Source organism: Lontra canadensis, unplaced genomic scaffold (assembly GCF_010015895.1).
Source record: "Lontra canadensis isolate GAN:19392208 unplaced genomic scaffold, GSC_riverotter_1.0 scaffold24, whole genome shotgun sequence".
NCBI lineage: Eukaryota > Metazoa > Chordata > Mammalia > Carnivora > Mustelidae > Lontra > Lontra canadensis.
Window position 1 is genome coordinate 1,093,359 of NW_022631018.1, and position 117,083 is coordinate 1,210,441.

The following is a 117,083-nucleotide window of genomic DNA, read 5'->3' on the forward strand; positions in this document are numbered from 1 at the left end:
CAAGGACAGACCCTGGGGTATGTGGGCATTTAATACCAGAAATAGGAAATGAAGCAGGAAACTGGGAGCAAAGCCTGGTGCAGCAGCATAGAAACCCACTGAGGAGAGATTTTCACAAAAGGAGGGAACACCAAGAATAAACATCAGAGATCATCTGAAATGGAAAGACTGAAAAGTCCTTAAAATTTGTGAATTACAAGATTTGTCATTGATGATTTTGGTAAAAGTAACTTAAGAAAGCTGTGTAGAGTAGCAGGCTCCTTGCTTAGTGATGGTGGATGAAGAAGTGGGAAAAAATGAGTGTGGATAGTTTATTCAAGGTTTTAGCCGCGCAGAAATGGTTACAGAGGTGTACAGGTCAAAAGAGTGTGTTTCTGTCTCCCATTCCCTGTGTCTGTGTTGTTTAAGATAAAAAGGTTTAGAGCATAATTTTGGATCTCTAAGGAGATATTGAATATACAAGACTGGGTAATCATAGCCAAAGGTCATGGTCCTAGAGGAGTTGGGGGGGATAGACTCAGGAGTGGGATGGATGGGCCTTCACCTGCTGAGACCAGGAGCAAAGGTGTGAGCGGGGCTGGTGTAGATGCCTGGGTTGAAAGTTGAGGAGGTTCATACATGAGAGCCTCCATTTTCTCTGGGAGTCCAAGCAAAGTCTTTTCTAGTGGTGAGGCAGGAGCAGGTAAAAAGTGTAGGAGGGGTGGCAAAGGTTGGAGTAATTGCTGTGGGAACTAGAATCGAACTGTGACATCAAATGGTCCCAAATCAGAAGTAATGTTAAAAACAAACAAAAAACCAACTTTGGGAGGCAGGAATGCTATATTGGTTCTATAATGAGCTTCAACTCACCCACTCCCTCTCTGTTTATCTACAGATCCTCTCATTCCTGTCATGAGGCACATATTAAAGCTGTAGAAGCTTAACAAAACACAAACTCTTTACTGGCTGTTTTCTAAGGCAGCAGTGCTGTAGGAGCAGGTGCAATTGAAACACACTCCCAGATGCAGGCAGGGCTGGGAGGAGGCCAGCTGGAGGCAGCTAATTAGCCGAATTAACTCTGATCATCACCATAGACAGCCGGATGGAAAACACGTTGGTCTAGAGAGTCCCAGAACTCTCTGGTTGTGCTCCATTAATGGCAGGATCCCAAGGAATGAACTCAACGATAACCCACTAAGTCTTTTTGGTTTGTGTAACAACAAAAGCAAACAAACCAACAAAACACAACTCCAGGTCTGGGGAACAAAGGTATCTCATGAGTGAGAGATGGGGCTTATCACTCTATTCCCAGAGCTAAATTAGATCCCAGACCCAGAGCCTGTTGAATGTAGCCCAAATACTCTTTTTTTTTTTTTTTTTTAAAGATTTTATTTATTTGTCAGAGACAGAGGGAGAGAGAGCGAGCGAGCACAGGCAAACAGAGAGGCTGGCAGAGGCAGAGGGAGAAGCAGGTTCCCTGCTGAGCAAGGAGCCCGATGTGGGACTCGATCCCAGGACACTGGGATCATGACCTGAGCCGAAGGCAGCCGCTTAACCAACTGAGACACCCAGGCGTCCCTCTTTCTTTTTTTTTAAAGATTTTATTTACTTATTTGACAGACAGAGATCACAAGTAGGCAGAGAGGCAGGCAGAGAGAGAGGAGGAAGCAGGCTCCCCGCTGAGCAGAGAGCCCGATACGGGGCTCGATCTCAGAACCCTGAGATCATGACCTGAGCTGAAGGCAGAGGCTTAACCCACTGAACCACCCAGGTGCCCCAGCCCAAATATTCTTAAGGATGGTGCTGAAATGCTGTTCCCAAGCCCCGCAAACCTTCGTCTCCCAGCTTTCCCCCAAAGGCCTTGTGATCCTTTTAGGATAACTACTCTGAAGAAAAGGAAGTACCTATATTTTTCAGTGACTATAATTTATTAATTCTAAACTAACATTAATTTCTGGGACCCCAAATGTCACGGTTTGCCATCAACATTCTGAGCTTACAGGGGTTAGGTGATAAATGAATTGATTTCTGGCCCAAGTTTACCTTTGGATAGGGCTGGTGGGACTGTGAGTCCATCCGGTGGTTATATACGCTACTTGCCCAGTGAAGAGCTGGAATGGGAATCCCAGTAACTGACAGGATTCCTGCACTGGCACATTCTCTCATTGAGCAAGGGCTATTCTGGTAGGAAATGCCACGCTGAGGGCCAAATAATACATTAAAAGCATTACCACATACCAGGAGAATTGCAGAGGTGAGTGGCACCATCAAACGTATTCCCACCTCATTCCCTTTCACTTCTCAGGTTAGCTACCACAGAAGACAGTGCATTATTAGAAACCCAAGCAAGTGATGACTCCAACTGCAACTACTCTTCCAAAGGGGTCTCCTTGCCCAAGTAACTCCAACAGCCCTTAACCCTTGGTGTGCAGGTATTGATCTGGGATTTAGCTCCAGAATATCTTTAAAGCTCTCCTTTTTCACATTATGCACTGATACCTTTCCAGATTCAGTTATGTTTTATGTTTTTATTGCCAATCCCTCTTCGTTCCATTTTCGTTCATGTCTGTGTATCCGTTTCTCCACTTTGAAGTGGGAATCATAATTCTGTCTCAGAGTAACTGGGAGGAAAATTGGATAATCTTTGAGAAGAGCATTGAGTCAGTGCTCAGGATGTGGTAGTTAGCTGTTGGGGATAAGAATCTGGGATACTCTTTTTTCAATTCATTATTCATTTTGCAGGAGTCATTCCCAAGTTACTTAGTGAGTTGATAAACTTTCTGAATCTTATATGTCTGACAGTGCCTTTTCTTTTCCTGCACATAATGCTGATTTGGCTGGGTAAAGGATTCCAGTTTCAGCTTTGAAGGTACCTCTCCATTGAGAAATCCAATGGCAATCTGATTTTCATTGCTTTATAGGTAACCTCTTTCTGTATAAAATCTCTTGATTTCCTTTCTCCTAGGCTTTGTCTAGGATGGGATCTTTTTCACAAGTTATTCTAAGGACTCAGTGGGCCCTTTTCAATCTGAAAATGCATTTTCCTTCACACCTGGAATATTTTCCTTCTTTTTAAACTCCCAAACCTCACCCCCATTCTTTCTTTTGCTTTTATAACATTGGTCATTCAGATGTCGGAATGTCTGGATTCATTTTTCACGTCTCAGCATTTTCCTTTTTGTTGCCTTATCCATTCTGCTATAAACCCATAAATCTTCTCTATGATCTTTTCAGGGATTCCTCAATATAACTGGCTCACTGATGAAACATTTTGTTCCCAGAGCTTTTTTGGATTTTACACATCATGGAATTTTAGGTGGAAAATAAAGTACAGGTGTGCGCACATGTTTTCTTAATTCAAATTTATGTTTTGGTTTGTCGTGTTCCTTTAATTAGACTGTACATTTTGAGGTCTTTATACTGTGCCTATTTGGTACCTCTTAAACTGTTTTCTGGTTTTCAAGGACTTTAGAAAATTGGCTCATTCTACCTATCCAGTAAACACATCCCCAGGTTATTTCTTCAAAATACATTCTCTTCTTTAGTTTCCTAGCTCGTTTGTCTCCAGTGGCACTTGGAAGATTCTTCATACTCATTCAAGAAGCTCTCCGCGCCCCACCCGCTCTCTTCTGGAGCCCAAGTTGCGTCCGGCTCTGCCCTGATTCTCCACCAAGCTTCAGGATCGCTTGTAATTTTACTTCAACCGCGTTAAACCTGCTGAATCAGAATCTCTGCCGACCAGACCTGAGTATCATTCCCTTCCCCTTCCCGCCCCCGATCCTTCTGTAAGCTCCACAGGTGATTCTGAGGCACACCCAAGTTCGGAACCTCGAGGCCCCCTCCCCCTCCCGTCTGCGCAGGGCTGGGGCGGGACGGCCCACCTGTTCTCGCCCCTGCCGGGCTGGGGAGGTGATCCGAGACGTTCTGGAACCGCAGTCGTCCCAGCCACGTCGGAGAAGGTAGCGCCGGCGATCTCCCGAGGGAGCCAACGCTGCTAGAGGGCCCGGCCTGGCGGCCCCCGGCCCCGACTCCCGAGCGGGCGGCCCGGCCCAACCGTCCCACCGGCCGCGCGCCCTCCGGGCTGCAACGCGGCGCCGGGTCGCACGCCCCTTGCCCTCGGGCACTGGTGCGCAGGCGCGCGGGCGCCTTGGCGCGGCTATTTTGTCGGCCGCTGGGCGGGAGAAGCCCTTTGACTCTCCCGGCCCCGCAACGGCAGCGCCAGCGCTGTGGGCGCCACGGGTGAGAGGTGGTGCTCCACCTGCCTGCGTCCCGCCGGCCTCTCACCGCGGCCTGGGCTGTCTTCGGGGTCGCGGGAAGGAGAGCTACTCACACCGCCTGGGGCGGGGAGAGACGTTGGAGGCGGGGAGGGGACCCCCTCACCCTGGCAGAGCAGAGGTCGTTGATTTGGTAAGAGGAAGCGGGCGGCCTCCCCGTGGGTCTGGGCCGGAGCAGGTGTGCTGGTGCGGGGACCTCACCGGGAGCCGTCTCCCTCGAGCGCTGGGGAAGGCGGCCTTGCGTTTGCCTCCCTCCCGGGCCTTTCCCCAGCGTTGGCGAGGGATGTCGGATGCCAGGTTTTCGGTGTAGACTTACGGTCCCAAACAAACCCTTGTTAAAGCTTCAAGCAAAACAACAACAACAACAAAACAAAAAACCAAAAACCAAAACGAGCCAGGAACTGGGGACTTAACGCCCATTAGCCAGGGGCAGTGATTTTTCTCGGGCGTGCAGGTTAATCACAGGGTGAGATTTCGAGTTTGAGTTGTGTGAGTGATTTGCGAAATGCAGCGTTTCAGAGAACCCTCATGGCTTTGCTCCTGCTTCATCACCTTTAGAACTCGCTTCCTGGTTGTTTATATTCCACGATTGATCCTTTTAAAGCCGTGCCCCCCCCCCCCCGCCCCCAACTTGGGTTTGTCTCATGAGCCATGTTACTATCTTAAATCCCGTAGGGTGCAATGTCTGAACAGGAGCGTGTACAGGAATGCCTGAGGAAAGAAATAAGGTCACTTCTCATTTCTGCCAAAGATGGTTTGACCCCACAGCAATTGGAAAAGGAGTATCTTTTGATGGTTGGCAGTCATTTGCCACTCCGAGTCCTTGGCTATCGGTCAACTATGGAGCTGGTGTTGGACATGCCTGATGTTGTCACTGTCTGCCCCTGTGGGGATGGTACTGTAATACTGAAAGGTAAGCTTAGGTTTTAAGATCTATAAGCTAAGCAGTAATTATTACCTGGTAAGGAATTTTTCTAGCAAATAAATAGGTGATGGGGATTATGGAGTGCACTTGTGATCAGCAATGGGTGATCCATGGAAGTGTTGAATCATTGTATTGTACCCCTGAAACTGACACTGTAGCTTTAACTGGAATTAAAAACTTAAAAGGAATTGTTACAGCAGTTATCCCACATACAGCAATTACCCTGTATTCCAGGGAGGGGATTTTAACATTTTGAGGGGGAGAGGGTTCATGGTTACCTTTGAGGTTGTGGGAAGAGTGAAAGCTTTAACAAAATGAAGAAATCTTTCCCTGGAAAAAGGTGCATTCACAAAAACTACATTTTGCATATGATTTCAGATTATTGCACCTTAAATTGGGGGAAGCATAACAATGGGACTTTTAAATTATGAACTCATGTTTTAAATTTCATGAAACATAAACATTACAAGGAAGTTTATTCATCTTGAGAGTTTCAGATGTTTCACCAGTCAGTGGTAATGCTAAATAGTAGGATTTATCTTTCTGTCTTCATCCTCTGGTAGAGGAGTTAACAAGTGGTCATCCGTAATGTACAAGAAATGGAGGAACCAAAGGTTCACTTTTATAATGCTACCTGGATACACAGCTCCTCGGAGAGTTAAAAATTATCTATATAATGACAGATGCACAGGATACAAAAAGGAGTTAAATTTTCATCTAAATATGATTTCTTTTTCCAAACCTCCTTAGCCATTCCAGATGAATCCACCAAAGGAATAGCAAGTTTGGTTGCAAAACAGAGAAGCAGCCATAAGGTTCGAAACTCCGTGCAGAAGGGAAGGGCCAGTGTTTGCTCTGGGCCAAGCTCATGTAGGCGAGTACCTTACCGAGGAAGGGTGCCCCCCATTCTTCCAGCTTTTGTGAAGAGTGAGTTGAAAGACCTCTTGGCGTTATCTCCCGTTCTCCTTTCTGATTTTGAGAAGGCATTTGTCAGACGATTTGGACGTTCATTCCAGTACGTGCAGTATGGATTTCTCTCTATGTTTGAAGTGCTTAATGCTGCTTCGGATGTCATTTCTGTAGAGCAGACCAGAGCAGGTTCTTTGTTGATGCTAAAGAAGAGCGTATCAGAGAAGCAGCAGAGAGGATGGCCAGCAGGTAAGCATGTGTGCATTAGTCACTGTGTTGTGGGTTAGCAGAATTTGGAGCAGTAGTGGCAGCTATGGAGATGTGCAATGTCTCAGCTCCCAGAGTGTGTTGAAAGTTGCATTGTGGCGCTCCCACTTGCTGGCTGAATGATGTTGAGCAAGGTACTTAAAATGTCCAAGCCATAGTTTCCCCTCTCTAGAATAGGAATAATAATAATTGCCTCTTGGAGTTGTGCTGAGGATTAAATGAGATGAGCTCTGAAAAGTGCCTGGCATTTAGTAAGCTTATAGTAAGTGGTAGCTATTACTATAAAAACACAAGATCTGCTTTCTCTGGGACACTGTAAGTGAACATGAGTCATTTGTGTTCATGTAAAGATATAATGTGGAAAATGAGTTTTTTTTTTCCTAATTTTTTATTTTTTAAAAAGATTTATCTATTTATTTGACAGAGAGAGACAGCAAGAGAGGAAACAGAAGCAGGGGAAGTGGGAGAGGGAAAGGCAGGCTTCCCGCTGACCAGGGAGCCCGATGTGGGGCTCCATCCCAGGACCCAGGGATCATGACCCAAGCCAAAGGCAAATGCTTAAAGACTTAGCCACCCAGGTGCCCTGAAAATGAAGAGTTTAAAAAACAATACTAGTCAGTAGCATTTACCATCTGATTTTTTTTTTTTTTTTTAAGATTTTATTTGTCAGAGAGAACACAAGCAGGAGGAGTGGCAGGCAGAGGGAGAAGCAGGCTCCCCAGGGTTCTGCGATGGAGTCCTGCATCAGGCTCCCTGCTTCAGCTCAGGCTGAACCACCCAGGCATCCCATGCCATCTGATTTCTGCTGGCACAGTTCTTTGATATCCTAGCAGGCACTGCAGTAATTTATGTAGTGTAATGATAACCACCATATCTAGCATTTTACCTTGGATTCTCATTGCCACACCATAGAATGGTGAATAACCCAGTTTTAGAGATAAGGAAAAGAAAGCTTAGGAAAGTTAATTGACTTTTCCGAAGTTGCATGACTAGAAAATTGTTACAGCCAAGGTTTGATGCACAGCTCTTAATACTGTTCAGTGCTTTTCTTTCCCAATACTCGTCCCTCTTGTTTGTTTAAAAAAAAAAATATATATATATATATATATACACACACATATATATATTTAAGTAAGTTGATATAAAATCCATTAATTTCATGTGTACAACACAGTGATTTGACAACTTTGAATATATTTTATGTTCACCACAGTGTAGCTACATTATTAAATACAATTGACTGTATTCCCTATGCTGTACCTTTCATCCCTGTATCACTGTCTCAAAGTCTCAGAAGACCAATGTGATCATTTGTATGGTGCCTCTCTAGACCCTTGACAATACAGAACCTATACACTGAGCCTTTTTGGAGAATTTCTATGCCTAGTTCAGTGATTTTTCTTTTTCTTTAAAATCTGAAATTAGATTAATGTAGGTGAAACCATGAGAAGGTCCCAAGTGTAGAAACCAATACTTAAACTATGATAGGAAGTATAATTTGATGAAGATTATAGGGTGTTTACATGCTCTGGTCAGGGAAGACTGCAGGGGCCATTGAGTGTTTTTTGAGTTTAACCCTGAACCATCAACAGTATCAGTATTCTTGAGTTGCTCAGACTTAAGGAGACAAACTGATCATGCTGTTAAACTTACAAGAGGTTGACTTGTATAAAGCAGTTTGCCAATTTATTGAATGAGGGAGCGATATTCCTTCCCGGTGATTGGATTGTTTATGTTACCCATCTGTGGACCCTTCTTCCACAGGATATATTGGAACCTGTGTGTGTATGTGTGCGTGCGCGTGTGTGCTTGATCTTATGGTAAAGAGTTAGGCTATAATGAAGTCTAGTGATAAATTTTCATGCTGTACCTTAACATTTATCTTTCCATTGGTATTTCCCTCCCTTCAAATGCTGAAGAAAAAAAATATGTACTCTAGAATATCCTTAATTATATAGCTTTTTATTGCCTTTCCTTGTTCCCATACTACTAAGTGATTGTCGGGTTTGAGAAACATAGTTTTAAGCAGACTCCTTACTTGGAGACTTTTTGACTTCCTATTGAAATATGCTTCTATTTATATTCAGGTGGCCTTAAGTGGAGTTTTTAGGTAGCCCCAACCTTCTCAGTATCACACTTAATGATCTCTTGGTTTTCTTCTATAGATGACAGATCTTTTCCATTGTATGTAAATTATATTTGGCAATTTGAAAACATGAGCTCACGTTTTTAAATTGTTATTTCAAAGTTGAGGGCAGTTAGGTTATATCCTCTATAGATAACCACCAGAAAATAAAGTAGAAATTGTTATTGACAACTTTTCTTTGTTCTTTTATTCACAAAAGGAGGTAAAATGTTTACCCAGCCTTTTAGAATGAAACCACACGGATCATACTCCGCAGGCTTCCCAGTTGTAAAGTCTCACTTTTCACAACCTGCTTCAAACATGGATCCACCGAAACAAATATTGAACGTGGAAAAGACTTTTAAGTCAAATGTAGTAGAGACTTCAAAGCTGAATCACACTGAAAAATTAAATCAGGTAAGAGATGTAAGATATCTGATTTTACAGATATAAATAACCAAAAATGCATTTAAATTGACTGGGTTTTTTTATTGCTTAGATCTGATGGAAGAGCTTACTTTTTAAAATTCAAGTCATTTCAGATTTAACTTGAGCGTTTTCTATGGTTGTGTGGATTATTAGCTAGTAAGAGGTGGCAGTGGGAAACCAGTACAATTTTATCAGTTCCTCTGGTTTCTCCAACAGGTTTCCCCTGCTGTTTGTAAGTAGAGTGTTCCTAGGAAACCTTTCTTGGCTTGAACTGGTATAAAGCAAGGAGGCAATTACCATTAATTTATATGGAAAATATTTTGAACATTCCCAGACCCTCAAACTAATCTCTAGTGGGCATTTCTGATATTTTACAATATATCTTGCTAATGGTTTTTCTGATACCTTAGGACATATCTTGGTAATTGATACACAAAATAAATAAACGGAGATAAAGTACAGCTTCAAGCCACCATAGCTTGATGCTGAATGAAGTTCTTGGGGAAGGAGGCGGGCAGTGCCCCTCGGGCTGTTCAGAGCAGCCCCTGGGACCACTCACTGCAGAACGAATGCTGGATGCTGTTTTCACTTCTGGCCTTTTTTGGTAAAAGTGAAAATCCTCTTTCAATTTCTTTGAGTTAGCCCAGTTTTTTTTTTTTTTTTTAGACTTTATTTATTTATTTGACAGATCACAAGTAGGCAGAGAGGGGGGTGGGGGAAGCAGGCTCCCTGCTGAGCAGAGAGCCCGATGCGGGGCTCGATCCCAGGACCCTGAGATCATGACCTGAGCTGAAGGCAGAGGCTTAACCCACTGAGTCACCCAGGTACCCTGCTTTAAGTTAGCCAAAGCAAGAACTAACCCTTCCCAGATCCTTCATAAAAGCAAAGTGGCATAATGTGAACTTTTGAAAAGTGAGGCATCCATGTACTTTCTGCAGATGACTCTCAGATCTCTCTCTAGTTTCAGCTTCTCACCAAAGTCGAAATACATTTGCAACTTACCTTATGGATATCTTCACTCGAATGACTGGCCTGAACACTGTGGTGCTGGTAGTTTTTTGGCTATATATACACTGAAGGATTATTTTTTTAAGATTTTATTTATTCATTTGACAGAGATCACAAGCAGGCAGAGAGAGAGAAAGGGAAGCTTTCTCTGCTGAGCAGAGAGCCCGACACGGGGCTCGATTCCAGGACCCTGAGATCATGACTTGAGCCAAAGGCAGAGGCTTTAACCCACTGAGCCACCCATGCACCCCTACACTGAAGGTTTTTTGAACAAAGTCATGACAACCAAGAAAAGCCTGCTTAAATTAGCAAGATAACAGCCTTTTTTTTTCTTTTTTTTTTTTTTTTTTTGCATTTTAAAAAATTAAATTTTATTTAAATTCAATTAACTTAGTGTATTATTAGTTTGAGGTAGAGATCAGTGATTCATTAGTTGTGAACAGCCAGTGTTCATTATATTCTGTGCCCTCCTTAATGCCCATCACCCAGTTAACCCATCCCCCCAAACTACTCCCCTCCAGCAACGCTCAGTTTGTTTCCTATGGTTAAGAGTCTCTTATGGTTTGTCTCCCTCTCTGATTTCAATTTGTTTTATTTTTCCTTCCCTTCCCCTATGTTAATCAGTTTTGCTTCTCAGATTCCACATATCAGCGAGATTATATGATAATTATCTTTCTCTGAGTGATTTCGTTTAGCATAATACCCTCCAGTTCCATCCATCTCCTGGCAAATGCAAGATTTCTTTTTTGATGGCTGCATAGTATTCCATTGTTTGTGTGTGTGTGTGTGTGTGTGTGTGTGTGTGTGTGTGTGTGTGTGTGTATACACACACATACACACCACATCTTCTTTATCCATTCATCTGTCGATGGACATCTGGGCTCTTTCCATAGTTTGGCTATTGTAGACATTGCTGCTATAAACATTCGGGTGCATGTGTTCCTTCAGATCATTACATTTGTATCTTTAGGGTAAATACCCAGTAGTGCAATTGTTGGGTCATACAGTAGCTCTATTTTCAACTTTTTGAGGAACCTCCATACTGTTTTCTAGAGTGGCTGCACCAGCTTGCATTCCCACGAGAAGTGTAAGACGGTTCCCCCTTTTCCACATCCTTGCCAACTTCTGTCGTTTCCTGACTTACAAATTTTAGCCATTTTGACTGGTGTGAGGTGGTTATCTCATTGTCGTTTTGATTAGTATTTCCCTGATGCCAAGTGATGTTGAGCAGTTTTTCATGTCTCTGTTGGCCATTTGTGTGTCTTCTTTGGTGAAATGTCCATTTTTTAACTGGATTATTTTTGGGGTGTTGAGTTTTGTTAAGTTCTTTATAGATTTTGGATACTAGTCTTTCATTTGATAAAACATTTGCAAATATCTTCTCCCATTCTGTCAGTTGTCTTTTGTTTTTGTTGACTGTTTCCTTTCCTTTCAGTTGACTGACTGAAAGTTTATCTTGATGAAGTTCCAGTAGTTCATTTTTGTCCTTTTTTCCCTTGCCTTTGGAGACCTGTCTAGCCAGAAGTTGCTGTTGCTGAGGTCACAAAGATTGTTGCCTGTGTTCTTCTCTAGGATTTTGATACATTCCTGTCTCACATCTAGGCCGTTCAGACTATTTTTGTGTTTGGTGTAAGAAGATGATTCAGTTTCATTCTTCTGCATGTGGTTGTCCAGTTTTCCCAACACCATTTGTTGAAGAGACAGTATTTTTTCCATTGGACATTCTTTCCTACTTTGTTGAATATTAGTTGACCATAGAGTTGAGGGTCCATTTCTGGGTTCTCTATTCTGTTGCACTGATCTATGTTTCTGTTGTTGTGCCAGTACCACGCTGTCTTGATGATTCCAGCTTTGTAATAGAGCTTGAAGTCTGGAATTATGATGCTACCAGCTTTGCTTTTCTTTTTCAACATTTCTTTGGCTATCTGGGGTCTTTTCTGGTTTCATACCAATTTGAGGATTATTTGTTCCAGCTCTGTAAAAAAAAAAGTTGATGGTAACTTTGATAGGGATTGTATTGAATGTATAGATTGCTCTAGGTAGCATAGACATTTTCACAATATTTGTTCTTCCATTTCATAAGCATAGAATGCTTTCCCATTTCTTTGTGTCTTCCTCAATTTCTTTCATGAGTGTTCTATAGTTTTCCAAGTACAGATCCTTTGCCTCTTTGATTAGGTTTATTCCTAGGTTATCTTATGGTTTGGGTACAATTGTAAATGGGATTGACTCCTTAATTTCTCTTCTGTTTCATTGTTAGTGCATAGAAATGCAACTGATTTCTGTGCATTGATTTTATATCCTTCCACTTTGCTAAATTCATATATGAGTTCTAGCAGTTTTGGGGTGGAGTTTTTTTGATTTTCCATATAGAGTATCAGGTCATCTGCAAAGAGCAAGAGTTTGACTTCTCTGCCTATTCGCATACCTTTTATTTCTTCTTGTTGTCTTTGTGAGGCTAGGACTTCCGGTACTATGTCGAACAACAGTGGTGATAGTGGACATCCTTACCATGTTCCTGACCTTAGGGGATAAGCTCTCAGTTTTCTCCCATTGAGAATGATATTTGCTGTGGGCTTTTTGTAGATGGCTTTTATGATACTGAGGTATGTTCCCTCTATCCTTATACTGTGGAGAGTTTTAACCAAGAAAGGATGCTGTACTTTGTTAAATGCTTTTTCTGGATCTATTGAGAGGATCATATGGTTCTTGTCCTCTCTTTTATTAAAGTAGTATGTCACATTGATTGATTTGCAAATGTTGAACCACCCTTGCAGCCCAGGAATAAATTTCATTTAGTCCTGGCGAATAATCCTTTTAATATGCTATTGGATCCTATTGGCTAGTATCTTGGTGAGAATTTTTGCATCCATGTTCATCAGGGATATGGGTCCTTAATTCTCCATTTTGGTGGGATCTTTGGCTGGTTTTGGGATCAAGGTCATGCTGACCTCAGAGAAAGAATTTGGAAGTTTTCCTTCCATTTCTAGATTTTGAAACAGCTTCAGAAGACTAGGTATTAATTCTTTAAATGTTTGGTAGAATTGCCTTGGGAAGCTTTCTGGCCCTGGGCTCTTATTTGTTGGTATATTTTTGGTTACTGCTTTAATTTCCTTGCTAGGTAGGGTCTGTTCAGGTTTTCTGTTTCTTCCTGGTTCAGTTTTGGTAGTTTATATGTTTCCAGGAATGCACCCGTTTCTTCCAGATTGTCTGATTTCTTGGCATATAGTTGCTCATAATATGTTCTTATAATTTTTTTGTATTTCTTTGGTGTTGCTTGTGATCTCTCTTCTTTCATTTGTGATTTCATTAATTTGGGTCCTTTCTCTTTTCTTTTTCATAAGTCTGGCCAGGGGTTTATCAATCTTATTAATTCTTTCACAGAACCAGCTCCTAGTTTCCTTGATGGGTTCTACTGTTCTTTTGGTTTCCATTTCATGGGTTTCTGGCCTAATCTTTATTAATTCTCTTTGCCGGGTTTAGGTTTTATTTGGTGTTCTTTTTCCAGCTCCTTTAGGTGTGAGTTTACCTTATGCATTTGAGACCTTTCTTTGTTTCTTTGAGAAACAAAGTGGTCTTAGGACCACTTTGGCTTATCCCAAAGATTTTGAAAAGTTGTATTTTCATTTGTTTCCATGAATTTTTAAAATTCTTAATTTCCTGGTTGACCAGTTCATTCTTTGGTAGGATGTTCTTTAACCTTTATGTGTTTGTTTTCCTTCCAAATTGGCTCTTGTGATTGAGTTCCAGTTTCAAAGCATTGTGGTCTGAAAATATGCAGGGAATGATCCTAATCTTTTGGTACCACTCGAGACCTGATTTGTGACCCAGTATGTGATCTGTTCTGGAGAATGTACCATGTGCACTAGAGAAGAATGTGTATTCTCTTGCTTTAGGATAGAATGCTGTGAATGTATCTGTGAAGTCCATCTGGTCCAGTGTGTCATTCAAAGCCCTTCCTTCCTTGTTGATCTTCTGTTTTAATGATCCATCCATTGCAGTGAGTGTGGTGTGAAAATCCTCTACTATTTTTGTATTATTGTCAATGTGTTTCTTTAATTTTGTTATTAATTGGCTTATATAATTGGCTCCTCCCTTGTTAAGGGTATAAATATTTACAATTGTTAGATCTTCTTGTTGGATAGACCCTTTAATTATGATATAGTGTCCGTCTTCATCTCATATTACAGTTTTTTGTTTAAAATCTAATTTGTCTGGTATAAGGATTGCTAGCTTTCTTTTGATGTCCATTAGTGTGATTAATTGTTCTCTACCTCTTCACTTTCAATCTGGAGGTGTCTTTGGGTCTAAAATGAGTCTCTTGCCCACAGCAAGAGACTTTTTTATCCAATCTGATACCCCGTGTCTTTTGATTGGAGCATTTAGCCCATTTACCTTCAGAGTGACTATTGAAAGATACTAATTTAGTGCCATTGTATTACCTGTTAAGTCATTATTTCTGTATATTGTCTCTGTTATTTTCTCATCTAAGTTATTTTCGGGTTTTCTCTTTGCTTAAAGGATCCCCTTTGATATTTCTTGCAGGGCTGGTTTAGCAACCACAAATTCTTTTAGTTTCTCTTTATCCTGGGGGATTTTTCTCTCTCCTTCTATGCTGAATGATAGCCTTGCTGGATAAAGTATTCTTGGCTACGTGTTTTTCTTATTTAGCACCCTGAATGTATCATGCCAATCCTTTCTGGCCTGCCTGGTCTCTGTGGCTAGGTCTGCTTTCAGCCTTATGTTTTTTCCTTTGTAGGTTACAGATCTTTTGTCCTGAGCTGCTGTCAGGACTTTCTCTTTGTCTTTGAGACTTGTTAGCTTCACTATTATATGTTGAGGTGTTGACCTATTTTTATTGATTTTGAAAGAGATTCTCTCTGCCTCCGGGACTGAAAGCCTATTTCCTTCCCGGGATTAGGGAAATTCTCAGTTATGATTTGCTCCAGTATACCTTTTGTTCCCCCTCCCCTTTCTCCTCTTCCTCTGGTACCCCAATTATTCTAATATTGTTTTGCTTTATGGTATCCCTTATCTCTCGAATTGTCCCCTCATGATCCAGTAGCTGTCTATCTCTCTTTTTCTCAATTTCTTTACTCTCCTTCGTTTTATCTTCTGTATCACCAGTTCTCTCTTCTGCCTCATTTATCCTAGCATTTAGAGCCTCCATTTTTTACTGCATCTCACGAATAGCCTTTTTTATTTCAACTTGATTAGATTTTAGTTCTTTTATTTCTTCAGAAAGGGATTCCCTCTGTCTTCAATGCTTTTTTCAAGCCCAGCTAGTATCTTTATAATTGTTATTCTGAATTCTAGGCCCAGCAGTTTATATCCATATTGATTCATTCCTTGGCAATTAATACTGCCATTTATTTTCTTTTCTGGGGTGTGTTTTTCCATCTTGTCATTCTGTCTAGAGAAGAATAAATGAACAAGAGAATAAAATACAAATATAGCAACCATCCCCATCAAAATATATACTAAAAAATCAGAAAGATCAGAAACCAAAAAAAAAGAGAATATAATCCAACAGGTCAATTGAACAGAGCAGTCTACTCAGTCCTGGGTGTATTTTGGTCTGTTAGAAGAATCTAGATCCCAAAATTATAAGGAAAGAAATATATATATGTGTGTGTGTGTGTGTATAAATACAATGAAAGAAAGCCAAAAATAAAGAATATATATATATATAAATGTAAATGTAAAAATGAAAATTAAAAAAGATTTAAAGAGCTCATAAAATAAGAAACTAGTTGAAAAGGAAAAAAAAAATTGAAACCTAAAGAAGACTAAAGAATCATGAGAAGAGACCCCAAATCTACATACTATTTTATCCTAGTGCTGGAGTTTTGCAGTTAGGTGTGATCACAGATGTTCCTGCTGGTCTCCTGGGGCGGGGGCTGTTGCACTGATTCTCAGGTGTCTTTGACCTCAGGCACTGCCCTTGCTAGGGGGCCAGGTTCAGTGTAGCTGCTTCGCATTGCTCTACGTGACTTTTGTTTCTGAAGGCTTTCTGCCCCACTTTGGGGATGGAAATGAAAATGGAAATGGTGGTGTCCTGATCTCCAGCCCCTGGAGCTGAAAGTTTGTGCCCCCAGTCTTTAGTGCACCCCCGGGGAAAAGGAGTCAGTCACTCTTGTCTCCCTGGTTTCTGTCCATACTCTGCGTTCACCCAGACTGTGACCAGGTGTTTTTATCTCAGGCACGTGACCCTGTGTCGAGTCTCCAAACTTAACAGGCTCCTGCCATGTACACCACGACTGCTCCTCCCATGGAAGGGATGAGGTTTTGCTGTGGTTCTGCCTCTTGCTGGGCCCCTGCTTGGAGAGCCATTCGCCCTGTCATGCCCTCATTTACGGTTTATGGCAACATCGAACTGCAGGCCCACTCCTGGGCTCAGTGATAGCAGCTGGCTTCCCTGCTCTGATGCTTGGGAACTCTGTTGCACTCAGGCATGCCTGATATTTCTGTGACTCCAGGGATCTTGAGACCATACTGCCCCACCTAGGATTCTGCCCGTTTGGCCACCTGAGCACCTTTCAGGCAGGGACGTCACTCATTGGAGCAGATTGCTTGAAGTTCCAATTTTGTGCTCTGCGGCTTTATCACTTTCTGGTAGCTGGCTCCCTCCCTCCGGGGTTTGTCTTCTGATATATCTCCTTGGATTCACTTCTCCACACCTCCTACCTTGCAAAAAGTGGTCACTTTTCTATTAATTGTAGCAATTAATTCTTTCCTTAGATCTCTAGTTGAGTTTGCAGGTGTTCAGAATGATTTGATAGCTAGCTGAATTCCAGGAACCAAATGAAATTAGGGTCCCCTCCTCCCCCACCATCTTCCTTCTCAGTCCACACAAGATGGCAGCTTAAATCGAGTTCAGAATAAGCACATGGAAATTAAATTCAAGATGTAAAAGTGCCTTACCTGTATAAGTTAAAAAAAATTAGCTTTAGTAAAAATTTACGTACAGTAAAATTTACCCATTTAAAATGATACAGTTTGAGTTTTGACAATATAGCAGTCATGTAATCACCATCAAAATTAAGAAACCATTTCCATCATTTTTGAAAAGTTTCATTATGTTGCTTTGTAATTGACCTCTTTTCCCAGCTATAGCCACAGATATAAAAACCATTGCTTTCTGTGAGTTTGACTTTTCAGGAGTTTCACCTAAATGGAATTAAATAGTGTCTGGCCTTTGTGTCTAGCTTCTTAGCATGATGCTTTTGTTACTTTTTTTGATTGCATATCATTCCACTCTATTGATACACTTCAACTTGCTATCTATCCCTATTAGATGATATTTGGGTTGTTTCCTTTTTGGGATATTTATATATAAAGCTACTATGAACATTTGCATATACTTGTATGACTGTGGACTTCAGTTCTCTTGGGTAAATACCTAGCAGTAGAATTGTTGGGTCATTCAGTAAGTATATGTTTCACTTCATAAGAAGTTGCCAAACTGTTTTCTAAAGTGGCTCTACGATTTTACACTCCTGTGAGCTACATAAGAGAGTTCTAGTTGCATCTTTGTTAACATTTGGTATTGTTAATTTAAAATACACTAGTCATTTGAATGGATATGTGGTGATATTTCATTATGGTTTTAATTGGAATTTCTCTAACGATGAATAATGTTGGGCATCTTTTCATATGCACATTTCCTTTTGTACATCTTTAAAGTGTGTCTTCACATCCTTTGCTCATTCTTAAAAATTGAGATTTGTGTTGAGTTGGAAGAATTATATATGAATGTGTACAAGTCCTTTACCAGAGACATGTTTTGCAAATGCTTTCTTCTGGTCTGTGCTTACCTCATTTCCTTAGTTCTTCTTAAGTTTATTTTCCATCTCAAGTTAATTTTTTTTTTAAGATTTTATTCATTTATTTGACAGAGAGAGAGAGATCACAAGTAGGCAGAGAGGCAGGCAGAGAGAGAGGGGGAAGCAGGCTCTCTGCTAGGCAGGGGCTCCATCCCAGGACCTTGAGATGATGACCTGAGCTGAAGGCAGAGGCTTAATCACTGAGCCACCCAGGCATCCCTCAAATTAATTTTTATATAAGGTACCAATATGGATGAAAGTTTTTTTGCAATGGATAGCTAATTCCTCTAGCACTATTTTTTGTGAAATACTGTTTTCCTCACTGAACTACCTTATTACTTTGGCACCTCTATCAAATTTATTGACCTCTTGTATGTGTAGGTTTTAGGATTCTTTATTCTGTCCATTGATATACAAGTTCTTTTGCCAATACCACACTATCTTGATTATTCTAGTTTTGTAACGTCTTGAAATTACATAGTTAAGTCCTACAGCTTTCTTTTTCAAATTGTTTTTGCTACTCTAGGTTCTTTGCATTTTCAGATAAACTTAGTTTGATATAAACCAGCTTGTTAATTTCCACCAAAAATAAATATTGCCTCTTGTGATTTTCATTAGAATAGGTAAGTTTGGGGAGAAATCACATCTTAACAGTATTGATCCATGAGCATAGTATGTTTTTCCATTTGGGTTTTTAAGTACTCTTTTATAGTTTAAGTACCCAAGGCTTGCATATATTTTGTTAAATTTTACCCCTGCATTTTTCATATTTTTGATACCATAAAGGATATTTTCAATTTATTTTCTAGTTAATTGTTGCTAGTATATAGAAAATTAATTGGACTTTTTTGTATATTGACCTTGAATCTTGTGACCTTGAATCAAGGTACCTGATAAACTCATTTCTGTAGTTCAGATCATTCTAGTAGCTCTTTTATAGAGTTGGGATTTAAAAAAAAAGATTTATGTATTAGCGAGAGAGAGAGAGAGAGAGGGAGGGAGACAGGAAGAGAGACAGGAAGAGAGATGGGGAGAAGGAGCGGGGCACAGGAAGGGGGAGAGGGAAAGAAATCCTCAAGCAGACTCCTGACCCTGAGTGTGGAACCTGATGTGATTGGGGAGGAGGTGGTTGATCCCAGGACCTTGAGCTCATGACCTGAGCCAAATCAAGAGTCAGATGCTTCACTGACTGAGCCATTGTGGTGCCCCGGAATTGGGATTCTCTGCATAGATCATTATATTATCTGGGAGTAGACATTTTTACTTCCTTTTCAATCTATATGGCTTTTTCTTTCTTCTTAGGCTCTCTGGTATAATAATGCGTAGAAGTGGTAAGAGTGGAGATTCTTGGTTTTTTCCTGACTGTGGGGGGAAAACATTCATTTTTTCATCATTAACTATGGTTTTAACTGTACCATTTTTATAAATGCCATAAACCAGGTTGAGGAAATTCCTTTCTGTTACTAGATTCTGAGATTTTCCCCATGGATGTATGTAGAAATGTTCTCCATCCATTAAGATGATTATAGGGTGTGATATTGTGATTTATTATATAAAAAATACATTTTTTTTCTCTTTTCTGGCACAGAGCTCCTAAAACCTTGCAATTTTGAAAGCGATGAAAGCTATAAAGGTGTCTTTTATTGTTAATGACGTGACTTTTGGAAAGCACCTAAGAATGGGAGCTGGTTGCCAGTTTGAGCCAACAATGTGACTAGAGGGTTAGAACTTTTTAGTTCTACCTCCAACCTCCTGAGAGAGGAAAGGGGCTGGAGATTGAATTCATTCACCAGAGGCCAGTGAGTCAATCAGTTATAGTGTTGGAACAAAGCCTCCATAAAAATCCTAATGTGTTGGATTTGGAGAGTTTCCAGGCTAATGAACAGTAGAGATCTGGGGGGAGAGTGACGTGCCTGGTGACAGTGTGGAGCTCTGTGCCTCTTCCTACATACCTGACTATATGTATCTCCATCTGTTTCTGAGTTATATCTTTTAAAAGAATTTTTATTGATTAAAAAAAAATTGAGATATCACTGACATTAGTTTCAGCTATCCAACATCATGCTTTGGTATGTTTATAATATGAAATGATCATAGTAGGTCTACTTAACATCCATCATCACACATATTTACAAATTATTTTTTCTTATGATGAGAACTTTTAAGATCTAGTCTCTTAGAAATTTTCACTTATACAATATAGTGTTATTAACACTGTTAACTATTATATGTTACATAATTATATAATGTATATTATTATGTAATGTCTATTATTCTATATTATTATTACATACATTATTAAATATAGTTGCCATGCCATACATTACATCCCCAGGACTTTTTTTTAAGATTAAAAAAAAATTGATTTGACAGAGAGTGTACACAAATAGGGGTAGTGGCAGAGGCAGAGGCAGAGGGAGAAACAGGCTTCCCGCTGAGCAGAGAGCCCGACTTGATTCCAGGACCCTGGGATCATGACCTGAGCTGAAGGCAGATGCTTAGTCAGCTGAGCCACCCAGAGCATCCCATCCCAGGACTTTTTATTACTGGAAATTTGTACCTCTTGACTTTCTCCACTTATTTCACCCATTCCTATACTCCTGCCCCTGAATGCCATCAACAGGTTCTTATATCTATGAGCTCAAGTTTTTTGTTTTGTTTTTTAGATTCTGCATGTAAGTGAGATCATACAGTGGTTGTCTTTCTCTGACTTATTTCCCTGAGCTTAATGTCCTCAGGGTCCATCCATGTTGTCACAAATGGCAGGATTTCTTTGCTGAATAATATTCCTGTGTGTGTGTATATGTATGTGTGTGTATACTGTACTCACCCTCTGACCTCATCACAAAAAACATCACACTGTTAGGGCTTCAACATAGGAATTTTAGGAAACACAGTTCAGTCAGTATAGTACTAACAAAGCAAAACTCAAAATGATTGAGTCCAAATAAATTAACTGTGTAAAGCTCAACAATGAAGGATTAGTTTGCTTTGTTTTTTCCAGTGTTTGAAGTTCTTCTATCTTCCAAATTTATTGTACTGACTAAAAATTCCAGAAAAAATATTAATGATAGTACATATTTCTTTTTCAAAGACTGTAAACTCCATAAAATGGGGTGGGGAGATTCTGCCTGTAACCATCAGAACCAGGCACTATTTAGTGCACTGTTTAGGACCTTTGCTCCTGGCATGGCCCCAAGGAGAGGGTGAGAGGGAAGCACAGACACTTTTTCTCTGTTTTCCTTTAAGTTTCATGCAGCTCCAAGAATTCCTCATATATGCAATCTAGTAACCACACTTCACTGCCAGTTGAAGTTTTTGCCATGGGAGCTGTTTGAATCTTGTTCCAAAGTGTGGGTTCTAATTCCTAAACTACATACTTTAATTTGCTAGCAGGACAAACTCCATGTAATTATTAGATCCTACATAATCCTATTTGTAAATGTACAACTTGCCATTTCTTCAGAATTATAGATCTAACAGTTTGCTATGTGGTCCTACTCAGAATTCTTTTTTTGTTTTTTTTTAAAGATTTTATTTATTTATTTGACAGACAGATCACAAGTAGGCAGAGAGGCAAGCAGAGAGAGGAGGAAGCAGGGTCCCCACTGAGCAGAGAGCCCGATGCGGGGCTCGATCCCAGAACCCTGGAATCATGACCTGAGCCGAAGGCAGAGGCTTTAACCCACTGAGCCACCCAGGTGCCCCCCTACTCAGAATTCTAAAGTATATATTAGTGTAGAAAAAGAACATGTATAACACACTTAAATTATACATTTACAGACTTTTTTATAATCTGTATTTTATGTTTTCCACAGTGAACATATACTGTTTTGTAGTAAGAAAAACATGTTATTAACAAGAAGAAAAATAAATTTCTCCTTTGTAAAATGAGTATTAGTATTTGTTCATCTTTTACCTCTAAGAGGAACAGCCAGGCGTGGTCTTTGGTATAACACCCTTTGCCCATTGCCATGCTTTGTTTTACAAATCAAATGGTTAGAACAATTTAAACTCTGTTTTGCAAGATAGGAATAATCTTTTTGCCACATTCTATTACATTTCCTTTATACTGGCTGAGAGGAAGTTTACATGGAGAATGACAATGTGAGTGGATGAGCATGGATTAGCTGTATTTTCTAGAAATGAAGCCTCAGATGCTCTGTCTGCATGTAGTCCCAGATCACAGCTAACCATAGTGTTCCTTTGCTTCCATTGATAGGTCATTGCCTGTGAGAATGTTTGGTCAAGGAGCAGGGATCTGGCATTTCAAGGTTCTCTAGCCTTCATACCATCTGGAGTGCCCCCATGCTACTCTGCTCCCATCTTACACATTAGAAAACTTCATTGTAACATACAGTGTGAGGTTTAAAGTAGGTGAACATGGAGATACAAAAGAAGCTCTGGTCTTAAAGGAGTTGAAAATCAGGGCTGGGTGTTCGTTTGCACTGAACTTTTAATTTGCGACCAAGGAGTTGATCCTTTTTATGTGAATTAGGTGGTGTGCTTGGTGTTGCATGTAAGAAAAGATGCTTTTTATTTTCCTTGATGACCTGGTCCAGCTGTCTTTTTTCAGAGTATCGTGGACAAGCAAGCAACTGGGAATATTAAACAGTTACTGTCAACAGGAGCTGTTTGTTGGGTTCATTAATGCAGTTTTTGGAAGTTGTGTTCCCTGGCCAACTAAAAGGAGCTGTTCCCTGTCTGTTTTCTTGTGAGTTTGGATGAATTTTTTAGTATGGCAAGTCACATTCCATACTGTCTGGTTTCTTGTCAGATGAGGTACCTAACAAGTATTTCAGCAGTTGAAGACTTTGCTTCTATGTGTGTCTGTGCCAGTTTTGTGATCTTGATCAGAAGTGTATTTATGTTTTACCATCTGGCCGAAGGGCTGCAGAATATTCCTCTAAGATGTCATTTCTGTTCCTTTCTGCTTTTAGCATCGTGCCTCTTCTTTCCAAAATGCTCCCACCCTCATGTTTCCAAATATCACCCAGGTGTCTGTTTTTAAAAATTTTTCTTATTACAAAGTAATAAAGATTGATTGGAGAAGATTTGAAATACAGGAAAGCACAGAAGAAAATAAAAATCACCTATACTTTTATCACTCAGAAAAGTTAACTTTTTCTTTGAAAATTTTTATTTAAATTCCAGTGAACATGCAGTGGTATATTAGTTTCAGGGGGTACAGTGTAGTGGTTCGGCACTCTGTATGTCACCCGGAGCTTGTCACAAGTGTACACCTTCATCTCTATCACCTGTTTTTCCCATCCCCCCCATTCTTTCCTCTCTGGTGACCATCAGTTTGTTCTCTACAGTTAAGTCTGTTTCTTGTTTTTTCTCCCCCGCCCCCCTTTGCTCATTGGTTTTGTTTCTTAAATTCCACATAGGACTAAAATCATATATTTGTCTTTCTGACGGACTGATTTTGAAAGGCATACATACACCCTAGTGTTTATAGCAGTATTAGCTACAATAGCCAAACTATGGAAATCGCATCCATCAACTGATAATGGATAAAGAAGATATGGTGTATATATACACAATGTAATATTGCTCAACCATACAAAAGAAGGAAATCTTGCCATTTACAATGACATAGATGGAGCTAAAGAGTATTATGCTAAGCAGCTCTTTCTTTCTTTCTTTTTCCTTTTATTTATTTTTATTTTTATTTTTTTTTAAGATTTTTATTTATTTATTTATTTGACAGAGAGTGAGAGAACACAAGCAGGGAGCAGAGGGAGAGGGAGAAGCAGGCTCCCTACTGAGCAGGGAGCCCGATGTGGGACTCGATCCCAGGATCCTGGGATCATGACCTGAGCCAAAGGCAGATGCTTAACCATCTGAGCTACCCAGCCGCCCTCTTTTTCCTTTTAAATAAAATTAGAATCATTCTGGTCCAGGTTTGTGACCTGTTTTTTTTTTTTTTTTTTTTTTTAGTCCTAACTGTAAGTTGTGAACATCCCATGTTATTAAGTATTGTAATGCAACATGATTTTTATTGGTAGTAGGATGCATGGTAATTTAACTTGTAACCTTGATTAGGCATTAAGCCTGTTTCTAGTGTGTGTGATTAAAAATAACCTTGTGATGAAAATCATTACTTCACAGGATAAGTTTCTGGAGCAACAATCACTGCATCAAAAAAATTGTATTTTTAGGGACGCTTGGGTGGCTCAGTGGGTTAAGCCTCTGCCTTCGGCTCAGGTCATGATCTCAGGGTGCTGGGATCGAGTCCCGCATTGGGCTCGCTGCTCGGCGTGGAGCCTGCTTCCTCCTCTCTCTCTCTGCTTGCCTCTCTGCCTACTTGTGATCTCTGTCTGTCAAATAAATAAATAAAATCTTTAAAAAAATTGTATTTTTATGTGGTTAGGTTGTCCTCCATAGAAGTTGTTGTAGTTAACACTTAGATGAGGTGTGTATGGAATGTGCTTCTTCTTTTGTACCTTTGCTAGTACCCAGCATAGATGATCTCTCCCTCCCCACCAACCCAGTCTATTAGATCTCCCATTGCTTTCCTAATGCTTTTAAGGATATTACCCTTTCATGACACTCTGTGAGTCTTTTCATGATATTTATCATGATTGCAATTATATATTTATGATAATTTCATGTTTGTCTCCCCATACTAGACCACCAGGTTCCAGAATGGCAGACCATTTCTAATTTATTTACCCTGTATATCCACTGTGGAGCACATAGTATGTGTTCAGAACATTTTTGTTGAATGAATAAGTGGGCATTATTGTAAAAAATAATTTTCCACTTTGATAGGCAAATAACTATATCTGACTAATGTCTGTTTATTAGAGGTTAAGCTTCATGCTTTCATTGCTTAATGTTACTATTTATCAATTGCCTATTTATGTTTTTGTCCCATTTTTTTGAGGAGTACCATTTTCTGATTCAAAGTTCTTCTGTCTCTTCTCTAATCCTAGAGACTCCTATTTGAATATGGTATTTTTTCTCCTGTCACTTTCCATCTTTATTTATGCCCCTGTAATATAATTTTTGTTTGATTGATTGATTATCCATTCTTTGTGTTTGCTAGGTAGGCATCTGAGACTGAAATATTATTGAAATCAGTGTTGCCTCAGATTATTTCCTTGTGTCAGTCACTGATTACCTTCCTCTCTCACTGCCCTTCCCCCTCATTATACTTCTACCCTCCAATTATAGATATCCCCAAGATTAGCTGCACTTTAAGAAATCTTCCCTATCCCATTCATCTTAAAGTCATCTTAATTTAGTGATCTAGCTTGAGGCAAAAAACCATTTTTTTTTCTTCTTGAGAAGCATTCTGTTCCTAGCTAAGAACCTATCATTTTGACATCTTAAGCCCAGGCCTGGTGACCGTTTTCTTTAAAGGGCCACATGGTAAATATTTGAGGCTTGAGGTCCAAATGGTCTCTTTTGTAAACACTCAACTCTGCCCTTGTAGTGTGAAACACAATTATGTAGGTAATGTGTAAATGAGTGAGTGTGGCATGTTCCAGTAAGATTTTATTTATGAACACTGAAATTTGAGTGTCATATAATTTTCATGTGTCACAATATATTCATTTTATGTTTTTCCCCCCTACTACTTAAAAATATTGAGACTATTCCAAGCTTATGGGCAGTACAAATACAGATGGCAAAGGCCAGGTTTGGCCCCTGGGCTGTCCTTTCCTGACCCTGTCCCAAGCCATGCTCCAGAGAGAAAAATCACATTTGTAATTCTCATCCTGTCATTACCTCTCAGTTTCCTGAACTTTTGGAATTTGTTAAAAACCAGCAAAAACCTACATCTGTGTTCCAGGGTCCTTTAGATTTCCTCCTAAAATTTGCAGTCTTAGAGGTTCTTTCCCTGGGCCTCTTATTTTTTTTTTTTTTTTGAAAAAAATTTTTTTTAATTTTATTTTTTTATAAACATATATTTTTATCCCCAGGGGTACAGGTCTGTGAATCACCAGGTTTACACATTTCACAGCACTCACCATAGCACATACCCTCCCCAATGTCCATAACCCCACCCCCCCAACCCCCCTCCCCCCATCAACCCTCAGTTTGTTTTGTGAGATTAAGAGTCACTTAAGGTTTGTCTCCCTCCCAATCCCATCTTGCTTCATTTACTCTTCTCCTACCCCCTTAACCCCCTATGTTGCATCTCCTCTCCCTCATATCAGGGAGATCATATGATAGTTGTCTTTCTCTGATTGACTTATTTCGCTAAGCATGATACCCTCTAGTTCCATCCACGTCATCGCAAATGGCAAGATTTCATTTCTTTTGATGGCTGCATAGTATTCCATTGTGTATATATACCACATCTTCTTTATCCATTCGTCTGTTGATGGACATCTAGGTTCTTTCCATAGTTTGGCTATTGTAGACATTGCTGCTATAAACATTCGGGTGCACGTGTCCCTGGGCCTCTTATTATTCATCCCTATCGAGTCAGCAGTTCCCTTGCCTGCACTGGAATCTTTCCTAATTTCTACAGATTCCATGTTCCACCTTTATAATGTCCCCTCGTCTTAGCGACCCGGTGAAGACTCCCTTCCAGAGAGTATCAGTGGGTTCCCTGTTGGTTGTCCACCCCTCTTATATCATTTTCTGCTGACAGATTAAAATTCTGATTATGTCTATCCCTTGCTGAAAATCTCAAGGTGGTTTTTTTTTATTTTTATTTTTTTATATAACCAAGTAAAGCTCCTTTGTTTGGAGGTATTCTGTGGTCCTTCCTTCTCTGTTCTTCATTATTATCTCCCACTACTTCCTTAGTGCCTTCAGGCTAGTTATTTTTTTCCCCTTTTCTCCTGTGCTCATGAAGTTCCTTATGGCTTCCTTGCCATCTCTACCACCCTTCAAGGCCCTTCAGAAAGGAGGCTTTCCTTGTATTTATAACCTAATGTGATAATAGATCCCTCTGCATTTCTGTCCCTCTTCAGTGATGCTCTGAGGCGGCCTTAGGTTATAGCAGTTTATGCTTTTATCTCCTTTCCCTACTTAATTTTAAGTGGCTTGAGAGGAATGACACTGATGTGTCCTTTTTTTTTTTTGGTCCCTTGCAACACCTAGCACAGTAATAATACAAGAAGTTGTTATACTGACTCTTCTCATGGGGGGAGCATGTCGGGATGTGAAGAATCCGTTCCCTTTAGATTTTCTGAGCTGTTCACTGGGAGAGCTTTGGCGAGTTCTCTGATGGCAGATACAGAAGAAGCATGAAGAACACAAGCCCAGGGCTGATGCTTTTTGTGAAAGCTAGTGATATAATCCCAAGAATCTAGTCTCCCTCCCATCCCCTTTTCCTGTTAATCTTACAAGATACTGAAACTGTCTTCATTTTCCAGATGAAGAAACTGAGACCTGAGAGGTTATACAGTTTGTAAGTAATGACAGGCCAAGTGACAACAAGAAGAAAGATGAAAAAAATAGAAAGTTTAGAAGGAAAAAATATTAATAATGATTCTATATGGTAGGATTTTAGGGTAGTGTGTGTTTTTTGTTATACCTTTGTGTTTTTTCTAGCATCTATTTTTCCCGCTTACTTTAAACATGTATATTTAAACATACATGCTTTAAATATACATGTTTAAACATTACTATCTTTAAACATACATTATGACTCTTACTGCTTTAAATCATCCCATCTCAGATGTTGTGGTTTTACTGGGAGAAATGCGAATCCATGGTCTTTGATTCACTTAGGTCTCCCCTGCCATGGCTGTTTACCGGGTGGGGCTGTCTTCATAGGCGCCATGCTTCCCTGACTGTGACTGCCTGTGCTTCTGGCTTATTTTTCCAGATAGTCCTGTATATCATCTTCTACCTTATTAGGACCTCTATACCTTTGGTTTGTCTCAACAAACATCCTTAGACCCCTGTTGTCTTAGCTCATGCCTCTCCTGTCTTTACTCCCTGCCTATCGCATTTGGATAGTCCCCCATCACTTCCTCACCTTATTTTTCTGCTTTCTCAACTGCCTGAACTGTCTCCCCTTTCCCTCCAGCTCTGAGGACTGGGCCTTGCTGCAGAACTCAGAATACCGAAGCCATCAGATAGTCACTCCACCTTCTGACCCACGTTCTGTATCCTGCCTGGTTCTTTCTCTTCTTTCCTGTTAGAACAGAGAGCTTTTCCTCCCTGCCCTGGCTCACATTCTTTCCTGCCTCCCAGGACCCTCTGCCATTCAGTCCCTTCCTTGCGTTTGGCTTTCAGTAGGCATGTTTTTAACAAACACCGAACTTTTATAAACAGAAAAAATTCAAAAATCCTTTCTGGGTAAGAGTAGGAGATTGAGTAGGAGTTTGGAAAATGGAATACTCTAGAATCTGATTGTTTCAGAGAATGTTAATTACCCTGAAAACTTGCAGAGTGTTTAGTTTAATAGATTTCATCTACTCTAAATATATTTTATATGGTATGAAATGTAACAATGCCTCTTAAGCATTTACCCATTTGATTGAAAGACATTTCCTGTGGTAGGTGTTTCCTTTTACATATCGTTCAGATTTATCTTTGATCTTTTTCTTTTTGGCTTATAACTTGAACTTTTTTTTTTTCATAGCTGGAGAACACATTCAAATCAGTTATTGCACAGATTGGACCTGGAGGGACTATCAATCCAGAACTAAAACATAAGATACGATTTGTAAGTATTTTCTGTTTCTGGGAAATGAATAGGAATAATCAGTTACACATTTAGATCTCATTTGTGGTTAAATTTTCTTTGCCTGTGAGTATTTATTTTATACTTAATATCTTATCTTTTTAAATGTATTGCAAATAGAGTGGCTATTCCTTTAAGATCAGAAAAAAATTACTCCTAATTTTAATGTTCTCGAAATTATTTAGCAAATGGAATTCTTCCATGCTGTCTTCCTTTTTTTCTTCCTCTTACCCCCATAAATCATTGTTAGCAAACAGTTCAAGGTATTTCCAGTATCAGTTTCATATATATGGATGTCAAATATTATTCTAAACATTATATGGCATTCCACTCTGCCAGTGCACTTTCATTTATGAGATCTGGGATTGATTATGTTGCAGTTGTTTCTAGCTTTGGCTATTAAAAAAATGTTACAGTTAATGTCCTTGAACATGTGTCTGGAAGCAGACTTGTCAAAGGCATTGAATAATTTAGTTTTGGTCATTAATACTTAATCGCCCTCTAAAAGATCTGAACAGATTTGTATTCCCATTGATGGTGAAGTGTTACTATCCAATAATGTTTAATTTATACCTCTTGATTTTTATATTGAGCATCTTTTCATATGCTTAGTAGCCATTTGTATTTATTTATTTTTTAAGATTTTATTTATTTACTTAGAGAGAGAGTGAGAGAGAGTGCACAAGAAGGGAGAGGGTGAGAGGGAGAAGCAGACTTCCCGCTGAGCAGGGAGTCCCATGCAGGACTCAGTCCTGGGACTCCAGGATCATGACAGAAGGCAGTCGCTTAACCAACTGAGCCACCCAGGCACCCCTCCATCCATATTTCTTATGTGAATTATCTGTTCATGGCTTGGGCCTAATTTGTTGTTTTTCCTTTTTAATTTGTGAAAGCTCTTTGGCTGTTAATGTATCAGGCTAAAGGGTATGTACACTTAAAATTTGGTGGGAGCTATTCTTATCTGAATGATCAGAGTGCCATTACGACTCTTACTCCTTTATATTATTCCATTTCAGATGTCGTGGTTTTATTGGGTGAAATGCAAAACCCTATTTTTTCATTCGAACCCTATTGTTTTGTTTGGACATTTGGCCATGTACCCAATGATTATGGGGCATCTGGGTGGCTCAGTGGGTTAAAGCCTCTGCCTTCGGCTCAGGTCATGATCCCAGGGTCCTGGGATTGAGCCCCGCATCGGGCTCTCTGCTCAGCGGGGAGCCTGCTTCTCCCTCTCTCTCTCTGCCTGCCTCTCTGCCTACTTGTGATCTCTGTCAAATAAATGAATAAAATCTTTAAAACAAAAAAAAAGAAAAAAAAAGTTTATATATATCTCAGTTAATTTACATGGCAGTATCTTCTTGACATATTAAAACAGATTTTATAGAATAGGATGTTTAGTATTGTCCTTTCATGTAAAATCATGTATAATGTGTGTGTCTACATGAAGAGGTTCTTAAAGGATGATTTATTAAAAGCAGCAACAATTATCTCTGGTCGTAGGATTTTGGAACCATTTTTATATTTTTCTGAAGCTTGATTTAGACTTTTTAATGAAACATGTAATATTTGGAAAAATCTGGACGACACAAACCTTTCAAACTTTGAGGTAGAGTAATTTAGGAATTTTTCCTAAAAGATAGTATGCAAATATGAAAATAATTATATTTGTGACAATAAAATACAGGACACAGCCATAAATAGAGGATCAAGTAAGTAAATGTAGGTATATCTGAAAACTCTATAGCTAGTAAACATGTTGATCCATATTTACTGACATGTAGAGTTGCTTATGATATGGTAATAAAAAAACTTGTTATAGAAATGGTGACTTTATTTTTATATTAAATACAGGTATTTTTATGTGCATATGGGCAACAATAACTATGATAACTTTTTCTTTGCTTAACTGAATTTTTCAAAGTTTTCTATAGTATTCATTTTCTTTTCTACCATTTAAAATGTTTGAGAGGTGCCTGGCTGACTCATTCGGTAGAGTTTGTGACTCTCGATCTCGGGGTTGTGAGTTCGAGCCCCACACTAGGTGTTATGATTACTTAAAGATAAAACATTTAAAATAAAATGCTTGAAATTATGCTGTAGAATATTTATGTGAGCTAAAGCTAACTATGTTTTCTAAAGAATTGTAGGAATTTCTGGAGAGCTGTGGCATTGCAGTACTGTGCAAGAATGATTTCTCAACTCTGGAAATATTGGAAGCCTTTTTTTTGTTATCCTTTTTTAAAAACTGATTTTAAAAATATTGTGACTTTTCATTCATTCACTCACTAATCTTATTTTTTATCTTTGTTACTATTTAAGTTTATAGTGTTTTTATTTTGATATTTTGCTAGCCAGAATCCTAATAATGTCTATTTATATTGTATTGTATTTTCTATTAGGTAGTATCCAAGTTTCCAGAGGGTTTGCTTATTTCTAAACTGCTCAGAGAGTTTGAGGTGAGTATTTTATTTTTCATCAACCATGTTTATTTTTTTATTTCTTAGGTTTCTTTGATGTGTAGAAATTTTGTGTCTACTCCTTGGTTCCTCCAGGTCTATGCGGTACTTCAACATTTTGTTTTGCATTTTCTTTACTAAAAGAGTTAAGAATATGGTCCTTTATAAGTACCTCATTATACATAGGATATCTTTACCATTTAATGTTATGATATTATTAGAATAAAAGTTAATTTATTTTTAAGGTCTGGCAATGCAAGTTGTCAGTGGGAATTTGGAAAAACAGAATATGTCCTCCAATATTGTGAGAAAAAACCCCTTTGGAGTTTTGACAGTATCAAAGTTGAAGATAAGCACCCCCAGTGGTCCAGCATTTCCACTTCTACATACATACTATAGAGAAACTCTTACGTGTGTGCGTGTGGAGACCTGCATAAGGCATGTGCATCTGGCAGCAGAGACAAAAACTGGAAACAGATTAAATGACTGTCAATAGGAGAATGGATAAATAGAGACTGACATTTATGTGATGGAATAATACATTGTAGATAAAATAAACTAGGTGTATTCTGCAACATGGGTCATCATCTGTTTAGTGAAAAAATCAAGTTGCAGAATGGTAATTTAGACCCTGTCACATAGCCAGTTTAAAAAATGGTAAGATATGGGTATATACTAGCTCTGTGCTGGGCTCTGTTCTGAATGCTTTTCATATTGTAGTTTATTTGATTTTTCACAACAGACTGAAGCACAAGAAGTAACTTGCCTAAGGGGCAGGTGGTAACAGGTCGAGTCAGGATTTGAACCCCAGGTTTTGAATCCTGAATCTTAACTTCCTTGCCATGGAAACTGTCATATATATAAACAGATATAAACAGATTTTGTGAGATACTACAGCATAATGGTTAAATACATTAGCTTCTCTGTGCTGGTTTATAAATGATATCTAAAGTGAGGATAACTAACTTAGAGAGTTTTGTCAAGTTTTAATGACTTAAAAATGAAATACTTAGAACAGTGCCTGCCCCTGTTCTAAGTATTTCATTTTTAAGTAATTGTTTTAAGTAATTGTTCAATAAATATTAACTCTTAGAAGAAAGAAAAGATTGAAAAGATAGGCATCATCCCGTGGAAATGATGGAGAAGACTTAAGTTCCCATTGTTTTAAAAATATGAATCTTTTTGTGCCGCAAAATTTTAGACTTAAAGGGTCTTGGTGACGAACCAGCAAATTAACTTAACCTTATAATGAAATTCCAGAATAAAGTCTGTAAGAGAATATGACTTATCACAAAATGTATGGGTAAAATCAGTCTCCTATGCCAGAGTCACAACTGAAAGTGAAGATTTTTATACCACAGTCAAATGTAGCTTGTAATAACAGCTCAAGGTGTTAAGCTTGCAAGTCAGCAATCTTGGGGAAGTTAAAACCTTTTAATGTTATAGCGAAGCTCTTTGCTTTTCTTAGTAAACAGGCAGAAATTCAGCTTCATGATTAGAAGTATACACTAAGTATAGATTTATTTTAACTTTTGTTCTAACTTATAAAAACATTTGCTTAACCCTTTATTTATCCAGTGTGATAAAAAAGCTACCTGTTTGATTTGCCCTCCTGAACTACCTGTTCGGTAGTCTGTGTTCAAAATGGCTTGTTCGGTTGTTAAATGAAGGGAAAATATTGTAGTGGCAGCATAGTTTTTGGCTTTCCCTGAGGCTCCACATAAAGACAGAGAAATTAGATAGCAAAACTAAAAATCCACTGATAATATCTACAACAAAATTGGGTAATATATTTTCTAAGAACTTTTGTGTGGAGAGTAATTACCAGCAGCTACAAGGTCTTCATGTTACCAGTGTCTGTGTCAGGAGAAAATAGAAGGAAATAAGGGAGCCAATTTCTGATGGATCTGGGAATAAAAAATTACAAAGTAACTGTAAGATAATTCACTAGATAGTATAGCAAGCCATTTTAAAAACAGCAGCTGAAACTGGATAATACTTTGCTATATCTAATAGCAGAGAGTGTTTCATGGTAAGGCTTGAATCAGGCTGGAGCATGGTAGCCTCTGTGAATTCTTGAAATGGACAGGCCAGAGTTCCCTTCCAGATAGGACCAGACATGAGAGAAAAATGGAGCAGGATAGGGACCATAGAAAAAGAAGGTCCAGATGTAAGGCTTAAAAGAAGAGAGCCAGGATATTTCAAAAACAGATATATATGTAAATAAATATCTATCTATCTATCTATCTAAATATATAAAAAAATATATAAATATATATATATATTTTTAAAAAATTTGAGTGTCATTGACCATGTTACACTTGTTTGAAGTGTACTTCATGGCAACTGAACAAGTTTAAGTATGATGCTATTCTCACCACTATTGTAGCTGCCATCTGTCACCATACAACACTATTACAGTATCATTGACTATATTCCTTATGCTATGCCTTTATTCCTGTGACTAACTCCATTCCATAACTGGAACCTGCATCTCCCACTCCCTTTGACCATTTGCCCATCCTCCCCATCCACTGCCTTCTGGCAACCATCAGTTCTCTGTGTTTACAGGTCTGATTCTGCATTTTTGTTGTTCTTTTTTTTTTTTTTTTAATATTCCACATATGAGTGAAGTCGTGTGGTATGTCTTTCTCAGTCTGACTTATTTCACTTAGCATTGTACCCTCTAGGCCCATCCATGTTGTTGCAGATGGCAAGATCCTCTCCTTTTCTATGGCTGTGTAATAGTCCTGTGTGTGTACCACATCTTCCTTATCCATTCATCTACTGATGGACTCTTGGGTTGCTTCCATTATTTTGGGTGCTGTAAATAATATTGCAAGAAACATAGTGGTACATAGATTAAATTAATGTTTTCATTTTTGGGGGGTAAATCCCTAATAATAAAATTATTGGATCATATGGTATTTTTATTTTTAATTTTTTGAGGAACTTTTGTGGCTGTACTAAGGTACTATATTTCTTAACAGTATATGAGAATAGTAGAAGGACATCTGAAGCAGAAGAGCAGTCCAGAATGTTATACAAATTAGGAAAATGAATTTCACCTAAAATATGCAACAGAAGAGGATCAGAACCAAACATCTTCACTGTGTTAAGAAAAAGAGAGAATAAGGAGAAGAGTAATTTATCTATAGATAGTGAAAGCATGTCAGAAATGCATGCCCTTAATACAGATCAAAACTGAAGCCTACTTTTTCAAAAAGATACATTAAGAAAGTTGTTCTTTCATGAACAACATAAATCTGAAGTATATGGATTTGGAAGTAAGGTGATAATAGACTGGGCAGAATTAGAAAGAAAAGAAAAAATCATTTCCAAAATGAAGACTAAACTGCAAAGATGATAAGAGCAAAAAATACAACAGATAATGCCCTTAGGAAAAAAGAAAACAGGTAAATATGAGGAACATTTTGAAAATTCAGAGGAAATGAAGGAGGCACTGGGGATCTAGGCATAAAAAATCTCTGTAAGGTTTTTGAAATCTAGTGAGAAACTCAGGCATGCAAATAAATTAAGATGATATGTATGAGTAGCTTATATTGGAACAATCTTGAAGATAAGTATTATAAATTCTGGACAAAGTTTTAAAAAACCACTGTCTGAAGGTACTAAATCAATATCTAAAAGTAGGCAGAGTTGCGCCTGGGCGGCTCAGTGGGTTAAAGCCTCTGCCTTCGGCTCAGGTCGTGATCTCAGGGTCCTGGGATTGAGCCCTACATCAGGCTCTCTGCTTGGCAGGGAGCCTGCTTCCCCCTCTCTCTCTGCCTGTCTCTTGCCTACTTGTCATCTCTGTCAAATAAATAAATAAAATCTTTTAAAAAAATATAAAGTAAAAGTAGGCAGAAACTGGACAGGATTCACCATCTGGAAGAGGGAATGACACCTTTTTTATTTGCCTAGATTTTGGCCTCATCCAATGTTTGGAATTTTGGATTTGGACAAAAACCAGAAGTATATACTGGCTTAAAGAACTAGAGGACAGTGTTTAGAGCTGTGTAAGCAGCTGAAAAATGAAGGGAGAAATTTTAGGATAGAGAGAGCTACGGAGGAGGAACAACAAATTCTGCACATAAATTCTGCCCAAATCTCTGGTTGATATTTGAACTATGCATGGTTGCAGCAGGGTCAAAGTAGCCTAGTAAGGCTAAAAGAACTAACTATATTTCAGCTGTTGATCATCACAGAGAGGCAGAATTTAAGTTTGGCCAAATTTATGGCCTGCTAAAACAAAGCAAAAAGCAGTTGGCTTAAAAGGAATATGAACAATTCCAGAATCTTTTTGGTATATCATTCATCATGTCCAGGATACAAACCAATTTACTAAATCAGAAACAAAATATAATTAAGAAACAAAATATCCTTAGTGAAGAGAAAAAGTAATCAATGGAAATATTGGTGATGCAGATGTTGAAGTTAGAAAAAGGGTTTTAAAGAGCTTTTATAGTCCTGTTAAGGGATATAAAGATATATGTGTTCATACTGGATGAAAAGATAACATGTCTTACTGGAGAAAAACTATTAAAAAAATGATTTTCTAAAAGTTAAAAAAAAAATTCACTGCAGTATTTTAATAAACTGGAAGTGGCAGAAGGAAGCACTGGTGAACTTCAGGACAGATCAATAGAAATGGTTCAATCTGAAGAATAGAGAAAATAAATGAAAGATTAAAAAAAGCAGAGCACTTGGGTGGCTCAGGGGGTTAAGGCCGCTGCCTTCAGCTCAGGTCATGATCCCAGGGTCCTGGGATTGAGCCCCACATCGGGCTCCCTGCTCAGCGGGGACCCTGCTTCCTCCTCTCTCTCTGCCCACTTGTGACCTCTGTCAAATAAATAAATAAATAAATAAATAAAATCTTAAAAAAAAAAAAAAGCAGAGTCTGAGAGACTGGTGGGACAATATCAGGTGGTCTAACATAGATATAATTGGTGATGAGCAAAAGAAAGGAGAGAAAATAGGAAAATATTTGAAAAAATAATGGCTGAAAATATTCCAAATTTTTGTGAAAGAAGTTTACAGATTTAAGAAGCCCAGATAACTTTACACAGTGAATATAAAGAAAACTTCACACAGGCACATCATAGTCAAACTGCAGAAAACCAGAGATAATTAGAAAATTCTGAAAGCACCCAGAGAAACATGATTTTTAGAGAAAATCCTGAAAGCAGTGAAATGTATACAGAGGAATAATGACACAAATGATGGCTGACTTCTCATTAGAAACAATAAAGACTAAAAGCAAGTGGAGGGACATCTTTAAAGTGCTCATAGGAAAAATAATGTTAGGCCAAAATTTTATACCTATTGATCGTAGTGTTCAAGAATGAAAGTAAAGGGGCGCCTGGGTGGCTCAGTGGGTTGGAGCCTCTGCCTTCGGCTCGGGTCATGGTCTCAGGGTCCTAAGATCGAGCCCCGCGTCAGGCTCTCTGCTCAGCGGGGAGCCTGCTTCCTCCTCTCTCTCTGCCTGCCTCTCTGCCTACTTGTGATCTCTGTCTGTCAAATAAATAAATAAAATCTTAAAAAAAAAAAAAGAATGAAAGTAAAAAAAGACATTTTCAAATAATCAAAAATTGCAAATTAATAGTAAGCAGCCCTGCACTGTAAGAAATTCTAAAGAACATTCTTCAGGCTGAACAAAATGATGCTAGATTGCACTTAAATCCACAGGGAGAATTGAAGATCACGGGAAATGTTAAGTGGTCTTTTATATATAAGACTTTTCTTTCATCACTTAAATATATGACTGCTTTAAGCAAAAATTATAACATTGTGTAACTGGGTTTATAGCATGTAGATGATGTGGATGTAATGCACGTGAAAACCAGAGCATAATTGGAGTACATTGAGCTATGAGGTTCTTTATATTTTATGTGAGGTAGTACAGTGATATCAAAAAATTAAGGGTGTAAAAAATAGCCATAAAAATGCAGAGTTGCAGCTATAAAAACAGTAGATAAATTAAAATGGAATTATACAAAGATACTCAGTGAACCCAAAGGAAGATGGTGTTTATTGTTCAGCTGTCTTGCTTGAAAGACAACAACGGAACAAAGTTTGAGAGGAACGGAATACAGATGGGATCAGAAGAAATTAAATAGAAAAATGTTGGGGCATCTGGGTGGCTTAATCAGTTATGCATCTAACTCTTGATTTTAGCTCAGGTCTTGATCTCAGGGTTGTGAGTTTGAGCCCCATATTGGGCTCCACAGTGGGCCTACTTAAAAAAATAGCAAAATGGTAGCTGTAAATCCAATTATATTAATTTCATAAATGTAAGTGGGTGAAATATTAGAATTAATGAAATTGTGAGAGGATGTAAAGATGCTACTATCTAACATTAACAAGAAACACACTGTAAATATAAAGACAGATTGAAAGTAAAAGATGGATAAGACATACATGAAATAAGCAAAAAAGAACTGAATTGATTTTAAAAATTGAGATAAAGCAGAGTTCAAGGCAATATGTATTATCAGAGGGCCATTATATAAGGATAGAGGATCAGTTCTTTTTTTTTGTTTTGTTTTGTTTTGTTTTAATTTATTTTAATTTTTTTTATAAACATATAATGTATTTTTATCCCCAGGGGCACAGGTCTGTGAATCGCCAGGTTTACACACTTCACAACACTCACCATAGCACATACACATACCCTCCCCAATATCCATAACCCCACCTCCCTCTCCCTCCCCCCATGCCCCCAGCAACCCTCAGTTTGTTTTGTGAGATTAAGAGTCACTTATGGTTTGTCTTCCTCCCGATCCCATCTTGTTTCATTTTTTTCCCTCCTTACCCCCCCCCCAAGCCCCCATGTTGCATCTCCACTTCCTCATATCAGGGAGATCATATGATAGTTGTCTTTCTCCAGTTGACTTATTTCACTAAGCGTGATACCCTCTAGTTCCATCCACGTTGTCGCAAATGGCAAGATTTCATTTCTTTTGATGGCTGCATAATATTCCATTGTGTATATATACCACATCTTTATCCATTCATCTGTTGATGGACATCTAGGTTCTTTCCATAATTTGGCTATTGTAGACATTGCTGCTATAAATATTCGGGTGCACGTGCCCCTTCGGATCACTACGTTTGTATCTTTAGGGTAAATACCCAGTAGTGCAATTGCTGGGTCATAGGGTAGTTCTATTTTCAACATTTTGAAGAACCTCCATGCTGTTTTCCAGAGTGGTTGCACCAGCTTGCATTCCCACCAACAGTGTCGGAAGGGTCCCCTTTCTCCACATCCTCGCCAGCATCTGTCATTTCCTGACTTGTTAATTTTAGCCATTCTGACTGGTGTGAGCTGATATCTCATTGTGGTTTTGGTTTGTATTTCCCTGATGCCGAGTGATGTGGAGCAGTTTTTCATGTGTCTGTTGACCATCTGGATGTCTTCTTTGCAGAAATGTCTGTTCATGTCCTCTGCCCATTTCTTGACTGGATTATTTGTTCTTTGGGTGTTGAGTTTGCTAAGTTCTTTATAGATTTTGGACACTAGCCCTTTATCTGATATGTCATTTGCAAATATCTTCTCCCATTTTGTCAGTTGTCTTTTGGTTTTGTTGACGTTTCCTTTGCTGTGCAAAAGCTTTTGATCTTGATAAAATCCCCATAGTTCATTTTTGCCCTTGCTTCCCTTGCCTTTGGCGATGTTCCTAGGAAGAAGTTGCTGTGGCTGAGGTCAAAGAGGTTGCTGCCTGTGTTCTCCTCAAGGATTTTGATGGATTCCTTTCTCACATTGAGGTCCTTCATTCATTTTGAGTCTATTTTCATGTGTTGTATAAGGAAATGGTCCAATTTCATTTTTCTGCATGTGGCTGTCCAATTTTCCCAACACCATTTATTGAAGAGGCTGTCGTTTTTCCATTGGACATGCTTTCCTGCTTTGTTGAAGATTAGTTGACGATAGAGTTGAGGGTCTATTTCTGGGCTCTCTATTCCGTTCCATTGATCTATATGTGTGTTTTTGTGCCAGTACCATACTGTCTTGATGATGACAGCTTTGTAATAGAGCTTGAAGTATCATGAAAGAGATTTTGTTATTATAGATCCTACAGATATAAAATGACAAGGGAATATTATAAACAACTGTGTGAGTCATTTGACAGCTTAGAAGAAATGAACGAATCCCTTAAAAGATACAAATTGAACCTGAAGAGGAGAAGTAAAATTGTCTGTATTTGCAGGAAATACGTTTATGTGGAATATATAGAATATATTCAGGAATCCATGAAAAAACTGCTAGAACTAACAAGATACAGGTTAATATTTGAAAAACCTGTTACATTTCTATATAAAGGCAGAAAACAATTAGAAATTTAGAAACTTCTGTCAAACTTAAGTAACTTGAAAACAAGATTAACAAAGAAATGTAAGACATCTACACTGAAAACTACTCAACATTTCTGAGAGAAATGCAAGAGGTAACACATTCATGGCTGAGAAGTCTCAGTATTGTTGTTATGCTTCAGATTCATTATATTCTTCATCACAGTTCCTGCAGGCTATTTGTGAACATTGAAAAACCCATGAATTTGTCATATAGGAGCATACATGAAGATAGCCATTCATATGTGCTCAAGTGATTTTTTTTTTTTTAAGATTTTATTTATTTATTTGACAGAGAGAAAGATCACAAGTAGGAAGAGAGGCAGGTAGAGAGAGAAGGGGAAGCAGGCTCTCTGGAGCCTGATGCGGGGCTCGATCCCAGGACCCTGGGATCATGACCTGAGCCGAAGGCAGAGGCTTAACCCACTGAGCCACCCAGGCGCCCCTCAAGTGATTTTTGACAGAGATGCCAAAGGAATTAAATGGGCAAAGGAGTATCTGTTCAGAAAATGGTGCTGGAACAACTGAATATCCCTAAAGGAGAAAAATGAACCTCAACCTCAACCTTGTACTGTGTACCAAAGTTAATTTGAGAGATATTATAGACTCAAATGAAAAGGTTGACAATTAAAGCATCTTGAAGAAAACACATATTCATAACCTGGGGATAGATAAAGAGTTTCTTAGGACATAAAAAGCAACAATCGTTTAAAGGAAAATTGATAGAGATTTTATTAAAATTGTATTTAGGAGACTACTTAAAAATTAATAGGCAGATTACAGACTGGGGAGAAATATTTACAATCATACATCTAAAAAAAGACTTAAATCCAGAATACATAAAGAACCTTTTGTAGCTCTGTTACAGAAAGCCAGACAATCCATTAAAAAAATTGCAAAAAATGAACAGTTTGCAAATGCAGATATGTGCATGCATTATAGTAAACACTCATACATTTTTAATGCAAGTATAAAATGGTACAACTACTTTTGAAATTGTTCTCTTTCTTATAAAATAACCATATATTTACCCCCTTGACCCAGATGTTTCCCAAGAAAAATCAAAGGCTGTGTCCCTTCCCCAAGACTTGTACGTATTACTCTTAACAGCTTTATACTAAGTAGCCCAAACCGAAAACAACCCTATTATTCACCAGTGGGAAAATGAATAAAGAAATTGTGGTATATTTTTACAGTCAAATACGTACTCACCTTTAAGAAGACATAAACCAATAACATGAACCAACATGGATGAATCTGAGAAGCACTTTCTGGTGAACAAAGCCTTACGCAGAATAGTACTGTAGGAGGTTTTCCATATGAAATGCTAGAATAGCTAAATAAACACATAAACTCTGTGATGGAAAAGACTTATTTGTCTCTAGGCAAGGGAGGACTTGCTGGGCTGATAGAAGTGTTCTATGTATTGAACAGGGGTTTGGGTTATACAGTTTTGCTTTTATCAAAGCCATTGAATGGTCACCTGAAGTTTTGAAGTGTTTCAGTGTATGTCAGTTTTACCTTAAAAAACTAACGTAGTGAAACCAGTTAATTATGTGCATGCTAACTTACTTTGAGGTTACGGGTATTGATGTTTGGAGGTTACTCTAAAATGTATAAAAGGATGGGTGCCTGGGTGGCTCTGTTGGTTGAGTGACTGCCTTCAGCTCAGGTCATGATCCCAGACTTCCGGGATCGAGTCCCGCATCGGGCTCCCAGCTCCTTGGGGAGTCTGCTTCTCTCTCTGATCTTCTCCTCTCTCATGCTCTCTCTCACTCATTCTTTTGCAAATAAATAAATAAATAATCTTTAAAAAAATAAATAAAATGTATAAAAGGATAACATGATTGGTAGGTGGATGGGTAGATGATAAAGCAAATATAGGAGAATACTAATAATTATATCACTGAGCCTGGTAGATGTTCACTGTCCAAGTTTTTCACCTCCTGCCATGTTTGACTTTTTTTTTTTTTTTAAGATTTTAATTATTTGACAGATAGAGAGAGACCGTGAGAGAGACACAAGCAGGGGGAGTGGGAGAGGGAGAAGCAGACGCCTCGCTGGGCAGGGAGCCTGATGCGGAGCTCAATCCCAGGAACCTGAGATCATGACCTGAGCTGAAGGCAGACACTTGACAACTGAGCCATCCAGGCGCCGCATGTTTGAAATTTTTTATAAGACTATGTGAGAAAAAATGAACAAAGGTAAAGACGTAAGAGAAAGTAACAGATTTTGAAAACATGCAGAGAAGAGCCAACATATAAATAATAAAACCAAAGAGTGAAACAGAACAAATACTGAAAACTATAGTTTGAGTGAACTTTACTAAAATGGAAGATTTGAAGCTGTGTATTGAAAGAACACATGACATACTTGGGAATGTTCACCAGAAAGACCCACATCAAATTATTGGACTTAAAGGAAAAGAACAATCCTTTGGACATCTAACCAAAAGAGCAAGTGATTTATAAGGGAGACAGAATTAGGTTATGGATATTTTCACAGCAGTATTTTATGCTAGAAGAAAAGGGCATAACATATTTCATATACTCAAGGAAAAAAAATGTAGGCCAAGGATTTTATAGCTAGCAAAATTAACCTTCAAGTATAGAGCACCAGAGAAGCTGTCATCACCATGCGAGAATTCAAGAACTATTGTTCTCCTGAGTCCTCAAGGAGTCTGCTGTTGAATGAACTTAAGAAAACTGGAACTGTTGAGAGGTAACAACAAAAGAACTGACAGTGACCGCTCCTTGTAAAAGTAAGAGCAAATGAGGGTTAGAAGGAGATAATATAGTACATGATGGCTATATAGTCTGATAATGTAGATAAAGAACAATTCCACGAAATGACAGAGAAGTAGTCAGCATAGGCATAAAAGTTTAATTGCTTTTATTATATTGATGGTGCTAATGTTAGTCCTGTTACTCAATTTGGAGACTGTTGTATAATGTGCTATAGAGCATAGTAATAATTATGGGATAGATGGAAGCAATTACAGGATAATTTTAATTGTGTGTATAAACATATTATAGTTGCATAAACAGAACCTGGAATATCTTTTCATTCCAGACTAATAAGGAACCTATTAAAGACTAGGCTCACATCAGAAGGGCTTAGGAATCCACTTGATGACTTACTTTGGGAATCATCAGTAAGGTTAATACATGCAGTGGTTTGAAGCCCATCAGATGTTTAATTCTTTGAGTTCCTATGATATTAAAAACTAACTGGTAATCATGGAGGATGATAGAGAACCAATTTATTTTCTTGAAAAATAATAAAAAGAAAGCCAGTCACTTATCCTGGCTTTGCTAAATGAACTGGTATGACTGGGTAACCCGGTAGCTGATGAGGGGAGCATATCCATAAAATGTTCCAACTAAATAACAAAAAAGAATTGATAGAATTTCACTATGTTAAAATCCTTAATAAAATAGCAGATCTAGGTATGGACCAGGAATGGCTCCTGACACCACCAAAAAAGAGACATCCAGACATTATATGCCTCTTTATAATTATTCAGCATCGCTTCAAGTCACAGAGCATGAGTCTGACCAAGCCTTTGATCCAGAAAACAGAAAACAGTTTTTGCACTGGAGTGTCATCTTGCAAAATCCACACAGTGAGGAAATAAATCATGTAATAGGATATATTCATATATTTGAGGGCACAAATATAAACTCTAAGTTGAATTGGAAGAGAGAAGTGCTTATGGTTGGGAGTCTGTAAAGCTGGAGACGGAACAAAGAAATTAAGGAAAAAATGTACCTGACATATCCATCAATGGACAGAACCAACTTACTAATACTAATTCTCCATCTACAAAGCAGAACTCAACTGTGTCATGTACTGATAGGGGATTATCTCTGTATTAACTGAAAAATGTACAATAGATATAATCTATTATGCCGAAATATGCTGTGTGTTCAGATTTTGACAGTTTCTAGAAAGTTGCTCAAGAAGCTGAAGAGGAGGGTTTATGCAAGAACGTGGAATAATTGGTTACCTCCAGGGAAGAGATCTCCTGTGCCACTGAAGGATGGGATTGGGTCAGAGACTTAGTTTTGCCATATACTTTTTTGAGACTCCTAAATGACATGTATTAAAAAATTAATGAAATCCTTCCCAGATTAGTCTTGTGCTTGACTGGCCGGCATATTCATTATACTAGGCACTTTACAGAGAAGATAAACCAATAAAGAGACTAATGAACATAAAAGGGAAAGAAGCCATAATATATAATGTGCTAAGAAGGAGAGATTCAAGTCTCACTCACCATTATCTTTCCCCTTTCTTCTACCAGACTTTTCTCTCTTGGTATATTCATGACTAGCTATAGATGTATATTAGCGACCCTTTAAAACAATGACTTGGCTGATGCTGGGCCTCTGTTTTTCAAGTGTCTTGGGAGAAGTCATAAAGAGTTGAGTTAGGTCCCATAGTGTCCATGAACAAGAAGGTATGCAGTCCCATCCTCTGTCAGGAGTTCGTTCTTTTGGATTGTTTACCTTCTGTGTTCCTGCCAGTTTTCCCCAAGGTGGTGCAGTCAGAGCAAGTGTTTATTTCCTGGTCTAGCTAAAGGAACAGAAAAAGAATTATGATTAGTTCAGTGGCTTTACCATGGTTAGGGAGACAGAGGTTTAGGAATTTGAACATTTTAATGGGGGATCTCACTAACAAGGGCAAACTTTCAATTCATTGTGCAGTTTAAACCAAACGTATTTTGTATATATCCCATATATATTTTTCTATATTTGGTATAATTTTTCTTCTTTTGCAAGTCCAGAAAATCGAGCAGTACTGTAGGAGTTACACTGACACCTGCTTATTAATCCAAACATCTAGGATGAAATCATGAAATTTTAAGGAAATATTTTAAAGTAGTATTACTTTATTACATGTTGAAAGTGGTAGTGAATACTTTGTCTGAAAATAAGAAAGAGACATGGGGAGATGGAGAGGAGAAGGGAATTGAGGGAAATTGGAGGGGGAGATGAACCATGAGAGACTATGGACTCTGAAAAACAATCTGAGGGTTTTGAAAAGGAGAGGGGTGGGGAGGTTGGGGGAGCCTGGTGGTGGGTATTATGGAGGGCACGTATTGCATGGAGCACGGGGTGTGGTGCATAAACAATGAAATCTGTTACACTGAAAAGAAATTAAAAAGCCAGTTTTGTTATGACTTTTGTATTTTGTGCATCGCCCCCCCCTTTAAGACTTTTGCTTTATAATCAGACATTGTTAAAAATGAGAGGTCAAAAGCCATCCTAATTTTCACTTCAATTTACCATATACTTTAAAAGGAACTTGAAACTGGCCTGGAAGGGATTTTAGGTCTCTAGGAATACTGGAATACGTGAGTTCACTGACCCTTACAAATTTAGTTTGACTAAGTCCAAATTAAGGGGCATTGTTTAAGGGCATCTGTGTATGTTATATTCCTATTATGTATGTTTTAATTTATTTCTGTTTTTTGGGGTTTTTTTGACAGATAATCTTTAAAGAGCAACTTTCACCAAAAAAATTGGGCTTCTTAAATGTGACAGAACTTGTTGGAGCTCTTAGTGACATTCTCCGTGTTGAGTTCAGGGAAGGAGAACAAGACTTACTGGTGTTTGATGCTGATACGAAGCCACTACCACCTGGTAAGTTGAATCACAATCTGAGGCAAACCTGATTTTAAAAAATTGACATGTAGTTGACATACAATTATATTACTTCTGGGTGTACAACATAGTTATTTGATAGCTCCCCATACATTCTGCTGTGCGCACCACGGTAAGTGTAGTTACATTCTGTCACCATACAGTGTTACTACACTATTGACTGTATTCTCCATGCTGTATTTTTCATTCCTGTGACCTATTTATTTTATAACTGGAGGTTTGTACCTCTTCATATTCTTCACCTATTTTGCTATCTCCCCTGACTGCCCTCCCTTCTGACAACTATCAGTTCTCTGTATTTGTTATTATTTCCATTTTGTTTTCATTTTTAGATTCTGCATAAGAGTGAAATCATATGGTATTTGTCTTTCTCTGTCTGACTTAACTTTACTTAGCATAATACTTTCTAGGTTTATCCATGTCGTTGCAGATGGCAAGATTTCATTTCTTTTTATAGCTGACTAATATTCCATTGTATATACACTAGGGCTTTATGCATTCATCTGTAGATAAACACTTAGGTTGCTTCTATAAGTTGGCTATTGTAAATAGTACTGCAGTAAATGTAGGGGTGCATATATCTTTTTGAATTAGTGTTTTCATTTTCTTTGACTAAATACCCAGTAGTGGAATTACTGGATTGTATGCTATCTTTATTTAAAAAGAAAATTTTTTTTTGAGGGAAACTTTTTTTTTCAACAGTGGTTGCACAATTTACATTCCCACCAACAGTGCACAAGGGTTCCCTTTTCTCCATCTCCTTGTCAACACTTGTCTATTTCTTATCTTGATACTAGCCATTCTGATGGGTATAGGTGATTTCTCACTGTGGTATTGATTTTGCATTTCCCTCATGATTAAAAATGTTCAGCATCTTTTCTGTTGGCCATCCGTATGGTTTCTTTCAAAAAATGTTTATTCACATTTTCTGTCCATTTTTATTTGGATTATTTTTGGTGTTGAGTTGTAGAAGTTTTTTATGTATTTTGGATATGAACCCCTTATTGGATATGTCATTTGCAAATATATTCTCCCATTCAGTAAGTTGTCTTTTCATTTTGTTTTCCTTTGTTGTGCAAAAGTTCTTTAGTTTGATGTGGTCCCAGTAGTTTATTTATGCTTTCATTTCCCCTGCCAGAGGAGACATATCTAGAAAAATGTTACTAAGGCTGATGTCCAAGAGATTACTGCCTATGTTTTCTTTTAAGAGCTTTATGGTTTGACGTCTCACATTTGGGTCTTTAATCTATTTTGTGCTTGTTTATTTATTTATTTTAAAGAATTTGTTTATTTGACAGAGATCACAAGTAGGCAGAGAGGCAGGCAGAGAGAGAGAGAGAGAGAGAGAGGAGGAAGCAGGCTCCCTGTCGAGCAGAGAGCCCAATGTGGGACTCGATCCCAGGACCCTGAGATCATGACCTGAGCCAAAGGTAGAGGCTTAACCCACTGAGCCACTCAGGCGCCCTTGAGTTTATTTTTGTGTATAATGTAAGAAAGTGTTCCAGTTAAATTCTTTTGCATGTAACTGCCCAGTTTATTGAAAAAGACTTTCTTTTCCCCATTGTATATTCTTGCCTCCTATGTTATAGATTAATTGAACATATAAGCATGAGTTTATTTCTGGGTGTTCTGTTCAGTTGATCCATGTGTCCATTTTTGTGCCAGTCTCATACTATTTTGATTACCATACCTTTGTAGTAAGTCTTGAAATCCAGGATTGTGATACCTCTGACTTTGTTCTTTTTCAAGATTGCTTTGACTGTTTAGGATCTTTTGTGGTTCCACATAAATTTTAGGATTATTTATTTAGTTCTGTGAAAAATACTGGTGGTATTGGAGCACCTGGGTGGCAGTCAGTTGAGCATCTGACTTTTGGTTTTGGCTCAGGTCATGGTCTCAGGGTCATGAGACTAAGCTCTGCATCAGGGTCCATGCTCGATGGGAAGTTTACTTGGGATTCTCCCTCTCCCTCTGCTACGCCTCCTTTTTTTTTTTTTTTTTTTCCCTCTCCTCTCTTTCAAATAAATCTTAAAAAATCACTGTTGATATTTTGATAGGAATTGGATTGAATCTGCAGATTGCTTTGGGTTGTGTCGACATTTTAACAATATTCTTCTAATGCATGAATGTGGTATATCTTTTCATTTGTATATCTTTAATTTCTTTCATTGGTGTTTTATATTTTTCAGGGTATGGGTCTTTCACTTGGTTAAGTTTATTCCTAGGTATTTTGTTCTTTTTGGTGCAATTGTAAATGGGATTGTTTTAATTTCTCTTTCAGTTACTTCATTATTAGTGTACGGAAATGCAACAGATTTCTATATATTAATTTTGTATCCTGCAACTTTACTGAATTCATTTATTCTAATAGATTATTGATGGAGTTTTTAAGGTGTTCTGTATATAGTATCGTGTTATTTGCAAATAGTGACAGTTTTAGTTCTTCCTTACCAATTTGGGTACCTTTTATTTCTTTTTCCTTTTTGATTGAAGTAGCTAGGACCTCTAGTACTGTGCTAAATAAAAATGGCAACAGTGGACATCCTTGGCTTCTTCCTGAGAGGGAAAAGCTTTCAGTTTTTCACTATGGAGTATGATGTTAGCTGTGGATTTGTCATACATGTCCTTTATTATATTGAATTACGTTCCCTCCATATCCACTTTGTTGAGATTTATCATGAACAGTTGTCGAATTTTGTCAAAAGCTTTCTCAATCTATTGAGATGACCGTATGGTTTTTAACTTTCATTTTGGTTAATGGGATGTATAAAGTTGGTTGATTTGTGGATATTGAACCACTCTGGCATTCCTAGAATAAATCCCACTTGGTTGTGATAAATGAGCCTTCCAATGTGTTGTTGAACTTGGTTTGCTAATACTTTGATGAGGATTTTTGCCTTGTATTTTCATTAGGGATATTAGGAAAACCTATAGTTTTCTTTTTTTGGTAGTGTCTTTGGTTTTGGTATCAGGGCAATTCTGGCTCATGGAATGAATTTGGAAGCATTCCTTCATCTTTTATTTTTTGGAGTAGTTTGAAAGAGTAGGTATTAAACTCTTTATTTAAAGGTTTGGTAGAATTCACCTGTGAAGCCATCTGGTTCTGCACTTCTGTTTCTTAGGAATTTTTTGATTACTGATTCAATTTTGTTACTAGTAGTTGGTCTGTTTATATTTTCTATTTCTTCCTGATTCAGTTTTGGGAGATAGTATATTCTCAGGAATTACCATTTTCTAGGTTGTCCAGTTTGTTGGCATATAATTTTGTGTAGTATTCTCTTAGAGTTTTTTGTATTTTTGTAGTGTTGGTTTGTTTTGTGTTTCATTTTTGATACTATTAGTTTGAATCCTCTCTTTTTACCTTAATAACTCTGGCTAAAGATATATCACTTTTGTTTATCTTTTCAAAGAAACAGCTCTTGGTTTCATTGATCTTATCTATTGATTTTAATCTCCATTTCATTTATTTCTATTCTCACCTTTATTATTTACTTTCTCCTACTAACTTTAGGATTTGTTCTTCTTTTTCTAGCTCCTTTAGATGTAAGTTTAAAGTTTGAGATTTTTCTTGTTTCTTGAGGTAAAGCTGTATCCTTATATACTTCCCTCTTAGAACTGCTTTTGCTGCATCCCAGAGATTTTGGATCATTGTGTTTTCATTTTCATCTGTCTCCATCCATTTTTTAATTTCCTTTTTGGTTTCTTTATTGATTCATTTATTTAATAGCATGTTGTTTAGCTTCCATGTGTTTCTGTTTTTTTGCAATTTTGTCTTGTAATTGATTTCTAGCTTCATACTATTGTGTTTGGAAAAGAAGCTTGATATAGTTTTGGTATTCTTAAATTTATTGAGTCTTATTTTTGGCTTAACATGATCTATTCTGGAGAATGAAAAGAACTTGAAAAGAATGTGTATTCTGCTGTTTTTGGATGGAATGTTACATTAATATTTGTTAAGTCTATCTGGTCTACTGTGTTTTTCAGAGCCATTACTTCCTTATTTTCTGTTTGAGTGATCTGTTCATTGATGTAGGTGGGTGTTAAAGTCCCCTACTATTACTGCATCATTATCAGCTTCTCCCTTTATGTATTCTATTATTCACTTAATGTATTTAGGTGTTCCTATGTTGGGTGCATAGATGTTTACAATGGTTATATTTTCTTATTGAATTGATCTCTTTATCATTATGTAATGCCTTTATTTGTGTCTTGTTATAGTTTTGTTTTAAAGTCTACTTTGTCTGACATATTGCCACCTTGGTTTTTTTCTTTTTAAAATACTTCCATTTGCATGGTATATTTTTTTCCGCCCTTTACTTTCAATATGCATGGGTCTTTAGGTCGAAGTGAGTCTCTTGTAAGGCAGCATGTAGATGTGTCTTAAGGGTTTTTTTGTTAGTTTGTTTTTTGTTTTTAATCCATTTGTTATCCTGTGTCTTTTGACCGGAGCTTTTAGTGCATTTACGTTTAAAGTAATTACTGATATGTATATACTTATTGCCATTTTGTTAATTGTTTACTGGTTCTTTTTATGGTTCTTCTCTGGTCCTTTTTTCCTCTTTATCTTTGTGATTTAGTATTTTTTTAGTGTTATGCTTGGATTCCTTTCTTTTTATTTTTTGCATATCTATTATAGGTTTTTGTTTTCTGGTTACCATGAGGTTTATATATAATATCCTATGTATGTAGCAGTCTATTTTATATTTTAAGTTGGTGGTTGCTGAAGTTTGAACACATTCTAAAAACATAAAATTTTTTTATCCGCCCTCCAAGTTTCGTGTATATAATGTCATATTTTGTATCTTTTATTTCCTGGACCTTAAATAATTTTTTAGATGTAATTGATTTTACTACATTTTTCTTTTACACTTTCATACTAGTTTTATAAGAGATTGATTTACTACCTTTACTGTATGTTTGCTTTTACTCATTAAATTTGTTTCTAATTATTGCCTCTTATTCTCCATTTCAAGTAATCCCTTTAACATGTCTCATAAGTTTCTTATAGTGGTGATGAAATCCTTTAACTTTTGTTTGTCTGGGAAACTATTTCTTCTTAAATTCTGAATGATAACTTTGCTGGGTAGAGTATTCTTGGTTATAAGGTTTTTTCATCGCTCTGAATATATCATACCATTCCTATCAAAGCTGCTACTCCTATGGGGTTTCCTTATATGCAACATGTTGCTTTTCTCTTGCTGATTTTTAGCTTCTCTATCTTTAATTTTTGACATTTTAACTAATTTGTATCCTGGTGTGGAACTCTTTGAATCCATCTTGTTTGGGCTCTTTGTGATTCCTGGACTTGGATGTCTGTTTTCTTACCCAGGTCAGAGAAGTTTTCAGCTATTATTTATTTAAGTTATTTTTCTGCCCTCTTCTCTCTCTTTCTGTTTGGGAGCCCTGTTATGTGAGTGTTAGAATGCTTGGTATTGTCCCAGAGATCTCTTAACTTATCCTCATATGAAAAAGTACTTTTTTTGTTCAGCACATGTGCTTTCCATTACTCTGTTTTCCAGATCATTGATATATTCTTCTATACCTTCTGATCTGCTGCTGATTCCCTCTAAATGTATTTTGCATTTCAGTTATTGCATTCTTCAGCTGTGATTTTTTTTTTAATATTATCTCTTTGTTGAAGTTTCTCTGAGTTCATGCAGTCTTCTCTGAAGTCAAGTGAGCATCTTTATGATTATTTTCTTGAACTCTTTATCAGATAGATTGCTTATCTCCATTTGGTTTAGTTCTTTTTTGAGGTTTTGTCTTACTCTTTCATTTGGGGTATATTCCTTTGTCTCCTCATTTTGTTTGACTCTCTGTGTTTGTTTCTATGAATAAGGTGGAAAACTACTTCTCCTAGACTTGGAGGAATTGCCTTGTGTAGGGGCATTACTATATAGACTATATGTGTCAGGCAGCTGGTCGGCTGGAGCTTTAGTGGGTGCAGGCTGGGTGTCCCAGGGCACCTTGCTCTGGGACCACTCTGGTGTGATGGCTGGAGCTGAAGTGGGTACAGACCAGAGGATTCTGGTGCTCTCTGTGCACAGTATGTCCTGGAGGTACAAGTGGAGCTGAAGTGAATGTTTGCTGGGGCTTCTTGGAGTGTTGTGCATAGTGCGTACCCTAGTGAATTATCTATAGCTGAAGTGGGGATAGGCCTAGAATGTTCTGGAAGATGCAAACCTGATTTTTATTTGTCCCTGAAAGGAGAAGGAAAAATAAAGCATTGCTCATGTAATATTCTTAATGTAACCACATCAACCAAACAGATTACACATTAGCCTCAAAAACACTTTGTATATGATGACTATTCTTTTTGGTGATATTTATTGTAGTAAGGTTAACCTGTATCATTAATGAAGACCATCTAAATTTTTTTATTAACATAATAATGTGTTATTTTTTTCAGGGGTACAGGTCTGTGAATCGTCAGTCTTACACAATTCACAGCACTCACCATAGCACATACCCTCCCCCATGTCTATCACCAGCCACCCCATTCCTTCCACCCTCCTCCCCTCCAGTAACCCTCATTTGTTTCCTGAGATTAAGAGTCTCTTATGGTTTGTCTCCTTCCCTGGTCCCATCTTGTTTCATTTTTCCCTCCCTTCCCCCCACAACCCCCCATGCTGCCTCTAAAATTCATCATATCAGTGAGATCATATGATAATTGTCTTTCTCTGATTGACTTATTTTACTTAGCATAATACTGTCTAATTCCATCCACGTTGTTGCAAATGGCAAGATTTTGTTTTTTGATGGCTGCATAGTATTCCTGTGTGTGTGTGTGTGTGTGTGTGTGTGTGTGTGTGTGTGTTCCGTTGTGTATAGCTTAAAATCTGGAATTGTGATATGTGTGTGTGCGCGCGCGCGTGCATGCCACATCTTCTTTATCCATTCTTCTGTTGATGGACATCTAGGGTCTTTCCATAGTTTGGCTATTGTGGACACTTCTCCTGTAAACATTCAGGTGCACGTGCCCTCTCAGATAACTGCTTTTGTATCTTTAGGGTAAATACAGTAGTGCGATTGCTGGGTCATAGGGTAGCTCTATTTTCAACTTTTTTAGGAATCTCCATACTCTTTTCCAGAGTGGCTGCACCAGCTTGCATTCCCACAAACACTTTAGGAGGGTTCCCCTTTCTCCACATCCTTGCCAACACCTGTCGTTTCCTGACTTGTTCATTTTAGCCATTCTGACTGGTTTGAGGTGGTATCTCACTGTGATTTTGATTAGTATTTCCCTGATGCTGAGTGACCTGGAGCACTTTTTCATGTGTATGTTGGCCATTTGGATGTCTTCTTTGCAGAAATGTCTGTTCATGTCTTCTACCCATTTCTCGACTGGATTATTTGTTCTCTGGGTGTTGAGTTTGCTAAGTTCTTTATAGACTTTGGATACTAGCCCTTTATCTGATATATTATTTGCAAATATCTTCTCCCATTTTGTCAGTTGTCTTTAGATTTTGTTGACTGATTTCTTTGCTGTGCAAAAGCTTTCGATCTTGATGAAGTTCCAATAGTTCATTTTTGCCCTGGCTTCCCTTGCCTTTGGCGATGTTCCTATGTAGAAGTTGCTGTGGCTGAGGTCGAAGAGGTTGCTGCCTGTGTTCTCCGCAAGGATTTTGATGGATTCCTTTCTCACATTGAGGTCCTTCATCCATTTTGAGTCTATTTTCGAGTGTGGTGTAAGGAAATGTTCCAATTTTTCTGTAGGTGGCTGTCCAGTTTTACCAACACCATTTATTGAAGAGGCTGTCTTTTTTCCATTGGACATTCTTTCCTGCTTTGTCGAAGATTAGTTGACCATAGAGTTGAGGGTCTATTTCTGGGCTCTCTATTACGTTCCATTGATCTATATGTCTGTTTTTGTGCCAGTACCATACTGTCTTGATGAAAGACAATTTCATTCTTCTGTATGTGTTTGTCCAATTTTCCCAACACCATTTGTTGAAGAGACTGTAATCTGTTCCATTGGACATTCTTTCCTGCTTTGTTGAAGATGAATTGATGATAGAGTTGAGGGTCCATTTCTGGGTTCTCTGCTCTGTTCCATTGAACTATGTGTCTGTTTTTATGCCAGTGCCATACTGTTTTGATGGTTAGAGCTTTGTAATAGAGCTTGAAGTCTGGAATTGTGATGCTGCCAACTTTGGTTTTCTTTTTCAACATTCCTCTGGCTATTTGAAGTCTTTTCTGGTTCCATGTAAATTTTAGGATTATTTGTTCCATTTCTTTGAAAAGAAATTGGACCATCTAAATTTTTTAAAGATTTAAGAGAAGGAGGGAAAGATAGAGTGCACCAGTGTGGGGAGAGATAGAGAAAGGACAAGAGGGAAAGCTGACTCCGAGCTGAGCACAGAGCCTGATTTAGGGCTTGATCCCACAACCCTGAGATCATGACTTGAGCTAAAACCACGAATTGGATACTCACCCAACTGAGCCACCCAGGTGCCCCAGTAGACCATCTGAATTTTTAAAATATACTTTTTTCCTTATCCAAATACTTGGATAACTCTGAAGAAATAAATAGTGATCTGATGGGGAAGCACCAGATCAGTGGTTGTTAACTCTGGCTGTGCATCAAAAGCTCTTTTAGAAATACATGAATACTTGGAATAAATGGGTGTGTATTGGGACCTATCACTTGTATTTATTTTTAAACAAACTTTTTGTTTTGGGATAATTTTAGGTTTATAGAAAAGTTGCAGAGATACTAACAAATTCTCATATGCCCTTCATCCATTTCCCCTAATATTAACATTTTATATTGCCATGATATATAAATATACCAAAACTAAGAAATTAACTGACACATTACTAATAATGAAACTCTAAATTTTATTTTGGTATTACCCTTTTTCCCACAATTGTTCTGTTTCTGGATCCATTCCAGGATACCGCATTGCATTTAGGGCACTTGATTTTTGTTTGTTTCTTGTGTTTTTCTTTTGACTTAGCTTTTTTTTTCTTTTGAAATTTTTATTGAGAGTATTACATGTTTATATACATTTATAATGAATGAGTGCAGAGATTCCATGTACTTTTTCCTCTGTTCCCTCAGTGGTCATGCTAAATGATAGTATAATATGATACTGTTGACCCTTGAACAATGTGGGTTTGAACTTAGGTCCACTTAAATATGGATTATTTTTGGTAAAATCAGTACAGTACTGTAAACGTAGTTTCTCTTCCTTCTTTTTTTTTTAGAATTTTTTCTTTAGTTTTATAAGAATACAGTATATAACATATGACATACAAAATATATGTTAATCAACTGTTTATATTACGGTAAGGCTTCTGGTCAGTAGTAGACTATTATTATAAAGCTTTGGAGAAGTCAAATATTATATGCAGATTTTTGATGAAGGGGGGCTTGATGTCTCTAACCCCTGCATTATTCAAGGGTCAATTGTACTTATACTTTTATAAGCTTTTAAAAATGATTTTGATGGGTAGTAATTTTTTGTCCAAAATATTAGTGTAGCTTTGCTGATTTTCCTGATTATTAAAATAACTCATGTTCATTTTATAAATTATCACAGGTGAGTGTAAAGTTGGAAGTGAATAATTACCATTATTTTACTTCCCCCAAAAATGCTGTTAAAGTTTTTACATAGTCTTCCAGATTTTTTCAACATGTATGTAAGCTTAGCTAGATTTTTGGAAAATTTATAAAAGCAACATTTACTTATTTAAACAATTCTAGCAATGTAGAGTGGTAACTAGTAATTTTTTTAATGGGTCCTTTTTGGACCTTTTGTATATAACATAGTTATCATATGTATAATTTTCTTGCACAAAACAGTATTATATAAATGTATAAGTTCTTGCTTTTTATACTTCATATATTATGGATATTATTCTATACCAGCATAAATAAGTTTATTTCATCCTTTTTAACTACATGTAATTCTTCTTTGTGACTATATCCCTTTAATCAGTCTCCTATTCACAGGCATGTAGAGTGCATTTTTTTATCATTATAAAAGATACAGGTGTAGATACCTTCATCTTTGTGCACTTCTATTCGTTTTTCTTCGGAGTCACTATAGTTTTAGGTCTATTTGAAGTCTGTTTTAATGTGTCAACCTCTTACAATCATCATGCATATGTAATTTGAACAAAATATATGATTGACTTGGTAATTCCCTAAAAATTAAGGCTCTGTGTTATGGAATATTAAGTAGTCACATACATTGTACATTAAGCAACAATGCACATTCACTGCTAAAGCTGAACAAAAAATGAATTGAAATCAGGATATTGAAAAATAAAACCTTTAGTCAAAGTTACCTTGCCAGACTTACCCTGTCCCTGCCAACATAAATAATTTAAGATTTGTTCCCTTCTAGAACTTCCTTTTATCTCTCCATACTGAAAGTTCTGCAATGACAGGTTCATGTCTCTCTCATTTATCATTATTTACCCAGTGCCTGGCCCATAGAATGTACTTGGTAACAGTTATACAGATTGTTATAGTAGCTACCCACAATCTGCTCTATTGATCATTTCAGATGGAGACGTTTCATCAGTCAGAAATTCATGTTTAGTTCAATCAGATAAGAAAATAGAAGTCAAAGCTTATGTCTCCAGTCCCCCTAGAAATTCACTGTCTACTGCTGCTGTCACGGAGACTGCATGGGATTGTCCTAAAAGCCATGAGGAGCCAGAACAGAAGATTTGCAAGAAGCCTAATCTGGTGGTAAAGCCTGTACAGTTGGTAAGATTTAACGACTTTGTATACTGGAGATTCAGCATTATGAAAAGTAACTGAATGAATTTTTCTTTAAACCAAAATTCTATTTTAGAAAATATTTATTTTATAAATATATTATAAAAATATTTATTTCTTGATAGATGATTTCTTAGAGCAAAGATCTGGTCTGAAGTCACCTTAGGCGGCATTTTTTCTGGTGTTCAGTCTTTGTATGACTAATTTCATTCAGGTCTCATTTTAAAGTTTTCAGATGGCTTTAATGATTTGCCAGTTTTCTCAAGAGGTTACAGCCAGTGCTCAGTCCATGTTTTTTAAAATGTGGGCTGGAGAACCCTCGAGGGCTTCAGAGGGAATAATCGAGGAGCTTTGTTTTTGCTGTATGTCTCAGCTGCTGCAGTGGCCCCCGCCCCTGTCCTCAGTTATAGGGTGCTTTTCCTTTTTTCTTTTTCATTATATTCCCGCACAATTCTCCTTTTTTGTGTTCTCCTCTTCTGTTATTTATTTTATTGTTAAGGAATTAATTGCTTATTCTTCTTTTCTTCTACCATCTATACCTGGCTTCTTTCATGAAAGGAAAACATTTTGTTTGCATATTTTCTAGAGAACAAGAGAAAGGCCTAAAGGAAAATAAGATATTTTAGAATAAGAGTGTTTAAGAAACCCTATTTTTGGTTGGAAGACTAGTGTGAAATTTAGCATTCTTTAAAGTTACCTTTGTTGGTAGGGCTGGGTAAGATGATAGTCTATATTGCCTCAGTCTGAATATTTTAAGTACCATATTTGCAGTTTTGTATGGGGCAACTGTATAACATACTTTTAATATCATAAGGCAGTAGTTTTCATATATTAATGTAGTTAGGATCACCTAGGGAATTTTTTTTTAAGATTTTATTTATTTGATAAAAAGCACAAGCAGGGGGAGTGGCTAGCAGAGGGAGAGGGAGAAGCAGGCTTCTTGCTGATGTGGGGCTCCATCCCAGAACCCTGGGATCATGTCCTGAACTAAAGGGAGATGCTTAATCCACTGAGCCCCCAGGCTTCCACCTAGGGAATTTATGAGTGCATAATCGGAGGCCCCACTTCCAGGTACTCTGTTTCAGTCTGTCCTGGCTAATGCCTAAGAGCCTTCATTTTTATAATTTCCCCGGTGATTCTGATAAAAACTCATGAAATATATTGAGAAATGTCACAGTTTGAAATGCCACTTAAAGTTTTAGAGCAGTTTCTTTTCTTTTTTAACTTGTAGCAAGTAGAAGTTAAGTCACAGCTCAACCTGGCGATGGCAAATCGTGATATCCCACCAGATGCTGTACGGGACAAGCAACTATGCAGACTGCCACCATTAGATACCAGTACCCTTGTGGGGGTCTTTGTGGAGTATATCATCTCTCCAAGTCAATTCTACATCCGAATCTATAGCAGGGATTCATCAGAGTTACTTGAAGACATGATGATTGAGATGCGGTAGGAGTCCGTTGTTTTCAGTGTATTTTTCATGTATCTCGTTCTAAATCAGAAGTTCTCAATGTTTTGTTTTTAGGGTGGTTAAAAATTAAGGACTCGAGAACTTCTGTTTATTGATATTTATCTTAGAAATTAAAACTAACATTTACGTATTTTTTGTCTAAAAATAATGTTAAGTCCATTTGTGTAAATATGAATAACAGTTCTGTGAAAAATAACTTTTCCAGAAATCAGAATATTGCCATTGTTCTACATTTTTGTAGATCTCTTTAATTTTAAATCTGTCTTAATAGAAGAAAGTTTGATTTTAATATCTGCTTTTGTCTTTAATCTCTTGAGGTACATTGTTTTGGTCGAAGTATAGGAAAACATCTGGCCTCATACAGATACATAGTTGGGAAAAGGAGTATTTTAATAGCTTTTCCAGAAAATTGTGAATCTTCTTTGATATTTTCAGAAGATTTGTGAACATTCCAGAACTTGGCAAGTGGTAGTTTTTTAAAGATTAGTTGCAATGTGGAATTTGAACTTTTCACACTCTACTGTGTTAAATCCATTAGTCTTCCTTTGCACCTTGAATGAATCCAGGATTGGTTATGCAATTGCAGGCTCCAACGCAGAATTAAAATGCAAGGTGCCAAGTTTAAAAACCATTAAGAATTTCGGGACAATGGCAGAACATTAAAGCAAGCATAAGGCCCTTGATTTTTTTTTTTTTTTTAACATAAGACCCTTCTAAGTGTGGACTCAATGCAGCTGGTCCTGAAAGAATCTTTTACCCCCATTAATCATTTTAAAACACCATGCATTGGTAATTTGGAAAATACTGGTTTGCTGAGTTACGTAGATCTTCCACATTTATTAATATCACCACTCATCTCATCAGAGAAGTATTAGGGAGCTGTCAAGCTCGTGGTGGTAGACGCAACATTTCCAAAATCCTAATTTTCACTTGAAAGCCTTAAATTTTATCAGTGATGACAAATACTCTCAGTGTTTTCTTTGAAGTGACAGGCTCATCTCATTTTTTTGAGAAAATGTGTGTCAAATACCTAAGTCTGAATAAACAAAGTTTGATAATGGTCCTTTCAAGCAAAAATGGTGTTCCATGAGAACAATGGCTAGTTCATTTTCCAAGTAAAATATTCCACAAAAAGAGTAGCTAGTTCAATTCACAACTCAAATGTATAAGTGCTTTTCTGTAAGACAACTTGAGAAGTGATTTCTGTGTATAGTACTTCCACTTTTGTCACATAGAACGTTGAAAAGATGGTCACTCAGTGGTTGAGATTTAATAAAACTTAATTTTTATTTATCAAGGACATTCTTAAGTGACATTGGCTTCTTTTTTTTTCTTTTTTTCTTTTGTCATGAGTGCATGGCAGTGACATGTAAATGACAGCTAGTAAAGTTGGTGCTGTTGCCTTGATTTGGCTAAGGCACCTTGCTTTTATACCATCACTGCAAATACTAACACAGTGAAAAAGGCAAATTGCTATTTTCACAATAATAAAGAAATATTAAATTAGTCTTTATTTTATGGACTTGTTGAAAGGGCATCGAGGTCCCAGGGCTTTGGAGAACTACTACTCTAAATTAATCTCTTTTCTCTGGGGGAAATGATGCCCTTTCTTAGTAAAAATCATGTAAAATGTGTACATTTCCCATCGCTTTAGATTTATTCAGGAACAACAGTATCATTTTTGCATTATTGTCACATGTAAGAATAATTTATTATATACTTCTCCAAGAGCATTCCATTTTACCACATTATATACTTCATAGCTCTCTTACCCAAGAACACCTGGCATTATGTAAGTCACATAATAATCACTCAGTACAAATATTATCATATATTCCACTTCAGTATGCCTATAAGATTTAGTATGTTTTAAAGCACAATTGCTGGCTCTGTGACCTTGAAGTTACTTTAACTCTCTAGGCCTAGTCTCCTTATCTCTAAAGTAGGGATAGTAATAGTACCTGCCTCACAGAGCTGTGAAGATTAAAGTACTTAGAATGGAGTCTGGCTCAAAAGTTGGCGGCTGTTACTGTTAATACCATATCTGCTGTGTGCTTGGGATGTTGAGGCATGAGGAGTATGAGGAGAAGACAGGCATGGTCTTTGCCTTTGTCAACACCATGATTGTCTGGGAACATAGGGGATGTGTGGGGCATTGCATGAGGTGGTAATTCTGCCTGGGCAGGTAGAAGAGAGTTTCACAAAGGAGGTGCTTGAGCTCTGCTTAAAAAACAAGTAAGAATTTGCCAGTCAAGGAGGTGTGAGTGGGTATGTGCAGACAGTCACTGGCACCAAGGCCAGCGTTGGCATTAACGACAGGAGCAGCATCGTGCTCTAGGAACAAGTAGGGGAGTGAAGTCACCACTGTGTGAGGTTGGGTGGACAGTGACCGAAGGTGAAACTGGAATACTAGGGAAGAGCTGGAGTTGGGTTACATTTTGTTCAGAGAGTATGAGCTTAAAGGAATGTGTAACTTTTTATTTGAAGAAGTTTATTTGATGAGGAGAAGGGATTTGGATAGAAAGAGGAAAATAAAATTAATTAGTATTTTTTTTAAAGATTTTATTTATTTATTTGGCAGACAGAGATCACAAGTAGACAGAGGCAGGCAGAGAGAGAGAGAGAGGGGAGGAAGCAGGCTCCCTGCTAAGCAGAGGGCCTGATGCGGGGCTCGATCCCAGGACCCTGGGATCATGACCTGAGCCGAAGGCAGAGGCTTTAACCCACTGAGCCACCCAGGCACCCCTAAAATTAATTAGTATTAATAAACGTCGACAAATCAGAAATCGTAGGGATTCTTTTCCTTTCTGCCAAGATTTTCTTGCTCTTGATATGTCAGTAAAAATGATCTTGGTCTTTTCTTCTCCTGCGTGATTCCCTGTATTATGGAATTCTGTAGGCGCTGCTACTCTAATCAGCTGGTTTCTGATCGGTACGCCATGCCAGAGTATTTCATCCAACCAGGACATCTCTGTTGTGTAAGGATTTCTGAGGATAAGTGGTGGTATCGGGTCATTATCCATCGAGTCCTTGGGAAGCAGGAAGTTGAAGTATTCTACCCAGACTTTGGAAATATTGGAACTGTTCAGAAGTCCTCCCTGAGATTTCTCAAGTGAGTTAACAAATCTTATTAAATTATTCTTAAGTTTTGAATCCTTGTGCTGAAGCCACATGGAGTTAGGATCACTTTTCCTTTTCTCTTGCCTTCCTCATTCCATTCTTCCCTCCTTTCCATCCCTCTCTGTTCTTAGTGCAGGTAGCCTTGGCATGCAGTTCCTTAGTTTCACAGGGAGATTATAATCTCTTATGTCTTCTTTCACATGACTGTGAATCTGAATGGACATATAACTAAATTCCAGTCTCTTATTAAGAAAATGATTTTTTGGGTCATGCTAAGTTATATTTATATAGTAGGAAGGTTGGTTTGTTCCTACCTATATTTTAATTGCATGGCTTTCAAAGATTATTATGTTTAAAAATTTTATTTCTTAGATTGCTTTGAAGTATAAGACATTATCTTAAAAATGCATGAATAAAATACTCTGAAGTGGTGTGAATAGCTAAAATCAAGAATGGGTTAGAGATTCTGTGAAATATATTTAAGAATACGATTCAGTAATTCGTGTATTTGCTTTTCTCTTACAGGTGCTGCTACACAAAGCTTCCAGCTCAGGCTATCCCTTGTTCTTTGGCTTGGGTGAGACCAGTAGAGGTATGTTTGTTCCCCATTTAATCAGCAAACATTTGATGTTGTGAGCAGTTCTAGGATCTCAGGATACAGAAATAAAACAAGGAATGAGCCCTACAGTGAGAAGTCACTGTAGATACTCTGGAAGGTAGACGTGGAGATAGAAATCAGGGTGCTGTGTCATATTTGCTGTAGAGCTGTTTATAGTGTGCGCTAGGGCTGCAGAAGGAGGAGTGCGCTTCTCTCTCGAGGGTAGTCAGGGATGACCCTGCAGTCGATGTGGTTTGGAGTAGAATTTCGAAGGAAGACTAGACAAAAAAAGAAAGACGTTCTAGCCAAAGGGAGGGTAACATAAAATACCTCAAATTTGAGAAATGATAAGTGGCTCAGTTTGCTTACATGGCAGCAGAGGAGCTGGTGGATGGCGAGTGATGTGAGAGAAACAGGCCCTGAGTGGGGATGCATGTCTGTGTTCAGGAGTCCGGACATTGTCCTTCAGATGCTGGGGAGCAACTAGAGGACCTACCTAGGAAACCACCGTACTCAGTTATCTGTTTTTTAAAGGATCCTCTAGTAACGTAGTTGTGTGAGATGACTGGAGGGGATGAAGCAGGAGGAATTTTCATCCCTGTAGATATATTTCTTTATGTAGTTATCAATATCATGCACCTAACTTCGTGTTTTTCCCTCAGAACTCTTTTATCATTTTTTAAAGATTTTATTTATTTATTTATTTGACAGAGAGAGACAGAGATCACAAGTAGGCCGAGAGGCTGCCGGCGGTGGGGGGAGTAGGCCCCCTGCTGAGCAGAGAGCCTGATGTGGGGCTCGATCCCAGGACCCTGAGATCATGACCTAAGCCAAAGGCAGAGGCTTAACCCACTGAGCCACCCAGGCACACCTCCCCCCCCTTTTTTTTAAGATTTTATTTGAGAGAGAGTGCGCACGAGCAGTGGGAGTGGCAGGCATATGGAGAGGGAGAACCAGGCTCCCTACCCTGGGATCATGCGATCATGACCTGAGCCAAGGACAGATGATTGACCCACTGAGCCACTCAGTCACCCCAGAACTCTTAATTATATATGCCATACATACTTACTACACTCCATTTGTCTGTTTAACCTTAAGTTACCAGTTGCTTACATACTACATGGGTTATTACTCCAGAAAATTATCTGAGGGGCGCCTAGGTGGCTCAGTCATTAAGTATCTGCCTTTGGCTCAGATCATGATCCCAGGGTCCTGGGATTGCGGCCTGCATCAGGCTCCTTGCTCAGCGGGGAGCCTGCTTCTCACTCTTCCACTCCCCCTGCTTGTGTTCCCTCTCCCATTCTCTCTCTCTCTCTGTCAAATAAATAAATAAATAAAATCTTTTAAAAAAATTTTATCTGAAAACCACAGTACTGAAGAAAGAAAAATAAAACATTACTTATTATTCTACTTTTCAAACACATTCAATTTATAACTTTGATGTTTCAGTTGCATTTATTGCGTGTTGGGGGTCAGTTTTTGTAGGGTTGTCAGGATTACATAAAACTAATATTATTATTATTATTTTTTTTAAAGATTTTATTTATTTATTTGACAGAGAGAGATCACAAGTAGACAGGCAGGCAGAGAGAGAGAGAGAGGGAAGCAGGCCCCCCGCTGAGCAGAGAGCCCGATGCGGGACTCGATCCCAGGACCCCGAGATCACGACCTGAGCCGAAGACAGTGGCTTAACCCACTGAGCCACCCAGGCGCCCCTATTTTATATTCTTAACTCAGCATTATTATAGCATAAATTATTATGTTACCATAGTTCTCAATTTTAATAGATTCATATTAATCTATTAGGTAAATTTATATCATAGATTGATTAATTGTCCCTTTATTGTTAGACATTCAATCTGTTCTGATTTTTAAAAAATTTTTTTATAAGACTTTATTTGTTTATTTGACAGAGATCATAAGTAGGCAGAGAGGCAAGCAGAGAGAGAGAGAGGAGGAAGCAGGCTCCCTGCTGAGCAGAGAGCCTGATGTGGGACTTGATCCCAGGACCCTGGGATCATGACCTGAGCTAAAGGCAGAGGCTTAACCCACTGAGCCACCCAGGCACCCCTCTGTTCTGATTTTTGAGTATGTAAATCATGTATGCAGTTATAGTTTTTGTGCAAGTAAGTATTCAGGATTGTGTTTTAGGGTGCATTTTAGCCTTGGTTTCTTTCTTCCATCAGGAGCTCAGGGTTAAATTTGACCCACTTGGAGCCAGTGTTCATTACTGTCACATTAGCCAGATGGCTTCCATTTTCCTGCCTCTTTTTGTTTTCTTATTTCCTTCCTGAAGTGATTCTGACCTTAAGGCTTTTGCTCACTCTGTTCCTTGGAATAGCTTGTTCAAAGCATTCTTATGGTTGGCCCGTTTTTGTCACTCAGATTTAAGCGCAAATATTATTTCCCTAGAAGGACTTCCTTGACCAGCCAATTTAAAGTACACGCTCCTACTTTAGTCATTCATTGCAGGTTATCTTTATAACACTCTGATATTATCGTAATTATTTGTTCACATACATGGTGTAAGCTTCTGAGATGAGGGGCCTCCTCTCTAGTGCCTGGATCAATGGTCGCGTCATGGTAGGTGCTTAATAAAAGTCTTCAACTAAACGAATGAATCTCAACTTTTTATCTTTTTTTCTGGTTTCAAAAATAGTTAATGTGTTTGGTAATGGCAGAGTAACAACAGAATAGCATGGTGGGACTAATACTCCCATAGGCAAAATCCAAAGCAGGCGGAAAAGCAGAGATCTACCCTTGGGAGTCAAGCTGTAGGTGGTAAGATCAGGAAATTTTCAGCTTCTATGCTGGGGTCAGTCCCCCAGTCTGTAGCCTTGCTGGCTTGAAGAGTTAGAGGACATTATTTGGGACTGGCAGAACCGCTAGGAGTTATAGGAGAAATACTTGAAGGGAGGGGGCCACAGGATGGCTGTTTCAAAATCAGTGACTGCCATCTGCCCATATCCTTAGACAGCTACTAAACTCTGTAGGCAGTAGAACCCAGTGGCCCGAGTGGAGCATCACAGGCTTATCTATTCTTTCTTTTTGTCACCTTGCATGCATTATTTTGAGAAGTTTTTTAATCATTCTGCTGACACACTATATTATTTTAGGGATTACTCTAGGAAATACAACACATGTTGTAAATAGCGATCCAAAGACATTAGAACACTTTCTTTAACCTCCTCTTCTGATCTATTTTTGTTGTCTAATTATTGTTTTAAACCCCTCAAGAAACGGACTACGTAAAATGGTGTTCACCTAAATTTAGTCATGTGTTTCTCAATTTCCTAGCTCTTCATTCTTGCCGCCCAAACCCCTTGAGAACATTTTCCTTTTGTTTGAACTGTATCCTTTAAGATTTCATCTTGCGAGGGTTTGCTGATGGCAAACTAAGTCATGTGTACCTGGACACAAAATTTTGCTCTTATTTTTGGCAGATATATTCACTATGATTTTAGGTTGGCAGGTAATATGTTTAGTGCACTGAAGATATCATGACAGTGGCTTCTGGTCTCCCTTACCTTATTGGAGAAGTCAGCCATCAGGGTGGTGGATAGTCCTCTGAAGGCAGTGTCCTTTTTGTCTATAACTGTTTCTAACATTTTCCTGTTTATTGCTGGTGTCTTCAGTTTTAGTATGTTTATGTGTGGATTTATGCTTATTTATCCTGCTTTGTGGTTCATTGAACTCCCTTTTTCTGTGCTTTGTTACTTTTTATTAAATCTGGCAAATTCCCAGCCACTCTCTCTTCAGTTAGTATTGTCTTTCCCCCATTATTCATATTTATATTCCCTCTGTCTCTGTTTCTGCATCTCTTTCTCTGGGACCACAGTTGAAAGTATGTTAAACTTTCTCAATTAATCTTCCATATTTTTTAAGCTCTGTATTTTATGTATTTCTCTCTTTCCATATTGCATTCTGGGTTTTTTTTTTTTTCTTCCCAAATTATCTTCCACTTTACTGATTTACCCTTTTATTCTATCTAACCTGCTACTGAGTCAATCTTGTAGGTTTTAAGTTTTGGTTTTATTACATTTTTACTCTCTAAAAGTTCTCTTTGTTCTGTAGTTTTGCTAGATGAATTTTTATAGATTCCTGGTCTCTACAGAAGCTTTCAAATTAATCTTTTTTTTAAGTGTAGTATGTTTAGTTGCTTTATAATTATCTAAAGTTTTTGAAGGTTTTCTTATATTGTTTCTGCTTGTTCTAACTTGTGATTAGTTGTTTCTTTGTATGCCTTTTATCTTTGCCAATGTGCTATTGATTGTCTTTGAAAAATTATTTGTGAGAATGTTTGAATAATATGGGATAAGATTGCCTACCTCTAGAGAGATTTGCATTCGCTTCTGCCAGGTACCTAGGAATACTCCCTGTCTGGAATCATGTTAATTTGAATGAACAACTTGAGGATTTGTCTACTATCCAGGTGATGTGAAAATTGAACTGCAAATCCACGTGAAGGCTAGTTTATTTCTTTTCCTTTTTTTTTTTTTAAATATTTTATTTATTTATTTGACTGAGAGGGAGAGAGAGCACAAGCAGGGAGAGGGAGAAGCAGGCTTCCCACCAAGCATGGAGCCCGACTCGGGGCTCGATCCCAGGACTCGAGGATCATGACCTGAGCCGAAGGCAGTCACTTAACCAACTGAGCCACCCTGGTGCCCCTCTTGTCCTTTTTAAGGCAAAATAGTTCCCACTTTTCCTTTAATTCTCTCCTGAGAATCTTTTTTTTTTTTTAATTTTTATTTTTAAATTTTTGAAATAAACATGTGTTTTTATCCCCAGGGGTACAGGTCTGTGACTCGCCAGGTTTACACATTTCACAGTACTCATCATAGCACATAACCCTCCCCAATGTCCATATCCCCACCACCCTATCCCATCCCCACTCCCCCCAGCAACCCTCACTCCTGAGAATCTTTCAGTCTCTTGACAGTTCTTTGATGCTTTTGGACATATTTAGAAAATATTTTATCTAGAATTTTAGTGGTTTCTGTGGAAGGATTAGTCCAGTAATTTAACTTAATCATTTCTGAAAATGAAAGTGTTTCACCACATAAATAATAAAGGTTTTGGGTGCCTGGGTGTCTCGGTGGGTTAAGGCCTCTGCCTTCGGCTCAGGTCGTGATCCCAGGGTCCTGGGGTCGAGCCCCACATCGGGCTCTCTGCTTGGCGGGGAGTCTGCTTCTCCCTCTCTCTTTCTGCCTGCCTTTCTGCCTACTTGTGATCTCTATCAAATAAATAAATAAAATCTTTAACCCACTGAGCCACCCAGGTGCCAATAAATAAAATCTTTAAAAAAAAAATAAAGTTTTTTTCCATAATCACATTTTAAATAATTTTTCCTTTACTCTGACTTTTATCCTGCAGTGTGTAATTCTAGTACTTTTATGGCTTTATTTTTACATGAAAATCTCTAGTTCATCAGGAATTTATTTTTGTATGTGGTTACGATAATTCATGTTTGAATTTGTTGTCTGAATTTCATGTCTTGATTGTATTTCAGGAACATTGGACATCCAGAGCTATTTTGCAGTTTCAGAAGTTGTGTGGTTTGAAGCCATTAGTGGGGGTAGTGGATGAATATGTAGATGGAATCCTTAACATTTTCCTGTGTGATACATCATCAAATGAAGACATCTATTTCCATCATGTCTTGAGAACGGAGGGCCATGCTATTGTATGCCGAGAAAATGTCCCTTCTAAGGTGGAGCAGTCTGGATGTGTTTTGTAATATATTTTATTTGCTTGAAGGTGTAAGATAATTTAATAGAGGTTATTTGATGTATTCTTTAATCTTAGAGATATCTGTGAGATGCCTGCCTTCTTAATACAGAGCAGTCTCTTAATTTTCAAATGACCACAAAAACTACCTTTGGCTGATGAGAGTGTAAATACTTTTAAGTAACTGATTTGAGGATTCTGTCTTTCCTCAAATAATTTCTTTGAGGCCTTCTTAGAGAAGACAACACTCTTGTTTTGCAGATGTTTATGGTGATGTCTGCATCACTGTTAATAATTTTTGTGACTCGGAAAAATTATCAATATGGAAAATTTTTTAACTGTTAAATTTTAGAAGATAACATTTCCACATTTGAAAATTATGAAGTGCTAAATTTTTCACTTTTTCCTTAAGTGATTAAACCCTTTTTTTTAAATCCCAGGGTTTCAGAGAACTCAACCCTTTAGCTTTATATACTAAATCCAGTTCAGGGCCGGAGGATGTGGTTCTGACAGAACTGGGTTATCCTTCCCAGCAGCACTATTTTAATGAAGACCGAGAGATAAGTCCACAATCAAAAGAGAGTGAATTATATACCCTGGTAAGAGGTTTTTGCAAAAATTATTATAATTCTTTCTTATTATTAACATTTAATGAGTTCTTATATGCCAAACACTATGAAAAACAGCGTGAGCATAATATGTAATTTAATCCTCATAGAATGCCTGTGATATAGTTGCTGTAATCATCCTTGCTTTATAGGTGAGGAAACTGAGGATTTCCAAACCTAGGAAATTTCAGGAACTTGATGCAATGATCTTAACAGTACCTTGTCTCTCATTATTTGCTGGTTTAAATCTTTGCTACAGTCATGCTGTCTCCTGTACGATTTCTCACATATATTAAATTCCATTACTGCCTTGGTACAGTTGTGACTTCACCTACACTAATCTAATTGCTGTTCTTTCTGCATATCTCAGATTTTTCCAGTGTTCTCATTTTTTATTTTTTCTGTAAGTCTTTAAGTGACTCCCACTCACAGTTATAACATTATTATTATTACCACTATTACTGTTCCATACTATTCCACCCAACAGTAGTAGTAATAAAAAAAAAATAATAACAACAGCAACATTTATTGAACTTGAACTACATGGGAGGGACTGTTCTAAGCACTCTCATGTGCTAATTAATTTTATGATCACTTTACCAGGTTGGTGCTTTCGTATCCCTGTTTTAGATAGAAGTAAAATGAAGCACCAAGTAGAGACTTACTTGAGACTTTTGAACAAATAAATGAACATGCCCTCTGAGTCTTACATTCCTCATGACAACAAGTACTGGGCTAAGAATATAGGATGTATTAGATTGAGAGCCAAAGTGGTTTTGGGCCCAGGAAGGCTTTTTATTTTCACTGAATAAAATATTTTGCCCAAATATGTTTTATATATCTGACTTGTAAAATAAAATTGTAGAGATAATCTTATGTTTTTAGTAGATATTTGCTAACTATTAGATAAAAAGGGAAGGCCAGTTTGACCACTGGGAGATTAGCCTGTTCTGAAAAATAGGTATGAATGTTTAGTGCTGCATGTTTGAAACAGATAAGAATATTAGATTTCTACTTAATGTTAAAATTAATTAGGCTTATTTGGCCCTAACACTTTCTAAAGCCTGAATTTTTCTTAATCATTATAACTTGATTGGAACAATTATGTTTCCTGATTCTTAAATAGTGATTTGAATACAACCTTTATCATCACTGTGTTATATGTTCCAATAATCATATTTCAGTCTTGAAAATGAAATAAGGCCATCTTTTGTGCTAAAGAGATAAGAATTAAAATTCTTTTATCCCACCCCAGCCTGTATCCCATGGACTTCATACACATACACACACACACTTACCCACCGACTCCCTACCTGTGTATACCCCGTTCCCTGTAATTGCTACTCTCTTTAAATCCTGTTTGTGTTACCTCCTTCATTGCATCTTTTTAAGACATCTTCCTCCCCAACAATATTTTGGTCATATCTCTGCAATGGCTCTACACTGAAGGTTGTAGAGTGATTATCTGATTTTGTGTCTTTCTGCTGTATTTGGAGTTCCTTTATTTATTTTTTTAAAAAGATTTTATTTATTTATTTGACAGACAGAGATTACAAGTAGGCAGAGAGGCAGGCAGAGAGAGAGGAGGAAGCAGGCTCCCTGCCGAGCAGAGAGAGCCCAATGCGGGTCTCGATCTCAGGACCCTGGGATCATGACCTGAGCTGAAGGCAGAAGCTTTAACCCACTGAGCCACCCAGGTGCCCCTGGAGTTCCTTTAGAGCTGCAATCCTCAGTATTCATCTTTACATCCACAGAGCTACCCTGCACACATTTCATAATGCGTGCTCCGTAAGTGTTTGTTGGCTTGAACTAGTTTAGCAGGATAGGAAGGTGTACAGTCATGGATAAAGTTAGAAAATAATGTAGCATCCGTATGAGCCATAGTGAAAAATTCCTCCCAGAATGTATAGGCATGCAGATTTTAGAAACAGCATTAGTATGGAAAATAAAATAATGTCTCTTTCATATCTACTAGCAAGATATTAATGATGAAAAGGCTTTCAGTCACCTTAAATCTGAATTAAACGAGCCATTAAAGGATTCTGAATTCAGTTCTTTGGAAAACCAAGATAAGTGCTGTGAAGAAGACCCAACGTGGTCCATCCCAGAGCTAAAGGATCTGAAGGAAGAAAATGAGGTAGGAGAAGGAAGGAGTTTTTTGAAAATGTAATTCATATACTGAACTCATAAGTGAAGGGGATGGGAATGAGATCGCTCTTAAAATTCTGCTTTTGGTGTCATCAGAGCATCTTGCACAGATGAATTACATTTTCTCTTCAGCAGTCACCAATATGAAAGTTGAAACAACAGAGCCTTGATCACAAAAAAGGAAAGGCATTATCTGGCTTTGAGGTGTTAGTTTCTATCTCGTTGCTTTGGGCAGTCTTCAAGAATTTTGTGGTGATTAGAAATGAGTACTGAGCTACAGTATCAGGAGAACACAACAGGAAAAACCTCGACAGCTTTTGAGGATGTATTTTATTTTTATTTTAACCTAATGTTTACGTACACATAGGGCCCCATAACCCCTTCCTCTACATTTTGTATTTCACAGAGCAACCATTTTCATCTCTTCCAGATGCTGCTTTTGGAAGAGCATTAAATAACATGCTTACATTGTTATTTCCTGAGCTTTCAGTTCTACACCCTTCTGGAAAAGAGGAAGGTTTCCTTCTCTTTCATCCTTTTGCCTACCACACACAAATGTATCCTTTCTGTCCCCGGTACCCCATCTTACTAATGTTGTACCACCCTTTCCATTAGATCACTGTTCAGGGTTTACATTATTACTGTAAATGCTATTGACAGTCAAGTAGTATGCTGTGGCAACATCACAGATTTTTGTGTAAAGGTAATGAGGAGTGATGTGGTAAGTGTAGGCCAAACTGTTCTTGTTGTTTGTTATCTTGCCAGCCCTAGGTCTTATCAATAATTTTCATTTCTAGCCATTCAAATAGATATGTAGTAGTGTCACAGTGTGATTTTAACTTGCATTTCCCTAATGAGTGTTGTTGAACATCTTTGTGTGTGCTTACTTGCCATCCATATACATACTTCTTGGGGAAATGTCCAAGCCTTCTGCCCATGTTTTAGTTGGGTTGTTTGTTTTCTTGCTAGTAGATTTTGAGAGTGCTTTAAGTCTTCTGAATCCTAGTGCTTTGTCAGATATGTGATTTTCAAATGTATTCTCCTGCTTGTAGCATGTCTATATTCTCTTTATAGTGGTTTTCATACCACAGAATTTTAATTTTAAGAAATTCCAGTTTATCAGGGTTTTTACTCTAGGATTTTGATGGATTCCTGTCTCACATTTAGGTCTTTGATCCATTTTGAATTTATTTTTGTGTGTGGTGTAAGAGAGTGGTCCAGTTTCATTCTTTTGTGTATTGTCCAGTTTTCCCAGCACCATTTGTTGAAGAGACTCTTTTTTCCACTGGCTATTCTTTCCTGCTTTGTCAAAGATGAGTTGACCATATATTTGTGGGTCCATTTCTGGGTTCTCTATTCTGTTCCATTGATCTATGTGTCTGTTTTTGTGCCAATACCATGCTATCTTGTTGATTACAGCTTTATAATACAGCTAGAAGTCTGGAATTGTGATGCCTCCAGCTTTGTTTTTCTTTTTCAACATTACTTTGGCTATTTGAGGTCTTTTCTGGTTCCATACAAATTTTAGAATTCTTTGTTATAGCTCTGTGAAAAGATGCTGGTGTTACTTTGATAGGGATCGCATTAAATTTGTAGATTGTTTTGGGTGGCATAGACATTTTAACAGTATTTTTTCTTCCAATTCGTGAGCATGGAATGTTTCTCCATCTGTGTGTGGGGGGGTAGAGGGTGTCTTCAGTTTCTTTCCTAAGTGTTCTGTAGTTTTCAGAGCACAGATCTTTTACCTCTTTGTTTAGTTTAATTGCAAGATATCTTATAGTTTTTGGTGCAGTTGTAAATAGGATCAGTTCCTTGATTTATCTTTCTACTGCTTCATTATTGGTGTGTAGAAATGCAACAGATTTCAGTACGTTGATTTTCTATCCTGCGAATTTGCTGAATTCTTGTATCAGTTCTGGTAAATTTTTTTGTGGAGTCTTTCAGTTTTTCTAAATAGAGTTATCATGTCATCTGTCAAGAGTGAAAGTTTGACTTCTTCTTTGCCAGTTTGGATGCTTTTTATTTCTTTTCGTTGTCTGATTGCTAAAGCTAGGACTTGTAGTACTATGTTGAACAACAGTGGTGAGAGTGATATCCCGGTCATGTTTCTGACCTTGAAGAGGATATTAGCTGTGGGTGTTTTATGTATGACCTTTATGATATTGAGATATGTTCTTTCTAACCCTACTTTCTGGAGGTTGTTGTTTTTTTTTTTTTTTAAATCAGGAAAGGATGCTGTATTTTGTCAAGTTCTTTTGCTGCATCTATTGACAGGATGATATGATTCTTATCCTTTCTTTTATTAATGTGCTGTATCACATTGATTGATTTGTGGATTTTGAACCACCCTTGCAGCCCAGGAATAAATCCCACTTGGTCATGGTGAATAATCCTTTTGATGTACTGTTGGATTCGATTAGCTAGTATCTTGTTGACAATTTTTGCATCTGTTTATCAGGGATAGTGATCTGTAATTCTCTTTTTTAATGGGGTCTTTGTCTAGTTGTGGAATCAAGGTAATGCTGGCCTTGTAGAATGAGTTTGGAAGTTTTCCTTCCATTTCTAGTTTTGGAACAGTATCAGAAGAATAGGTATTAACTCATCTTTAAATGTTTGGTAGAATTGCCCTGGGAAGCCATCTGGCCTGGGACTCTTATTCATTGGAAGATTTTTGGTTATTGCTTCAATTTCCTTGCGGTTATGGGTCTGTTCAGGTTTTCTGTTTCTTTCTGGTTCAGTTTTGTTAGTTGTATGTTTCTAGGAATTAATCCATTCTGTTTCATTGATTTCTGCTCTAATCTTTATTAATTCTCTTCTTGCTGGGTTTAGGCTTTATTAGCTCCTCTTTCTCCATCTCTAGGTGTAAAGTTAGATTGTGTGTTTGAGACTTTTCTTGTTCCTTGAGAAAGGCTGAATTGCTTGCTTTGTACAATAGGACTGCCTTTTGCTGCATCCCAAAGGTTTTGAACAGTTGTTTTCATTTTCATTTTTTTCTTTGAATTTTTAAATTCTTCTTTAATTTCTTGGTTGACCCATTCATTTATTAGTAGGATGCTCTTTAACTTCCATGGATTTGAGTTCTTTTCAACTTTGCTCTTGTGCTTGAGTTCAAGTTTCAAAGCATTGTTGTCTGAAATTATGCAGGGAATGATCCCAATCTTTTGGTACCACTTGAGGCCCACTGTGTTTTCCATTCTGGAGAATGTTCCATGTGCACTCGTGAAGAATGTGTATTCTCTTGCTTCAGGATGGAATGCGCCGAATATACCTGTTAAGTCCATCTGGTCCAGTGTGTCATTCAAAGCCATTGTTTCCTTGTTGATCTTATGTTTAGATGATCTGTCCATTTCAGTGACAGAGGTGTTGAAGTCCCCTACTGTTATTGTATTATTATCGATGTGTTTCTTTAATTTTGTTATTAATTGGAATATATAATTGGCTGCTCCCACGTTGGGGGCATAAATATTTACAGTTGTTAGATCTTCTTGTTGGATAGACCCTTTGATTATGATATAGTGTCCTTCCTCATCTCTTATTACAGTCTTCGTTTTTAAATCTAATTTATCTGATATATGGGTTGCCACCCTAGCTTTTTTTTTTTGATAACCATTAGCATGATAAATTGTTCTCCACCTCTTCACTTTCTATCTTTGCATCTACAGTGAATTTCTTGCAGATAGCATATGAATAGGCCTTACTTTTTTATCCAATCTGATACCCTGTGTCTTTTTTTTTTTTTTTTAAGATTTTATTTCTTTATTTCAGAGAAAGAGAGAGAGGAAGTGAGAGAGCATGAGAGGGTTGATCAGAGGGAGAAGCAGACTCCCCACGGAGCTGGGAGCCTGATGCAGGACTCGATCCCAGGACTTGGTGATCATGACCTGAGCCGAAGGCAGTCACCCAACCAACCGAGCCACTGTACCCTGTGTCTTTTGATTGGGACATTTAACCCATTTACATTCCGAGTAATTATTGGAAGATAGGAGTTTAGTGCTATTGTATCACCTGTTAAGTCACTTTTTTTGTATGTTGTCTCTGTTACTTTATGGTCTGTATTACTTTTGGGCCCTCTCTTCACTTAAATTATCCCCTTTACTATTTCTCGTAGGGCTGATTTAGTGATCACAAATTCTTTTAATTTCTCTTTGTCCTGGAAGGTTTTTAATCTCTCCTATTCAGAATGACAGCCTTGCTGGATAAAGTATTCTCAGCTGCATGTTTTTCTCAGTTAGCACCTGAATGTATTGTGCCAGTGCTTTCTGGCCTGCCAAGTCTTTGTGGATAGGTCTGTTGCCAGTCTTATTATTTCTACCTTCGTTGGTAATGGAATGCTTGTCCTGAGCTGCTTTCAGGTTTTTCTCTTTGTGTCTGAGATTTGCAAGTTTCACTATTATATGTTGGGGTGTTGACCTATTTTTATTGATTTTGAGGGGGTTTCTCTGTGCCTCCTGGACTCGAATGCTTGTTTTCTTCCCCATGTTGGGGAAGTTCTCTGCTATAATTTGCTCCAGTATACCTTCTGTCCCCTCTCTTTCCTTGTCAGTTTTTTTCCTTATGTATTTTGGAGTTTTATTGTCAGGTGACATGTATTTAGGATTGGTATGTTTTCTTGATGAACTGACCCTTTCATCATTATGAAATGTCTTTATCCATAGTTACTTTCTTTGCACTGATGCCTATATCAGTAGTGATGCCTACATCCGTATACTGTCTGATAACAGTATAGCCACTCCAGTTTTATTTTTTTAACTGTGACATAATATATCCTTTTCCATCTTTTTACTTCTGACCTACCTATGTCATTATATTTGAGATAAATTTCTTGAGACAGCATATAGTTTAGTCATTTCTTAAATCCATTCTGATGATCTGAATTTTATTTAGTATGTTTATACATTTTACATTTAATATCATTATTGATATATTTTGATTATAGGTCTACCATTTTAATGTTTTTTTTTTTTTACCTCGGCTTTTCATTCCTTTGCTTTTCCTTCCTCCTTTTAGTGTTTTTTTTTTTTTGTATTTTTCTTACTTAGTATTCTTTCTTAATAGTTTGTTTTAGTTTACTTATTATATTTTTATTATATCTGCCTGTTTTATTATATCTGCCTGCCGTTTTGACTGGTTATTCTAGGAATTACAATATACATCTTGGCTTTCCACGGTTGATGTAATCTGTATGTACTAATTCAAGTGGTATGTAGATATCTTACCACCATTTAGGTATTTTACCCCTTCCCACCTCCTTTATGCTATGTTTATATATAACAAGTATATAGGTTGAGAGTTTATAATGTTAGTTTTTGCTTTCTACCTTTAAATATGTTATAAACAATTCAGTAGAAGAATAGTCCCATCACACTTCCCCAGATACTGATCGTTTCTATTACTCTTTATTTCTGATATACCAACTTTCCTTCTGGTATCCTCTCCTTTCTATCCAAAGAACTTCCTTTAGCAATTCTTTTAGAGTATACCTGTTGACAATAATTTTTTTTAGTTTTCTTCATTGGGAGTGTATTTATTTTATCTTCATTCTTGAAAGATATTTTTGCTGGATGTAGAATTCTGGGTTACTGGTTTTTTTCTTTCAGGCCTTTAAAAATTTCTTTCCACTTCCTTCTGGCTTTCATAATTTCTGATGAAAAATCTGCAGTACTGGAATTGTTCCTTTATAATAACATGTCATTTTTCTTTGTCTACATTTAGGATTGTTTGTCTTTAGTTTTCAAGAGGTATATTATAATCTGTTTAGACATGAATTTCTCTTTGAGGTTTGCTAAACTTTTTGAATCTGTAGGTTTATGTCTTTCATCAAATTTGTGCCATTTTCAGATACTGCTTCAAACACTTTTTCTGTACTGTACTCTTTCTTTTCTCCTTCTGGTACTCCCATGAAGCAAATGTTAAACCTTTTGGTATTGTCCTATATGTACCCAAGGCTCTGTTTTTGCTTTTGTTTTCCCAGATTTTTTTCTCTCTGTTGTTCAGATTGGATCATTCCTATGGATCTCTCTTCAGGTTCATGCATTCTTTACTTTTATTTCTGTCCTGCTATTGAAAACAGACTTAGGGGTCTTGATATTTGGTATAAAAACCTTTGCTGAATTCCCCTGTGTTTATGCTTGCCCCACCCTCCCTTTTACCCTCCAGAAGACCCTCTGGCTTTCCAGCAGGAAAAAGAGGTGTGGCTTCCTTTGTATATGGAATAGGGTGGGGTATCTGGAGATTTTAATTGCTTCTTACACAGACGTTTTACCAGTGCTTTTCTTTTTGTGCCCACTACACATTCTTATTTCCAAAAACCTTGTAGTAGCAATTTCTGAGCATTTGCCATATCTGGTATAAATTCAGGTTGCTTCTCAGTTTTTCCTGCTATAAGCTCAGGATTCTACTTTCTCAGGACTGCTTAGAAGGTTATCACTTACCTTCTTTTCTATATCCAGAATGTAGGTTGTGTTTTCTTCTGTTCTAATAATGAGTTTGTATCTAAAATCTGAATATTTTGGTGATGTTTCAGGAGAGAGAGGGTAATCATTTATGTATTCAAACTTCCATCTTTACCTAGAATCCAGAAAAAAAAATGTAAACCTAAATTTTAAAATATATAGCAACTGTAAGTTAAAGGTTTTGTCTTCTGATACATTCTAGGATGAGATTCCCACCGGAATGCCATGCCTGGAATCAGTGACTATCGGTGATGATGTTTGGGATGAAAATTGGTTACCTTTGCAGGCTAAAATGGATAAAGGGGATGATGCTGCCTCCCACTTATTTACCTCAAGCCTTGGTGGAAAGAAACCTTACCCATCATGTAAAGAAATGCCGCAAAAGGTTAGATCCCTGGGAAACAACAGGTCATTACTTAAAAATGGAAATGTAAATTTCTTCAATAAATCTATACACTCTGGAATTCAAAAGGATTTATCACATGATAATTCAGAAGTATTCATTTTTTTCCCCAAAGATGGTAGTGATAGGGAGGAGGACAAGTTGAAACAGGGTAGAATAAATCATGGACTTATTATCCCATCTTACCTTTTAACCATTATAACTTGTGTTTTATCATTGGACTCTTAGGCCTTGGGATCTATAAAAATGCTGTTTTCACTAATTTTATTTTTATTGTATTAACATTGTAATATAATCTCTGGGTCTCTGCATTGAGAAAAGTAGCTAATATTGGGCCTAAAATATATTTAAAATATAACTTATTTCCCACTGTTTCTTAGAGGAAGTAGCCACACTTAAATTGCTCCTTATTATTTATGCCATTTAAATACTAGATGATCATGAAAAGTCATCTGGCCATGAAAATAGTATTGAAGAAAATACTACAAACCAGAGTTGTATTTATTTTTATGACATCTGTGTGTTCCAAGGAATTCAAGATATCAGATATGGACCAATAAAACAAGGGAGGGTGGGGAAGTCACACTGATACAGCAACTTATAATAAACACATTTTCTTGTTCAATCAACTTTGCCTCCTTGCCTTTACCTTGCCCATGTTATTCTCTGTCTGGATCACGTGGCACTATGCCTTGGTTTGTGTTTGCAATTTTTTCTCTGTAGGATTGGTGCTTTTCTGGACCCAAAGATATATGGGATGATTCGTGGCAGCCTTCAGGCCTTGTGAATGGAATGAAAGGAGAAGTTCAAAAACAAGAGGCATTAGATGCTCAGGAAAAAAATACTGGCACAACCAGGATTCAAAAGGTAAATGTCTAATGAATGTTACTGACAGATTCTAATGAGGAAGTGCTTTCATTTTTAGAAAGTAAAATTCTGGTTAATGATCCCACTCTAGCATTTGGTGGAATACACATACACAACAGGTAGGTTGATTTTTAAAATTAATTTCAGTCAACTTAATTTATTTATCTCTTCAGAAGAAAATCCCAAGCTTAGAATTGAAAGATTGATAAAATCTCTATGTAAGAGATGTAGAAAACAGTTATTTTTATATAATTTAGCCAAAAATAAAAATATTTATTTTTTTCTTTTATGTTGCTGTAGCAGAAAGCACTAATCCTCGAACAAAATATATTTGTTTTCTGTTTTTTCAAATATATTATGAGCATCATGAAACGGCAGGACAATTTGAATCATGAAATCCGGCCACCAGGCCTCTGCACTTTTATTTTCATGTGTCACATTGAAAATAAAGGGCTCAAGACTGGGAGACTTGTTGAAAAGCAGATTTGTGGAAGAGGAGTTTTCTGAATGATATATTTCCTTCAAAATGCGGTTATTTTGTATGAGAGCCTTGATAAAGTATTCTATATTATATAGAATACTCTGTTCCAGAAACAGAGTGCTTAACAGCACAGATTAGTTTTAGGTTTTAGGTTTTCAACCCATCAAAAAAAACCAGTACCCATTAGCAGTCACACCCCTTTCCCATCCTCCCACAGCCTGAGGCAGCTACTAGTCTGCTTTCTGTCTCTATAGATTTGCCTCTTTGGGGCATTTCATATAAATGTCGTATAATACGTGGTCATTCATGATTGTGTTGTTTCTTTTGCCATGCTGAGATTTTTAGTTTCATCTAGTCCCACTTGTTTATTTTTGTTTTTGTTACTTATGTTTTTGGTTTCATATCCAATAAATGATTACCAAAACCGGTGTCCTAAAGCATCCGTCCTGTGTTTTCTTCCAGGAGATTTATAGTTTCAGGTCTTATGTTTAAGTCTTTAATCTATTTTGAGTTAGTGTTTGTGTGTAGTGTAAGATAAAGGTCTAGTTTCATTCATTTTCTGTGGATATCCAGTTTTCCCAACAACATGTAGTGAAGACACTGCCCTTTTGAAGAGGAAAATTACCCAGGGCAGGCCCAGGCCAAGCAGCCCAGAGGATGGAAAGTTACTAGCAATAAGCTAGAGATAACCAGAAGCCCTACTGGGAGCAAGAGATAACCAGCCGCTAGGCTTCCAGCCACAGGCTCCCTGCATTACTGTTCCCGCCTAAAGCAGCCCTGTTCCCTTGTTTTAAACCCGCCTACCAGGAGTCAGCATAGCCCTTGGAACCTGACTGCCTGCAGTGCCCTATAAAAGCCCTATAACCCTATTTACCTCCGCCCAGAACTTGAAGCATGATCTCATCTGGGTCCGCTGGTGTAAAATAAATACGAGTTCTCCTCCTCCTCGGAGTGTCAGTTGGTCTCTCACAGGTCTGATTATTTTTCCACAACACTTTCTCCATTGTGTAACGTTGGCATCATTACCAAAGATTGGTTGACTGAATATGTGTGTTTTTATTTGGGGGCTCTCAATTTTATTCTTTTGGCCTATGTCTACTTTGTGCTAGTCCCATAATGTTTTTATTACTGGAACTTTGTAGTATATTTTGAAATCAGGAAGGGTGATCCCTCCTTCCCCCAACCCTTAAGACTATTTTGGCTATTTGGGGTCCTTTGTGGTTTCATATGAATGTTAGTATTGTTTTTCTGTTTTTGTAGAAAATGCCGTTGACATTTTGATAAGAATTGCTTTGAACCTGTAGATCACTTTAGGTAGTATGGAAATTTTAATAATATTAATTCTTCTAATCTGTGAGTATGGACTATCTCCCCATGTATTTATGGCTTCTTCCATCAGTGTTACATAATTTTCACCTCCTATTCTTTTTGGTGTTATTGTGAATGTGATTTTTTTCTTAATTTCCTTTCCAAGGAATCTCTACACCCAGTGTAGGGCTTGAACTCACACCCTCTGAGATCTTGAGGCAACATGCTCTGCCACCTGAGCCAGCCAGGCACTCCTTAATTTCCTTTTCAAGGAGTTCATTTAATGAACTAATTTTGTTTGTTGATATATGAGTATTCTCCTAGTCTAGCTAAGGATTTATAAATTTTTTTATAGCTTCAAAAAAAACTAGCTCTTATTTTCAGTGATTTTTTGTGTGTATTTCACTTATTTTTACTCTAATTCTGTTATTTCATGGCTTCTGCTAACTTTAGCCTTTGTTTGTTTAATTCCTTAAGGTATAAAGTTAAGCTGTTTGTGATTCTTCTTCTTCTTCTTCTTTTTTTTTAATGTCAGCTTTTACTGCTATAAACATTCCTCTTCATCTACCTTTGGCTCAGGTTGTGATCCTGGGGTCCTGGGATTGGGCCTTGCACTGGGCTTCCCACTCAGCTCCCTCTGCCCCTCCCCCCTTCATGCTCTCTCCCCCCCCCCCCCCCCCCGCAAAGAACTAAAGTCTTAAAAAAAAATTCCTCTTAGTTCTCATTTTGCTGTATCCCATTGATGAAGTTCTAGAATATAAGTTCGGTTCGGTGGGGTGAGGCCCGGAGCCGATGACCAAGAACGAATTCTTGAGACATCTTTGGTGCAAAATGGTGGTTTATTAAAGCATGGGGACAGGACCCGTGGGCAGGAAGAGCTGCTGCCCTGGGGTTGTGAGAGATGGTAGGTTATGTACCATGGGGGTGTGGGAAATAAGGAAAAGGGAGGCTTCAAAGAACTTTCATATGCTAAAGAGGACCTACAAAATACCTAGATACCTGATACCAGAGGCCTTGCCATTGCCAAGGTTGTTTTGCCCTCTAGCAAAATATTAACATTAAGATGGGTGGGAGATTCCTAAAGAATGTCATAATATGTCCCACCCAGGAGTGGGGGTGGGGGAAGGTTGTAGGGTGTCAGCCTTTTGCTTTGTCCTCAGCCAGCCTTCTGTTTCCTCATCACCATTAATTTTGGTATGCTGTTTTCATTTGTCTCAGGATATTTTCTAGCTTCTCTTTGATTTGTTTTGACCTGTTGGCTGTTCAGGAATATGTTGTTTAATTTCCCAGGTTTCCAAATTTAATCTTTGTTTTTGATGGATATTTTCCCTGAGTATTGAATTTTCGGGTGTTACTTTTTTTTTCAGCCTTTGAAGATGTCCTACCATTATTTTCTGGCTTCTGTTGAATTGTCAGCTGTCGGGTATCATTGCTCTGTTGATAGTGATGTCTTTTTTCTCTGGCTTCTTTTAAGATTTTTCTGTCTTTTGCTTTAAGCTCTTTGATAATGATATATCTAGATGTAATTTCCTTTGGGTTTATTCTACTTGTGTTTCACTGAGCTTATTGAATAAGATTGATGCCCTTCATCAGTTTTATAAAATAGTGCTTTTCCCTTATTATTGCCCTCCTGCTGGCTTTCCAGTTATCCATGTGTTAGCACTTTGGCTGAGTCCCACATGCCTATTGGACTCTTTTCTCATGTTTACAGACTTTTTTCTTTTCTTCTCTTTTCTTTTTTCTCAGTTTGGAGATTTTTCTATTGATTCTTCTGGAATACTAGTCCTCTCATCTGTGGATCCATTCTGCTGCTAAACCTACAGATTGAATTCTTATTGCAAACATTTTTCGTTTCAGTTCTAGAATGCCAATTTGATTCTTTTTTTTTTTAATAAATTTGGATTCTTTGTTTTAATTCTCCATATTTTCATCAATTTTTTTATGTCACTTCCTCTACATTCTTGATCATGCTAATTGTAGTTCTTTTAAAGTTTTTTTCCAGGTAATGCCAGTATCTGAATCAACTTTGGGCATGTTTTCTCCCCATCCCACCAATCCTGTTTTTGGCATTGTTGGGGGCAGGGGGTGGAGAAAGTGGGAAGCATTCCTTATGATTTTTTAAAAATTGAATATTGGACAATTATGGATAAAAAAAATTATAGAGCTTCTGGGTGAGTTCTCTTCCTCCAAGGCTGATTGAGATGTCCTGTGGCTGGCAGGTAGCAGCCAGTCACCATAACACACACACTGAGTTTTGGCTTTAGACTTTGTTAGGACTGCTGTATTTCACTTTTGTCCTTACTCCTTAGATGTGGCTGTTACTCCTGACATGGGATCCTTTGGGGATCTCAGCTGAAACCCTTGGTGGGGCGCGGACTCCATCCCCTGACTCCTCAGCTTTATAATGTGTAATTCATATTCCATATAGTTACCTATCTAAAGTGTACAGTTTAATGGCTTAAGTATATTCAATAGTCCATTAGCTTATTGTACATTCATCCCATAAACAATTGTAGAACATTTTCATTATTCCCCAAAGGAACCCTGCAGCTAATGAGCTGACACCCTACCCCGTGTCTGCCAGATAACCACTCATCTACTATCTCTCTCCATTGATTTGCAACATTTCATGTAATTAGGATCAGTACAGTCTGTGACCTTTTGTTTCTGGCTTCCTAACATCATAATCTCAAGGTTGATCATGTATCAGTACTTTATTTCTTTTCATGGCTGAATAATCCATTGTATGGATAGACCACGTTTTGTTTATCCATTCGTCAGCTGATGGACATTTGAGTTGTTTTCAGTTTTTTGCTATTATGAATAATGCTGCTGTGACAGTCATGTACATGTTTTTTATGTAGATGTGTTTTAAATTTTACGAGGGTATATACCTAGGAGTGGAATTGCTGGGTCATATGGTAACTCTTTATTTAATGTTTTGAGGAATTGCCAGACTTTCCTAAATAGACATTCCCATCAGCCATAGAAGATTGTCCCAATTTGTCTACATCTTTGCCAGTACTTGTTATTTTAAATCATAGCCAACCTAGTGGGTGTGAAGTTGTATGTTATTGTGGTTTTGAGGCTGTGCTTTTGATTACATATGTTAATCATGTTTCTTGAAAGTCTGTCATTTACCTCTAGTTCCATGAGGTGAATTTTCAGATAACTGTGATGGAGGCAGTCATTGATGACTACAGAGAACTAAAGCTGGTAGAACAATGCTTCTCAAAGTACAACGTGCCCACACATCCCCTAAGAATCTTGTGAAGCTGCAGGATCTGACTGAGCAAATTTGAGATGCGGACATAGGTTCTGCATGTCTAGCAAGCCCCCAGGTGGTTCTGCTGGTTGGCGAACCCCACTTTGGGCAGCAAGGCTGGAAAACAGTCTTCGGAGAAAGAACCTTGATTGTCAAATAAGTGCTCAAGTTGACTGCAGGCATTTGCTTTCAGAGTGTCGTACAAATTTAGACAAGTTTATTTTCAGAATAAGCTATCAGAATGCATCTTAAATATGTTTTTAACAGTGCATCTTTCTTCAAAATCATACTTACAAGGAAAGAAAAAGGATATAGCCTTAAAAATGTGTTTCTGATTTAAATTTTTGTTAAACTACTGATGTGTAAAAAACACTTGGTCTGGCTGGTCTGCAGTCTATGGCTCAGCCTCATCGCAGGCTAAAATCTACAGGTGGGCACAGGGTCCATTTTTGGAGGCTGTTCGTCCATCCGCAAAGACCAATTTAGGTAGTGATCTTTCCAGCTCTGAAAGTTTATCGTATTAATATTCATCTACATACCTTTGGAGCTTTATTTAAAGAACTCACTAATGGGTCACCTGGGTGGCTCCGTGGGTTAAAGCCTCTGCCTTCGGCTCAGGTCATGATCTCAGGGTCCTGGGATCGAGCCCCAGATCGGGCTCTCTGCTCAGCAGGGAGCCTGTTTTCCCCTCTCTCTGCCGGCCTCTCTGCCTACTTGTGATCTCTCTCTCTGTCAAATAAATAAAATTAAAAAAAAAAACAAGACTCACTAATGCTTAGCCTCATTCTGAGAATAAATTTACGGGGTAACTAAAGCACACATGAATTGTATAAGCCAAGTAACAATTTGAGTCTGGATCTTTAATTTCCTGAAGTAGCATATTGTGTGGCCAGTATAGCTATCTGGAATGTGAATTTCACTCTTGCTGTCAAAAAAGGCTACGCACATAGCCCTTTATATATTGCATAATTGTATAACCACATTCATGCCAGCCATGTTTGAAAATGAGCAGGGGTTTTTTTTGTTGTGGAACAAAAGAATGCCAACTGATACAAAACGTCCACTATACATAGGAGCCTGAAGAACAGACAAAGCTACCTTTTCTGTTTGTGTGATTACTGGTTCAGTTCAGTCAGGGCAGATCCCAGACTGTCAGCCTTATAGGTGGGGTAGGGCTGGCTTTAGTCATATTAATGCCGGTTACCATCACAGAAGATAAATGCTAAGTTACCGTGGCTCGTATCTGCTTTAGCGATGACTGTATGGTAGGATATCGGATCTCATGGTTAAAATTTGATACTCCATTCAGTTAAGTCCAGTTTCGTCTCCATATGGCATATTCATCTTCTTCTCTAAAACCCTGGTTCTTAATACTCCATTTTGTCTCTTTTAAGGAGCCTTCCTTTAACTACTTTATGTTCTAGTGTGTTCACACTGCGGCACGCGGGAACGCCTCCGTTCGTGGCTGGCTGCAGGACACACACTGTTTTTCCATCTGAGGGCTGTGAACTTAGGGACAGGGATCCTGTCTTACTAGGAGCTGGTGAGAACATGGACTGGGCTGAGTTACCATCTCTGCTTTGTTACCTGCTGGTTGACACTGGATAACTTCGCCTCTTGTGAAAAGTGTTCTGCTGAGTGAAAGGGCCCCTAGCGAGGATGACAGAACCCTGGAGCTAGAGCGGTCGGTCGTCCTGAGGTTGAAATGAGGAAGCACGTGCAGGGAACCCAGCAGTGTGCCGCCTTTGCTCACGTTTCCCGCCACCCTGCTGCAGCTCTGTGCGGCAACTTCCAGCCCCGTGTTTGCTCGTAATGTATGTTCAGTAAATGCTTCTCGAATTGAATTGATGGTCACTAAGTTAGAAAAGGACTTTGTTTTTTTTTTAGAGAGGAACTAGGTTCTTGAAAGTGAATAATGGTATTAATTCTATGTGAAAAGTATGTCGTGTCTGTACAACTAAGGAACCGAAACAGGGTTAATTCTTCTGTTATACTAACAACTACTTTTCATGCTTTTGCCCAACTTTTCTCATACTGCAGCAGCCAAACGTAGGGAATTCTTCAGATTCTTCCCCATTGCCCAAATTGGAGGAGTTCTACATGTCTCTGATCCAGTCGCAGCAGTCAGCAAAAGGGAGCCGGCCCGAGCCCAGCAGCGTTCAGACTCAGGCAACGCCAGTCCAGCTGCCCGCGGCAACCCTCAGTGCAACTCCTACGGCGCTTGATTCTGCAGGAAAACATTCTGCTTCAGGTAGCTTTACACGTAATTGACAAATACAGTGGTGTGTCATCCTGCTGAAAACCTTCATTTATCTTCTTCAGAACATAACTTGAAAAATTGCTGACTTTATAGCATTTGTCTCACGTCCTTACTGGGTTCCGTTGTTCCCTTCTGTTTTGCTACTCCTCTCTCTCTCTCTCTTTTTTTTAAATGCAGTTTGGTTGGGGGGAGTCTGTTTTACAAACAATAGAACTTGCCAGTTTTTAAGTATTCTGTGAGTTTTGACGCTTGTGTACAGTCTTATAACTACCACAGTCGTGACATAGAACAACTCCACCAGTTCTTTGGTCGCTCTGCGGTCATTCTCTTCTCTTGCTTCCTGGTTCCTAGCATGTTCCTTTCTCTTTTCTAGAATTTCATAAGAAGAGAGTCATGCATTAAAAAACAGTTTTTAAGTATGACCTTTTTCCCTGATTATGACGTTTTAGAGATGGATTTATGTTGTTGCCAGTGTCAAAAGTTTGTTCTTATTTTTTGCTAAGTGGTACCCAGTTGTATGAACATCTGTTCATCAGATGAACAGATTTGGGCCATTATGAATAAAACTGCTGTGAACATTCACACACAGCTCTTTGTGTAGACATATTCAGTACATACCAAGGAGTAAAATTGTTGGGTCATGTGATCACCGCATGGTTAACTTTTTAAGAACTGCCAAAAAGTTTTCCAAAGTGACTCTTCCATTTTTTATTCACACCAATAATACATGAAATCTGATTGCTCCATCTCCTTTTATTGTCAATGATGCTATCTATCAGTCTTTTAAAATTTTGCTATTCTAGTGTGTGTGTAGTGGTATCTTACTGTGGTTTTAATTTATATTTCCTTGTTTGCCAGTGATGTTGACCATCTTTTTATGTGCTTATATGCAATCTGTAGATCTTCTTTAGTGAATTACATGTTCAAATATTTGCTCATTTTTATTGGATTATAATCTTTTCATTCTTTATTCTGGACACAAAAGCTTTGTCAGATATATACAGCTATATGTATGTGTATATATATATTACAAATATTCTCAAGCATGTGACTTCCTTAACAGCATATTTGAAAGAGCAAAAGTTGTCATTTTGGTGAAGTCTGATGGATTTTTTTCTTAATATGAAGTTTGTGTTTTTGTGTCCTGTTTAGAAATCTTTCTTAACCCAAGTAACTGATTTGTTCATTTTCTTATGAGAAGTCCTGTAGTTTTAGTTCTTAAAATTAGGTCTGTGATCCAATTTGTTGATTTTTGAGTTACGGTTTGTGTTAATATAATGGTGTGATGTAAGGATCAATGTTTATTTTTATTACATTTAATATTCAGTTCTAGCACAATTTGTTGAAAAGATTAACCTTTTTTAAATTGCCTAGATATAAAAATCTTAAAAAAAATAATAAACTGCCTAGATATCTTTGTCAGAAGTCAGTAGGCTGTATATGTGAGGGTCTATTTCTGGACTTCCTGTTATGTTTTAGTGGTTTATGGGGCTTTATACCACTGCCTTGATTAGTGGGGATTTATATATCTTGAAATTGTACAATTTTGTTCTTTTTCAAATTGTCTTGGCTATTTTAGGTCATTTTCCATATGAATTGTAGAATCAACATAAATTTACACAAAACCTAAAATGTTTATTGGAATTTTTTTCATACATTGTAATACTAGTTTCAGGTGTACAGTATAGTGGTTCAACAATTCTGTACATCACCCAATCCTCATCACCACAAGTGCTTCCTTAATCCCCATCCCCTTCAACCCCTCCCCCGACTTTTGGTAACCAGTTCTTTTTTTTTTTCCAAGTTATTATTAAATTCCAGTATAGTTAACATACAGTATAATACTAGTTTCAGGTGTACAATTCAGTGATTCAGCACTTCCATACCTCACCCATTGCTCATCACAACAAGTATACTCCTTAATCCCCATCACGTATTTGAACCATCCCCCCACCCATCTCCCCTCTGGTTACCATCAGTTTGTTCTCTATAGTTAAGAGGCTATTTCTTGGTTTGCATCTCTCTTTTCTCTCCCATGCTCATTTGTTTTAATTCTCAAACTTCACATAGGAATGAAATCGTATGCTGTATGTCTTTCTCCTACAGAATTATTTTACTTTGCGTAATACTCTCAAGCTCCATCCGTGTCATCACAAATGGCAAGCTTTCATTCTTTTTTATGGCTGAGTAATAGTCCATTGTATATATGTTCCACAGCCTCTTTATCTTTTCATCAGTCCATGGACACTTGGGCTATTTCCATAATTTGGCTATTGTTGATAATGCTGTTTAAACATCAGGGTGCATGTATCCTTTTTAGTTTGTATTTTTGTATTCTTTGGGTAAATACTTAGTACTACAATTGCTGGATCATAGGGTAGTTCTATTTTTAACTTTTGAAGAACTGCCATACAGTTTTCTGGAGTGGCTGCCTCAGTTTGCATTCCCACCAATAATGCAAGAGGGTTCCCCTTTCTCCACATTCTTAACAACACCTGTTGTTTGTGTATTATTGATTTTAGTCATTTTGACAGGTGTGAGATGATATTGCATTGTAATTTTTTTTTTTAAGATTTTATTTGTTTATTTGACAGAGATCACAAGTAGACAGAGAGGCAGGCAGAGAAAGGAAGGGAAGGAGGCTCCCCGCGAGCAGGGAGCCCGATACGGGGCTCGATCCCAGGACCCTGGGATCATGATCTGAGCTGAAGGCAGAGGCTTTAATCCACTGAGCCACCCAGGCGCCCCAGCATTATAGTTTTGATTTACATTTCCTTGATGATCAGTGATAATGAGCAATTTTTCATGTGTCATGTGGATGTCTTTTTTGGAAAATGTTTATTCATGTCTTCTGCCCATTTTAAAAAAAGATTTATTTGACAGTGAGAGAGGGAACACAAGCAGGGGGAGTGGGAAAGGGAGAAGCAGGCTTCCTACTAAACAGGGATCCTGATGTGGGGCTCGATCCCAGGACCTGAGCAGAAGGTAGATGCTTAAAGACTGAGTTACCCAAACACCCCTCCCCATTTAGATTATCTGTTTTTTGGATGCTGAGTTGTATAAGTTCTTTATATATTTTGGATACTAATCCTTTATCAGAGATGTCACTTGCAAATATCATCTCCCATTCCATAGGTTGCCTTTTAGTTTTGTTGTTTATACCTTTGCTGTGCAGGAGCTTTTTATTTTGAAGTCCAATAGTTTGTTTTTGCTTTTGTTTCCCTTGCCTGAGGAGACATATCTAGAAAGAAGTTGCTATGGCTGATCTCAGAGGTTACTACATGTGTTCTTATCTTTCTAGATTTCTAGCTGCCTCTTCTCTGGTACCTTCCTCCCACAAATTCCAGGCACCTTGGCCTTTTTTTTTTTTTTTTTTTAAAGATTTTATTTATTCACTTGACAGACAGAGATCACAAGTAGGCAGAGAAAGAGGAAGGGAAGCAGGCTCCCCACTGAGTAGAGAGCCCAAAGCGGGGCTCGATCCCAGGACCCTGAGATCATAACCTGAGCCAAAGGCAGATGCTTTAACCCACTAAGCCGAAGGCAGAGGCTTTAACCCACTGAGCCACCCAGGCGCCCCCACCTTGGCCTTCTTGAATTCCAAACTCAGTCTTTTCAACCCAGTAAGACCTCCAGGCTCAGTTTTGATTCTCCGTTCTTGTACTGAAGCCTAGAAACTATTTCAGCAGGAGCGAAGGCCCTTGTAGAGCTCACTGTTTCCTTTCTCTTAGGGATCACTAGCTTGCATGCTTATTGTTCAGTATATGAATCCGCTACTGCTTCATACATTTTGTCCAACTTTCCGGTTATTTAAAGCAGGAGAGATTGTTTTTCAATCACCGTTGAGTTAACGTCATAACTGGAAGCAGAAGTTTTGCTGCTCTTTTAAATTCTTTGATCATGTGTCCCTGCTTTCATATATTTGTACCTTTTAAAACCTGAGCTCACCAAAACTGTATAAAACCACTTATTTTATTAGAACTCACTAGCTCTTTTCCTTTCTAGTGGGCATTAATTATAACTTTTGATCAGAGTTTTACCTTTTGGAATACCTGTCAAATTCTCCTTGAATATAATTCATCACAAATGCGTAGAACATATATCACCTGCTGCTATGTTAGTTGCTAAAAATGTAAAGATGAATAATGTACTGGATTATGCTTGTGTTTTATCTAGATTTTTTGAAATCTATGTTTTTAAGGTCTAGAGCAGTACTTTTCAAAATGTAATCATATTGGTACCAATCTGTGAAGTCTTTGCTTAGATGGGCAACACATTAGCACATTATTTAGCTCACCTGGGCTTTTTTTTTTTTTTTTTTTAAACTAAAGCAGAATTTTCTTGAAGAAAGCAGTGTGTTTGCTTAGATGCTTGCAAAAGCTCCTCTCATTGTAGGCAGGTAATAAAGAGTTCACAGACCAGTCGCTTTGGTCACCGTGGTCTAGAGTATATGTATTCCCTTCCTTGGCTATTTGGAATTTTTGGCACTAATTCTAAGGAATTTATTTTATGTCTGATAACTGGTTTTTGGAACTTCTTACAAACATCTTGGTCAGTTTTGTTTTTACACTGATATAGACTCAAACTGAAACCACTTTGGCAATAGAAAACACCTCTGGGACACCATTGTGCTTACTGCTGTAAATAGGGGAGCTTAAGGACTCATCTCTGGAATTAGAATTATATCCAATTTATTTTTATGACATCCTAGAAAGAAATTGTCCCTTCCCCGTTCATAAGTACATTTTTCCCTCCCTCCACCCCCATTCTGACAAGGATTTATTTCCACTCAGTTCCCCTTTTTCATTTTCTATTTATTGACTGGTTTCTGAGTCTTATCCTCTCTAATTGTAACAACGAATGTCACCCTCTGTAGAAAATGATTGTCACACACATTAGGAAACATCTAGAATGGGCAAGAGAAGGCAAAGAGTGTGAGAACCCCTTGAAAAAACTTGTGTTTTCTTTCTTTTTCAGTGGAGAACTCTTCAGAGAGCTTAAAGAACGATTTCTCTAGTAGCCGTGCTATTACAGTGTTCAAAGACAAGAGTCATGGAGCCATAGACCAGCTGTCTTTGATCTTGTCTCCTGAGCACCAGATTTCCCAGAAGCTCTACATTCCTCGGAGCACAGCCACTGCTGCCTTGGGAGCTGCGGCACGGTTGGCCACCTCCAGGAGTCTCTTACACTGGTACCCCAGTGTGAAAAGAATGGAAGCATGAGGGAGTGAGTAGGGGAGAAAATAATAAGCCAGGTGCGTTAGGGCTTGGTGATTTCCCAAGGCCAAAACATGGAGGAGGTATTGAGACAAAACGCTATTTTGATGGTTAATGCCTTTGTCTTTCTTTGTGACCGTATGTTAGCTTTGTTTTGCTAACAGTCCACTTTGTTGTGTAAGTATTGATATTTAATGTTAGTTTTAATTTTTATTGATGATGTTTCTTATTCCGCATAGTTTTGTTCACCTTGACATAGTGGTTTAAAGGCATTTTTATTTTTTGTTGCTTTTGTGTATGTGTGTTTCTATAAATGTTTTTCTTGTACATATCATGACTGATAAATGAAAGCTGAAAAACTAATGTTTTGCGATCCATATTTAGTAAGACAAAAATTATCTCAGATTCTTATGTCCAGAAAAAGGATGTCTGAATTATAAGGCTGCTTTTTCTTTCTCATTTGAAATTTTCTATATCATAGAGATAATGCAGGGCTCCAATTCTACCATTATTATTTCTTTGAAACGCTAGGATCAGTGAGAAAATACACATCCTGAAGCTGTGGTCATGTAAACACTTCCACATTTAAAAGATTTAAGTTCTCTTTCAGTACAGGCAGTTTCCTGAAGACCTCTAACAAAATTCCAGAGACTGGTTGCTCAAACTTGGCCGTGCCAGCTCTCTCGGCTTCACAGTTCCAGGAGCTTCAGCATTGAAGCATCTGTGGGACATGGTGTTCTCTGAGGTCAAACTGTGTGAACACCACAGAGCTCAGAGTATGAGCCATCAAGTATAAATAGGAGACCAAAAGGTGAAATTAAAGAATATGAATGGTACTAATTTAAATTATTTGTGGTAAAGTACCAGACCTATCCCCAAGTTTTAAAAAATCCAATACAGAAGCATTTCTTGAAGTAAAATCCTAGAAAGAGCTGCGAATTACTGGTGTGCTGAATATAAGTTGATTCTCACCTTCTGGGCCCCTCCTCTACCACCTCCTGTTTCAGCATTACATGGCAGAGCTGGCCCTACTTCCTTCTCTCTTTCTACAGTAAGGAATTTCTCCTCTTCTCAACTACTTAATCACTCAACTACTTAAAATGTCCACTGAGGAAGGGCATGAGATGAAATAAATATGAAGTACATTTAAATTTAGACTATTACTGACTTAAACTTCTTTCTTAGAATTAAGAAATCATGAAACAAAGTTAAACCCTAAGTCTCTAAATACTGATGGTTTTGGTTTAAAAACTTTAGAGAAAACATGTTTAATGGCAACACAATTTAAAAATCCAGATTCACCTTAAAATTCTAATATATCTGTAAGAATGATATTCTAATTGAGCAAAAAAAAAAGTAATCTGGAAATTTCATTGATAGTTGATCCAACAGAAAGAACAGGTTCCCGTTTGGGTTTTTGTGAGTTTGTATCAGACATCTTGATTGGAGAAGAGAGAAAGTTACACAGAGGGTTATATGGAGTTATATGGAGAGTTAAATATCATATGACAGTTAAATATCACTTATGATACTCTAATTATGATATGAACTGGAAAAGTTCTGTTTTTCATGTAGGTTTAGGTAATTATCCACAATTTGTTTCTAAAGAAGAAAATTCATTTTGGAATTATGCTACTTAGAATCCTTCCTTTAAAGAAGAAACCAAGTTTGAGTAATATACTTCACTTCTCCAGATGGGCAGTCATTGGGTTTGGGACAAAGTGAATCTGGTAGTATTTGCATGTTTTAGTAGGTCATCGTATAACTCTGTGTAATAGCATGAGCTACCAGGACGAACTCTGCCCGTGCTGGGTAACCTGACAGCAAGTAATTTTACACATTGCCAGTTAGATGGGGTTATGGAATCAGTGTGCTAATAAGGCTCTTTGTAATCCCATCCATTTGCAAATGGCCAGATAGAGAATCATTTTAGACAGAGGCATCTCTCAAACTAATGAGTGTCAATACACTTTGAAAGAAGCTTATTTAGAAATTAATAGTTAGCATCCTGAGTGAGCAGAGTGTAGAATGAACCTCTGAGAGGTTTGGACATATTTTGACTACTTGGTTTTGACTAAGATTGCCAATCTGCCAAATTGTTTACCTGCCTTCTCCCATAAGGTGGGTTTTGCTTGGCAGTTAACTAAAATAGCCCAAAGCATCATTAAAAAAAAAAAAAAAGTACTAGATCATTTGATTCTGAGTAAATAGATTAATGTATATGGGCAGGAATAGCAATAAGAAATGTTAAAAAGATAGGTAGAGGGACGCCTGGGTGGCTCAGTGGGTTAAGCCGCTGCCTTTGGCTCAGGTCATGATCCCGGAGTCCTGGGATCGAGTCCTGCATTGGGCTCCTTGCTCACCAGGGAGCCTGCTTCTCTCTCCACCTCTGCCTGCCTCTCTGCCTGTTTGTGTGCTGTCTCTCTCTTCCTCTCTGACAAATAAATAAATAAAATCTTTAAAAAAAAAAAAAGATAGGTAGATGTTCTGTGGTTTAGGGTTAAGTTAATTAAATCTTATTGTCTAAAGATGGGTTGACATATATTATACTTAGAACAGTCCTGCTCACCGTACTTTCGTTAAGGATCCATTAGAAGTAATGGAGTTCCCTAAGAAGTGTTGATTGGCAAGTGCGAGCTTCAAGTGCTTGAGAGGGATGGAGATGAGAACATAAAAGAAAACCCTAGTTATAAACTCTTTAGGTATGGAAGGAGTAGCTTTACTAATAGCCACTGGGGCTCTAAATCTAGTGGCTCAGCCAATACCCATCTCCCATCTAAAAACACACCATGGGGTATGAAAAGAGGGGCCCTTCCAGCTGCAGTCAGCTATGCCTGTACCCACCATCTGACTCTCACACATCTGAGATGCCAGTTGCCCATTTCAAGGTGTGGGGATAACTAGAAGCTTCTGCCTATAGACAGGCTCCATCCAACCTGAAGACTTAGAATTACAGTGTTAATCTAAAGGGGACCTTAGATGAAGAAATTTGAAGACTAGAAAGACTGACCTATCTATGGTCACATGCCTTAAATTCCCTTCTCTGCTGACTCCTAGCTCAGCACCCTTTCCACAGGAAAATACTGCAATTCTGTCTTGAGTAGTTTAAATGATTTGGTGCCAGAAGACATAGTTCGGCAGATAAGTTCAAAAGAATGGTGGTTCTGATAGCTGGGCAAACCAAACCCCTGGTGTTGGAGGAGAAAGAGATTGATTTACAGGATCTTGTATTCTTAAATGTGGCTAGCTTAAATAATAGTGGGCCAGTTCTGTGGTTAAAGAATCTGAAATGATGTACGGGGGCATGGTAAGGGATGAGAAACCAACATCTTATAGAGCAGTCTTTCTGAAGCTTCCTACTGACATTTATACAGGTGTAGCAAGGCTTTTCTAACCAATTTTTGATCTCTTTTCAGAATTAAATTCGTCTTATTTATATGTACAGTGTTGTGGACAGCATTATTCATAATTTTGCAGGAGCCATCACTAAGACATTTAAAAATTTTAATTTCCTGGAGCCTGTTCTGATCTTGACATTTTCCAAGATGCCAGCAAAGGTGCATAAAACTCAATCTGCCTATATTCTTCAAACATATCCCTATTCCTAACAGTTAGATGTTATTTGTCTCTTTTAGTCATTCACCAGTCAACCTAGGAAGTTCTTGGTGTCATTAGCCTATTGGATCCAGAATACTTTAAATTCTGCTCTTTTTAACCAGATAGACAAATTATTTTAACTTCTCAGTCAAGGTCTTCTCTAACATTTAGAATCACAATTGACTTGTGTGTCACTTTTCACATGAAATTGAGTGTTGGACCCACTTCAAACCTGAGTGGAGAATTTATTCAGAGCTAAAATTTCTTGGTTATAAGCATAGTTTTCAGGAAATGCTTTTAGCTTTCTGTTCAGTATAAACTTTGTTTTATATTTTGGTTAAAATTTAAAAAATTTTTTTTAATCTATAGAAAAATGTTTATAAGAAACAATGTTTACTTGATTGTTACATCTTTGTGCAATTTAGATAAATAGTTTGATGAGGAAACCAAGCTTAGGACTCTTTCTCTGCTCTCTAAACTTTTGTTATGGGACTAATGGGAAGTTTATTGGGATCAAAGAATTATGATGGGCCTAATGTTTAGAATTTGTAACAGCATTTTGTTTGATTTATATATTTGTGAAGCTGGAATTTGTTTTGTCAAAAAATGTCAAGGTGTTTTTTTGTAACTAGTTTTTGTTGTGATGATTCTGCTGGGAGGAACACTTCGCTTAAATATGTGACCCGAAGAACTTAGTTGACTAAAATACAAAATTTGCTTATACAGTTGTGCAGACAGAGGTTTGACATTCTTCTTGGCTAAAATATTTGTCTTCATTTTTGGCATGACCTTTTTATTCTTGACCTTTGCAAACGTTTGCTCTGTTGTAGGTAAATACTTTATTCCATGAAATTGGAGTTAACACCAGAGCCATGTCTTAAGTAGCTGACGACCACATTTTAGACTTGTTTTATTTATCTTGCTAATAGCAACTTGTCAAACCCTTCTCAGCCATGTTCCAGTGTCTTAAATTCTCTTCTGAGACTTTCCCCACACAGACTAGCAAGCCTGCTCTCCACTTGCCTCTGTATTTCAGTGTTTTCTCAACTGCTCACTTGATTGCCCGAGTCCCCGTTCAGAGCCTTCATTTGCTACAGTAGCTCTTCTGCCGGGAGCAGAACCTATTTCTAGGCAATTCTCAAACTCCATTCAGGTGGTTTGGTCACACTTACCCTTAATCTGTCATTCCACAAGACAGTAAGTAGGAACCAAAGTCAGCTCAGTTCATTTCTTACTGCAACAAATGACTCCCTGACTGAAGTATTCTGTTACTGCAGTTGTCACTCATGTGAAAAATCTCTTTTGATACCATATATAGGAAAATACCCGTCAGCTAAGTGAGACTGGGTGTGTACCAGGATATCGACTATGAAGCAAAGAGTGTCCCCACAGGATGTTCCCTATTTCTTGCCCATGATACGTGTCTTCCCTTTTGCTTGGATGAAACTTAAACATACATGATATGGGCCAGAGTCAAAAGTTTACCCCTTCTTTTCTGAATTTTAAAAATAAGAACATTTTTGTACTGATCTGGAGTAAGAAAGTTAAATTGGGAGTGGGGGGTGGAACATTTGGCTATAATTAAGTGGTAGCATACTTTCCGCACCTCACATTTTAGGCAGTGGAGCATCTGTTTAGGATCAGCTAGAATGTGATCTTTTGACACCTTTTCTACAATTGATGTTGATTTATTTTTGTTAAACTTTCTAGATGCAGAAATGTAACTCCACCAACACTTTTTGGTCTTTATGTCATTTTTGCTTGGAATTGACTTTATCCAGATTCACGAGGCTCAACAAAGTTGTTGCAAAACAAGAGAAAAATGGCGAGTTTTTCGACAAAAACCAAATCAGGTGTAGCAAACATCAGTGTAGTTAGGTATCCGTAAACCTGCCTTCTGTATTGGCTTTGCTTAGGATCTTTTTGGATTTACAGAGTCATTCAACATTGGGGAGTCAGTTTGTATCAAATCTAGAGTTCTGTGGAATTTTTGTTGTTTGGCTAAGTTGAAAGAAATCAGAGCTCACTGATACTACCTTGTCCTTGTACTGGGTCATAAGCATGGAATACTTTTGAGACTTAGCCTTATTAAAGACCATTTGTTTGAACAACTTGGTAGAATCGTCTGTCTGACATGAATATGGTGTCTGAGAATTTCCAGGTTCTATATGCAATGGACCAGTAATCCCTGACTTTTTATGGGGTCATTAACGTTATTTTAAATGTCAAATAGTGAGAGCAGTTCTCCCGAGAAAGTGCACATTCATACAAAATTGTTTCCTAATTTCTAGGAGTCCATGCCCCCTGGAACCTACCCTACACTTTCTTGAATAGGAGGAATTTGGAACGATCACCCTCCTTCACCTCCACTGTCCACCCCCCGCCATCCACTAGTTGCCTCAGATGAAAATCTAGGAGCAGAATCATCCTTGACTGCTCCCAGCCCTTCATCTCCGCATTCGATCCATTATCAAATCCTGCCAAATTCTACCTCGTAAGTATCTCAGTAACCCACCTGTTTTTCTGTAAATCTACTGCCATCACCTTAGGCCAAGCCACCTTTATGTCTTTTCTGGCATGGAGTAGATGTTCAGTAAGTTTTATTGAGTGAATAAATGAGTCAACAAGATAAAATAGGATATAAGCAAGGTTCATTGAAATCTTGATCTTTTTTCCACAATGCTATGTTCTGAGTATCTATAAAACAGAAGGCTCTGTTGGAAAGAGTCTAACCAAACACGAAGAAACATCCTACTTAAACTGCATAAGGTTGAATAGAGAGCATGTTCTCCACCTAAGAGAACTAAGTAGAAAGACCAAATATTTTGTCTAGGTTAGTTTTCTGCACAAACCATACTTGGTTATTTTTTCTGGTTTGTGAAAAAATGGGCAAAAAAAAAAACAACCAGTTTCATATTTGCAGCTGAGTTCTCAGCAATCAGCGTCTGCGGCCTCCTTTGAGAAAAGTTTGATTTATCAAATTGGCTCTTTTTAGTTTATCATTCTTTATTTGTGGAGTTATACCTCTGACATCCCTGTTCATTTTCCAGAAAGTCTTCCAGCACCACAGACCCAGGTTCAGTGATGAAACAAAGTGCTCTTTAGGATTAATATATTAGTTTGGTTGTAAACTGATTTTCTTGGACTTTCTGGTGGTCTCTCGAGTTTGGGGCTAAAATGAATTGTAGTAAGGAGGGCGGGGCAGGCCTGTGGCAATGCCATACTCTGCCAAATGATGACTGCAGGGGCAAAAGTGAAATGAGGGGCACTCGGGTGGCTCAGTTGGTCAAGCGTCTGCCTTCAGCTCAGGTCATGATCCCAGAGTCCTGGGATCAAGTCCCATGTCTGTCCAGCTCCTTGATCAGTGAGGAGCCTGCTTTTCCCTCTCCCTCAGCCCCTGTCCCTGCTTGTACTTGCTCTCTGATAAATAAAATCTTTAAAGAAAAAAAAAAACAAAGTTAGTGAAAGAAAACAAAGAATCTATTCTGCTTACCAAGAAACCCCTTTTGGTTTTTTTGGTATTTCTTTCCTTCATTCCTTTCCACTTACCCCCCCCCACACACACACACCCTTCCTCTAAACTTTAGAGGGGTGATTCTCAAGGGAGGGGCTAGACCCGTGAGGAGAATGCTTTTTCAGATGGAGTCAGGCTGCCGTCTCCAGCTGGCCCTCTATCTCCTCCTCTGCCTTTTTGACTGAGCAAGTGGAGACAATCGTCCACCTGCCCTTACGTCCCAGGCACCCCGGCGCAGGGAGCCATTGGGACAGACAGATGCTGAGAACTCTTAGGTTCGAAATAGGGTCGTGACAACCTACGGCAACAGACTTTTTAAATTTAAGAATGCAGATTTTCAGGAGCACAGATTTTCAGCAGCTCTCTAGAACTTACCCGTCTTGCATTATTGAACTTTTAACCCCACTGTTTAACAGCTCCCCATTTCCCACACACTGATCTTAACTCCGTCATCATGTTCTTTTATATTTCGCCGTGGCACTTCCCCACTAAGTACAGTAAGGCTTTAATGTGAGTGGGATTACGTACTTGAACCATGTGGCGGCCTTTTCCCCCCACTCAGTAGGACCAGAGGTGACGGCCACCTGGAAGACGTTGGGGCCACGCGCCCTGCAGTGGAGCCAGTGTGACACTCGCTCTTGGGTCGTTTGCTAACCAGACAGCAGCCGTTTTATCTGGGAACCGGGATAGGAAAGCTGAGCAAAGCTGAATTTCCTGCTGCCTTTGGAAGGAGTCTGCAGGAGTGTTAGGGTGGTCTGGCGTCAACTCAGGGCTTTAGCTGAGGGCCTCTCGGCGGAGCCGGCCTGGGCTTTCCTTCCAGACGACGCACGACTGAGCTTTCAGCTGCTGAACAGCGGCTGCAACAGGAAGCGGAAGTAGCGCGTGGAAACCTCGTGGGCGTTTTAATTTAGGGATTATAAACCTAGGATTTCTTTACTTGAATTGCTCCTTAGAGTTGATGAGGGGACCATGTCACCAACGCTGAATTTAAAAACCAAAAACCATTTTTTTTTGCTCTTAAAGTGAAGGAAGCCTCCTTTAGAGAGTCGGTTTTGCCCGCTCCTCACTGCCAGGGGGCGCTCTAGGACAGGCGTTCTGTGGCCAAGGCCTTTTCTTGAAATCCTACTTTACTTGAAATCCACCGTCATGTAAACTCCCCACAAGGCAGCTAACTTTGTCTGCTTTGTTCAGTATTCTATCCCACAAGGCTAAAACAACAGAACATGGGTACATGATAAATATTTGTTGAATAATGGAATGATCTCAAAAGCCTGTGTTCCTTTCCCTTGCATTATATCTCTGTTTCAACTTGCCTTAGGACAAGTATTTGAAGAACCTGAGCGTGTAGAGGCTGGAGAGATTATTGGCCGAGGTGGGGAATGCACTTACATCCCAGCTGCAGTAGTCGTTTTGTCCTGGGACATCCTGAGTCAGGGCACAGGTCTGTCCGCACCTCTCTGCCTGGGTGATTACCTTGCCCCCGGACCCTCTGCATTTCCCTCCATTCAACAAAAAAACTTGCTTCTTTTCTTTCTCTTTCTTTTCTCTTTTTTCAAACTTGTTTCTTTTCTGTATGCCAGGACTTGTGCAAAACTCCAAGGGTCCAAGGATAAACGAAATAACTCCTACTTAGAAGGACCTTACCGTGAGGTTCCTGCCTGTCTGATCAAAGGAAAGGGAATGGGGCCTGAGGGGCCACATTTGCCCCCTTTCCAAAGAAAGCACCACAGCTTTCCTGGTGCCCCTTATATCCTATCATCTTCCCCTGGTGTGTTTTTTTTTTTTTTTTTTTTTCCTTCTTCCTTTGGTAACCCCCAAGAGAAAAACCAAGCAGCTAGGAAGCCGGAGCAGTGAGAAGTACGTCTGCTCTACCCTCTCGGTGACCCCGCGCGGTAGTCCGCACAGATCAATTACAACGCACGCAGGAAGCCTGTTGGCGTCAGTCTCCAATGACGCCAACAGGAAGGTGCCGCGGGAGAGGGAAGACGGGGCACGGACAAGCAGATTTGCTGCTGAAAATCACTGCTCTCCACCACATCCCAGGAGCAAAAATCATAACAGCGGGGATAATGATGTTTACTCAGTGGCTTTATATACATTTTCAACCCACCCGATTTCTGCACTGTCTGTTCCTGAATTACTGAATAGAGAAATGACCATCTTAATATGCCGTTGCTTACTAGAAAAATCTGGGGCAGTTTACGCAAGTGTCATGGTCACATGGCTAAAACACATACATTAGAAAGATGGAGAAAGAAATATCTTTGGGGGAGAATGGTTTTCTCTTCTCTCTTCTCTCTGCATTCTGGCCGGAACTGCTGCCTCTCTCTGTCCCTAGATGAGAGGGCTGTCATTTTCTAATTCGATGAAAATTTATGATGGGCCTGTTTGACACAGGCTGTGTAACTTCCTGTTTCCATGGTATTAAATTTATTAAAAGAGCTCATCCTTTACTAAAAGAAGATAGCTTCCTAGTGCAACTGACCAGGCATTCAGGGGGAAGAAAAAACAACAACAAAAAGCAGGCCTTGGGTCAACTATATGCCAGTAGCAAGAACTTGTTCTTTCTTTCTTTCTTGGGGGAAAAAAAAAGACCAGATGCTAGCTAGAACTCAGGACAGCCCAGGGGTGTGGCAGGGGTGTGGAGGGGAGCCTGGACGGGCAGATCTTGTAAGGCACAGCTGGGCGACACTGGGAATGGGCCATTCTCTCATTTTCATGTTCAGCTCCTCCCCCCTCTAACTGTGTCCACTGCGCTTCACAACTGGCCATGGGGTGCCCTGCCCTGCCCCGTCCCAGTGCAGCTGGGGCCCTAGCTTGCCACCCCCTGACCCTGGGGGTGCCTCTTACAGTCAGGATCTAGCTGTTCCATTCAAACTTACCCATTGCTCTTAGAAACTCTTAGTGTCTTACAGTGAAATCTATGCCCCTGACTTAATCTCCCCCTGCCCCCCTTTTCTTCCTTGTGATGTATATAAAAAAGGGACAGAATCTCTGCTCTCTGAGCACTTGCTTCAACAACCTGAAGGTTTTCCCATCAGTGTTCATCTTTGGCTTAATATGCTTTTCTCTTCCTTGGTAATAATGTTCTATGAGGAAATATTTTAAACTTGTTTTGACACTGTACATTTATTATTCCTATTACCTGAGGCAGTGGGATTCTGGAAATAAGAATTGAATTGCAAAAAAAAAAAAAAGTTTTTAAAAAGTGAGATCATTTTACTGGGAAAAAAATTACACTTTGAGCACCAAATCAAGAACGTTGTTTTCAGTCTGTTTGGTAGATCATGTCACAAGAACAAAATGCTCAGGGTGGGCCCAGCAGACTGTCCGTAATGATCAGTATTGTTCAGGCCTGAGGGTCCAGTGCTGTTACTTTTATTTTAAAGGCTAATAAAATTTCCACAGTTAAAAAAAACTAGGATCTTACAGGATCCACTTATAACTTTATCCCCAGCCCCACCCTTCTTCCCTATAAAAATTCCCAGAAAACTTGGCTATGTAGCAGGGGAATGCGACAAAACCAAATCAAAAGGTGCACCCATGGCTATGATGGTTTATATAACCCTTTATGGAGTGCCTGCCTTATGAAGAGTCAATGAATGGATAAAGAAAGTGATGCTCTAAGTGTCTAGGACCAAAGAGGTCCTTCTTAGATCTTATGCTTCCAAGTGATATGAGAATTAACTCAAATCCTGAGAATTCTACCAAGGGGAAAACATTCCATTGACCCTCATCACAACTGAGTCAATTTTCAGTGCTTAATCAATCCCTGTTCCAGACAAATGTCAGTGAGTAAGTATTCCCCTGTTTCTAATTACTCATATAGGGTGACACGAAGTGGTATTATTTTAACTAGGAAAAGATGTTAAATTTCTTCATCACATTATTAAAAATGTATACTCACGCACAAAAATGAAGGATGGCTAATAAAGATTTCTTCCAAGATATGTTAAATTCCAATTCCTCCAAACTCAAAGGACCTGTTTTTAAACTGAGGAATCAGCTCTTAAGAGGAGACACTAAAACCAAGTGTTAATCAGTGCCTGGATGTCTCTGGATGACACCATTCACCTTCATTCAATCAACATTTATTTGCCAAGGCCTTCTGTGTGCCAGGCATTGACTATAGTGCTAGATGCTAAAGACAAAAGATTATTCCTGTCTTTAAGAATTTCACAGTTTGGTCAGAGGGTGGACAGGGTGGGGAGAACTTGCAGGTAAGCAACCATAAGAGGATGTGATAAGTGCTGTAGGGAGTATGTGCAGGGGGCTCATTGAAGGCTTGACCCAGCCTAGGGTTGGAGGGCAGTAGATATTACAGGGATTTTTTTTTTTTTTTTTAGAAGTTGCCATCTAGGCTGGGTTTTCAAGGTCATACATATGTCTCTAGTTCTAGTGCATGGAAGATTTCAAAAGCACTTAAAAGATCCTTCAAAAAGAAGAAATGAGGCATTGGGAAATACGTTCCCTTGGCTGGGTAAAGGAAAAGGTTAAAAGAAATAGTTGAAGGAAAATTACCCCAAACTTGTAAAGAGTGTAAAAGATGATTTTATGACCTTTCATGTTAAGCTAAGAGCATTTTCTAATAAGCCTACCTAACTTGTGCACAACCAATCATGGCCTAAACATTTTGCAAATCTGTAAAATTTGTAATGTGATTTTCTCTTCGATGTAAAGAGGATAACATGGAGGGTTATGGTTTATTGTCCTGCAGAGCATTGACCAATTTGAAACCAATGTAGCAAATTTCTTTCACTATTTCTTTTTTTCTCTTTGTTCATTATAAATACCCCAAGTTTTCACATAGTCTCTGAAAATAGCTTTGACATCCTGCTGGGGTCATCATTAAAGAGTTAAAGAAACTCTAAAATGAACTCGCTGTCTTCTGTATAAAAATTAAGTTTTTAAAATTTTGAGAACTACACTTGAATGGGTCGGTATGAGCAGAACATAAACAGCTCATGATAAAAGCAAATGCTACTTATAAAGTGTTTATTCAATGTAAGTTTTTAATTTATTGATATTACCCAATTACCCATTAGCTACATTATCCTGTTTTTCCGTCCTAAGAAAAAGAATGATCTTCACTAATGCCCTAGACTCAGCCCTTTTAACTCTTGTTCTGTCACCTCTGTGCACTAATAGGGACAGTTTTCCCTGCTTCATCTAGGGCCATCTGTGCAAATGTTAATTTGTGTTCTTCCTTCTTCAACTCTCAGAGGGCTGCTGGAGGCGGGAGGAGAGGGGATCTGGGGTGATAGACATTAAGGAGGGCATGTGATGTGATGAGCATTAGGTGTTATATAAGACTGATGAATCACTAAACTCTGCTTCTGAAATGAACAATATATGTTAATTGAATTTAAAATTAAAATTAAATTAAAATTTAAATTTTAAAAATAAAAAATACTCTCAGCATATACATTCACAGAGATTAATTTGAAAACATCAGAACCATGCGGGACCATGTGGCAATTGAGGAAGTATATACATGCCAGGAGTTTCCCTTATATCCTTTTGGAAATAGTGCAATACCATTACTGGGATACTTTCTACTCTGCTTGCCCATTGTAAGATCCAAAACTTTTGATATGAATTTAAACTGAGTAATTTTTTTAAATTTTTATTTTATTTATTTATTTGACAGATCACAAGTAGGCAGAGAGGCAGGCAGAGAAAGGGGAAGCAGGCTCCCCACTGAGCAGAGAACCCGACGCGGGGCTTGATCCCAGGACCCTGAGATCATGACCTGAGCTGAAGGCAGAGGCTTAACTTCCTGAGCCACCCAGGCGCCCCTAAACTGAGTAATTTTTTTTTTAAGATTTTATTTATTTATTTGACAGATAGAGATCACAAGTAGGCAGAAAGGCAGGCAGAGAGAGAGAGAGGAGGAAGCAGGCTCCCCGCTAAGCAGAGAGCCCGATGTGGGGCTCGATCCCAGGACCCTGGGATCATGACCTGAGCCGAAGGCAGAGGCTTTAACCCACTGAGCCACCCAGGTGCCCCAAAACTGAGTAACTTTTAAATTAGTACATGGATATTTTTAAAGGAGTTCATTTTTTCTTCACATAATTAATTGCACGTAAATTGAGAGACAAGTGTGTAGATGAGTAAGATTGAGAGCGGGTATGCACCAAGCAGGGACCGGAGTGCAGAAGCACAGAGATGTGGGCAGCAAGGGCACCGTGTGTTTAAGGAGCTTCAAGTAGGTCAATATGACTGAATCATTAAGTACAGATAAGGTAATGGAGAAATAATGCTGCCCAAGTAGGCAGAGGCAAAATGAAAATCAGCCTTGCAGGCCATGCAAATTAGTAGTGATTTCTGTGGGCAATAGGGAGTAATTGAAGGATTTTTTTTTTTTTTTTTAGTTTTTATTTAAATTCCAATTAGTTTGCATACAGTGTCCGGTGTTTCAGGTATACAGTTTAGTGATTCAACACTTCCATACCTCACCTGGTGCTCCTCACAACAGGTGCACTCCTTTATCCCCTCATCCAGCAACTCCTCTCTGGTAACCATCAGTTTGTTCTCTATTGTTAAGAGTCTGTTTCTTGGTTTGTCTCTCTTTTTCCCCCAGGATCATTTGTTTTGTTTCTTAAATTCCACATGTGAGTGAGATTATGTGGTATCTCTCTTTCTCTGATTGCCTTCTTTCGCTTAGCATGATACTCTCTAGCTCCATCCACATCATTGCAAATGGCAAGATTTCATTCCTTTTTATGAATTGAAGGATTTCAAAGCCCTTTATAAACATCACTTTGACAGAAAATTTGAAGCATAGACTGAAAGACAAAAGATAGGAAACAGGGTCACTGATTAAGAGATTTTTGCAATGTCCATTATTCATGTAGAAGTAATGAAGGCCTAAAGGAGGGCGTGGGGGTAGAGAGGATCAGATTACCTCTTTTTGAAACGGAAACAGTTCAAAGAGCTTATCAGAAAAAGAGATTTCTTTTGCTAAATTTGGTATTTTCTTTGACATACAGTGGAAAGGCAGATAAGTTTTCTTAGCTCAGGACCTAAACCCATCCGAGAAAAAAAGCCATACTTTTTTTTTAAAGATTTTTTTTTTTTATTTATTTGACAGATCACAAGTAGGCAGAGAGGCAGGCAGAGAGAGAGGAGGAGGAGGCAGGCTCCCTGTTGAGCAGAGAGCCCAATGCGGGACTCAATCCCAGGTCCCTGAGATCATGACCTGAGCTGAAGGCAGAGGCTTTAACCACTGAGCCATCCAGGTGCCCCAAAGCCATACTTTTTTTTAATAAAAACAATGAAAACACTGGCAAAATTGTCAATCAGCTTTTTCAAAACTCTGGCTTACAACAATTCAGAGAATGATTATTCAAGAAAAGCTTGGTATGAGGAGCAAGCTTTGTGGCATTAACTTGCCCCTCTTTCCATCGCCCTTTCCCTAGCATCCTAGTACTCTTAAAACCAACAGCCCACACACAGTGAAAACCAGCAGGGTGGCAGTATCACAGGAGGGGTACAACAGAATTGGAGTTCTTTCAAAACTCCAAAGCAGGGAGTCTGCTTCTCTCTCCCCCTCTCCCTCTGTGCTTTCCCTCTTCCTCTCTCTCAAATACATAAAACCTTTAAAAAAGAAAAAAAAAAAAAGAAAAACTGTTGAGGTCAGAAGGTGGTGGTATGACATATTCACAGTGCTGAAAGAAAAAGATTGCCAACCAAGAATTCTATATCCAGCAAATACATTTAAGAATGAGTGAGAAATTATGACATTTCAAAATAAATAAAAACAGAGAACTTGTTACTAGCTGACTTGTTCTGCAAGAAATAATATAGTGAGTCCTTCAGGCTAACACAAAAACAAATTAGACAGGAACTCAAATCCACATGAAGAAATAAAGGGCACTGGTAATGGTGACTACATAGATGAATATAGAAGATGGTAAAAATACACATTTTTGGTGACTTTTTCTTCTACCTTATTTAAAAGAAATGTGTAAAGTAGTTAGTAATTATAAATCTGTGTTGATGGACACAAAATGTATAAAGATGTAATTTATATGAATACTATAATACAAAGGGAAATGGAAATACATAGGAGCAGAGTTTTTGTATACTGTTTGTATTAGCGTTCTCCAGAGAAACAGAATATATATATACATATATATTTATTTTAAAGACTTGACCTCTGTGATTATGGAGTCTAACAAATCCCCAAATCTGGAGTAAGTCAACAAGATGGAGACCCAGGAGGAGAGCCAGTGGTCCAGTTCATGTCTAAAGGCTAGTAGGCTCAAGACCCAGGAAGAACCAATGTTTTGGCTTCAGTCTGAAAACAAGAAAAGAGTTGATGTTTGAGGCAGTTTGAGGCAGTCAGGCAGAAGCAATTCTCTGTTATTTGGGGGAAGGTCACTTCTTTTGTTCTATTCATGCCTTCAGCTGATTGAATGAGGCTGGGAGGTGGGTAGGGAGGAATTGGGGAGGATGGCGGACAGTCTGCTTTATTTAATCTATCAATTTAACAATGTTAATCTCATCAAAAAGTCCTTGCGGAGTCACCCAGAATAATATTTGACCAAGTATCCGGGCACATGTGCCCTAGTCAAGTTGATACATAAAATTAACCATCACACTTTTGAAATGAACTTGAAATCAACTTGAAAGTTGGTATTAGTCTGAAGTAAATTGTTTAAGTTGCTAATTGTAATCCCTATGGCAACCATTAAGATAATAACTCAATAATATGTAAAGTCACCACATGATCATCTCAATAGATTCAGAAAAACATTTGACAAAATGCAACACTCTTTTACTATTGAAACACTCAATGAACTAGAAATAGAAGAGAACTTTCTCAGCTGATAAAGGGCCCTGATGAAAAACCCACTGATAACATTGTACTTAATGGTTAAAGACTGAAAGCTTTTTCCATGAGATCAGGAACAAGACACGGATGTGCACTCGTGCCTCATCTATTCAGCGTTATATCTGAGGTTCAAGTCAAGACATCCAACAACTAAAAGAAAGAAAAGGCATTCAATTTGGAAAAGAAGAAGAAAATCTATCTTTGTTTGTAAATAACATGACCTTATATAAATGAAAATCCTAATCCATCCATACATAATCCATTAGAGCTGAGAAATTCAGGTTTCAGGTTACAAGATCTGTATGAATAATCAGTTGTATTTCTAAAGACTAGCAATGAATAATCTGAAAATGAAATTAAGAAGATGGGCGCCTGGGTGGCTCAGTGGGTTAAGCCGCTGCCTTCGGCTCAGGTCATGATCTCAGGGTCCTGGGATCGAGTCCCACATCGGGCTCTCTGCTCGGCGGGGAGCCTGCTTCCCTTCCTCTCTCTCTGCCTGCCTCTCTGCCTACTTGTGATCTCTCTCTGTCAAATAAATAAATAACATCTTTAAAAAAAAAATTAAGAAGATAATTCCAGGAGACAAACTGAGGGTTACAGAAGAGGGGGGTGGCAGAGTAGGGGAGCTGAGTGATGGGTATTAAGGAGGATACATGTTGTGATGAGCACTGTGTGTTACATGCAACTAATGAACCCGTGACACTACATCAAAAACTAATAATGTGCTATATGTTAGCTAGTGGAACATTATAATAAAAAAATATATAAAGAAGATAATTCCATTTATAATAGCATCAAAAAGAGTAAATCAAAATAATCAAAAAGAATAAAATACTTAGGAACAAAGTCCAGGATCTATACACTAAAAACTATAAAATGTTGCTGAAAAAATTAAAGAAGACCTAAATAAATAAAAAGACAGTCCATGTTGATGGATTGGAGGACTTAATATTGTTAAGACATCAATATTTCTAAATTGATCAATGCAATTCTTATCAAAGGATAAAGTTTTTTTTTTGTAGAAATTGATAGTCTGATTCTAAAATTCATATGTAAATACAAGGGATTTAGAATGGCCAAAACAACCTGGGAGGGGGGACAAAATTGGAGGATTCACACTTTCAGATTTCAAAACTTACTATAAAGCTACAGTAGTAAAAATTGTGTGGTACTTAACACAAGGATAGCCATATAAATCAATAGACTAGAGAACAGAATTTATAGTCAAGAAATATGCCCTTACACCTGTGGTCAGTTGATTTTTGACAAGGGTACCAAGATGCTACATGGAGAAAGAATCATCTTTTCAACAAATGGTGCTGAGACAAATGGATAGCCACATGAAAAAGAATGAAGTTGGACCCTACCTTGCATCATATATAAAATTAACTCAAAGTGGATCAAAGACCTAATTTAAGAGCTGAAACTATAAAACTGTTAAAAGAAAATATAGGCATAAATCTCAGTGATCTTGGATTTAGCAATGATTCCTAGGATACGACACCAAAAACAAAAGCAACAAAAGAAAAAATCAATTGGGTTTCAACAAATTAATTTTTGTGCCTCAAAAAATATATCAGGAAAGACAGTCCAAAGAATGAGAGGAAGTATTTATAGATGTATATATGATAAGGGACTTGCACCTAAAATATTTAAGAATCTCTCACAGCTCAATAATAAAAAGACAAATAGCCCAGTTAAGATGGGCAAGGATCTTAACAGATACTGCCCCTAAGAAGATAAACAAATGGCCAATAAGCACATTAAAAAGTGCTAAACATCATTAACAATCAGGGAAATGCAAAGCAGGGCCACAGTATAACACTTCACTCTCACGACATTGGCTCTAATAAAAAGATAATAACAAGTGTTGGTAAAGATGCGGAGAAATTGGATATTTCCATATAATATATATAATATGTATAATATTATATATATATAATATATATAAAATATAGGAAAAATCCTGTATTTCCAGTGGAAATATAAAATGATGCAGCTGTTTTGTAAAACAGTCTGGCTACACACATGATTACCCTATGACCTAAAAATTTACCTCCTAGCTATTTACTCAAGAGAAATAAAATTTATGGACATGACTTGGACGTGAATATTCATAGAAGTATGATTCACGGTAGCCAGTAAAGTGGAAGCAACCCAGTGACTCATGACAACTGAGGAGTGAATAAATAAAACATGGTCTGTCTGTAAAATGGAATATTACGCAGCTACAGTGATGCATGGAGTAGTGATGCATCTTACAACATAGACGAGCCTTGAAAACATGCTAAGCAAAAGAAGCCAGACTCAAAAGGCTACATACTGTGTGATGCCATTTATATGACATTTCCTAGACAAATTCATGGATACAGAAAGTAGATTAGTGACTGCCATTGGTTGTGTTTCCTTTTGGGGTGATGGAAATATTCTGGATTAGTTAATGACAATGGTTTCACAATTTAATGAATAAACTAAAAACCACTGAATTGTACATATTAAGGGGTGAATTAAAGGGCACATGAATTAAATCTCAGTAAAGAAACTGCTAATAAAAAACAATCTTTTCAGAGGAGCAAAGCCTGTATCTGTTCAAGCAAGGAGAGGTTGGCTTCACAGACTCCAGAGAAATCTTATGATGAAATGCTGGACAGTGATCGGTCTCAAGTAGATGTAAGAATCATGTATAGAACTTTCAGAATATGCTGACAGCTGGCCCACTTAGGAGTTTTCTGATTTAGTGGGCCTCTAGTAAATCTTGAGTGTTTCCATGTCCATACCACCCTGTCCCTAAAGTGTGGATAACATCGAATCTAGGATTTTAGATGTTCCTGGTTTAGATGTTGATGACTGCCCAGTTATTAGAGGACAGTATTAGAACTCAGAATTAGGAAATCCAGATGCTTCTCATTGGAAGTCATTTGGGTTCTATACCAAGGTTTCTGGTCTACAGTCTAAGAGCAATTACTGTCCACTACTCCTGTTTCATGAGGAATATCTACACAGTATCTTGCTCACTGATACTTCCTTTCTTGAGTTCATGCCAACATCTTAACTATGTCAGGCAGGTAGGAGATGCTCCATAAATGTAATTTATATTCCCTCCTTTATATCAACTTATGTCTGAGACCCTAAATCTTTAGGAATATAGCTTTCCCCTAGAATAGCTTGGGAATTTGGAATAGTGGTTTTTGTAATAATATTGGGGGCCTTTTTGGAATAAAAAGCATTTAGATACGGATTAGAATTGGTTAATCTAAAAGTAAATATATATTCTAGTGAAGATGGGAAATCTCCTTCATTGCCGAATGGCTTTGTGTATGTAATTCTGTTGCTCACAATCTGTCTTGGCAAGTGGCAGAACACAAACTCTCTAGGGTTGTCCCAAACACAGTGGGTCCCCGAAAAAGAAGAATGACTCGTGACACGAACCCCGCGGAGTCCCTCAATCTGTTTCTGTGATTTATGATTCTCTTACTTCGGTGATGACTCTCACCATTTGGTCCAGACCTACAGAGGCCATGTCTGACATTTTGGCAAAGAGAAGGGCATATACCATCTTGAATCTATCTTGGGCTCACGAATCACCTTTCTTCCCTGCAAAGCTATCAGCTGCTTAATTATGGATGAGAAGTTGACATCTGTGGCCAGAAACCAGGGCCAGGTTTAATAAAACCCGAGCTGGCTCCCAGTTTCCAAGGACAGTCAACATCAAGGAATCCCACTGCATGCTTTCCCAGGCCTGTAAGGTGGATGAAAAATGCCAAGTCTTCCCAAGGATAATGTTTTCTCAGATCCTCACATGGCTATTGACGGTGTCAGTCAAGCAGCTGCTAATGCAGCTGGATTTGAGTGAGATGGCAAGAAAACCAAGATGGACTATCAAGGACCTACAAAAACTACTTCCCATCTGTCTCCACTCCTCGTCGTCTAAAACAATATGTAGTGCAGTTCGGTGGGGCCCTGTAAAAAGGTAGGGGAGAAGAATGAATGACTTCTCCAGATTCTTCAACTTCCCCTACTGTAAATTCCAGTGTTTGGAAAATTTTGTGCAATGATTATTTTTGTAGCCAATAACATACACATTGTACAAAACTTAAAAGAATTTAAAGGATCTATAGAAAAAGCCTCCCCCCACCCCAAATCCATTTCCCTTAATCCATTTTTTATCCCAGGGCCAATGGCACCGAGTGCTATTCTAGATCCTGAGGATAGAGCAGTGAAGGAAACAGAGTCTCCCTTACTGGGCTGCATTCTAGTGTGGAGAGACACAAAGCAGCTTTGGGTACTGATAAATCCCATAAGGAAAAGAAAAAAAAAAACCAACCAGCTTTTGAGGCTCTCAAGGCGAGTATGGTCAGCTCTGTCAAATGTTACCAAAAGGTGAGGTATGGAGTAGGATGTAGTGATGGTCTCCCGATGGGAGGATGGTTGGTGACCTTGACAGTGGGTGAAAGACTGAATGAGAAGTGAGACAGTGGGGACAATGTCAGCTCACTCAAGAGGCTTGCTGTGAGGGGACAGAAAATGGGACAGTGGCTGGAATATTGTTGCATGGGTTAAATCAAGCAGAGCGTAAACTGCGCCGAGCCCAGTGCCTGGTACAGAACCAGCACATCCCTATTCTGAGCGTATTTCTTACCCCTAGTCTCTGCTGTCTGTTCAAAGTCCTTTTTCTCCTAAGAAGGTTTTCAATCTGTGATTATCTTATACGAGTCCTGAGAATGCACAGTCACTCAGAGGATTATCCACAGGTACAGCCTCTCTGGATAGAAGACACATTTCCAGGAATTGTAAATGGAGAGGCTTTGTGTTTTAAGTGGCCCGTCAGGGTGCACTCGGTGCCGGCAGGATGAGGTGCCACGACTGCCCCTTTCAGCCTGGAAGAGGGCTTTGGAGGAGCTGCAAAACACCCAATTTCAGCCAGTTAAGTGATCTTTCTCCTTCTGTCCGTGGCTCTGTCCCACAACCATCTGGATCGTAGCGCAGATGTGAGAGCACCCAGAGAATGTGTGGGCTCGAGACAGGTTTTCTGGTATTTCCATATTTTCCTGGGACTGTTTGGGAGAGGTGGCATTGGCGTGTTTGTGGTTGGTTTGCTTTCGGTCTTTTGTTTGCTGTCTGCCAAACAGACACATGTCCTCAGTTGTCACCATTTATGAGCACTCGTATGGCCAAAGATTAGCCACAGGGATAAAAAGGCAAAGCAATCTGGGTAGCCTACAATCAACACAAACTACGCTAGCAGAAGGGAAAGAGGGCTGACAGGGTTCCTCCCGGAGTCACTAGGATCCTGTCCCTCAAGGCACCAGCTCCTGTTCCAAGCACTAGATCCAAACTGGTTCCCAAAAGCAGGCCCACATGCAACACGTCACTTCTGTTAAAGAACCAGTGAATCCCAGATTTTCAGTAAATGCATCTATTTTGTACCCAGCTGGGTAGCTTTTGTTCTGGGAGGAGAAGAACATTCCTTCTCATCTTCAAGGTGACAGCGTCAGACCGGACCCTTCTGTTTCTCCTCCCGCCAGCTGAAAGGCAGCGTCCTGAAGCGACTCCTCTTGGAGCTGTTGCTTCTTCATGCCATCCCCAGTGCGCACTCTAGAACAGTCTCCTTTCCCGAGGACGTGCGGCGTACATTCGTCGTGGAACACCGCGTACTTGGGACCTCACTCAACCATCGCCTTGTATCAACATCGTTTCAATGCGTTGCTTGACCCGCAGGGATCTTAGACTTGCACCAGCCGGGGGAGGCAACAACTTGGTGCCAAAGCAGAGGTTGTGTGCTGAGAAGATTAGGGGAGAACACTGGTGAGACTGGGCCAGTCTGGGGAGGCTCTTGCTTGCTCGTTTCAGTTGTCACCTGCGCTGACAAAGTAAGTCAGTAGTCGCTTTCCAAGTCGGCCTGGTTTTACAAATGGGCCTCCCTAGCCGCACAGCATTGCCACGACGGTCATGATGTCCTTTGCTCTCTGATCTCTCTGCTTCCTCTAAGGAATCGGTTCTGCAGACAAGCTTAGCTCCCGGCCCCTAGAAATCTCACCACAAAGTATACGTCCATCCTCTTTTTCCACTCACTGAAGCCCTTTTATCAGCGTGCTGTTTTTCTTAAGCCTCTGTTTCTCTACAAAGATTTATCTTACGGTTCAGCTCTCTAAAAAATAAAAAACAAAAAAGAAAGAAAAGTAAAAGAGCCGAGAGCAGGGGAAACGGGTGGGGAGAGGATGCGGATGCTGTCCTGCACTGCTTTCTGGATGCTGCATTTGGGCTTTTAATCTGGCTGCTGTCAAGCTCCATTAACAGATTTGAACATCAGCCTCCTACCTTTGGGGCCTGGCCTCCCGTCAGCCCTGACTGGGAGGAGCACAGTGTTTGAGGTCAGTAGCTAAGACGAAAGACAAGTTGGGTGTTGCAAAGAGCCCTCACTCCCCGTCCCGACAGCCCAGTCGCCTTTCATTCCATATGGGGCAAGGGTTGGGGGGCGGGGCATTGATTCCCCCACGTGCAAGCGCTGACTGCCCTCAGTGTCCTGTGCTGGCATCGGTAAAGCCCTTTGCAAACAGTACAATAGGAGACAAGGCTAAGCCTCCAAACCCTTGCATACCTCTGAAAAGAGACAGAATTCCTCTTTCTGGGAAACAGTGCTGGAGGAGGATAGCGTTTCCACACCCATTGAGTGGTAGAAGTCATTCCAAAGGGTCCTGGGGATCACAGGGCGACAGATGGGCTAGACCGCCAGCCTTCACCTCTGGCCTCTGATGTGGCTTTGGTGGGTCTGAGCAGCATTTGGACTCTTGCCTCAGGGGCCAGGCAGCAAGTTTCTGGGGAGGTAAAGCCCCCTGGCAACATTCTCTTTGCGTTTGATAGAAAGTAGAAACCAGTATTCCAAGAAGAATCTATGGGGGGGGTGTTTGTTTCTCAAGCTGAAATGAACACTTTCGTGGTCATCAGGCAGAAAATATTAAGCGCCCAGCTCTGCAAGTTATTACGCCGGATCTGAAACCAGTGTGTGTGTGTGTGTGTGTGTGTGTGTGCGGCTTTAGTGTAAAAAAGCGTGGATTTGCTTTCAGCAACTCTTGAAAATTCTATGAAAAAAACAGATTGAATATAAAACTCAAATCATTGTTGGTAGGGAAAACAAATGGATAGATTCTGCGTTTAACCCTGTGTTGTCACCACAGTTAATTATTACAGTAAATGCCTCCTCTTTGAGGAAATCTCCAAGTTTACGAAGAAGTTTTTTTGCCGAATTGGGTATTGAATTTGGAATTTTAATGTCTTTGTTATTTAATTAGAAATTTTGATGTATTTTCTATGGAATTTGGCTTTACAATGAATTCGCAAAACAAGCCGTATGTTTTTTTTTAGTTCCTATGGTTCATTTTAGTGATACAAATCCACACACTCATTTTTTGAAATGGTTAGTTGTGCTTCATTAAGTTAAGCAAAACTCTTCCCAATATTGTGTGTAGAGTCAGTGGACAAATCAACGTAGCGTGGGAGGCTTGAAACACGGGCAGACAGAACGGCCTGGGAAGAGAGAGGGGATGTAGTCTTGGGAGGTAATATGTCATGAAAATCTTGGATGGGAAATAGCGAAGGAAGGACGGAAGTAGCAGTAAATGTCCAGATGACAATGAGCAGATCACCTGGGATGTGAGAGCCTCTGAGAGCAGTTCTGAGCCAAGTCCAGAGACTGAGGGCTCTTTCCCGGACGGCAGTGCCAGCCTTCCGGAGGAGCAAGGGCAGCCGGCTCTACCAGACAAGAAGCGGGAGGCGGCAGTAAATTTATATGGTCGATTTTAAACTCTAACTTCTGGTATAAGAAGAAAACATTGATGAGTGGTGCCTACCTTGGGCCAAACAAACAATGCTCTGGACGTGGGCCGCTGCGGCAAGACCGAGCATCGTCCCCACGGCGGTGTCTAGAATGGCCATCACGATTCCCTGTGTCTTCACGTGGTTTGCTGGTTGCTAGAACACCATCTCTTCCTTGTGCCCCTCTACTGCTTACATATATGCTATATAAAGTCTCTAGAGGGGGCACATCCTTTTTTCGTTGTTGTGAAGTTGCTGTCCTTTATGAGTTTTTCTTTCCAGATGCACTGAGGTATAAATGACAAATCCACACGCATATATTTTTATATGTATAGGGTGATGGTTTAATATGCCTTGTGAAACGATTACCACAATCAGGTTAAAAAACATACCCCTCATCACACAGAGTTACCTGTGTGTGTGTGTGTGTGTGTGTGTGTGTGTGCGCCCGCATAGTGAGAATGTTGAAGGTCTACTTTCTTAGCAAATTTCAAGTATACAATACAGCATTATTCACCAGAGTGACCGTGCTGTATTTTGGATTACTCCAAACTTATTCTTATAACTGAAGACTTGTACACTTTGACCAGCATCTCCCCTTCTCTCCTGCTCCTCAGCCGCTGGCAACCACCATTTTACTTTCTTTCTGAGTTCAGCTTTTTTAGATTTCACTGTAAGTGGTATCATGCAGTATTTGTCTTTCTTTATCTGGCTTATTTCACTTAGCATAGTGTCCTCAAGGCCCATCCATGTTTTTTTTTTTTTTACAAATGGCAGGATTTCCTTTCTCATGGCTGAATAGTATTCATACATCAAATATACGACAGATGTATATATCACATCTCCTTTATCCACTCATCTGTCTCCATGTCTTGGATATTGTGAGTAAGACTGCTGTAAATACGGCACTGTAGAAACTTGTGACATAATGATTTTCTTTCCTTTGGATACATACTCAGAAGTGGGATTGGTCATTGTATGGTAGTTCTATCCTTAATTTTTTGTAGAACCTTCATTCTGTTTTCCAGAGTGGCTGCACCAATTTACATTCCCACCAATAGTGCACAAGGGTTCCCTTTTCTCCACATTTTCACCAACACTTGTTATTTCCTGTCTTTTTGATAAAAACCATCCTAATAGGTATGAGATGATACCTCAATGTGGTTTTGATTTCCATTTCCCTGATGACTGGTGACGCTGAGCACCTTTTCATGTATCTGTTTTCCATTTCTATGTCTTCTTTGGAAAAGTGTTTATTCAAGTCTTTTGACCATTTTTTTAATCTTTATAATTTTGCATATTTTATTTATTTATTTATTTTTTATATAATTTTATTTTTTATAAATATATATATATATTTTTTTTTCCCCCAGGGGTACAGGTCTGTGAATCTCCACGTTTACAAACTTCACAGCACTCACCATAGCACATACCCTACCCAATGTCCATAACCGCCCCCCCAACCCCCCTCTGCCCAGCAACCCTCAGTTTGTTTTGTGAGATTAAGAGTCACTTATGGTTTGTCTCCCTCCCAATCCCAACTTGTTTCATTTACTCTTCTCCTACCACATTAACCCCCCATGTTGCATCTCCTCTCCCTCATATCAGGGAGATCATATGATAGTTGTCTTTCTCTGATTGACTTATTTCGCTAAGCATGATACCCTCTAGTTCCATCCACGTTGTCGCAAATGGCAAGATTTCATTTCTTTTGATGGCTGCATAGTATTCCATTGTATATATATATACCACATCTTCTTATGACAGATGCTGGCGAGGATGCGGAGAAAGGGGAACCCTCCTACACTGTTGGTGGGAATGCAAGCTGGTGCAACCACTCTGGAAAACAGCATGGAGGTTCCTCAAAATGTTGAAAATAGAACTACCCTATGACCCAGCAATTGCACTGCTGGGTATTTACCCTAAAGATACAAACGTAGTGATCCGAAGGGGCACGTGCACCCGAATGTTTATAGCAGCAATGTCTACAATAGCCAAACTATGGAAAGAACCTAGATGTCCATCAACAGACGAATGGATAAAGAAGATGTGGTATATATATACAATGGAATACTATGCAGCCATCTTTTGACCATTTTTAATGGAATTTTGTTTTGTTTTGTTTGTTTTTTTGCTATTGAGTTCTGTAAGTTCCTTAGGTATTTGGGATATTAACCCCATATCAAATACAAGGTTGTGAATATATCCTGCCATTCCGTAGGCTGCCTTTTCATTTTGATCTTGGTTTCCCTGGCAGTGCAGAAACTTTAATTTCATTTAGTTCCACTTTTATTTTGCTTTTGTTGTTTGTACTTTTGGTGACATATCCAATAAATTACTGCCAAGACCAATGTTAGGAAGCTTTCCCCCTGTTTTTTTCTAGAAGTTTCATCATTTCAAGCTTTACCTTTTAGTTTTCAATCATTTCTGGTTAGTTTTTGTAAGATCGGGGTTCCGTGTCACACTTTTGCATGTGGATTTACAGTTTTCCCAACACCATTTATTAAGGAGAATGTTCTTTCCCCTATTGCATGTTCTCGGAGTCCTTTCAAAGGTTATATATGCATGGGCTTATCTCTGGGCTCTAAAATTTGTTATTCTGGTCTAGGTCTTTTTTTATGTCAATACCATACCAATGTTTTAATTATTATAGTTTGTGTGATACTTCCAGGTTTGTTCTTTTTCCAGATTGCTTTAGCTATTGGGGTTTTTTTGTAGTTCCATATGAATTTTGGAATTTAATATTTTTTTCTATTCCTGTAGAAAATGCCACTGGAATTTTTATAGAGATTGCATTGAATCTGTAGATCACTTTGGGTAGTGTAGACATTTTAACAATATTAATTCTTCCAATCAGTAAACATGGGATACCTTTCCATTTGTTTGTAATTTCTTCAATTTCTTTCTTCAGTGTCTTGTAGATTTCATCATACAGATCTTTTGCCTCCTTGTTAAATTTAATTCTACGTATTTTTTGTTTGTTTGTTTTTGATGCTCTTGTAACTGGGACTGTTTTCTTGACTTCTCTTTCTAATGGTTTGTTGTTGGTATATAGAAATGCAACTGATTTTTGCATGTTGATTTTGTATCTTGCTACTTTACTAAATTTATTAGTTCCATCAATTTTCTGATGGAGTCTTTAGATTTTTCTGTATAATATCATGTCATCTGCAAATGGAAACAGTTTTACTTCTTCCTTTCCAATTTGGATGCCTTTATCTCCTTCTATAGTCTAATTGCTCTGGCTGGGACTTCTAGGACAGTGCTGAATAGAAGGGGGGAGAGTGGGCATCCTTGTCTTGTTCCTGAGACCAGCTTTATTCTGATACCAAAGCCAGATAAGGACACTACAAAAAAAAGAAAACTACAGGCCAATACCCCTGATTTCTTTGCAGAAATCGTCAACAAAATACTAGAAGCAGAATTCAACAGCACATTAAAGGCACCATACACCATGATTAAGTTGGATTGGTCTTTGGGATGTAAGGATGGTTCAACAGACACAAAGCAATAAATACAAACATCATGTTAACAAAATGAGATAAAAATCATGTGATCATTTTAATAGAAATCATTTGGCAAAATCAGCATCCTCTCATGATAGAAACTCTCAACAAATTAGTTATAGAAGAAATGTACCTCAACATAAGAAAGGCCATATAGGACAAGCTCATCACTAACATCATACTCAAAGGGAAAAGCTCTAAGTTCCACTAAGATCAGGACCAAGACCAATATTATATTTTTGATGGCAAAGAGAGACTTAGTGTCAATGATGAG

The 117,083-nt window shown here is 38.5% G+C and overlaps 1 protein-coding gene across 3 annotated transcripts; it reads left to right on the plus strand.

Moving 5' to 3' along the window:
• Positions 1-3,606: 3,606 nt before the first annotated feature.
• TDRD5 (tudor domain containing 5) lies at positions 3,607-90,023 on the plus strand. Of its 3 annotated transcripts, none has more exons than XM_032862606.1 (18): positions 3,607-3,727; positions 4,929-5,166; positions 5,929-6,336; positions 8,700-8,896; positions 28,301-28,384; positions 30,802-30,858; positions 44,705-44,858; positions 55,397-55,602; positions 56,846-57,063; positions 59,985-60,197; positions 60,731-60,797; positions 66,316-66,516; positions 66,974-67,132; positions 69,117-69,278; positions 75,944-76,126; positions 76,868-77,011; positions 84,106-84,316; positions 89,303-90,023. In XM_032862606.1, exons 2-18 carry the CDS (start codon positions 4,935-4,937, stop codon positions 89,545-89,547), a joined length of 3,141 nt encoding a protein of 1,046 aa, XP_032718497.1. In that variant the 5' UTR covers positions 3,607-3,727; positions 4,929-4,934; the 3' UTR covers positions 89,548-90,023. The 3 variants fall into 3 exon arrangements, with proteins under 3 accessions (XP_032718497.1, XP_032718496.1, XP_032718495.1); XM_032862605.1 differs by lacking the exon at positions 3,607-3,727 and adding an exon at positions 3,806-3,938; XM_032862604.1 differs by lacking the exon at positions 3,607-3,727 and adding an exon at positions 4,369-4,386.
• The last annotated feature ends 27,060 nt before the right edge of the window (positions 90,024-117,083 follow it).

Bases quoted from the DNA above. Each gene is read 5' to 3' on its own strand.
- TDRD5 (XM_032862606.1), top strand. From the start codon at position 4,935: ATGTCTGAACAGGAGCGTGTACAGGAATGCCTGAGGAAAGAAATAAGG. The intron at 5,167-5,928 runs GTAAGCTTAGGT...AAACCTCCTTAG, and splicing joins TGGTACTGTAATACTGAAAG to CCATTCCAGATGAATCCACC. The intron at 77,012-84,105 runs GTAAATGTCTAA...CTCATACTGCAG, and splicing joins GCACAACCAGGATTCAAAAG to CAGCCAAACGTAGGGAATTC.